This window comes from Panicum virgatum, chromosome 1N (genome assembly GCF_016808335.1).
Source record: "Panicum virgatum strain AP13 chromosome 1N, P.virgatum_v5, whole genome shotgun sequence".
Classification (NCBI taxonomy): Eukaryota; Viridiplantae; Streptophyta; class Magnoliopsida; order Poales; family Poaceae; genus Panicum; species Panicum virgatum.
The window spans coordinates 15,760,197-15,903,037 of record NC_053145.1 but is presented as its reverse complement, the minus strand read 5'-3'; the positions used below and the strand labels follow the sequence as shown (position 1 = coordinate 15,903,037).

Genomic DNA, 142,841 nt, shown 5'->3' with positions numbered 1-142,841 from the left:
CTTTGGTTGTTTTGTGAAGGATCTTCCCACTCGGAACGAGATCATCAGATGTAACAGCTCTGGACCTCTCTATCCGTTGCAGCTTCCGGCATCCGCCCTCCTTGCGTCCAGCACTTCCTCGCTTTGGCATCAACGTCTCGGGCACCCTAGTCATGAAGTATTGTCTAGATTAGCACATTCTTCTGCCATTCATTTTAATAAAAATGCTAGCAACTCTATTTGTCGTGCGTGTCAACTTGGTCGTCATGTTCGTCTTCCCTTTCATATGTCATCATCCCGCGCCTCGCGCCCCTTTGAGTTAATACATTGTGATCTCTGGACCTCGCCAGTAACTAGTGTCTCGGGTCATAAATATTACCTCGTTATTCTTGATGATTTCTCTCACTACTTATGGACTTTCCCTCTCCACCTCAAATCTGACACCTTCTCCACTTTGTCTGATTTCTTTGCCTATGTGCGCACACAATTTAACACCAGTGTGCAGGGCCTTCAGTGTGATAACGGCAGAGAGTTTGATAACTCTAGCTCGCGCATCTTCTTCCTCGTCAATGGCGTTCGTCTGCGCATGTCCTGCCCCCATACTTCACCACAGAATGGTAAGACTGAACGCATTATTCGCACCATTAATAATGTCGTTCGCTCCCTTCTGTTTCCGGCTAGCATCCCCCCCAGGTTTTGGGCTGCCGCACTTAACACTGCTACATATCTCCTGAATATTCTACCCACCAAGACGCTCGATTTTCTACGCCGCATCTCTCCCTCTTTGGGACACCACCGTCATATGACAACCTGCGCGTCTTTGGGTGTAAGTGCTACCCTAACCTTTCCGCCACCGCCACCAATAAACTCGCTCCTCGTTCCGCCTTGTGTGTATTCCTTGGCTATTCTTTTCACCACAAGGGCTATCTCTGTCTTGACCGTCACACTAATCGGATCATCATCTCTCGCCATGTGATTTTTGAGGAGACTTCCTTTCCCTTTGCGGAAACATCTCCCTCTCCCTCACATGCGGATTTCGATTTTTTGGACGAGTTCACTAATCCGGTGGTCATTCCTTTTCCACCATCACCGCATCTATTGCCTGCAGGTACTATTGATGACAGCACCATGCAGTCCCTCATGGTTGCTACCCTTCCCGGCGATGTACCTCCTCTTGCGCCACCTGCGGTCCATGCACCAGCTGCGCCACGCGCAGCACCGACGTCTCCCGCTGCGACACGCACGGCCATGACGCCCTCTGCTGTGCCACGCGCGGCCTGGACGCCCTCTGCTGTGCCACGCGCGGCCACAACCCCCTCTGCGGCGCCACGCGCGGCCCTGACGTTCTCAGCTGCGCCATGCGCGGCTCCTTCACCGACTTCAGCTGCGCCATGCGTGGCACCGTCGTCACCCACGGCTTCGTCCTCCCCCAGTGGTCCTGATGCTGCACCGCCACTGGGATGCTTCGGCTTGGTGTACTCTCGGCGCCCCGCGGTTCAGCCTGTTGCTCCGGCGCCCGTCCCGGCTGCACCTGCTGCTCCCCTCCCTCGTGGCGCCGTACGAGTCGACCCTGTGACCAACCAGCATGGCATGGTCACTAGGGCCAAGCGTGGCATTCGCCTGCCGGCCCTGTATCATGCGGCGCCCTTATCACCGATTCCTCGGACGTATCGTGCCGCCCTCGCTGATCCCAATCGGCGTGCTGCAATGGAAGCTGAGTACTCTGCCCTCCTGTCTAATAACACTTGGGATCTCCTTCCTCGACCACCTCATTGTAATGTTGTCACCGGCAAGTGGATTTTCAAGCATAAATTCAAGGCTGATGGGTCCTTTGAGCGCTACAAAGCTCGTTGGGTACTTCGTGGATTCACTCAGCGTCCTGGAATTAATTTTGCTGAAACCTTCAGTCCGGTGGTCAAGCCTGCTACAGTTCGGACGGTTCTATCTCTGGCTCTGTCACACTCCTGGCCTGTTCATCAGCTTCATGTCAACAATGCTTTCTTGCAAGGCAATCTATCTGAGATGGTCTACTGCGCTCGGCCTTCTGGATTCGAGGACTCCGCACATCCAGTCTATGTGTGCTGGCTTAATCGCTCACTTTATGGTCTTAAGCAGGCGCCTCGTGCATGGTACAGCCGGTTTGCTTCACATCTTCTGCAGTTTGGTTTTGTCGAAGTTAAGTCAGACACTTCTCTATTCTTCTATCATCGTGGCGAGGATGTGGTCTATCTTTTGCTAAATGTTGATGATATTGTTCTGACGGCTTCCTCCGCTGGTCTTCTGTGGCGCACCATCACCTCTCTTCAACAGGAATTCTCACTGAAGGATCTTGGTGCCCTTCATCAGTTCCTTGGCATGCAGGTCCAACGAGTGGGTTCCGATCTCTTTCTCTCTCAGTGGCAGTACATGATTGAGATCTTTGAGCGGGCTGTCATGGCAGATTGGTAGCCCTGCTCGACACCTGTGGACCTGAATCCGAAGCTGTCAGCTAATGGTGCTCCTGTTTCAGATCCTACGGATTTTTGCAGTCTTGCTGGTGCCCTCCAGTATCTTACTTTCACCAGGCCAGATATCTCTTATGTGGTTCAGCAAGTCTGTCTTCACATGCATGATCCCCGGAAGCCTCACCTCACTGCTCTAAAGTGCATCCTGCGCTACGTTCGTGGCACGTTACATATGGGTTTGTTCCTGCGCCCCTCTACTCAGTCAGATTTGGTGGTCTACTCTAATGCTGATTGGGCTGGCTGTCCAGATACACGCAAGTCTACCTCAGGCTATGCTGTTTTCCTTGGTGATAATCTGATCTCCTGGTCGTCCAATCATCAGAACACTGTTTCTCGCTCTAGTGTAGAGGCTGAGTATCGAGCTGTCGCTAACGCAGTTGCTGAAGCCACCTGGTTACGCCAACTCCTGTCTGAGCTGCACACTCCTTTGCGCAAGACAACCTTGGTGTACTGCGACAACATCAGTGTTGTCTATATGTCCTCCAATCCCGTTCAGCATCAGCGCACCAAACATGTGGAGATCGATCTTCATTTCGTTCGGGAGCGCGATGCACTTGGTGATGTGCGTGTTCTTCATGTCCCGACGACATCTCAGTTTGCCGACATCTTCACCAAGGTGTTGCCTTCATCCGTCTTCACGGAGTTTAGGTCCAGTCTAAATGTTCGGTCACCCGACGATTTGACTGCGGGGCGTGTTAGACAGATCCTGTATACACTTGTGTGTGGGTCCTACGCTAGGCATGTATAAGCCGACTGGCCCTGTGTTTGGTTAGGGAGATATGGTTAGTTAGAGTCCTGAGTAGATTTGGTTTCGGGGTTTCCTTTAGCCCCAAGCTATTCTCAGCCCTATATATGTAACATGTGTATCTCCCAATTAATCAAGCAATTATTCCACACAAATTACATCTCTTTCACACATGTCATAAGACCACACACGCACTACTTCTTTTATGCTTTTCTGTCACTGCCAGCGCACCGCCTTCCTTGGTGGTGCTCCAGCCATGACAACACCCCCTGCAGAACCTGCCTGGCCCCAAACAGGTGCAGATGGAAAATGCGGGCAAACATGGCCTCTTCCCATGTTGCAAGTCTTCAGGTAGATGAGTCCACTTGACGAGCCACTGTGGAATGGCAGTGTTCCCTTTTTTGACGAGACGACGCTGGAGCATCTTCTCAGGCTTGAGACTCTCATGCTCCAGGTCCACCAGTTTAGGCAATTTAAAGAATACATGAGTGCAATTGGGAGTATATGGTTTCAACTGAGAGACATGGAAAGTGGGATGTACCTGAGCACTGTCTGGTAGTTGCAGTCTGTATGCAGCATTCCCCACTCGTTGTAACACTTTGTATGGGCCAAAATATTTGAGAGACAACTTAAGACAGGGTCTGTTCACAACTGAACATGGAGCATATGGTTGCAGTTTAAGCAGGACCTGATCCCCTTCTTGGAACTCTCTGTCTGATCTGTTCTTATCAGCTTGAGTTTTGGTTCTGTTTTGTGCTGCCAATAGGTTCTCCTTGCCCGATCAGACACAATGGTTTTGGGGATGCCATGTGACTTAACAACATTATCAAAGATAGCGTGGACCACCACTTGAGCATTGAAAGGATGATGCAATGGAATAAAATGTGCATATTTTGAGAATCTATCCACTACCACTAGGATAGTGTCATACCTCTCTGATTTTGGAAGTCCATCTATAAATCCATTGTAATTTCCTGCCATGCGCCTTGGGGGATTGGTAATGGTTGCAAAAGGCCAGGAGGATGGATCATTTCATTCTTTGCCTGCTGATAGACTGCACATTGCTTGACAAAGTTGTCAACATCTAGTTTAAGCCCTTTCCAATAGAACAGCTTCTTCAATCTGTTATTATGTTGCTAGAATTCCTGAATGACCCCCTACCGCTGTGTCATGTAATGCAGCAATAATTTTGGTTCTGATAGCACAATTGGTGCCCACCCATAATTTCTGGTCTTTCCTGATTAACCCTTGATGCAGATCTTAGCCATGTTCATTAGGGCTCTTAACAGCCAACTGTGTAATAAGAGTTTGGGCCTCCTGATGAGTCACATAGGAATTCAGTACTTCTTGACTCCAGAGAGGTTTAGCTTCAGAGATCAGTTGTCCCGAGTGAGGAAAACAACCAAATCACTCGAAAATAGAAAAACAACCACAACTGAGTGATTCTAGCTCTAGGTACAGATGTCACAAAACAAGATTTCGATACAAATAAATACGAAAAAAGAGGAACACAGTATACAACCTGCTTACATTACATCCGCTGGAATGAACACCTAGCAGGGCTACAAAGGTCGAAGATCTGCAGCTTCTTTGCTACAGGCTACAGCTACAGACCATGCGGTGACAGTTCGTCAGTTCCTCGCCGGCCGGAAACAAGTAGTTGATGATCTCTTATACTCCTATCTAGCTAGTAGAACAGGAAGCCATCCCACTCAACGAAATCCTGTTGTGCTCCGGGCTCCATGTCGCCGATATGTGACAAGCCACAAGATTCATCGGGAGTAACCCCCATTGGCGCCAAGAACTCCGGTTGGGTCATCATCGGCTGATAATACGGGTTCTCGAGCTCTGCCATGCCGGCGGCGATTTCCATCGGCGCCATGGACGCCTGTAGCTCTACCATGCCGGCGGTTTCGTTGACCACCGGCAGGGGCGTCACCATGACGTGCTCGGGCTCGGGCACTGCTGCTTGTTGCTCTGTTGTTGGCGCCACCGCCTGGGCGAACTGCTGGAAGAAGTTCTGATCGACCGATGATGGGAAAGAGCTTTCCAGCATGTCGTCATTGGAAAGTTCCCTAATAATCCACTCCAGCGAATGTTGCTTGGGTTGTTCTTGGTCTTCTTCAGAAGAGTTCCCAACAAATCCGGAGTAGTAGTCTTGATTCACCGTCGTCGTCGATCCAGAACCCGAACTCGCAGAACCACCGGCGGCGACGCGCGCCCGCTTAGACTCTTCTTCCTCAGTCTGGTCGTCGACGGCATCGCCGCCGCCCGGCACCGGCAGGCGCTTGCGGTTCTTGCCGTGTCCAGTGAAAGCCACATGGCAGATCTTGAGGGGCGGGCACGACGGGTCGGTGAGGGCGTACTCGTGCATCACCCACCCCACGCTGCCGCTGCTCTCCCCACGGCCCATGTGCAGGTTGAGGTTGTGCCGGCTCCAGCGCACCTTCTCGCCGCCGTGGGCGAGGCGCTTCTGGGACTTCCACGTCCCGCCGCCGCCGCAGCCGCGCTTATCCTGGCCGTCGCCGCCGTCCCCGCTGCCGCGCACCAAGAAGTAGGCCTCGTCCTCGGCGCCGCGGCCGTGGCGCTCGAGCAGCTCCCACGGCAGCGTGCTGCCCGCCGCGTCGTCGTCGACGACGACCACACCAACAGGGAACGGGGCCGGCTCGCCGCGGGCGCGCGGGAGGAGGTAGAACTCGACGAGCTCGTCGTCATCTGGCCGGAAGTGGACGCCGGGCGGGAGCCCTAGCATCCCCGCCACCGAAGACATGGTGCAGTACGCTGACTCTGGTTTGTTGTTCGTGGAGCCAACAATGCAAAGATCGGAGGCGGAGAGGAATCAGGGAGATCGAGTGGATTGCTGGTTCGCACGGATGGTACGAAGGGAAGACAAAAGCTTCGATCGTGTGTTTTATTTATAGTGCCGACCATGCGATCATGCCCTGTCTTTCCCACTCGGCTCCGACGGCATGTGTCCGGATTCCGAATTCCTGAAACGACTTTATTCGCTCGGAGTCCGACGGCATGTCTGTTGCTCTCTCTCTCTCTCTCTCTCTCTCTCTCTCTCTCTCTCTCTCTCTCTCTCTCTCTCTCTCTCTAACGACCTGTGCGCAGAAAACGCGGAGGGGATCGGAGCCGCGCCGATCACCATTGCGTGCATCCCAAGCTGTGCAAATATCATCATCTACGGATACTAAATCATATGGAGTACAAGCTGACGATCGACGTTATTATCAGTATTGACATCATCAGTCATACGGCGATGCACGTCGATCCAGCGCGCTTGCTACCTTCATCGTCTATCGCAACCGGACGCGTTGGTCGCAGCTCTGGTCGCCGATGGACATGTCGGCGACGGCGATCGTCGCGGTGCAGTTCATCTCCAGCACCACGCGGCGGCGCACCAGCCCGCCCAGCACGGCGACGCGCCCGCGCACCCGCGTCGCCGTGGCCACCGCGACGGCGCCCGCCGCCACGTCCCCCAGGAACGCCGGGTCCCCCAGGAGCGCGCCCACGGCGACGTCCACCGTCACGTTCATCCGCACGGTCCGCCGCGCCGGCGCCGTGCCGGGGGGCCCCGTGGCCTCCCCGACCTGGCGCGCGCGGTAGTACACCGACGTCTCCGTCGCGCCGTACCGCAGCGACGCCGCGTTCGGGTTCTTCACCGACACGTCCGCCACCACCGTCAGGCTCAGGAGCGGCGGCGCCGTCGACGAGGACGGCGACGAGGAATACGCGGCGGCGGCGACGGGGTCCTTGAGGGAGATGGCGTTCATCGTCATCACGGCCTCGCGGACGCGGTACACGGTCAGCGTCACGGCGAGCAGGGCGGCGGCGACCAGGATGCTGCCAATGCCGCACGAGATGAGAACGCAGCGGAGGCGCGGCGACGGGGGCTTGCCGACGGCGCCGCTGCCGCCCATGGCACCGGTGGACTGGATCATCGGAGGGCAAGTGCTGGGTGGTTGGAACTTGGAAGAGAGGTAGGAGAAGGGTGCAGGTGAAGTGGTAGGCAGCTGTGGTAAGTAGAGAGTGGGTGATCATGGAGGTTCAATGCCTCGTTGTATGTAGGAGTATATAGAAGGGTTTGGTTAATGGTTCGTGGCCTTTATGATGATGCTGAGCTACTAATTTCAGTGTCACTCATTTTCTTTTCCTCACCTAAATCATTTACGTTTTGCTGACATTTAGCCATAAATTAATATATTGTTATGACTTATGAACCGAAGTAAAATCGTCTCATCTTATTTTCATTGTTTTTTTGCTTATTACCAAAGGAACCTATTTATATATATGAAACTAGCACAAATTGCACAATGATTCGCCTGAAAACGTACAATCTAAACGGATTGGCACTTGATGATCCATTTCATTGCATGCTTTTGTCTAGTTCTTAATTACATTGAAAATTGACATAACATTTACAAGTTGCCCCTGAGAAACTACAAACTTTAGTCATTTTCACCTCCAGGGCTACCTGTAAACAAAACTAATCTATACTCCCCGAACCATTTTATTTACTCCCTGAACAATATACTTAATGAGATTTTTTTTTCTTCATGCATAAGGTTGAGTTTAAGTTCAAACTTTGTGAGCGGATAAAGAACATGATATTCTATGCTATAAGTATACATTAATAATTATTCATGATTATTTTATTACACACTACTACAAAAACGATTTGTAGGGGGGTAAAAAAGCATTTTTAGGGACGGATGTCGCAACCGCCCCTGCTTTCCGCAGCTAAAAATAGCTATTTGCAGGGGCGGGTACGTTACCTACCCGCCCCTGAAAATACATTTGCAGGGTACATGATCCTAAAAAGACAAAATTGTATGTAAAGTAATTGTGAAAAATCCTTATGTATTTTTCAGGGAGTTTGTAGGACATCGTGCTACAAGTCACCTTATAAAATTTTATTATATGATACTCAGCTTACATGTGGAGTAACGAAAATTAAAAAAAATCTCATTTAAGTTTAGATTGAACCAAATAAAATAGTTTGAGAGAGTAAAGCGAGCTTGAAAATTGTTTAAGGGTTTAAGTTGATAAGGAGGATTAAATAGACTTTTCCCTGTAATATTGTCGGGTACCATGATTAGGGGCACCCTAATCAGGGGACTAAAATCACCCTAAAAACGCAAACACATATTAAGCAACCGGGCCCACGAAGGCCTACAGCCTCCCTCCAATCCGGGAGAGAGGAAAGGACTCGAAGAAACCCAACACGCGGCCCACATATACAGTGCAGCCCATCCGCACCCCCCTCGGACCTGCGGGGCGATCTCCGCCACGCTCAAGGACTCCCCGCCGACGCCCTCGACCACGCCCCGCTCCTCCGCCTCGCTCGATGGTAGCGGGCCTGCCCTCGGGGGAGCGGATCGTCTCCGCCTCGCTCGAGGGTAGCGAGCCCCCCCTCGAGCGGGGCGAATCGTCTCCGCCTCGCTCGAGGCCACCCCACGACGGAAAGGACAAGCGGCCCTTCTGCTCACCCGCCCGTCGTACGGAGGCATTAAATGCCAACCACTCTTCCATAGCGCCCGGGTCAGACGGCGTCAGGCCGCCATTCCCCACAGTGGCTGTGACCGGAGTCCCGTCCACCAACTGCGGTCACTGCTCCGATATCCCGGACGCTGTGGCAACACCGTGGGGACATGCGACGCGGTACAAGACGTGCTCGGCACAGCTCCAACTACTATTCTGCCAACTCCTGCTGTCCGAGCTCCACCTCACTAGACCAACGACCCCGGACCCGCCCCCCGCTCGGGGAAGGGTCCGGTGTTGCCACATGTCCCCCGAGGAGGGATGCTCGGCACTAGCAGCCGGAGGCCCGGACCTCCCCCAGGAGGGGTCCGGGACCTCCATGTGCCTCCCGGACCCCCTAAGCGCAAGCGCTAGCACTCCGCCCAGGAGGGGTCCGGGACTGCCACGTGCCCCACTACCGCTGGCGCACATGTATATACAGGACCCTGGCCTGCAGGACCCTCGGAACGTCGCCATGCCACGCCTAGAGGACTGTACACCCCACAGTAGCGACCACGCCGCCCGCTGGAGCTGCCAGGATGCCGGCGCGATCTCCGCAAGACCATGGAAGATGCCCAGGACGACTGCCACGCCAGGCGCCATACCCCACAGTGTACTTCCCACAGTGCTCGACCACTGCACCCCCGCGATTCGGGGAGAAGACGACGACTTCCACGATCCCCTGTGCATGTACACCATCCCTCCTTGTGTCTATAAAAGGAGGAGGCTGGCTTTATTTCAGGGGGTCGGCCCATTCGGTAGAACACACCACTCAGTGCAACTCACGGAGCACATACGCTCCTCTGAGCCCCGACATTGGCACTCGCCTCAATCAACTCCTCTAGCAGAGACTTGGGAGCTTTCCTTCCTCTCTCGCCTCGCTTGTACCCCCTACTATAGGCACCCCCGGTGCAAGACAGTACAGTGCTTTCGCACACCCCTTTGCTGGACGTACGGCCCCACGACCGGAACCAGGATTAACCCGTGTGTTACTGTGTTGCCTCTTGCATCAACATCTGGGACGAGAAACACGCAGCATCATCACTAGTTGGGTCCAGACCGCCGGGTCAGGACACCGACAGTTAGCGCGCCAGGTAGGGGCAGTGCTACGTGACACTTTCTCTTTTGTTCCCATTTGATTTCCAGGGATGGTGAGCAGGTCCAACCCATTTCCAATGGGCACCTCGGATCCGCTCCTAGCGGGATACGTGATTTGGTTCGGGAGTCTTGAGTTCAGAGGAACCGGTAATGGTTACCTCATGGAGCTCCTCTCGCCCAGACGCAACCCCGACACTCCGACTTCACCAGCCCGGCACAACAGGCGCTCAGGTTAGCACTCGCGACAAGCACGCATGGAGCGGTGCCGGGCAGCACGCCTCCGCTCCCCCACGTGGGTCAAGGTTGGCATGTCGCAGCTCAGCGTCGCGGCTGATGGGGCCATCGCTTCGTCATCACGTGCCCCGGCGTCATCTATGCCGGCACCGTCATCGACTGCAGCTTTAGTGCCTCCCATGGGGGGCGCGACTTCGCCGTCACCCTTTCCCTTTGGGATGCACAACGCTGCTATCTACGCCTCTTCATCCAGCACCAACTTCGTCGAGTACGAGGATCTGCCGTGTCATCACCTTCTGTCGATCGCAACCTCATCGCGTCATCTCCTGACGACTCCTACCCCGAGACGGCGAGCTCGATCGCCGACGACATTAGCTTCTTCATGGACAACTTTACGGCCGAGGAGGCCAACGACTACTCCGGGGTCCGCGACCCCAACGCTTTCTGCTCGTTCCAGCTCGCGGCGGCTCACTGCCTCACCTGCTCCGAGGACTCCAGCGAGGGGGATTACGATCCCACTCGGGAGTGCTTCATGGTTGAGCTCGCGGATGAGCAAAATGACAATGCTCCGGGCAATGACGGGAATGGCGGAGCGGACACGCAGGCAAACCAACTAGTGGTGCCGGCCACGACCCCTTCTTCTTCGTCAAGCTAGGCGGCGTGGCAGGCACAGCTGGCGCAGCTCAAGGAGCTTCAAGCCAAGCTCGATGAGCAGCGTCGGCAGACATAGGAGCTGCGCATCGCACTCGACCTGCAGCTCACCGCGCGTGGCGCACATGCCCAGGCGGCGGCACGCGTTGCCCGGGAGCGAATCCTAGCCGACGACAACGTCGACAAACCTCTGGAACTGAAAACGGAAGGTGAAAAACTCGTCGCTGCGGCCTACCTACTCTAAGCAATGCCCGAGCCGTCGACGCCTTTGGGTCGCAACCTGCGCCACGAGGCACAGGTGCTCATCGAGCAAGTTGCAGTGCAGCAGGCCGAGAGCTCTGCGTCTCGCATGCGCTCGATAGCCCCGAAGGAGGCCGGTGGGACTGCACGCCAAGACCATGAGGTTTCGGTGCACGCTCCACCAGGAGGGAAGGGAAAGGCAACTGCAGCGCACGGTGCGAAGGCACCCTCGGTGCACAACCGCATCGAAAAGACTCCCGCAAGGGAGCGACTCCACGACACGCGCGGACACGACGGTGACGGCGACGCCCGCAACATCATCAATGGCAGGAAGTACACCCCACAATGGGGTGGACGCTTCGACCCCGAGCACGACTGGGGTGAGTCACCGGAGCCACCGGGCACCCGTGTGTTTAGCCGGGAGATTCGAACCGCTTCTTTTCCCCCGCGCTTTCGATAGCCCACCACCCTCGTCAAGTACTCGGGGAGACGGATCCCGCAGTCTGGCTCAACAACTACCGCCTAGCATGCTAGTTGGGCAGTGCGACGGACGACGCGGTCATCATCCGCAACCTCCCCCTTCACCTTGCTAACTCCACACGAACGTGGCTCGAGCATTCGTGGGCCAACTTAGTCAAGTTCTTCGTGGGCAATTTCCAAGGCACGAACGTGCGCCCCGGGAACTCCTGGGACCTCAAAGGGTGCCGCCAGAAGCCCAATGAGTCCCTGCGCGACTACGTGCGGCGCTTCTCCAAGCAATGCACCAAGCTCCCCAGCGTCACCCATGTCGAGGTCATCAACGCCTTCCTCGAGGGCACGACATGCAGGAACCTGGTGCACGAGCTTGTGCGAAGCCGTCCCACCAACACCAACGAGTTGTTCGACGCTGCCACCAACTACGCCGCCGGCGAGGAGGCCGTTGGTGCCATTTTCGACGACAAGCCGAATAAGCGCAAGGAAGATGCACCCGCAGAGGGCAGCAACACCAAGACCAACGCCTCCACTAAGAAACAAAGGCAGGGGAAGAAGGGCAAGAAGCCGGCCCCACCGAACCAGCGTGGACCGGGACAGGCAGAGGACTCCGATGAGGCCTTCGCCGCTGCCCCGGACCGCAAAGGACCTCGAGGCCCCCCTCGAGGCGGAGGCGGCCTGTTCGACGACATGCTCAAGAAGCCGTGTCCTTACCACAAGGGCTCGGTCAATCACACCCTCGAGCAAAGCGAGATGCTCCAGAAGTACTACAACCGCGTCGCGCATCGCGATAAGGACAAGAAGAAGGATGCTGGCGACAAAGGTGGAGACGATGAGTTCCCCCCGGTGGAGAACGCCTTCTTCATTTTTGGAGGACCGACGACGAACATGACCTCTCGGCAGCACAAGCGCGAGCGCCGGGAAGTCTTCTCCATCACCAAGGCCACGCCATCCTACCTTGATTGGTCGGAGGACACCATTTCCTTTGGCCACGAGGACCACCCCGACTACGTCCCACACCCGGGACGGTACCCACTTGTTGTCGACCCCATCATTGGCAACACTCGCTTCTCCAAGGTGCTCATGGACGGAGACAGCAACCTCAATATCATGTACGCCCACACCTTGGAGATCATGGGGATCAGATTGAACAAGCTTTGCCCCGGCAAGTCGCCATTCCATGGCGTCGCGCCGGGGAAGCGAGTCCAACCCCTCAGCCAGATCGATCTACCCGTCTGTTTCGGCACGGCAGCCAACTTCCGCAAGGAAGTACTCACCTTTGAGGTGGTGGGGTTTCGGGGATCCTATCACGCCATTCTTGGTCATCCCTGTTACGCCAAATTCATGGTCATCCCCAACTACACCTATCTCAAGCTGAAGATGCTGGGTCCAAAGGGTGTCATCACCATCGGCTCTTCGTTCGAACACGCCTACGAGTGCGACGTCGAGTGCGTTGAGCACGTGGAGGCTCAAGCGGAGGACGAGACCCTCGCAGCCACCCTCGACAAGATGGCAAGCGAGGCCTTGGACTCCACACACCGACACGCGGGCAGCTTCGAACCCGCCGAAGGTATCAAGAAGGTGCCCCTCGACCTGAGTCATCCCGACGACAAGGCGTTGCAGATCAGCGCCACCCTCAACAGCAAATAGGAAGTGGTGCTCGTCGACTTTCTCCGCGCCAATGCAGACATCTTTGCGTGGAGCCCCTCGGACATGCCTGGCATACCGAGGGAGGTCGCCGAGCACTCCCTTGATATCCAACCAAACTCCAAGCCGGTGAAGCAGCGCCTGCGACGCTTTGACGAGCTCAAGTGCCGGGCGATCGGCGAGGAGCTGCAGAAACTTTTGGTGGCCAGATTCATCAAGGAGGTATTACATCCTGAGTGGCTAGCTAATCCTGTATTAGTGAAGAAAAAGAATGGAAGTTGGAGGATGTGCATAGACTATACTAGTTTAAATAAAGCATGTCCAAAGGTTCCCTTTCCTTTGCCACGTATCGATCAGATCGTTGATTCAACTGCGGGATGTGAACTTTTATCTTTTCTTGATGCTTATTCTGGTTACCACCAAATAAAGATGAAAGAGTCCGACCAGCTCGCGACCTCTTTTATCACACCCTTCGGCATGTACTGCTACGTCACGATGCCTTTTGGCCTCAGAAACGCCAGAGCTACATATCAGCAGTGTATGCTCCATGTTTTCGGGGACCATCTCGGGCGGAACATAGAGGCATATGTCGACGACATCGTTGTAAAATCCACGAAGGCGGACGACCTGGTAGCCGATCTCAGGATCGCATTCAATTGCCTAAGGGCCAAAGAGGTAAAACTCAACCCCGAGAAGTGCATATTCAGAGTCCCTCGAGGCATGCTCTTGGGCTTCATTGTCTCCTAGCGGGGCATCGAACCCAACCCAGACAAAGTCTCGGCCATCACTCGGATGGGACCGATCCGAGACCTAAAGGGGGTACAGAGGGTCATGGGATGCCTAGCGTCCCTCAGCCGATTCATCTCTCGTCTCGGCGAGAAAGGCTTGCCCCTGTGTCGACTCCTGAGGAAAACGGAGCGCTTCATGTGGACCCCCGAGGCTCAAGAAGCCCTCGACAGGCTGAAGGCATGGCTCACTCACGCCCCCATTCTCTCACCACCCGTAGACAGCGAGCCCTCTATCTGTATGTAGCTGCGACGACCCAAGTGGTCAGCGCGGTGATCGTTGTCGAAAGACAAGAGCAGGGCCATGCTCTGCCTGTTCAACGACCGGTGTATTACATCAGCGAAGTGTTGTCCAAAACTAAGACACGCTATCCGCAAATCCAGAAGCTGCTATACGCAGTGGTTTTGGCTCGGCGCAAGCTGCGCCACTACTTCGAGGCCCATCCCGTCACCGTGATCTCGTCTTTCACTATAGGAGACATAGTCCGCAACAGGGAAGCCGAGCGTAGAATTGCCAAGTGGTCCGTGGAGTTGATGGGAGAAACTCTCACCTACACCCCTCGCAAGGCGATCAAATCCCAAATCCTAGCCGACTTCGTCGCTTAGTGGACGGACACTCAGCTACCCCCACCACAAATCCAAGCCGAATGCTGGACCATGTAGTTCGACGGGTCGGTGACGAAAACTGGTGCCGGAGCTGGCCTCCTCTTCATCTCACCCATCGGAGATCACATGCGCTACGTAATACGCCTGCACTTCCCTGCGTCTAACAACATGGCGGAGTACGAGGCCCTCCTCAGTGGCCTCCGCATCGCCATCGAGCTTGGCGTCAAGTGCCTCGACGTACGCGGTGACTCTCAGCTCGTCATCGACCAAGTGATGAAGGAGTCTAGCTATCACGACCCGAAGATGGAGGCATACTGCGATGCAGTGCGCCGCCTCGAAGACAAGATCGACGGCCTAGAACTCAACCACGTCCCACGCAAGTACAACGAGGACGCCGATGAACTAGCCAAGATCGAGTCCGGGCAGACCACCGTCCCCCCGAACGTCTTCGCTCACGACATCACCAAGCCTTCTGTCGAATTCAAGGATCCAGTGGAACAGGGCCCCTCGAATGCCGAGCCCCTCGGTGGGAACCCCTCGGTGCACGAGGCCGCACCCATGGACACTGACTACGAGACCTCCTCCATGGACGAGGCCGAAGCAATGGAGATCGTCGAGGCCCCAACTTCGCTAGACTGGCGTACCCAGTACCTCGACTGGATGATTCGAGGGATCCTACCTTCGGACCGCGTTCAGGTGCGGCGCCTCGCTAGGTGGGCCAAGTCTTTCGTCGTAATCGACGACGAGCTGTACAAACGTAGTCCCTCGGGCGTTTTGCAGCGATGCATCCCCATCCCCGAAGGCAAGGAACTGAACTGAGACATTCACGCCGGCATCTGTAGTCACTACGCCGCGCCGCGCACCCTCGTGGGTAATGCATTTCGACAAGGCTTTTACTGGCCCACCGCGGTCGCCGACGCCACCGACGCCGTGCGGACCTGCGAGGGTTGCCAGTTCTATGCTCAAAAGACGCACCTCCCGGCCCACGTTCTGCAGACCATCCCCATCACGTGGTCGTTCACCATGTGGGGACTGGACCTCGTTGGCCCGCTGCAGAAGGTGCCCGGGGGCTACACCCACTTGTTGGTGGCAATCGACAAATTCTCCAAGTGGATCGAAGCTCGACCCATCGGCAAGATTAGATCCGAGCAAGCTGTTCTGTTCTTTACTGACATTGTCTTCAGGTTTGGGGTCCCAAATTGGATCATCACCGACAATGGCACCCAGTTCACAGGCAAGAAGTTCTTGGCATTCTACGGCAGCTACCACATACGCGTGGACTGGTCGTCTGTGGCGCACCCACAGATGAATGGGCAAGTGGAGCGTGCCAATGGCATGATCCTCCAAGGACTGAAGCAAAGGATCTTCAACAAGCTGAACAAGTTTGGCCGGAGGTGGCTCACAGAGCTACCCTCGGTCATTTGGAGCCTGAGGACGACCCCAAGCAGAGCCACGAGCTCTACCCCGTTTTTCCTCGTCTATGGCGTCGAGGCCATGCTCCCCACGGACCTGGAGTATGGGTCACCGAGGCTCAAGGCCTATCAAGAATAGCAAAACCAGCAAGCCTGCGAGGACTCGCTGGATCAAGTAGACGAGGCTCGAGATGTGGCGCTCCTACACTCTGCGCGTTATCAGCAGTCCCTGTGAAGATATCAAGCGTAGAGAGTTCGGCGCCGAGACCTCAACAAAGGGGACTTGGTGCTGAGGCTTCAACAGGACAATAGGGGCCGCCACAAGCTCTCATCACCATGGGAAGGCCCATACATCATCACCGAGGTGCTCAAGCCCGGCACGTACAAGCTGGCAAACAAAAACGGCGAAGTCCTCACCAACGCTTGGAACATACAGCAGCTACATCGCTTCTATCCGTTGAGTTCCAAGCTATTTATACATCGTTTGTACTCGCATTTATGACTTCCTGAAATAATAAAGGAGTATGCTTTACTTGTTTATTTTTTGGGAACCTTCCGGACCCTCGGGGGCTACACCCGCGGGGGCTCGGATGCGCGCCCGTACTGAGGTACGCTCGGCTTTTCCCTCGGCAAAGCCGAGCCTCCCTCGGGGGCTACTACGGGGGGAACCCCCGAACGTCCCCAAAAAATCGCCAATGTTTTTTCGAAAAATTTTTGTATCTAAGATTCTCGTATACTTGGGAAAAACAGACGCGAGGCATAAGCAACTACGGTACAGGGCCGGCCGAGTCGTGGGGCCGCCTACGCCTCCGGGATACGGCACCCCCCTCACCACCTCACGCCTAAGTCGCTTATGAACGCGAAATTCCTCGCAGAAGTTTACCTAAGTCGCATACGAGAACACGAAAATAGAGTAAAGAAAACGAGGGCTCAAATGCACAAGGCCTCGATGGGCCACATTGTCAATTTACAATCATCAATTTCTTACATCCAGAGGTACTATTATAACAAGTACTAACTAATTACATGGGCTCCGAGGCCCAGACCACCTATAGGGTATCATCCCCCCCCTTGCGGGTCTTCCACATCATCGAATTCGGCTATGGGGGGATGTCGGCTTCCAGCTTCGCGGCCAGGATGGTGGCGAACTCCTCGGCGGCTGCGTCAGTGTCATCCATGGTCGACGCAGCATCCGTATCAGCGTCGGTTGGGACGACGTACCCCAACGACACCCTCTGGAGGTCCATGATGTAGTGCGTCGAGGCGACGGTGAGGGCTCACAGGACACCAAGGCAGAAGGTGCTCTTGGCATGCTCGGCGATCCGGCTACCTAGCACTCGCAGGGGGCTGATCACCGAGCTACCAGACACGGCGCCCTCCCCCTCGAGCTCCCGGCTCACAACGGTCCGCTCCAGGTCTGTGTATTCAGCCTGCGCCACCATGAGCACGGTGTTGACCGCCTCCTTCGCCGCGGTCTCGTCCGCCACTCTCTGCCTCAGCTCTGGTCAAAGGAGCCAAGATAAGCTGCAACAAATTCAGATCAAACAACAACAAAATCTCGAGCACTCACCCGCGATACTCTTCTGTGCTTCTTCTCGCTGGACTCGGGCGGTCTCCTCGAGCAAGGACAAGGAATCCTCTTTCTCCTTGAGGGCGGCCTCCGCATTCTGGATGGCCACCTCCTTCTCCTCGAGGGCTTGCCCTTCTCCTCGAGGGTCCCGGTGAGCGTGGCGACGGTCGTCCTCTCGCGCTGGAGCTGGGCCTCCTTCTGCTCGAGCGGCGTCCTAGTGCGCTACAGCTCGGCAGACTGTGCCTCGGACTCCTGAGCCTTCTGCTCCGTTGCAGCCCTCTGGACGTCATGCTCACCGACGGTCCGTGCCAGCTTCTCCTCTAGCGCCTGCTGACTTGCCCCCAGATCTGTCATCTTGGTGTTGGCGTCGATGTTCTGGAGCACCAAGTCAGCATTGTGCTGTCCAAGCCAGCGCATCTGGGAGTACAACCGGGTCGGCTCGGTGCTCTTTTTGCGCAAGATCTCCCTCAGCTGCTGCAAGTGGAAGAGCGTGGGTAAAATACACAAAAATCAAGGCCAAATACGAATGATTTCTGAGAGGGAGCCACCTACCTGACTGATCTAGAAGTCCATCGTCCTATGGACCTCCAGAGCACGATCGAGGTGGTTCAGAATCTGAGAGCCGGCCTCGAACTGCGCCTGCCAGACGGCTTCCTCCTCCTGCTCGTCGCTGAGAAACTCTGAGGGGACCCCGGACTGGATAATCGCCCCGTGATGGGGCCCCTTGGACGTCCCCGCGTTGAGCACCTCCTCGGAGGCCGACGTGAACTCGGCAATCCAGTCGGCAGCGCTCCTCACTGCTCTCTGGCAGCTGCACCACCGGCACCAAATTCGCCGGCGCCGTTTCCTCCACTGCCGCCGCCCTTGGTGCCGACTCTTCCTGAGTGGTGCCCTCGACCCCAGCCCTCGGGGGCTCGAGGACGAGGGTCTCCATCCCTGTTTGGCTGGCGGGGCGCTCCTGCGCATCACCACCAGCTCCTTCTCCCGCGACCGGCCGGGCGGTGCTATCCGCGTCGCCCTGACCGGCTTCGACTTTGACGTCCGGCCAGGTGGCGTCATTTGTGCCGCCCCGACCGGCCTCCCCCACGGCGTCTGCCCGAGCGGCTGTTACAACACCGCTCTGGCCGGCGTCACCCCCAATCTCCGGTGCTCGAGTCTGTTGGGCCTTCTGGGCCCCTCGAGTCATCACCTCCCGGAGCTTCGCAGCCTCCATCACAATATCCATGACGGGAGGGGGCTGCGGCGCTGTGTGAGGCGTGGCGCGCGCCCCGGTCTTGAGGCCCTTGGCCGGCGCAAGCGGGGCCGCATCCCTGGCGATGGCCCCGGAGCTGGTAATCAGGGAAGAAACGCTGAAATCAGCAGGATTGGAGGATCGATTAAATGAACGCGAAGGATAGAATCAAAATCACTTACCCTGACCGGGCGCTCATGCTACACTTGCCTGAGCTGCTCCTTCGGGCCCGCAGCATGCTGGCACCTCTCGACGACTGACCCGAGGGCGTCGCCCTCGGATTGGCCTGGAGCCTCGAAGCCGTCTGCGTGGCCGTCTTCGCGCTCGTCACGGACCCGCCGCCACCCATCGACACCGCGGGCGCGGGTGTTCTTCTGCCCGTCGCCGGTGGGGACGACCTCTGTCCTGTCACGGGCGTAGGCGATCTCTCGCCTGCTGCCGGCGTGGGCGACCCTCGTCCTGCTGTTGGCATGGGCGACCTCCGTCCCGCCCCTACGAGGGGCGGATCCACCAACGACCCCGATGTGAGCCTCGCCTCACCCAGCGTCATTGGCGCATCCTCATCGCCAACCCCTCGATAGACCGGCTGGGAACCCATACCTGTCGCCACCTCGTCGTCATCCGGGAAGTTGATCTCGGCATCCGAGGAGTCCTCCTCCTCGTCGGTGGACTCGGGTGTGGTGGGCTGTGGCCTTCCCTACAAGTGTGCAATCTTGCATGCCTTCTCGTGCTTGTCCTTCCTCTTCCTGGCGGCGGCCACCTCCGCCGCGTCCTTCCACTTCTTCACCGCCTCTGCGTGCAGGCAGTTGACTTCGCGATCCTCCGGGATCGGAGGTCTCGAGGTGTAGCCCCTGTGACTCACCCCCTGCAAACGCAACCAAGTCAGGACTGAGGAGTGGAGAAAGGAGTACCACAAGTCGACAATGAATTGAAACCTAGACTCACCACGGAAAGGTACCCCGCCTCGAGGCGCATCTTGATCTTCCAAAGATCCTCAGGGTTGTCGGGGAACTCCGCCACAGCGTTCCTCGGCCTCCGGGCAACAACGTCATGGGGGAGCAGCATGAGCGACGTCCTCGAGCCCAAGGCCGGGACCTTGGGGGTGAGCTCAAAAATCGGCCGGCACCTCTCCGTGAGGGGAATCACAATCTGCTGATGGAAGTTTGCGATGACGGCTGCCGCTGTCAACCCCTTCCTCGCTAGGTGCCGTAACACGTCAGTGAGTACCTCGAGCCTGGCCTGATGCGCTGGGGGAGATACCCCCTAGTCCCACTTTGACGGCCTCTCCCGGAGCACCCTATTGGTAAATGCTGGGAGCCAGTTGCCGAAGTTGCGCAGGTAGAACCACCCTCGGGTCCACCCGGCGTTGTTCGTCGTCATCCTGTAGCGGATGTACAAGTTCTTCCGGGATGGGCGCAGGTGGAGCATCAGACCGCCGGCGCGCACGAACCTCTTCGGCTGACCCCGCACGTTCTCGATGAAGAGCTCGCCGCGGAACAAGTGGCTCCACAGATCCTAGTGCGCTTCGATCCCCAGATACCCCTCGCAGACGGCGATGAAGACTGCTGCCTGCGAGATGGAGTTGGGGCCGAAGTTGTGCAACTCCACTCCGTAGTGGTGGCACAGCGCCCGCACGAATCTGCCGACGGGGACGCCGAATGCCCGATCGTGAAGTCGCACGAGGCTCACGATGAAGCCCTCGGGGGGATTCGGTTCAGTCTCCTCCAGCCGCGGGGGAATCCACGCCGGCCGCTCCGAGTCGTGGTTAATTGGAAGCAACCTATCTGCGGCTAGCTACTCCAAAACTGCTGCGGTGGCGGTGGACCTCCCCCACGGCAACGGCTCCTGGACGTCCGACATTGCTTCGAACTGCTGGGGGATGTGGGAAGCCAAGCTCTGCGGTGGCTAAGGTGCGCTCTCGCTCTTTCCTTCTTCCTCCTCTTGCTCTCGCTACGGGCTCGGGATGCAGGGGAGGTGGAGAAGGCAAGGGAGACGAAGGCAAATGGCCAGGTGAGCCCACAATCCCCCCCCTTCCTCGCTTTTATTCATCACTACGGGCGGATTCGCCGCCATGGCCCGAATCCCCCGCATGGAATGTGGTAGATTTTGCTGTCGCTGACGGCTGGGCCCCATGACCGCGGAGTCCCCCACGCACGCACTTAGCAATAATTACGGCGCGGTAACCGACGGGCGCGGCGCGATTGTAGCGTTGTTCCAACCGTCAGCCGCCGCCCACGCCGCTTCGCCTACCCGAGGCTGCCGCCTGAAAAGGCAGGCCCGCACTGCACCGCACGTACCGGGCCACGTTGCCCACTACCAGCGAAAGACTCGCGCGCACGACCTGCGACTCCACGCCGTTTGCGAACCGTGACGGAATATTCCTTTCGGGGACTCCTCACCCTCGAAGGAACCTTATTCCGAGGCCTTATTGATTAGGGGGTTCGAAGCCTGCCCGTCGAGGGTTCGACAGGCGCCCCAGATCGCTAGAGTCAGGGACTGCATGGATGTGCCGTACAAGTCACCCTTGAACGCGGAGTTCGAGACATTCTACGCAGTGTTCAAGGCCAGTCGAGGGTTCCTAGCAGGGGGATCCCATCGAGGGAGAGCATCGAGCCCTCGGACCCTATCGAACGGGTCCGAGCCCCGCCTAGCGAACCTTTGCGAGTGCTTTATGTGACGTGTCCATGGACCGCGAGCCGACCCTTATCGAACAGGGCACGGATGTCCACTTGAACCACCCGATAACAGCTCACCGAAGCAGCCATAGCTCGCGGCCCGGGCATGGGTAGCATGGTGCGCTTCACCCCTCCTCCCTGCGGAAGGATGATGAGGGTCATAATAAAAGTCGAGGGTCCCCTGAACACCTTCACGTAGGCCGGGGCTCGGGGGCTCCTCGCACACCGCGGCTCCGGCCGCACCCTCGAATGGATCGACAACCGTTGATTATGAAGTTCTACGTGTTTAATCAAAACCCCCCACCCTTAACGCGCACCTGCAGATGGTTCAGCAGGACTCTGGGTCACTGCGCCAGCACGAAAAACACTGAGGCCGGCTGAAAGGATTACCGATGCCAGCTGAGAAAGATGCTGGACGGCTGCCCCAGTAAAGCAACCAAGCAGGGCGATGTATATAGCCCTTGGATGAGTGCAAACACTCCTCCAAGGCCTCGGGGGCTACACCCGCGGGTGCGCTGGCGTGTCCCCACGGAGAAAACTTTACACATATTCGAGGACTGAAATCCTTTGCACACCCCTACACCCTCGGTCATCCTCTCCGCGAAGGAGAAGGGGACTTCATTGCTCTTTACAAACAAAGATTACAAAGGGTTACCGGCTCGAAGCCGTTGAAAAGTACAAATGCAATGCCACCTATGTGGCAATTTTCCCTGTCTTGGGGAGGAGCGAGCGCCAATGAAGAGCATCGAGTCCCTGGCCGACATGACGGCCAGGCTGCTCGGGCTTACGAGGAGCAGCCCCCGGACCGCACGGGTCCGGCGGGATGCCCTCCTTGCAAGCTTTCTTCTAGCGTCTCCTCCACCGAAGATCTTGCGGGGGATCAAGCTGGCGGACAGCACCCTCTGCACCATCTCCCCAAAAGCGACATTGTCGCCAAGAGGGATGATGCGAAGAACGGCCACAAAACCTGGCGCCGACGCCATGGACAGGCGTCTCAACGCCCCTTCAGGCTGAGGGACATCGCAGAAGCAGGACCCACTGAAGCTAAGGGATGGTGCGCACGCCCTCTCCAGCTTTGCCCCGCCGCTCCCAAGCATTCTTCTAGCATCGAGGCCTAAAGAAGCCAGGCCACCCCGTCCGGAGGACGGCCGTGAAAGGCAAAGGGAAGCATTACTAGACTTAGGCGATTCTAGAAGTAAGAGCAGGGAAGTTGGAAAGGATAGGAGCCCTCGACCCCTATTTATAGCTGCGTTGGGCGCCAAGCCTTAAGCCTGTCGCAGGGGAAAGGCTTGGACCGCCCGTGACGGCGTGGCACCCCACGAGCGAAAAATGCCCTCGGTTACCATGCCGAGACATGACCGAACAGGGCAAAGCCGAGCCCCTGGATGCTGAGCGGCGCAGCATCGGCGTTGGCCGACTGCCCTCGAACGGCGCATCGCAAGGCAACCAGGGAAAGCAGGGCCGAGACCTTGAGCGCGGGACAGCGCGGCAGTAGCATCAGTTGCAGAACAGCAGGCGCCATCATGGCCCTGGCCCGCTCAGCACGCTGACGCGTCTCGCCCTCGGAGTACTTTTTCCGCAGGCACACTGCCCCGACCGACGAGTTGTCGCATCCGCCAGGCTAGCACCCGAATGCGTCTGCGGGAACGCAACGCCGATCGATCACATCAAGGGAAAAAATTGCCGAAATACCCTTTGGCCGAATCCCCTGACTCGACCAAAGGCTCGGGGGCAACTGTCGGGTACCATGATTAGGGGCACCCTAATCAGGGGACTAAAATCACCCTAAAAATGCAAACACATATTAAGCAATTGGGCCCACAAAGGCCTACAGCCTCCCTCCAATCTGGGAGAGAGGAAAGGACTCGAAGAAACCCAACACGCGGCCCACGTACACAGTGTGGCCCATCCGCACCCCCCTCGGACCTGCGGGGCGATCTCCGCCATGCTCGAGGGCTCCCCGTCGACGCCCTCGACTGCGCCCCACGCCTCCACCTCGCTCGAGGGTAGCGGGCCTGCCCTCAGGGGAGCGGATTGTCTCCGCCTCGCTCGAGGGTAGCGAGCCCACCCTCGAGCGGGGCGAATCGTCTCCGCCTCACTCGAGGCCACCCCTCGATGGAAAGGACAAGCGGCCCTTCCGCTCACCCGCCCGTCGTACGGAGGTATTAAATGCCAACCACTCCTCCACAGCGCCTGGGTCAGACAGCGTCAGGCCGCCATTCCCTATAGTGGCTGTGACCGGAGTCCCGTTTGCCAACTCTGGTCACTGCTCCGCCGTCCCGGACGCTATGGCAATACTGTGGGGACCTGCGACGCGGTACAAGTGTTGCCGCTCCTTAAGTACTCATTTTAATATACAACTAGGAGAGGTTTTGGTAAATTCTTCGGGATGATTCATGTACTAACCCGCCACTTGGCACCCGAACTTGACCGTTTTCGATTTTGTCCTGGATTTTGGAGCATGTTGTGTTTTGACAGGAAATTGGACATTTTCGGAGTTGTTTTGACGCATGGTTATAACTGGGCCAAGATGTGGAATAAAGAGAAGAGCCCGCACGTGAAAGATGAAGCCGAGAGGGGCCAGAAAGAGCCCAGGCCGGCCGGCCTGGAGCCCTTGGGCCGGCCGGCCCAGCCCATTTCTGAGCCCAATCAGCCTCAGCTTTCTTCAGCACGAAGTATGCGTCAACCCTAATCTGTGTTTTACCAAAACCACCGACCAATTCCACCTATAAATACCCCGAAGCCGCCGTCAAAGAGGAGGATCGCAGAGGAGGCATCGCGGAGAATCAGAGCGAGAGATCCATTCAAGTTAGACACAAGAGAAAGGCGACACCGGGAGGCCTCATCGTCCCTCGGCGCCGCTGCAAGTTGGAGGACAGCAAGGGATCCATCCCTTGCCGGAGATTTCGTCACCATGATCGACTACGTTTCGCCTAGCTTCATGGGATAAAGTCCTCGTTTGTTCATGGGGTTGTAAGGAGATCTTGAGTTGTAATTGCCGAATCCTTTATGAGATTGATCTATCACGATTCTTGTTGATGATGCTTTGATGCTTAATAGGTCGCGACTTGGCTTTGGGTTTGCTTTGCTCTGCATGGTTTACTTAGATTACATCAACTATCGTGTTCTTGTTGTTCGTTACCGATTATCCTCGTGTAGTGACAGTATGCGGGAGGGAAAGATTTTGATCTTGGAACACACCTTTGGTAGATTAGATCCGTTCTTCGTTGCTTGGCGATTACATCTCTAGTGATCCTAGACCCTATGGACAAATGCTCTCCATATCTTGTGCACACACCTATCGTTTCTCACTAGTCTAGATTAGATTAGATTGGTTAAATTAGATCTATTTCACACTCAATCACTCAACATAGATCTTTTACCAACATCATTAGTGCTTAGTTAAGCATAGTAATACACTTATTCCGTGGATTGATAAACCTTGGGGGAATACTCTAAGGGAAAAGCTACATGATCCGTGCGCTTGTGGTACATAAATTGGCGCTTTAAGAAGCGTCAACAAGCTTTTCTGGCGCCGTTGCCGGGGAACAAGCGATTTTGCTACGTTTAACTTTGTATTAATTTTGTTGGTTACTAACACCTAACCTTTTCCCTAGAAAATTTTTGTTTTTGTTTTTGTTTTGATTGTCTAGATGGCACATCTCATTCAACACGTGGAGGAAGGAGAAAAATCACTAAGGGATTATGCAAGCCCGCGATCGGAGGACTTCGACATGCAAAAATCAGATTCGGTGTTGCGAGCCACCGCGTACGAGATCAAGCCTCAAATCATCAAGATGGCGGCGGCAAACCCCTTTAGAGGAGATGAGACGGACAACCCATATAGACATATCAAGTGGTTCACAATGCTATGCAATACGGTACAACAAGACTTAGTTCTGCTAGCTTGGTTTAGATGGAACCTTTTCCCATACTCACTTGCGGAAGAAGCGAGAAGATGGTTTGCACTTGCATCCTTCTAGGTAAAAGGAAATTGGGATGACTTGATGAAGAAATTTTGCGAGTGGTTCTTTCCATTAAGCAAGGTTCAACATATTCGGAAGCAAGTAATCAACTTCGCGCAAGGAGAAAAAGAAGGGATAGATTCAATGGATTGATTGAATAAGGACCGAAGCTCGGATTTTCCGGTGAAGTACTCTTGCATACCTTTTATTTTTCCCTAACCCCCGAGTGCATGCAATTTGTTCAAATGTGTGCAGGAGGAGATCTCATGGAGAAAACACTCACGGAAGCCGCCCAACTCCTACAGAAAATAAGCAAGGGGCGGCCATGCGAAGAGATTGGGAAAACCGATGTTCGGCAAGCTCCGAGGAAGAATCGCAAGTGCGGGTGCTTGCTGGAATTTTCAGAAAAGAGACATTGGAAGAGAGGGAAGAACAACCGAAGCATGGAAAAGTCATAGAGACAAACCACAATGAAGAAGCATTGATCCGGAGTGCAACGAAGGACGACCCGGAAAAGAAAGGAAGAACCATGGGCACCGCCAAATCGCTAAGGGAATTCGAGCAAATAGATTGGATACCAATTGACTTCGGAAGATTGTTCGAAAAAGCAAGACCGCGTCCAAATCAACGAGGAATGGCGAAGGTTATAGCGGAAGACTTTCCGCCGGATAATCACACGGGATATACATTTGGCAAGGAATCGGCCGGTGATATTATTCGAAAACTTTTCGAAGAAAAAGAGGTAGAGATTGACTTGGACGAAGTAATGGAGGCCAAAAGGATCATGGGAGTGAAATCGGAATCATCACCCTATGCGCACATAGCCCAAGTATATGCGATTGGAAGCGATCAAGGCGAAGGTAATCCATCACCCACACCTCGTGTTGATTGCAAGATAGATGGAGTAAAATGTTGCAATGTTCTACGTGACGTTGGCGCCCATGTTAGTGTGATGAGTTCCAAGGTTTATGTTGGGCTTTTTAACAAAACACCAAACTTAGATGCCACAATCATTAAATTGGTCATGGGAGATGGTAGATTAATCAAACCGCTAGGAGTACTTAGAAATCTAAATGTTGCAACAGCGGGTAAAGAAATTCCTACCGACTTTTTTGTGATTAATGCTAGTGATGATGAACATGAAAGCATAATCCTTGGAAAACCCTTTCTCAAATTAGTAAATGCTATTCTAGATGTTGGAAAAGGGATTGTCACTCTTGATCTAGATGGAGAGAAACACACTTTTAAATTTCATTCAAAACCGTCTCGTGCTTTACCTCTACCTCTTGATAACGAAGGGGTAGAGGGCATTCTTTTCATTGATTCTTTCAGGGATCCTCTCCAACGCGCTTTGGAGAATGGAGACGCTCAAGATGAACAAGATGGAGAACTAATGGAAACAATGGAAGAGTTGAAGCCGCAACACGGGAATTTGGAGGAAGAAAAATTTGAAGACATTGGAAAGTTAGATCAAGAAGAGGATGGTGCGCCCGATGTTGAGATGAAGCCGCTCCCCAAGGGATTGAAATATGAATTTTTGGGAGATGGCAAGACTTTTCCGGTGATTGTTAGCGACGAATTGAGCCCGGAAGAGACGGAGAAGTTGCTGAAATTATTGAAGAAGCACAAAAAGGTGATCAGCTACTCGATTAACGACTTGAAAGGTATTAGCCCTGCTTTTTACACACATCGTATACAACTCGAGGAGCAATACAAGCCAGTGGTAGAGCATCAAAGAAGGTTGAGCCATGCTATGCGTGATATGGTGAAGAAGGAGGTTATCAAATTATTGAATGCCGGAATAATATACCCCGTGCCACATAGTGAATGGGTAAGCCCCGTGCATTGCGTTCCGAAGAAAGGAGGACTCACGGTCGTGAAAAATGAGAAGGAGCAATTGATACCGCAAAGACTATAGAAAATTGAACAAGGCGACGAGGAAGGATCATTTTCCATTACCATTCATTGACGAGACGCTAGAAAGGTTGGCAAAGCATTCGCACTTTTGTTACCTTGATGGATACTCGGGATTCTTCCAAATACCTATTCATCCGGATGATCAACATAAGACCACATTTACTTGCCCATATGGAACTTTTGCATATCGGAGGATGCCTTTTGGATTGTGCAATGCGCCTGCTTCTTTTCAAAGGTGCATGATGGCTATATTTTCAGATTTCATAGAGGAGATTATGGAGGTATTCATGGATGATTTCTCGGTGCATGGTACTAGCTTTGAAAATTGCTTGGCAAATTTGGAGAAAGTTCTTAAAAGATGTGGAGAGGTTGATCTTGTGCTTAATTGGGAGAAGTGTCATTTCATGGTGAAAGAAGGAATTGTTCTCGGTCATGTTATCTCCGAGAGAGGGATAGAGGTGGACAGAGCAAAGATAGAAACCGTGGAAAAATTGCCACCACCTACGGACATCAAGTCTTTGAGGAGCTTCCTCGGTCATGCCGGATTCTATAGGAGGTTCATAAAGGATTTTTCAAAAATCACCAAGCCATTGACACAACTTCTCCAAAAAGATATGGAATACATCTTCGATAGTGATTGTCTTCATGCCTTTCGAACACTCAAGCAATCCCTCATCAGTGCTCCTATCATGCAACCTCCAGATTGGAATCTACCTTTTGAAATCATGTGTGATGCAAGCGACTACGCCGTAGGAGCAGTTCTTGGACAAAGAAAAGAGGGGAAGGTAAATGCTATCTACTACGCAAGCAAGACTCTCGATGAAGCCCAAGTTAATTATGCAACAACGGAGAAAGAATTGCTTGTCGTGGTATTCGCCTTCGAAAAATTCAGATCATACATAGTGAATTCAAAGGTGATAGTCTATACCGACCATGCGGCAATCAAGTATCTCTTGTCCAAGAAAGATGCTAAGCCACGCTTGATTCGATGGATCCTATTGCTACAAGAATTCGATGTGGAGATAAGAGATAAGAAAGGGGCGGAAAATGTTGTGGCTGACCACCTATTAAGGATGAACCATGGAGATGATGGAAAGGAACCTATCGAGGATCAAATGAGAGATGATCACCTATATAGAATTTTCGACCAAGATAGTTGGATGAATGATATAATAAGGGCAATAAAAGGGATTCCCTTAGACCACTTGGAAAAGAATGCAAAGAGAAGAGTGATCGCGGAAAAAAGAAAATACTATTGTGATCCACCATACTTATATAGATATGGAGAAGACGGAGTCCTAAGGAGATGCATACCGAGAGAGGAACGTGAAGAAGTTCTGAGAAAGAGTCACTCGTCGGGATATGGAGGACATTATGGGCACTTTAGAACTCAAGCTAAGGTATGGGCTAGTGGATTCTATTGGCCCGAGATGCATGAAGATGCGAAAAGATTTGTTTCGACTTGTCCGGAATGCCAAAGGACGGGGAATATCTCGCAAAGGAACGCCATGCCATTGAACTACAACTTGCAAATAGACCTATTTGATGTCTGGGGAATCGATTTCATGGGACCATTCGTGAACTCACATGGGCATGAGCATATATTGGTGATGGTGGACTATGTTTCAAAGTGGGTTGAAGCTATGCCATGTCGGAAGGCATCAACTGAGGAGTCCATGCACATAATTAAATCGGTAATCTTCCCTAGATATGGCATCCCGAGAATCTTGATAAGCGATGGAGGAACACACTTCACAGGCAAAGGCTTTGGTAAATGCTAGAAAAAATTGGGAATTGAACATAGAGTGTCCACGACTTATCACCCCCAGACAAATGGACAAGCGGAAACTTCGAACAAGCAATTGAAGGACATCTTAAAGAAGACCGTGGTAAAAGGAGGAAATGATTGGTCGAAGAGACTAGACGATGCACTATGGGCATATCGTACGGCACACAAAACCCCGATTGGTATGACTCCTTATCAATTCGTTTATGGAAAAATATGCCACTTGCCGGTTGAGCTAGAACATAAGGCGTATTAGGCGATGAAGGAGATGAACTTTGATGCGGAAGCCGCTGGAATTAAAAGGAGAATCCAAATAAGCGAATTGGAGGAGTTAAGATTGAAAGTGTACAATAGTGCATCAATTTACAAAGAAAGGATGAAGAGATGGTACAACAAGCGATTACAAAACAAGGAATTCAAAGAAAGAGACAAGGTCCTACTCTACAATTCAAGATTCAAACTTTTTGGCAAGGGAAAATTACAAAGCAAATGGGATGGACCATATGTCGTACACTCGGTTTCACCTACGGGAGCAGTGACAATCATGGATGTGAAAGGCGACCAATATGTGGTGAACGGACAGCGACTAAAGGTATTCTTGGAGCCCAACGTCATGCCCCTTCATTACATTGACATATACACCATGGAGGAGCAACCGGAACGTCAAGCCTAACGACGTTAAGCGAGGTAAGTTTGTAAATATTTTCTTTTAGATTTTATTTTCGTAGTTTTATTTTTATTCTGGACGAACTTTGAATAAAACATAGGCTCATAATTTGTTGGTGAGCACCTCGGAAAAAGCTGGAGTCCAGGGGGGCGAAAAACCCCCTGGGCCGGCCGGCCCAACAACCCTAGGCCGGCCGGCCTAGGCCCCCTCGTGTACGAATCGGTCTCGATTTTTGGTAGGTGCTAGATAAGGAAATTTCAAACCTGTGCCTTATAGTTTTCGCTTGCCAAAACCGAAGAGATATTGGACTTCTCGTCCAAGTCTTTTCGGGACTTAAATAGAGACGCGGGTTAGATCTATTCTCTCATACTTTTCAATCTACACCACCACCTCGAGAGAGACTTCGACAATGGCCGTTCCAGCGAGTGCAAGAGCCATGATTGCAACGGAGGAGATCGAGGAGAGGGGCTGGACGCCCGACACCCCCACGCTAAAGACGCCCAGCCCCATCTTGGCAACCGGTGCGACACCCCTCCTTGTCGAAGCAAAGCGATGTGAAGCGAAGGCTCCTCCGAAGAAATTCAATACCCAAGCACAGATGAGCGTCGGAGGGAAGGGCCTTCTATGGTGCAACGAGAAGCTAGCTCAAGCCAAAAAGGTGGTCGTCGTCATTAGCAGCGATGAAGACGAGGGCGAGAAACGACAAGACAAAGAGCCACCCGCACCTAGGCGTTCCTTGCGCCTTCTCGGAGTTAAAAGGAAGAACTACGTCAAGCACACCCCAGAGCCGAAGGACTATGCGGGGGACAGCGATTGGGAGAGCATGGGGCGCCACCGGTCGTGACTACGATGATGATTGGCCGGGGTGGCCCGAAGATGAGAGAAGGGAGGAAGAAGACCCCTCCGAAGGTGACAGCGGCAAGAAGAAGAAGAAGAAGAAGAAGAAGAAGAAGAAGAAGAAGAAGAAGAAGAAGAAGAAGAAGAAGAAGAAGAAGAAGAAGAAGAAGAAGAAGAAGAAGAAGAAGAAGAAGAAGAAGAAGAAGAAGAAGAAGGACGACGATGAGCCCGAGAACGACAGCCCCAACCGCAGCGGGCATCACTCCGGGTGTTGTTTCAAGTGCCGCAATGAAATTGCAGATCTCCAAGCCACCATCGATAGGTGCCATGATCACCTCATGGCAATGGATCGAAGGATGGACGACATCGAGAGCTTGATCGAGAGAGATTACAACTTCCTTGTCCGCAACATAACGAAGTTATTCGGGATGGTCGGAGATCTACAAAAGCAAGGAGGAGGAGGGCGCCCTAGATGCAATTGCCCTAGGTGCCGTTGAGAACACCGACGAGCGTCACACCCGTTCTTTTATATCATTACGACGAGGACGCCGCATAATCTAAGCATGGGGGGAGAGGTGTGACGGCTCGTACATAGATCGATTTGGTTAGTCTTTGTTTAGTCAAAAGTTCGTCATGTGCGTGTCTTTAATTTTGCATGTGTGAGAGTCATAGTTTAGCGTTGTGTGCTTTATTTTTCGCATGTGTGAGAGTGAGTCTTAAATTAGTGTTGAGTCATGAAAACAAAATAAAAAGAGTCTTTATTTTTGTTGGATCGTAAAATTTTATTTATGCATTCAGTTTTACTTTATTTTCTTTAAAGCAATTGTTCACGAGCGTTGTCATGAAAATTAAATCTTATTTGTGGAGCTTAGTAAATTATTTGTCCATGTTAATACCCACACTTGAGCTTTGATCTAGCGCTTGGTTTTGATTACGCTTACGAGTAAGGCATGATTTGGAGGACTTTAATTTAATAAAAATAATAAAACCCCTACAAACATAAGGTTGATCAAGTTCTTGACAAGTCAAGAGTAAAAATCCTATCATCCAAAAGCTATATTTGTTCCACCATAAGCATTGGATGTGCATTGAGTTGAGTTAGGATTTCTTTCTCTTGGGAGTTTTAATTTCGAGCAATGATCATGTCCGTATTTTTCATCTCTGAATTGCTAGCCTCGTCAATATTCGGTAATGAGAATTCCTCATTGGAACAACTCATGAGATCTACCGGATTCCAAAACCCAAACCCGAGATTATATTGTTTATTATCCTTTTCCTTGACCACAACCCAATTATGAGGATACGTTCTGTTCCTGCGCATCATTTGTATAAAACATAACTTTGGGATGAAGAAAGGAAGGTGTACTGGAAAAACGAACCGAAGCCGAGCCGGGAAAGCCCCAGGCCGGCCGGCCTACACCCCTTGAGCCGGCCAGCCTAGGCCCCTCCGACCTCGGCTCGGGCTCCAAAAACTCAGGGAGATACTTCGGAGATTTGCCTATCTATGTTTTATAGAAAGTGTCCTATGAAAAGGTTCGGAAAAGAGAGAGAAAATTCGAGAAGAAGAGAGAAAGAAAGAAAAGAAAAAAAATGTGTATGAGAAGAGAAGAAAAGAATAAATGAAGGGGTTCTATGGTTAGAGAAGTGCAAAGAGATATCACCTTGTTGTTTGAGAACAATATCCTCAATTCCAACCATGTGTAATCCGACAACAAGGACGATGCTTGTGCCTTGAAGTCAACCTTTTTGTATGCCTTTGCACATGTCCACCGTTCTAAATCTTCTTACCCTTGAACACTTTACATTATGGAGAAACTCTCATGATCATTGGCTCGGAAGGTAAGCAATCATTAGAAAGTTTTATTAATTTGATAATATATGTATATACTTTGCTAGCCTCACCTATAGCCCCACTTTATACTTGAGAGACTTTTGGGAGATGAGAGTTTGCAAAGAATAATAGGATAGCCACTTACATCGAGAGACATGAAAGGACTTGTGCAAGAATTTTTGGTATAACCTTTGTTGCAGGGTATTTTGCTTCTTAAAACTAAAAGAAAAAAAACCTCCAAGGATGGCAAGAAAAGCAAGTGTTTTCGATATTCAAGTTGCCGGCTAAAGGTAAGAGTCGTGGAGTAATATTGGATAAGTTTTTGAACGCCCATGATATGATTATCCTCGCTGCTCCTCTGACCTTTGTTTGAAGAAATATTGTTAGACTTGTTTGCATAAATAAATTTTGCAGTTTGAGAACTCTCGAGCAACCCATGGAAAGATTTGATGATTTGATTTGCTCGAGGACGAGCAAAAGCTAAGCATGGGGGGAATGTTGGCGCTCCTTAAGTACCTATTTTAATATACAATTAGGAGAGGTTTTGGTAAATTCTTTGGGATAATTCATGTACTAACCCGCCACTTGGCACCCGAACTTGACCGTTTTCGATTTTGTCCCGGATTTTGGAGCATGTTGTGTTTTGACAGAAAATTGGACGTTTTCGGAGATGTTTTGACGCATGGTTATAACTGGGCCAAGATGAGGAATAAAGAGAAGAGCCCGCACGTGAAAGATGAAGCCGAGAGGGGCCAGAAAGAGCCCAGGCCGGCCGGCCTGGAGCCCTTGGGCCGGCCGGCCCAGCCCATTTCTGAGCCCAATCAGCCTCAGCTTTCTTCAGCACGAAGTATGCGTCAACCCTAATCTGTGTTTTACCAAAACCACCGACCAATTCCACCTATAAATACCCCGAAGCCGCCATCAAAGAGGAGGATCGCAGAGGAGGCATCGCGGAGAATCAGAGCGAGAGATCCATTCAAGTTAGACACAAGAGAAAGGCGACACCGGGAGGCCTCATCGTCCCTCGGCGCCGCTGCAAGTTGGAGGACAGCAAGGGATCCATCCCTTGCCGGAGATTTCGTCACCATGATCGACTATGTTTCGCCTAGCTTCATGGGGTAAAGTCCTCGTCTGTTCATGGGGTTGTAAGGATATCTTGAGTTGTAATTGCCGAATCCTTTATGAGATTGATCTATCACGATTCTTGTTGATGATGCTTTGATGCTTAATATCTCGCGACTTGGCTTTGGGTTTGCTTTGCTCTGCATGGTTTACTTAGATTACATCAACTATCGTGTTCTTGTTGTTCGTTACCGATTATCCTCGTGTAGTGACAGTATGCGGGAGGGAAAGATTTTGATCATGGAACACACCTTTGGTAGATTAGATCCGTTCTTCGTTGCTCGGCGATTACATCTCTAGTGATCCAAGACCCTATGGACAAATGCTCTCCATATCTTGTGCACACACCTATCGTTGCTCACTAGTATAGATTAGATTAGATTGGTTAGATTAGATCTATTTCACACTCAATCACTCAACATAGATCTTTTACCAACATCATTAGTGCTTAGTCAAGCATAGTAATACACTTGTTCCGTGGATTGATAAACCTTGGGGGAATACTCTAAGGGAAAAGCTACATGATCCGTGCGCTTGCGGTACGTAAATTGGCGCTTTAAGAAGCGTCAACAACAAGACATGCTCGGCACTGCTCCAGCTACTATTCTGCCAACTCCAGCTGTCCGGGCTCCACCTCACCAGACCAACGACCCCGGACCCGCCCCCGCTCGGGGAAGGGTCTGGTGTCGCCATGTGTCCCCCGAGGAGGGATGCTCGGCACCAGCAGCCGGAGGCCCGGACCACCCCAGGAGGGGTCTGGGACCTCCACGTGTCTCCCGGACCCCCTAAGCGCATGCGCTAGCACTCCGCCCAGGAGGGGTCCGGGACTGCCACGTGCCCCACTACCGCTGGCGCACATGTATATACAGGACCTTGGCCTGCAGGGCCCTTGGAACGTCGCCACGCCACGCCTGGAGGACGGTACACCCCACAGTAATGACCATGCCGCCCGCTGGAGCTGCCAGGACGCTGGCGCGATCTCCACAAGACCAAGGACGATGCCCAGGACGACTGCCACGCCAGGCACCATACCCCACAGTGTACTTCCCACAGTGCTCGACCACTGCACCCCCGCGATTCGGGGAGAAGACAACGACTTCCACAATCCCCTGTGCATGTACGCCGTCCCTCCTTGTGTCTATAAAAGGAGGAGACGGGCTTTATTTCAGGGGGTCGGCCCATTCGGTAGAACACACCACTCAGTGCAACTCACGGAGCACATACGCTCCTCTGAGCCCCGACATTGGCACTCGTCTCAATCAACTCCTCTAGCAGAGACTTGGGAGCTTCTCTCCCTATCTCGCCTCGCTTGTACCCCCTACTACAAGCACCCCCGGTGCAAGACAGTACAGTGCTCTCGCACACCCCTTTGCTGGACGTACGGCCCCACGGCCGGAGCCAGGATAAACCCGTGTGTTACTGTGTTATCTCTTGCATCAACATCTGGGACGAGAAACACGCAGCATCATCACTAGTTGGGTCCGGACCACCGGGTCAGGACACCGACAAATATATCACGAGCATAATTAGATCCTATGCTATTCATTGTTTATCTTTTGTAATGTGCAAGATGTTAATACTCTTATCTATAGATTAAATCAAATTTAGAAAAAAAAAATAGTTTAAAGAAAATTTAAAAGTTCTCATATTTACGGATACAAGTAGTAGTGAATACTGGATAAACATGGTATGAGGCATCTGATTTTTGTTCTTTAAAAGTAGCTATTGGATGCAGATCCATTGCACTGATCAATCCACATCTCTTTTAGATTTGTTCCTCTCTTGTTTCCCTACTAGTTCCCCAAACTTTGTGTTTTTTAAACATGGCACAGATACCATAGGTGTACCCAATGATGAGAATAATCCAGCCAACATATAATGAGTGAGCTCATCCCTTTCTCTTCTTCCTCCTTCCTTTTTATTCATTCTTTCTAAAATTGGAGGGGAGCTTAGACGAGTTCACCACTCTGTCGAGTTACCAACGTCTTGTTTTTATTCACTTGCGAGCCTAGCTAGGTCACGTTGAGGGAAACGCTAAGGTCAAATTAAATAGGTAATAAAAAGAACGATGCGTTAAAACTCTTTCCTTCCTTTTTCCTCTCTTTCCTTCCTTTTTCCTGTGAACGACGACACTGCTACCAAGACAAAAACTTCTACACATAAAAAAAACTATCAAGATGCTACTTGTTCCGATTATAGCATGAAGTTACGCATTATTCACATTAATTCAAGGGATTTTCGAGACAGCCAAGATCTGCAAGGCTCAACACCAACATAGCATTCCCTCGAAACACGTATACATACAAACAGAATACGTGTCCGTTTTACACGCGCGCTCAGACTTCCTCGCAGATTTCATTTCTGGTCACACCGTGCTGGGTCAAGCCTGACCGGTACCCTCAGTTGTCACTTAGAAAGCTCGGTCTGCTACTGAAAGTCACAGGGAAATTTCACTTGCATTTGCACCCATACGAGACTGCGGCGTTCAACTTGCAGGTCTTCGGCTCACTCTCACTTACTCCAGTATGAGAATGCACACACACTTGTCAATTCAACGAAAGAAATATGATGCCACCTGCATTTGAGGTTGCTGAACCTTTTGAAAGTTTAAGTAGAGAGTGAGCCACTAGCCCCATAAAGAAAACCTCAACTGGGATAGCAAACAATTTTGAATTCTTGACAGGAACTGCAACGAAAGAGACAAACTTTGGTCAGAGTAAACTACTAGTAATCAAACGAAAGAGACAAACTACTACTACTAATCAAACAGAGATTCGACTACAGTTCAGTTTAACTAACACGAAAATCGACACATGAACAACTTGTGCATCTATAACTAGTGTGTTGGTGTATATGTGAGCCCATGTATAGAGGCCCATCTAGAGGCTCATGTATAGAATCTATATATCCCACCCTTTTAGGGTTTGGAGGAATACAAGTCATTATTCTCTCCTACATGGTATCACCTAGGCTCTCCTTCCTCTAGCCGCCGCCGCCGCCGCCATGGCTGGCCGGCCACCGGCGCCTCCTTCCCTTCCTCCCCTTGCTGCTGATGTTCCCTTTCCCGCCGCCGCCGCAGACCCCATGGCCGGCCGGCCGCCGGCCCTTCCCCTCTCCTTTTCCCTCCCTCTACCTGCTGCTGCCGCCATGGGGGCGGGTGCCGCGCGCGCAGGTGTCGCGGGCGCCGGCCCCCATCCTCCTCCTCCCCTGGCGCCGGCCCTAACCGCGGGATCTGCCGCTGCAGGGTGCGCCGCGGCCGCCGCCGTCTGCGGACAGGACGCGGGCACGGCCGCGTGGCCCGCCTCTGTCGCGCAGCCCACCGGTTTGCCGCGCAGCCCGCCCGTGGTCCCTGCAGCCTGGAGCCATGCGCGCATCGCTCCTAACCGTGCTCTGCTTCTTGGCGCCGCCGACTCCTCTGCTTGGCCTCCTGCCGCCGCCCCTGCTGCCCCCGCGCCCCTGCTGGCGTGCGCGTGGCGGGCGCGGGCGCGGCCGTCCGCGCGGCGGGCAGGAGCGCCTCCACCAGCGGCTACACGCCCGCCAGCTCCCTCGCGATGGCCGCCGTGGCGACCGCCAGCTCCGCGGCCGTCCGCACGGCGGGCGGGAGCGCCTCCACCAGCGGCTGCACGCCCGCCAGCTCCCTCGTGATGGCCGCCCAGCAGGCCGCGGGTGCGGCCGGCGCCTGGCCCCCACTGCCGTCCCCTGCCTCCCCTGGCGCTGGTGGCGCGTGGCTGCCCCGCACGACCCATCTAGGGCCGGTGTGCACGCCGCCGTGCAAGCTGTCGCGCCTGCCGTGCCCGCCGCGCAGGCCGCGCGGGCTGCCGCCTCCCTCGCCGCCGCGCAGGCCACCGTCGCGCCCGCCGTGCACGCCGCACGGGCCGCCGCTTCCCTCGCCGCCGCGCAGGCCGCCGCGCATGCCGGTAAATTAGTAGTAGCAGCAGTAGTTAAACAGAGATTCGACTACAGTTCAGTTTAACTAACACGAAAATCGACACATGAACAACTTGTGCATCTATAACTAGTGCACCAGTGCTGAAATATTCTTATGCAAACATCACAACTCGAGAGATGGAGACAGGAGTTAGGATCACAATGTTCTTTTTATTGGCATTCAGCTCAGCAGTTGCCCAAATTGCTACAGAAAGCAGAGTAGAAGAATTCCATGTAGGGGTGGTACTTGATTTGGGTACAACAGTGGGCAAGGTAGCACAAACCAGCATTTTAATTGCTATTGAGGATTTCTATGCTGTCCATCCGAACTACACCACACTGATCGTCCTCCACGTTAGGGACTCCTTGAATGATGATGTCCAAGCTGCATCTGAAGGTGAGTTTCATCCTTATATGGATTTTGACACTCGATAGATTACGTGTTTACTTGATTATGTACTACTCTTTGCACACTTGTATCTTGGAAATTTGGCATTTTGAAAACAGCAAACCATTTGAAAGTCTATAAAGCTGTAGCACTCGCGCTCCATTTAAATGGTTGCACAGAATAAACAGAGGACTGCAATATGAAGAGGCAAAAGGGGTGCTTTAGTTTAGCCAATTCTATTTCTCCCTATGTGGAAACAATAGAGTTATAGACTATTAAATATGAGTTCTCAAATACACCCTAGCTGAAATTTAGCATGTACATGGAAGGAATCTATACTCTGTAGTAGTTTTGATGCAGAAAACAAGCAGCGTTGATGCATTAGATGAAAAATGTGTTGGGGATGGGGGTGTCTGGAATAGTATTACAAGGCATTGGCAATCATGCAAACCACTTCATGAAATGGAAAAACATGATATGTCTATATTAGTGACACCTAACTTTTAAATCCATATAGTTACTTCACTCTACAGGTGCTGCATCAGTGAGGAGAAAACAAAGCTATGCATGTCGTTATGTTTATAATTGAAATAATTTGTACCATAGCTTTATGTTGATATGATGGCCAATGCAACCTACAGGGACAGCCTTTTAAAGTTTTTATACTTTCCATTGCCATAATTTACAGCTAAAAAGTGTAGCGAGTCATTGAATTTTAGTCCATCCATCTTTTGTGAATAGTTTGATATAGCTGTTCCGATCGATTCAATTCTGGGTACTATCTGAATATAAGAAATTTGTTTCCATCAAAAAAAAAAGTTGAAGCCTGACTCTACGCATTTATACAGTTCTTGACTTGCTGGAGAACTACAATGTCCAAGCAATAATTGGCCCACAGAAATCTTCTCAAGCTGTGTTTATATCAGCTCTCGGAAATAAGCATCAAGTCCCAATTATATCATTCACAGCAACAAGCCCATATTTATCTTCCCGTAGAGTTCCATATTTTGTTCAAGCAACAGCGCGTGACTCTGCACAAGTGTGTAGCATTGCATCCATAATCAAGACCTATGGATGGAGAGAGGTCGTGCCTATCTATGTAGACAACGATTATGGTAGAGGTATAATACCAGATCTTGTTAATATCCTTGAAGGAATAGATGCCCATATTCCTTATCGGAGTGTGATAGACGAATCAGCAACAGGTGAACAAATTACACAAGAACTCTACAAGCTGATGACAATGCAAACAAGGGTCTTTGTCGTTCACATGTCCTCCTCCTTGGGCTCCCTCTTCTTCACAAAAGCAAAAGAAATTGGCATGATGAGCAAAGGATTTGTTTGGATCATAACAGATGGACTAGCAAGTGTTATAGATTCCCTAAATACTTCAGTCGTGGAAGCAATGAATGGTGCCTTGGGGGTTGAGTCCTATGTTCCTAAATCAACAGAACTTGACAATTTCACCATGAGATGGTATATGAAGTCCCGAAATGATCATCCAAATGACCCAACATTGAAATTAAGCATCTTTGGACTATGGAGCTATGATACGATCTGGGCAGTAGCAAAAGCAGCAGAAAAGGCAAAGGTTACTGAAGCAAAATTTCAGAGACCACCTGCACTGAAAAACTACACAAGTTCAAAAACCTTAGAGAACTCAAGAAACGGTCCAGCAGTCCTAAAGGCGATTTTGCAAACTAAGTTTGAAGGCTTAAGTGGTTACTTTGACCTTTCAGATGGACAGCTGCAAGTTTCCATGTTTCAGATAATAAATGTTGTTGGAAAAGCACATAGAGTAATTGGGTTTTGGACTGCACAAAATGGAATTTCACAGCAGCCGGACCAAAGGAGATCGAACACAACATACAGCACCACGCGTAACTTGAAAATCGTGATTTGGCCAGGAGAATCAACAGAGGTGCCGAAAGGTTGGGAAATTCCAACAAATGGGAAGAAGCTTCGAGTTGGTGTAGTCGCAGGTGGAGGGTATCCAAAATACATAGATGCCAATGAAGACTCCATAACAGGTGAAATTAAAGCAAGTGGCCTTGCAATTGAAATATTTGAAGAGGCAGTAAAGAGGCTTCCTTATGCACTCCCTTATGAATATGTAATATTTGACAGCAAAGAGAATGCAAGTTCAAGCTATGATGATTTTGTCAGCCAAGTTTACCTTAAGGTAAGACATACTTCGCATGTTTGTCTTTTCAAGTCGAAAGAATGTGCATAAAGTTATGCTTTCCAGCATCTGAAATTCTTATATCATGCTGTTATTTCAAATAAAACAAACTACTTCAGCTATTCCAATGCCATGTTAGTTTAGTAAATGGTTCCAATACCATAATAGACGAAAAGAAATCTAAGCCTTTGTGATTTTACTTGGTCAATGACACAATTTTGAGGTACTTTCGCATGCCCCCGCCCCAACCCCCCAACCAAATTTCTTTTTCTCCCTGACTCTTGGTTAAACAATTTTCTTTCACACCCTGACAGAAGTACGACATAGCAGTTGGAGACATAACAATTAGGTACAACAGAAGTTTGTACGTCGACTTCACTCTGCCATACACTGAATCAGGGATAGCAATGGTTGTTCCTGTCAAGGAAAGCGTAGACAAGAATGCATGGATTTTCTTGAAGCCCCTGACACCTGGCATGTGGTTTGGGACTATCATACTCTTTATCTACACAGGCATTGTGATATGGTTATTGGAGCTTCTAGGCAACAACAAGAGTGTTCATGGTCCAATTCCGCAACAGCTTGCTACAATGATATATTTTTCATTGTTTGAAGAGAGTTGAGTGCACTTACCCTTGTACTTTTTCCCCTGAAATAAATTAGATAGATATGTAGCATAATGACCAAGTTGATATGCTTTTTATCCTGACAAGTTACTTTCATACAGAAAAATTCCAGAACTTAAAAAAAGAAATGTGTATTGTTTAGATGCTTTCCACTAAATGTGCTGTGTTTATAAGCCATCTCCTACAGGAGACCAGACCTCGTACTGAGTCAAGCCAATACGAAATTAGAAGGCATAGCTCCAACCGTATGCGTGAAAAGATTACCAAATCTTGAGTCTTAATACTTTTCTCTTTTCTGAACTTTCATTTATGATGTCTGAAAATAATATTAACTTGAAATGTAACTTTTGCAGAAGAGAAGGTGAAACGCCTTACCTCTCGGATCATATTGGTCATATGGCTGTTTTTCCTTTTGGTACTTAAGTCAAGCTACACTGCAAGTTTGACATCCATGCTAACTGTGCAACAGCTCCAACCAACTGTAACAAATGTTGATGAACTTCTAAAAGTTGGACAACCCGTTGGGTATGGAAGTGGCTCCTACATCAAGAGTCTTTTGGAAGAACTCGGTTTTGACGCATCAAAGATCAAGCCCTATGACACCCCTGAAGATTATCACAATGCACTTTCCAAGGGAAGCAAGAATGGTGGTGTTGCTGCCCTTGTAGATGAAATCCCATACATCAAACTATTTCTTGCAGAGCATTGCAAGGGATACACCATGGTTGGGCCAATATATAAGACTGCGGGTTTTGGATATGTAAGTTTCTCTGAGCTTATTAATTTTACTTTGGGATACCCAAGTTCAAATTCAGCTTTATTTTTAAGTTTGCACACTGGTGTGTGACAGCCTGAGATAGGGCACCCAAGTTTTTAAAAAGGGTTTCTCTTCTTTCTCAGGCATTGCGGAAGGGATCGCCCTTAGTTGGTGACATCTCACAGGCAATCCTCAACATAACAGGTGGAGACACTATCATTCAAATTGAGAAGAAATGGATAGGAGATCAAAACAACTGCCAAAATGTGGGCACCATCTCTGAAACAGGTAGCCTCACCTTTGAGAGCTTTGCAGGACCCATCGTCGCCACTGGAGTTGCCTCAACCACTTCTCTTGTGATCGCCTTGATAACCTATTTCTGCAAAATCAAACAAGTAGGACCTGAAAGTGGTGACTCGGAACAAATCTTGCCACCTGAAACTGATGGAGATGAAGAAAGACAGTGCCAACAAATAGCAAGAGCCAGAGGGATACATGGACAAATAAAAAACGTTATGCGTGATGGTTCGCTTGTCATGTGCAGAGGTGAAAGGATTCATAACTTGTGGGTATCAAGTTCAGCTCGATTTTAGCTCTGACCAAGTGGATTATTTTCTCTCTTTTTTCCATCTAGATTTCAGCATATTATTCTTAGCCTGGAAATATTAGTTAAAACTGGCTGCCCAAAGCCCCAAACAGGCTCATATTGTATTTACATAGTTGAATCGAAAACGTAAGAACGAATGGCCCCACTTGGCAATGTGCTCAATGAAATTGGCATGCCGATTTGTTATAAAAACAGATTTTTGGATATTAAATTTCCTCAATTATGACTTTGTTTAAGGCTCTAGAGAGAAGCTATTTCTCCCACATGAGGCGGTCTGCTCTCCGAAGCTACTTTTGCTCAGAATCAACCGAATGAAAAATAAATACATACTCCATAGTGGAAAAATAGAGCAAACTGGTCCCTCGGGTTGGATGTTTCAGTAACCTCAATGGCCAATTGGAGCTCTGGTTGTTCAGTTATTCAGTCCAGAGACATCTCTGTAAGCAAAATTCAGCGGCTGCCTGAGGGGCTAAGAAAAAACGAACGAACCGTTGGAAGCGCCGACCTGGTCCGCTGAGCTCAGACTCCGCGGGGCGCCCTCAGCGTTGGCTCCCCAAGGGGAGGACTCCGAGCTCCAGGGCCAGTCCCCATCTGGCAAGTGGAAAGTCGCAACGGAGCGGAGCGCCGGCGGCAGGGCAGCGGAGATACTATAGTGGCCGCGCAGCAGGCGGCGGCGGTGGCGGCGGCGGCGGAGCCATGGCGTACGACGAGGACGTTACGGGCCACCCGCGTACGAGTCAGGGGCCAAGCTGTCAGTTGGCAGGCCTTCTTCTGGGCCACTGGTGGGCCAACTGTTTGTGGCCTGATTGGCAGGCTTTCAGCCTCATGCGAAAAGGGGGAAAAAAAGAAGTTTCAACTGAAAACAAGTCAGGAACCTGTTTGTATGCATTTTTTTTATATATACACCAGCAACTACTTCCTACAATCCTACTCCTGCTTAACTACTGAAGGAGCTGCTCTCTCTCAAAAAAAAAAACTGAAAGAGCTCATGTCGGTTAAGATTGGTGCATGGAAGAAGCAGATTGTTTATATTCTTGTCTTTTCCTCACCTGTTGTATCCTCCTGAGCCTGCTTGCTCCCAAACTCGAGTTATTCTCCGACCCTATCCTCGCATGCCACAGTCACAACCCTCTCCTCCTGAACAGTCAGTCTGTAACGAGTCACCACTAACATCTTGATGTCAGCCACTTCCTGGATTCAGAACCGTTATCTGAAAAATAACCTTAGAACACGAGTCGAATTGTGCACAAAGGGTACCCTCGTGGTTAGCCTCTCATCAAGCCGATATCTTTGCACGCTATTCAGATGTTAATCTATCCGGATGTTAATCTTTATGTTGTCAGCAGTCGTGACGGAGTTCTAGTCTCTATTTAGCAAAAACCATTGCTATAAGGTGACAGCAATGCTAACACTATGAAGCGAAGGGATGGTTGGTTCAGGATGACCTTTTAGTCTAGATATTAACAACGTTTATTACGAAACACAATATAGATGTAGTGAACATTCACATGTGCACACTCACATCTACAAACACCTTTAGGTGACTTCATATTACGAAGTAACCACTAGCATCTCACTATCAGCCACTCAGTTTACAACAGTTTTCTGAAAAAGAGCCTTTAGTTACGCGAGACAAATTGTACAAAAATGGTACTCTCGTATGGTTGGCCTCTTCATCTAGCTGATATCTTTACACACGCCATCCAGATGCTAATCTTCATGCTATCAGCAATCAAAACTAAACATATCCATTAGCATAAACTATCAATACAATGCCTGGTTTCTTTCTCCCAGTTGGACAATGCGCATGCAGGTGAAACGTAAGCTCAAGATAGTTGGAGCATTTGACATAGCTGAATTTAGATAAGGTACTTGAAAATATAGCATACATGCAGACCACTTAGTGATGTGGATATACAGACTTTTAACGTGCATAACCACGTCAAGAAAAAAAATAGATATATACAGAGTTTGGGCTTGTACCACTAATCAGACGGCTCCAGAGGTCCTTGTATCAACCAGGCAGAGCTCTATGATGCACATTAAGCATATTGTGCAGTGAGTATATCTTGGGCATAGTCAAGTTGTGCCACAACGGCAATCAACAGATGCAATAATATAAATAATATAGCTCACATGGCTGAGATGATAGTTTAACATAGACTATGCCGATAAACTACATTGAGCTTCCAACCATCAGAATGTGCAAGATGCAAACCACTGAGTCGACCCTGGAATGCTATTATTACTTCACTGGTAGTAGGTCGAGATATATTAGTAATACACAGCAGAAGATAGTGAGACAGTGAGAGACCTGTGATATGATGGAGATGAAAAGGAAAATTACACTTGTTACAACAGTTTCCCCCAACAACAAATGGGCCAATAGATACATCACCTGCCACCTAAATTATCACATCTCCCAATGTCCTGTGACCTTATGAAACAGTTGCCTGGTTACGCTGTCCCCCAGACTGATATACCATAGACTATGATTTCAACATGAATAATGTACACTTCACATTCTCCTGTTCCTCTCCGTATTCCAATCTCCTGCAGATCCTAGAGATGAGGTCAGTGTTGCTTTCCTCAACTTCTGCTGGTTCTCGTACTCCTTCTCAAGCCGTGCCTGTGATGACACCTGGATTGGATGCCTTCCGCCATTACCATGGGGTTGCCTTGTATCAAGCATAAGACCTCGCTCGGACCTGACAGGAGAGACACCATCTTCAATAGGCACAGGCCACCTTATAGTCCCCTTGCTAGGGTTATTCAAGCGCGCAGAATCATTCTTCCTGTCAACTACTTTCTTGGTAGAGTGACTGCTCCCATTCCAAGTTACATCATTGTTACGAGAACCTGATGAGCTCTCAGCTATACCTAACTGGGATGAGGGCTTGCGAGCCTTCATAACCTTTTCAGATGGTGATTTTGGCCACTTAATTGCACCATTGCTGTATCCTTGAGCACTCCATGATTCAGTGCTTCTTCTCATATCACATAAGATTTCAGCAGCACGCTGTATCTTTGGCGATACTGCTTGTAGAAAGATCACATAAGTAAATCATCAAAAGCAAAAATCAACTAAAAATGAGTAAACATCAAATGAGTGGCGCAGAAAATAGTTATTAAGATGTAGAGTGAGGCATAAGAGCTCTAGTGATAAAGAAATCCTAAGGGCTTCTAGTAAACACCAAATTCTACATGATAGCAGAAGATGGTAGAATATTTGTAAAAAGAAGGATGTAGCTCCAAGATGCTTTAGATCATAATATGAAATTTGAATATGTCAAGCCCACTTAAGTATTTCTGCATCTAGAATAGTGGGGTAAAAGCAAGATACTTTTACCAAATTAAGCTAAATTTCATAGCAACTTCTATTTTCACCAAGGTATGGTATAGACTTTGGCGTACCTTGTAGTGTTTTTAAAAGGGAGTGCTCGATGTCATGCTTCTGGAAACAATCTGAAGAGTCACCATTGTCCAGGGATTGCAGTTGCTGCGGACCATTCTCACCCCCAATTTTTCTTGAGTGAATATTTTGTACAAGTGATCCGGAAGTTGATTCCGTGCCACATAAATGATATTGTCTATCACATGATGAATCAATTATAGATAACTTTGCTGCCTCCATCTCTTGAAGAAGATCATCAATTTTATGGACAGATGAATCTTTATAATCTAGAGGAAGATTGGATCCAACCCTCACCCATTGCCACTGGGAATTACTCCTACTCGACCCATGTTTACCACAGTCAACACTTTGTCGATAACCCCCAGCCTGTGAGTGTGACCAAGGAAATGGTGGCAAACTAGCCCCATGAACAGTTATAGAAGGCATATAAGGCTTAACTGCAGCTGTGCTCTCACTCCCTGGTGCTAAAAGAGAGTCCAGATCTTGTCCATGGGCAAGTGTTAAACGGTTTAAGATATCTTTTGGAGGACAAAGTGCAGTATGACAGACATTGATTTGTAAAGAGTCCTGGGTGGTAAAATTAAAACGTTCAGGAACTTTGAGGCGCCTAAATACATGATCATAGTTGTAGCACTGAGGATTTGCTTACCTTAACCAAGGGGGCTGGCTTGTCACCACATTGCTCTTTGACGTCATAGCTAGAAGTGCTTGCAGTAGGCAGTTTAGGGCTCAGTATGAGATTAGAATCCTTTCCATTGCAATAGTCCATGTCTGAAAGCATAGAAAAAGCTTTTCGGACAGAGACTAGAAGTTCGTCTTTCGTACGCAATACTTTCTTTCCTTTATCTCTTCCTAAGCTGGAATACTTGTAAGTGCCATCAAGAAGTTCACTCAATGAGAGGTTCTCGATGTGATTCGTGATGTCGCGGACATCAGATTTAAGTCCATGTGGTCCTGAATAAACATGACAACCACGGTTAGTTGTGATGCAAATAGGTTTGACCGATAATATAGTGCACATTCCCTAATATTGTCCGAAGCATAAAATAAATCAATATAGCAAGGTTTTCTACTTTATTATTATAAAATTATTGTTACTCTGCATATTACTCATATGAGACGTGGAAAGAAGTTCTTATACTGCAAAGGTCGCATGGTATAAATAATATAGAATCATATATATTAAAAAAGAAGGGGGGGCATCCAGGCCTAAATAACAATAGCATGGCATTGTAACGCAGGACTACATGCTTCCAAATTAGTTTATGCAAGTAAAAGCATGCAAACAAACAAAAGAAGTACCATCAATCACAAAAAAAAACAGAGAAAAGTGAGCATTTTAAGTTATCATTTTTAGTTATTAGAAATTAGAATATTGATGCCTCAAGAATCATACACCTATGGATACTGCCAAGCTTTGAGTGGATGCCAGAACAAACTTCAAACAATAAGTTTAATAGAACCACGATGACAATCAGCACCACTTTTAGAAAGATTAAAAAGAAAAGGAAGTTGTATTGTTAGAAAGTGCATTTTCCCGTCAAAACATCACTTCTCATATTTGGTCTGTGGGCTACCACACTTAAGCTTTCTTATCTTACTCTTTCAACTAACGTTAGGACTTAGGGAGGGTGCTGAATACAAGATATCATCATGATTGGGAAGGTATTACTCAAGGTTCATTGAACTCCATTCGCTGGTAATGAATCCAAGAAGTCACAAAATGGAAAGTCAAAGGAGCCATACAGCCATGCAACTAACCGTAACTATTACAAAGTGTATAACTAGATTCCATTTTCATCTATAATTTATGAGGACAGAGCATCACAATATATGATAGGAATTTTGGAAGAGTAATTATCTTTGGATAATGACACATGATTTGCAGTCAAAAGTAAGCAGATTTTGTTAAGATGTACCGGTGCAGTATTGAAATACAAAATACTAATAAATAACGAGCTAATCTTCCCATAATATTATTTAATGTCTAAGTATGCAATGTTTGAGAAAACAATTTCAAGATACTTATACAAAATTACAAAGACATTTCACATCCACTTATCCACTAGACTCATATGATCATCAGTCAACAAAAGAAAAAATAGCAGTTGCTAAGATATAAATGCATGGTGTAGATGCAACCAGTTACTACATACCAAGTACACTGTTTCCTGAGAAACCAGAATCAAAATTTGCTAAACCAGCCTTTGATGAGAAACAATCATATTTTGATCTGACACCAGACCTAATATTCTTCTTATCAATTCTCTTTGCATCAGAAATGCGCTTCTGCTTGAGCAACCGAGATTTTTCTGTGTATAATTAGGATAAGTGCAAAAGTATTTATTGTCAGAATATCAAACTAAACAGTAGCGTGTGCATTAAAGCGAGTAGAACAAATGAGCACTCATAGTAGAGTGGGGCTATACTAGAAGTGTATTAAAAAAGAGTATGGCAAGCAGTACAATGGACTTGGCTAAAAATAGTGGCTATTGATTTCATATGAACAAAAATGGCCGGTTAGTACCAGGAATCCAATTTCTAGCATTATCAAATGGGGAAAAACTCCATTTTCTAACAGCATCTCCAGTTGCAATCCAATCAACCAAACACCTTTGAGATTATCGGCAAAAAACATGAAAAGGGGTAAACCATTTCAATATTATCTGTTGATAATGTGTATAGTTTAGTTAGAATATTTTAAGTTGAATACACTCACTTCGTTAAATCATTTTAGTATATATATTAAAACAACAGAACCCTTAGACCATGTGGCAGATGAGTGAACTGTAACCCCCAAGCCTATGGAAACATAGCCTCATAAGAAGGAAACCACTAGGGCCTCATTAAGTCAGTGAAGTTTCAAACATTGCATGATAAACTTCATCAGCACAAGAGATACAAGGACCAGGCATAACCAACACGCCATCCACCCATACTACACTTTCGTCTTTAGAAAGTTTATTCCTAGTGTTTATAACTTTGTATAAACTAATTGTTGGATCTAAGATGATAGTTTAGACTTATGTCACTGTTTTCCAGTTTATACAAGATTCTGGCGTCATCGCAAATCTTCCAAGCAAACATTACCAGATGTTGTGAACTGAGATTGGATTGCTCGATGGGAAGGCGAGGCTTGAGGCAGCACCTCAATGGAGCTACGGCGAGAGGTATTCTTCTCTCTTTTTGATTAATTTCGAATAACTTGCTGTGCCTCTGTGCAGCCGGCTCCTAACAACCTTATCTAGTACTAATGCCTAATCCATCAAACTGTGGTCATCCAGGCTGCCACACTCATTACAGTTTCATTTCCACCAAGATTCTGAATATACCCCAAACATACTTAACTATCATTGTCAGCATTGGATACTATGAAACCATAGTGTTGGCTACTCAACTTTTCAGGAGTGAAATTTTTTGTAGCGTAAGGAGGCTGTGAGTTATCCCCAACAAATAAGTGAAGGCTATTTATGTAAAAGAAAAGTTGAATACAGGTGAGGCTCCGAGGAGGAGCGATGAAGCAGGAATAGGGAAATCAGTGTATTAGCAAGATAATGTTGGATCAAAATAAGATACATCTATAGTGCACGTATCACTTATATCAACAACAGTGCTTTGTCCAAGTCTCTGAACTCATCATTCAATGAATGCCGTGAGTAGTAGCATGGGTAATAAAAAGGAAAACTGCATCAAATTGGACAACTTCAAATGAATAAAGAAACTTAATAATTTACCAGATGCTGCACATTGTCTCAATTCAGGCACATTCTTCTGTGATATGAAGTCATGTCCCTTAGCTTCAGCATCTCTACTAATTTGTACTGGCTCAAGCTTTGGCCTTTTTGAACAAGGTGGACCGTCCAACAACTTTATGGTCTTTTTTGCCACTACCTTGCTATCTTGCTTATGCAAGGATTGAATATTATCATTTCCAACAAAATCCCGTTTACCATTTTCAGACTTAAATCCAAAACCAAGAGATTTCTGCATAGAGACTTCCAAAGGAGTCCTTCTACTTCTATAAGATGGAAAGCCTTCTACATTCTGGTTTTGCTCCTTCACATCTGCCCATGTGTGTTTTTAACAGATCGATCAGTAGTGAACTAGATTATAAGAGAAAAAACAGTATAAATAAAGTAAAACGTTTAGAGAGTTAAAACAAATGGCTAAAATAGTCCTACATCATAACAGAAACTTTTGCAAGGAACAATGTTCTTCACTTTACGTTTAAATGAAGAATATAAAGATATCTTTGACGCTACAATAAATATACACGAACCAATGTGTCAAAAGGAAATACCAATCAATATCCAAGCAAGCCCTAAAGGGGTACGAGGTTCTATACAGTTTTGGAAGTGGGAAAGTAAGTTTACATTTCTAAAGGTTACAAGGTCCATATGCTTTAACATGTGTGTTGCTTGGCAAACTATCTAAACGCTCTCTAAAGGAATTTATGCATTGGAGACAAAACAACTCATCACATTATCGACCATCAGAAAGCCCTATAAACAAAATTCACGATAATATTCATGAGAAAAATTCACGATATTGCCTACCACTAAAATCCCTGAAAAGGAAACCCAACACATTAATTTCATAAAAACAGCATTGAGAACTTAGCATCACTAAAGCAGGGATTTTATATAGACCTTTCAAAAAAAATGAGAGCAATGCCCACGACACATCAACTGCATTTTGAAACTCCCATTAGCAAAATCGTGACAACTGTCCACAAGAAAACAAAGTCAAAATTAAAATAGTAGAAGACCCATTAACATTTTACTATCTCCCCTGCTTATGGCCTGATCAACACAAAAAAGTAACAACCCAAGTCCACATGACATAAGATAGTGAACAAAATCAAGCATATAAATATCACAAACCTAGAGAAAAAATAGAGTTTATTTTTCACAAAAAATACTCAATATTCACAAAGAAACACACAGACACTGCAAGATTCCTGCTGTACAATATACAAGCAAGTAAAATGCAGTCTGCACATCATACAACCAGAATCAGGGTGCAAACCAACTACAATGCAGTGATGGCTTCATGTTAAAATAATGGAAGTTTGCTGAGAGTTAGGTCACTGTCTCACTGATCCAATTTCAACAGCAGGGAGCTCCAAGACAAAGGATGAGGACAGGGCTCAACTTAGAGAAGTAGCTGTATATCCTTTTGTGGAATAAATCGAACAAAATAATAACTGGACCCAATGGAGACCTGCTCAACACAAAGTGGCAGCCAACTTGGAGGGTTGAAATAGTCGCAAACTATGCCCATATTTCCGCAACAAAGATAGGCACAAACAATCATGCACACATTTGAGTATCACGACATAAATTTCAAAATTGAGACCACTCAGTGCCTATAAATACTTAGAATACATCATTAAAAGAATAAAAACAAAGCATTTGTTGATGCATGCAAGAACAATTTAAGACAAATTTCAAGGAAAACAATATCAGTGACACCTATCAGCAAGCACCTCCAAAGCATAATACATTTACTTTATAAAATAGGCGCAACATTTAAAAACAGCTATTGTGGTGTGGAGCAGCGGACTACATGGTTGTAATATGCACGGTGTAAAATATATCTCCTTGGATAAAAATGCAGTGTATTAAAAATCAATCAGTGTATAGATTAATACTCTATTTTTCATGACAAGGTGACACACATACCCTCCCCCCCCCCCCCCGAAGCATAATACATTTACTTTATATAATAGGCGCGACATTTAAAAACAGCTATTGTGGCGTGGAGCAGCGGACTACATGGTTGTAATATGCACGGTGTAAAACATATCTCCTTGGATAAAAATGCAGTGTATTAAAAATCAATAAGTGTATAGATTAATACTCTATTTTTCATTACAAGGTGACATACATACCCTTCCCAACCCCCCCCCCCCACACACACACACACTTACACACCCGTAAATGCGCTCTATCGGCATGCCTACATATAATATGTTGAGAGAGCTAGTGCATGTATAAATCATGGGCATCAGGATTTGAAGTTTTGAACCTTACTAGCTGGAGTCATACCCTCACACCTTCACAAACACACTATGAGGTTCCCAATAAAGAAGACCAGGAAATATCTTTTTTGAAAAAAAAAACACAAGAAACTATTTTTCGCCAAAACACTTCAACGGGGGGGGGGGGGTGGATGGGATGCAACACCATGTCTCTAATAATTGGTAAACTTTTAGGTTGTAAAGTAATTGATAAGTGAACATTTATGCATGAAAAACTACATGGAAAAGTTGTCCCAAACAAGACAGAAGGGCTATATTTCAGGGAAAGTAATGTGAGTAGTGAGCAAATGAACCCATATTTCACCTCTCAAAGTTATGGTGCATTTGCTGTCATCTCCACACCAACAGACCTCGTGGCAGTTACTGCCAATTCCGAGTCAACCTGTATCTATCCCATTTGTAGGATAAAACACCTATCAACCATGATCGTTACAAAAGTCGTGCATAGTTCATACATGATGTCTTGCTCGGTGGGCGGTGGGCCAATGTGAAAGTTGAGCAGAATTACCGAATCCAAACACTACAAGTAACTGGATGTAACAACGGAATAAGCATATACATTTCTTTTGTAAACAAAGCTACCAATTTAGTACCTACTCAAAAAACAGAAAATAGGCATGGTCCATGCTGTCAAGGAACGCCATGGAAAAAGACTCCGTGAAATCAAATGAATCAACACAGAAGGCATTGGAAGGAGGAAAATAGGAGTAACAGCAAAGAAAAATTCTGTGTCTAAATGACATGCACCACATAAATGACTCCACAACAACAATAAGATAAGACAAATATAGATCACCAGAAAACAGGGGCACTAGGCAATCAATCGCAAGCACTTAAAGATCATATAAGAGACAGAGGAGTCATACACAGCCGAAAGCATTTACAAACCTCCAAAAAACAGGGAGTACTATGTAATCTATTGCAGACAAGGACATATCGCCAGCACAGGAAGTATTGCGTAAGCAACCACAAACAAGAGATCAGCCAACCAAGCAAACCAACATCATAGCCGCAGACATCATCATGAAGAAAGCTCATAAATCCGCCGAGGCGAGTTACCAAACCTATCCGCTTGGTTTCCCCTTCCCATTTCACAATTCGTTAACATACATCTCTGCACGACAGTCAGGATCTCATCCAATCAGACACATGACCGATTGACCACAAAACAATCCAGACAAAGAATGGAAGCCCGTGCTCCCCCGCTGCCACAGAAATGGAAATTACTTACTGCCCACAACACAACACCCAGACATCCCCAGTAATACCAACAACAGAAGCAGCGGGAATTTCAGTTACGCACTGGAAGTAAAGGAGACGAGAAGTCAAATCGACTCCCCCCAGAAACAATCCAACGAAATCACAGCCGATTCTTTCACCATGACGATAAGCACACAACCGCCAACCAAAAAGAGGATAAGGAGCGCGGGAAGAGGAGCTATACCACTACTGTGCCGCCGATCCGCATCGGCACAGCGCCTCAGCACCTCCCCACCCCCTCCCCCGGGGCCACCTCCCACCACTCCGCCGTCCAACCCCTCCAGCGCGGCTGCCGGCGCCAGGATCTTCCCAAAATCCACCTTTGCTGGCAGCGGCAGCTCCACCGCATCCATCCACCGGGCCCCGGGAGGCCCAGACCCACCGGAACCTCACCCCACCTCACCGCCAAAACCGGCCCAAATCAGCGCCGTTCCGGGGCGCGCTGGCGGCGAATCGGGCCGCGGGGAGGCGCGGGGCCTCCGATTGGCGCGAGATCTGGCGGGATCTGCGCGGGGCGCAGGCGGCGGCGCGGCGGGGGCAGGAGGAGGGGGAGGGGGACATCTAGGGCTTGGGAGCCGCGGAGGTGGGTGGGGGAGGAAAGGGAAAGGGAGAGGGGAGGGAGCGTGGAGGTATATATAGTTTTCGGGAAAATACAAGTCCAGGGTGGGGGCCAACGGCCGGCTCACGCACTCGCTGCGAGGCGGGGGCAGCACAACAGAGCGGTTCACTGGATTTTTTATTCTTTTCCTTTTTTCTTGTTGATTTCTTTTATTATTTATCATTATTACTGTGTACTTATACTGTTGGAAATTCCAGCTGATGGTTCTGGAGGAGCCGATCCTGGATTTCCGGTGAGATAAGGTTATATTTTCCTTATTTAGAAAAAGGGCTTGAGATATTTCCACTTTTGGTGCGGCACTGTAGCACGAAGCCGGAGAAGCCAAGAAGTTGGGCTTGGTCTGCTTCGCTACAGTAGTGCTACAGTAAATCTACAGTAGATGAAGCCGAAGTGCCTAACGGGCCCTAGGTAGTTCTTCTGGCTGCTTTTAGATCGGGGGGATATTGGCATATTGCACATGGGAAATGGTTCAAAGGAATTAAATGCGAGAGATTAGAACAATCATCAATGAGCTAGCCGTCGGATAAAGATCTAAAATGATTTGAATTATACTAGAGGTGAAGTGATACGGTTGAAAATGAAGAGGACAGAAGATATTAAATGCAAGAGAGAAGAATCAGAGAAACTTAACGGTAAGAACAAAAAGGAGGACAATTGAAATTAAAGAGACAAAACTGATGGGCTGGAGACTGCCTATGATGGCATTAATTGGAAGCGATGAAACAAAAGATTTTCAAGCAGCCAAATCTGATGCAGCCAGTTTTCATGCATGCTGCCTTTGGTAGATTTGAATGGGTCACCAAATACTAGTGTTTCTCACGAAGACTGTTCGTTTAAAAAAATCAGATATATTACTAATAGTGGAAAATGATCATATTATCCTAATTAACTATAGCAGTTGTAATAGAAAACGGTTTATTTGATTCCTAGATCTTCAATAAATGCAAATGTATTCGAACTAAAAAATTAACATCTATTTAAACATTTGATTAGCTATATACCCTTCTCAATGCAATTTTTCTTAGTATTGCTTTAATGAGATGAACTTTACTCAAGCTAAACAAACAGTATTTTGGGTCAAAATTTGAAGGCTAAATAAATTTTTTTAATTTTTGCAGGATGGAGAGAGTATAATTTAACACATGCTAAAGTAACGATTTCGATCAAAAAAAAAGAACCAACTTAGCATAAACTAGAGGTACGGACTTTTTCTAATCGTAAGTGGCGAGACTTGACTGAAATTGACGACCTGAGGAGTTGAAAACTCACATTGAAGAATGTGACAATCAGCATAAGGCCATGTACAACGGTCAGCCGAGGCCGTCGTTTTGCCTCGATCCCACCAAAATACGTCTCCACATTGGCAATTAAATGAAGAGAGATAATAGAGCCGTCGACTATTTCGTCTACGACGCGAGTGCGTTCTCCCAGGCGAGGGGACGGTGAAGCCACGCATTGTACAGACCGATGCTGCTCGTCGACGACTTGGAGGATCCCGTGCGGGCGCGCAATTTTCCCCCACTCCATCCCCTTTCTTCTCCAGCGACTTGAGCACGAGCAGAAGAGGAGAACCGAGTATGAGCACTATGACGAAGGAGGAGAATCGAGCATAAGCACCATGGGAAAGGAGGAGAACTGAGCATGAACACCATGGCGGCCGGTCACCGCGTCCATATCCCTTACTCCCTCAGTCCCTCTCTTGCGCCATGCGCTTCGAAGCCCTACTGGAAGACAAGAAACAAGAGAGAGGGAAGATGAACAGTACAAACTAGCAAGAAACGAATGCTTAGTAATACTTATGTGTTCATGATTTTGTGAAATTTATAGTAAAATAAATATAGGTCCAAATAATCTCAAACTTGTTTTGTTGGATCTGTCTTGTGATACTTTACATTTAAAAAATATGAATTCCCATGCTATTGTCATGTGGTTTTATCTATAGATTTATTTGTGCTAGGGTATTTAAATACATATTAAATTATGTATTGATCTAACAAAATGTGAAAAAAAGTTTGTTAGACTCCTTTTTAGATTTACATTTCAAAATTGTAACCTTCACTCTTGAGAAGTGTTTATTTTCTTCTTTTTTAAAATGTATTTCTTACTTACTATTTGAAAATTGAGGAATGTCTAGTCAATTATAAAAAATAATAAAATAGCAAATACCATTTTTTTCATCTAGAATATGAGAAAATAAGTTTGCTATATTTTTTGTTAGCTTATATGCCTTTTATGATTTACTATGTTATAGGTGGCTTAAAATTTGCTACAAAGAGCTATGCGAATTAATGTTTATATATGTTTTATGATTTAATATGTTATAGATATAAGATTCATGCGAATTATTTGAATGTATTATACATTCTCTCATCTATGCACCAAAATGGCTACAAGAACAATTATGCACTAGATCACAATGAGTTTGTGTGTCAAATGATGAATTAATCACCTTACAGACAGCCAAACAGACAGTCCATTGTACAAGTTGTCTGTTCAGCTGTCTGTTTGTGATAAAAAGACAGCAGCTGTCTACACTGTTGTACTTTCCCTAACACCTAAACAAGCTGACGGGTCATCGGACACTCAAAAAAGGGGACAAAATGCAAACCTTTAAACTCGTATAAAATCTACTCCTTTCGCCCCAAAAATAAATCACCCAGGAAATTCTAGGTTAAATTAACAAGAAGATAAAATTATCATATTTACTCTTATTTATTATCTATATTTGGTATTAATTTATTTTTGTATGCATATGCATTTTCTAAATATGGTAAGATGATATATATTTAGGGACAAATTTTAAATTCTAGAATAACTTTTTTTTTGGAATGAAGGTAGTACTAAATTACACCAGATGGTAATTTGGCAATATGTTTTTTGAGAAATGAAAAGAAAGAGGCGTGTAAGGGGCTGATTGGTTCGCTGCGGCCTGCAGCCTGTCTCACGCTAGCCATCCAGGGCCACTCTGGCCAAGCTCTTGAGCGGCACCGTGCCTTTGTTTGGTTCACGTTTTCACACATCCAAACCAATCAAAGAAGCTGATTGGTTAGCTGCTCCACTAGCATGTCCAGCTTTTTTGGTTTCTTTGCATATGGGTGCCAAAGCTTGTCTCTGCATCGCTTCAGTCAGGCCCCTGTATACGAGCGATTTTTCCATTTCTTCGGAGCCAGGCTCATGAACACTTTTTGCATCGCCGGAGTTAGATCCACTACCACATGCAGGTAATCAAAACAAGCTGAAATTCCATCCCACAGGCTTGCCCGAGAACTGATGCGGGAAACCAATCAGACTCTAAATTGACATGGGGCCATGCGGGGCGTGCAGCAGCCGAACCCCTCGCCGCATGAGCAGAAATCCCTGCCCACCCGTGAGCTCGGCTACAGCGTCCCAACTCTCCACTCCACACCGTGAGCTCGGCTACAGCACGGTGTACGTGGCACCCCGCACAACGCACACGTCCCGTTCAGCCCTCGACGACGCGTGGCCTTGGCTTGGAAGTAGCATAAGTAACACAAATTTTAATCAATAATTAGAGGTACTAAATAAAAATAGTTTACAAAACTAACTCCACAACTCCTGCGCTACTTCGCGAGACGAATCTAATGAGACATTTGACCGCACGATTAGAGGATGATTACTGTAGTATTACTGTAGTCAATCATCGATTAATTATCGTCATTAAATTTGTCGCGAAAAGTTATACCCATCCGTAAAAATTTTTTGCAAATAAACTTCATTTAGTACTTCATGCATGCAAATAAACTTTGTTTGGTACTTCTTTTGCTTTTTGTTGTGGTTCGTTGAAATTTTAAAAGAGTTTCTGAAATCCATGCAAAGTTTTTTTTAACCAATCTCAGTTCAACTGCTTGCATCACCTTGCGGAGGTGGAAGAAAAGGCACGTCAAGTCCACGGCACGGTCACTCCTGTCGCTTAGCGCCATGGTGCTCGCCAAAAGCCGAGCGCCAAACAGGTCCCGATCAACCACAGAATTTAAAAATCACCAGAAAAACAATTAATAAAAAATGGGGAAAGCATGATTCGAGACGAGGGGGAAAACACCGGGAGAGAGAATCCGCGTACGGGAAGGGACCGGCTCAGAGAAGGGAGAGAACTAGCCGATGTAAGGCGTGACGTCACCGCCGACGCAACCGCATGCGGAATTTTCTCGGAAGCGGCGGGCTCGTTGATTGACTCCGGAACCCGGAGACGCGACGCGTCCGTTTGCGTGAGAGCCCAGGAACGACGGCGACCCACTGGGAACGGATGGATCGTTGAATGGCTGGGAGCTCCTGTTGTCAGGCCATCTGGATTCATGACTCAGGAGGTTGTAGAATTTTCTTTTTTGTCTACTTCGAAAAAAAAATCAGAAATCCAGGACGGGTCGATAGCCCTTGTTCGACTAACGGTTGCAGGAAGCTTTTTTTTTTCTTTTAAAATCACGTCAGCTTTGAATAGATTGCGTTTTTGTTTTTTATATGAAAAGCTAGCAGATGGCAATCATCATTTTATAATGTTGTTGGTCATGCTAAAATAATCTTCATTTGATCGGCTCCACTTAGGGGAATACTCCAATCAATAAACACGGTTCAAATTAATCCGCGAGGCTCTGGGCCTACCAGAATAAGGGATATTCGCGGGCCCGTTATTTCGCGGAGACAATGAAGCCCAGTACGACCATGTCTAGCTGGCAGAAAAAGAGCCCAGACGCCTAGCAGGGCTCTCTCACCCGGCCCAGGTCCTGAACCACAGATGGGCCCACTTCCATGCCCCGCGTGCTCGCCCCAGTTCCTCGACTCCTTCCTCGTTTCCAACCCTCCTCCCCTTTTCCGTCGCGCATCTGAAGCGAGGCGTCGTGGCGGTTTTGACTCGGATCATGGTGCGCAGCTCGAGCAGGTAGAGGAGAGCCGACCTGAGGCGGGCGGGGCTTGGGAGGCGCGGATCGTAGGGGCAGGAGGTCAAGGGGAAGCCGAGGGAGCGGGGAGGATGGTGCTGGTGCTCGCGCTGGGGGATCTGCACATCCCGCACCGGGCGCCCGACCTGCCCGCCAAGTTCAAGTCCATGCTCGTGCCCGGCAAGATCCAGCACATCATCTGCACCGGCAACCTCTGCATCAAGGTGACCTTGACCTTCCTCGCCGCGCCTACCCGGCCCGGCCCGGCTGGGTACCCGGGGAGACCCCCACCCCTCTTCGATCTATACTATATACTATCCCCTTCGTTTGCTTCCTGTGTCCAATTTGATCGCGCTGGCTAGGCAGTAGCGCCGCGGATTGTGACATCCGGGAGGGGTCGTTTTGGTTGCTAGATTTAATTGGATCAGCAGCATCGGTTCTCGGTTGAACAGGGTGTGTGCGACATTTTGAGCGCTCGGATGGAGATAGCGCCGAGCTTGCAAGGGATTAGTTTTAATGCCTGAGCGTGATCTCGTGATTCCCTTTTTTTGGAACGAGTTGCATGATCTATGGACGCCATCTGGTTGCAAATCGTACTCCATTGTTGATGCTCTGTTAAAAGAAAATTAATGATTTATAAGCTCGAATGCTTAGTGTCTAGATGTTCAGTACACAAATGCTGCATCGTATTGTGTAATGATAGAGCTCTCTTTGATTCTGATTAGAATCTGTCAATGAGTAATTCTCAGTTGGCAACATGTTTTGCATTGTCTATGTTTACTAGACACTATGTAGTTGTAATACATTGTGGAATTTCCCAAGAATAAAAAAAACTTTAGTAGCAACTAAGGAGTGTAGTTAGGAAGCAATCCTCTAAATATCATGCCTATTTGTAGGTAGCTTGATGATATCATATCACCTATTACAGTTTCGCTCATACAAATTTGTTACTATTATTTCATACTCTTACTCTCTTAGCAAGTTCTCCGTGCCATACTTCTGAAACTACAAATTTTCTAAATCAATTTATTGCCACCTCTTCCTTGATTAAACTGAATTCTCTTAGTTGATCTTTTTGAAAGTAGGCCACAGGGAACACATAATAGCTGCCACTACTGGATTTATTGAACGAAGAACCTGTAGTGCTAAATATTAACTGTACTGGCTAACTCCAAATGATCAGCTGAAATAACTTTCGTTTTATTTATCATTCATTGTTATTACTGATCGTGATGTTAGTTGTCCCCTAATGTGTAAGGGTAATAGAAATTTGTTCTTAAAAAAAGTAAACAGTGAAAAGCTGTGCAGGTTTATGAAACTGTACCAAAACTGAAAGCTGTAGGGGAGTGCGCTATTGGGTCTATATTTATTAATACAAATAACAGGCACTGGAATTTGCAGAAAAGCCTAGTGGAGTGTATTAACCTTTTTTTTCTCGAACGCGCAGGAGGGCTGCGCATCAATATATTAAGAAGAAAGTGTATTAACCTTTTCAAAGCTGCACAATAATGAAAGCTAAAAGATGGAAATTCAAACTCATTCACTGGAATCCTTAGTCATAGTTTCTTAAAAAGTCAAACAAATTATCAAGAGATATCGTTTATTCCTTGAGAAATTCCAAACCTTGAACTGTAGAGATCTTCCTTCATATTTTTAGAGGAACCTTGTCAGGAAGCGTTATAGTTATTCTGATAGGAAAGAGCGACTAGCTTCTGGCTTAACATTGCTGATCCTACTGATCAAAGAGTGATTAAAAATATCAGACCTTGTAAGAAAAATGGGAAGGTAAAACTGTAGTGCAGTTTTTAATGATTTTTCATTGCATTTAACTGAACTAGATTACTACATCTAGAGGGAATATGAAATCTTACTAACTGCTGATGGTTCATTGAGCTAAAACGGTGATTCCCCGTGTATCCATTCAGACACCAGTATGTAAATATATGCGTAAGATGGTCATTAATCACCCAATTTTCAATTCTCTCTAATCTTTACATCTCCAAAAGGAAATAGAAGGAACTAATTTCATGCCTGACTAACTTACCTTTGTGTAAGGATAGCTGTAGAGAATAGTGCTTCAGGTCCTCCCATATATTGCTACTTGTTTGTTTTCAAGTTTTTGGCATCCTATAAGCATTCCAATTGATTCGGCCTACTTTAAACTTCTCCAGAAACCTAGTTTTTCCGAGGTTTGCTCAAAAGTCATAAATCCTCATGAGGCCACAACCTTCCGAGTGAAATCAGCTTTTTTAGGATATCCAGTACATGATGGAAATAGGCCTGCAGGTTATGCCCAAGAAGTTGTCAGCTGTTTGGCATAGCTTGCTGTGCCATCGATGATGTGTTGAATTATCCATCTGGAACCTAAAATTGACAAAGAACAATTATCATTTCACATGTATGGGGGCATGCTAAGATAGATCTTGTGCAACAGGCACCGACACACAGGGTTGTAAACACCTACTGTAGCTTCACCTAGTACAAGTGTTTTTGGCTTAATGCAGCATATATACTTGGTTAGATTTTTCTTAATAAAAAAAGAGCAATAGAAGAAAATTGCATTTCAAGTTGATGAAGTTGGAATTCAATTTTGCAGTGTCCTTTTAAAAAGAACAGTAGAAGAAAATCGCATTTCAAGTTGGTAAAGTTGGTCTTTAGTTTTGTTTTAATTCTGTGTGGGGTGGAGATGGAGTTGTGTGATAGTACCTACTTGGAAGATACTGGAGAAGATGAAATAAGTTGGACACTTAAAGATGTGGGGCTATGATGAATTGATGACATGAGTTCTAGTTTTAGTATTACTCTTTTTTCATGGAATAAATGACTATGCTATCCTTCTCAAGAAGTGTCTGATTTTTTGTATACTTTCATGTATTGGTTATTCTTTTATTTTACATGGCAGTGCACTCCTTAAATTGTGATTTTTTTGAAATGGACTTTAGAACTAGGTTGTGCTATCCCATTTTTCTAATGCGGATTGATGACTTATTGACATGTATGAACTGTGTTTTTATTCTGATGAAGTACAGACTGATAAATTTCATAATTTCCATCTAGGAAGTCCATGACTCTCTAAAAAGCCTTTGTCCTGATCTCCACATAACCAGAGGTGAATATGATGAGGATGCTCGGTACCCAGAGACTAAGACACTTACAATTGGTCAATTTAAGCTCGGGCTGTGCCATGGTCATCAGGTTCGTTTGTGACTCAAAATATATGAAAGCTTTTACGTTTGCCTATTATAATACATTTTATTCTTACACGTACTTCTTGGAATGTAAAGAAAACCTACGATTGTTTTATGATGCATATAATTTATTACGTGAGATCATGTTTATTAACCTGGTTAATGCTTCATTATTCTATGCTGATGAAATCTCACTTTTCTATCTGCATGTTTGTGATCCTAGACTGTATTTAGTTGGATGAAGTGTCATCTGTTAAAAATTTGTGCACGTGTTGATTCCCAAATTCGGACAGACAAAACATTTTTTGTTTCTCTATATGCATTTCATGCCCCCACACTTAAGGCATACATTTGATACTTCTTTGCAACTACCTTTAACTATTAGATGAAATTGGTTGATGGGATACACAGCTTGGAAAATGGTTGATGACGAAAATGAACATTGTTTCAGCTCTTACTAAGGAAATGGAGTTGAATGCATGGCTTGATGTATCTCTCTAATGTGGCAATATATTTCTTTGTTTTACCAGTGGGATCACTACCTTTATCATAGAATTACTGAGTGAGATGCTTAGTACAGCACCCATGTTAAACTGTTTTCTAGTGTTCAGTGTTGTGAGTCCACTGTCTTGTCCTCCAAAATGCAAAAGTTTATAAAGTGTAACACCGTAACCAGATGTCTTTCTTGTTCATCGTTTCAATTGTTGCATTGAAATACATCATTGCAATGTTGCGATATGGCAGCATAAGTGCACCTTCAAATGGCCTAGAATTTCATTGAAGGAAAGATTTTATTTTCTGAAGTTTAAACAGTCGATGCTGTCTTGTGGGTGGCAGAGGCTTCCATAAACCATATCCATAAAATGGTTTTTAATACTCCATCCCTGGGGACATGAAGCCTGGGCACACCATAAAGCCATATTTCTGGAGAGCCATGCACAATGTTGGTTCATTGTATCGGGCAGTTCATGCACCGTGTTCTCCACCTTCGTTCATGCCATTTATGACCTTTTTTTTATCTGCATAGTCCATTATACTATTTTCACTCAGTACTTCGCCATTTGTAGCCATATGACTTCAGTAAACATGTTTAAGGGGCAAAAGTTGACTGTAAGCACATTATTTGCGGATTATGTGGCTCTTGAATTCCAGTAGATCAGCTCCTATATTGACTCCTGAGTCCTGAGTAGCCCCTATGTCAAAAACTTGTGCATGCGATCATTGAGGCATCGATTGTCAAATATATATATCTCTCCTAACCTTTCTCACTGAACCTGTGTGGCAACCAACTGTATCAGGTTGTTCCGTGGGGCGACCTAGACTCCCTGGCGATGCTTCAGCGGCAGCTGGACGTGGACATCCTGGTGACGGGGCACACCCACCAGTTCAAGGCGTACAAGCATGAGGGCGGCGTGGTGATCAACCCCGGGTCGGCCACAGGCGCCTACAGCAGCATCACCTATGACGTGAACCCGAGCTTCGTGCTGATGGACATTGATGGCCTGCGCGTGGTGGTGTACGTCTACGAGCTGATCGACGGTGAGGTGAAGGTGGACAAGATTGACTTCAAGAAGACGGCCACGACGATGCATGCGTAGCTCTGGCTCTCAGCACGGCGCAGAGGACACTGAAATGGATTCCGGACATGTCTAGTTCCTTCCTGTTGCCCTCACTCCCCACCCCTCCGAAGCTACCTGAAGTCTTTTTTTTTCCCCTACCGATTGTGCTCGCCTGTTCATTTGTAAAAAAAAAAGACAGCTGCTTTTACGGATTAGTTGACCAGATTGTCAGGGTGGATGTTAAATGCTGAGCGTGTAGTGAATTTGAAGTTTTAATCAAGAACAGGCGAACCTTGATTTGTGTTTATAACAAAATAGAGGAAATAATGGGGGTACTTTCTGATGTTTCGTATTTATCACATCATGTAAAGTAACGTTTTGTTAAAAAAAAGAAAAGGAAAATAGAAGATGAAAACTTGCTGTGTGCTCAATGAAAACCGGGCCGGGGGTTCGTAGTGGTCATATATAATGAATAGTTGGCTTAGTGGGTCACCGGTTCAACCATAGTTCAAATATGGTGTATAATTACTATTTCCACAGAGAAATCGCATTGGTCAGATGGCTAGCGACGCAACCTATTGAGCACAGTTCTAATTTTCCACTTTATTCGGAGTTTCCTCATTGGGCTGTCTGTAGGTTCGTTTTCGGGAAAATTTCTTGGAAAGCTTTGAAACAAATGACGCTCTCTTCTATGGTCCTGGAATAGTAAAACTCCCTTCTATGGCCATTGTTTCATTTTTCGTTCCCTTCCATGGTTCTACCGTTTCTTCTGTTGCACCCAATCGGTTAGGGTTTCAGTTTTGTTGAGGGCAGCAAAATTTTTAGACCAAACTACTCTTGGCCCGACGCTCACCCGACGATAGACCCCACCCACCCACCCCGACGCACCCAACCCCCACCCACCCCATCCCGACGGCAAAATCCTGGGGCGGCGGCCCCTGCACGGCGTGGCTTAGGGTTGCGGCGGCCCCTGCACCCCGAGCGCAGGTTGCGGGGCACGGCGCCTAGAGGCAAGGGGCGCGGCGCCGCCCCTGCATCCAGGGGCGTGGAGGCGGCAGTGCGGGGCTCGGTGGCGCCCGTGTAGCGTGCCCAGAGCCCAGAGGGGCAGAGGCAGCCCTCTTTGGCAGGAGCAACATCAGCTATTAGTAGCAAGGTAAGTCCCCTTTATCCACAACAGATTTACATATGTGCTTCAAGGTTTAGGGAAGATTAGTATTGCTTATGCGTGTAGGATGATATAATTCACAGGATGGATCTAGAATCAACTTATTTGTTGGAAATTAAGCTTCTTTGGCAATTCCAAAAAATTTGAAAAGGATGTCCACTGTTTTTGCTTTGACAAGGTTGTGGACAGTGATACAACAAATTTGAAGGACTTGGTCGATGATCACAGATCAGTATCCACCAGGTTATTTAGAAGTAGCTCATGTTCAGTACTATGATGCAGATTCGAAAACCTTCTCGGTAGTTAACACAGACCAAGAGTTGATGCTAATGTTTCAGAAACATAGATCCTTTGGAGCCCCCCGAAGCCCCCCCAACAATTTCTAAACCTAGATGAAGAGGAGGAAGGAGAAGAGAGGAGGAAGAAGAAGAGAAAGAAGGAAAAGAGGAAGAAGAAGGGGAAATTGAGCCCCCCTCCCTTGATCTTCTAGATCCATCCTGGAAACATAGTAACACAAGGTTGTGCAGATGTGCGCAATATCTGTTCGCAGTGCCAGGGGTATTTTGGTCTTTTCAAAGCTACTTAACTGGGACTTAACTGCATAACTAACGGTAGGGCCATGGAAGGAAACCAAAATGAAACCAGAGCTATAGAAGGGAGTTTCACTATTCTAGGGTCATAGAAGGGAGCGTTATTTGTTCCAGGGCCTTCCAAGTAATTTTCCCTTGGTTTTCAGCCTAACAAACGTTGAGAATATGCTAGTTGGATCTGGTTTTTTTAGCAAAGCGGTCTTTGTGTGAATTAAACCAGTAGTATCATCGGTTCAAGGTTTTTTTCAATTCAGCTAGTGGTCTGGTCCGGTTCTTATTCTGTGCTAGAGGTTGCATCGGGAAGAGCATAGGGGACGGGGAGGCAGTGTTGCCGGCACACCGTACACGCAAAAGTGCTAGGCAGCATTGACACAGGTAGAAGTAGAGAGGTCTTGTGGCTGGATGTATCTGCCTCGCTAGGACAATACCAAAATTAGGAAATTACTGTCAAAATTCCAAAAAAGGAAAAGAACAAGAGAAGGGTTGTCTCTTTACATTGGAGTTAGAGGCTATAGAAGGTAAGTCTATGTCTATATTGAAGTTTGTTTCATACAGTAAGGCTCAGACAAATAGTAGGATTTAGTTAGCATAGCCAGGTCATGGTGTGGCTAGGCCATTTGGACGTCACTTTGGCCCAAACTTTTGGCTAATTATTCTTCAGTTGAGTAGGAGCTTAAGAATCTCGTATTACGCAGGCTAATTTCAAGTCTTTTAGTTTAGGGAAAAGTCTGGTTTGCATGTTTGAATTATCACAAAAATCTGATTTTCAACCTTTAGCTACAAAACCGGATAACAAAGACCATCCAACAGTTGAAACCAGGCAAATTTGGCCCTTTAGGTGGTTTCGAAGGTGGTTTATCATTTTGTGAGAATTTAAATATTCAATTTGAAATTAAAATTAATTTTAAATAAAAACTATGAAATGACTATCAAAAGTTTTCTAAAAATGTAATCTATCTATTGGTACGATACTTTTTCAGTTATTCAGATTTATTTTTTATTTTCATAATATTTGGTTGCTTGTAGTTATGTCTATTGTTTTTAAATAACTAAGATTCAATTAGAGCAACAATAGACCAGTTACATTTTTAGAAAATTTTTGGTACTAGTGTCATATTTTTCTAATTTAAAATGAATTAGTTTTGATTTTTAAAATCTAATTAGAAATTCTTAATTTTTTAAAAAATACAAAACCACATTGGAAACCACCTCATGGCCAAATTTGTCCAGTTTTGACAGCTGGATGACCTATGTCATCCGGTTTTGTAGTTGAAGGTTGAAAAACAGACTTTTACGATAGTTTGAGGATATAGTTCGGACTTTTCCCTTTAGTTTATAATTGTTCATTAGTGAATATGATATTTTCTAGTAATATGGATGGAGGGAGAAGATTTTTGCTGAGCAGGAAAAGGGAGACCCAAGAAGAGCCACCCAAACACACCATTCAGCATTCACCTTTCTTTCATTTTGCTGTCCTTGTTAGTTCATCATCTACCACTTTCTATTTGCAAATGCAAAAAAAAAGACACACAAGGAAAATAGATACGAAGTCCAAACCATACCTAAAAAGAGAAGAAAATGAATAAAAGTGAAAGACGATGTTGTTCTAATAAGTGAAGAACTGGTAAAATGTTGATGATGGAACAAGCTTTATGCTGGTCTAGACTTACTACTGATGCTACAACTACAACTACTACTTGTATCATGATGCCACTACGATGGATCGATTAGGATGCTAGACCAAATGCCTTCTTCTCCTCTTCACTTCCTTTGATTACTTTCGTCTATTAGGATGACACATTAATATCTCTCAAGAAGTCAGCTCCTGGCACCGACTGCACCTTGGCTGGCTGGTTGGTGATGGTGGAGGCTGACACCTAGGGGGAGCTCAAGGAGGACTCATTGACCATATCAAAGAGTGAGGACAACGATTCTAGTGGTGTCGCATAGTCACCATCGGTGTTCAGGAACAGCAGCTCGCCCTCGCCGGCTATCTCCATGTCCTCTACCAGCAGTTCATCCTTGTCCTCAACATTGTCCTCCTCCATGGATGGCATGCACATCGGCATCGTGGGTGAGAGTCCTACAGTTGGCATGGATGTAAGGATAGGGCTTGGCTGCTGGTGTTGCACGTCATTGGTGTCGGCGCCACCCACAACCAAAGATGGCGGCGGTAGCGGTGCCATCGAGGAGGTAAACTTGTGGCGGGTGGTCCTAGCAAGCGAGCTCTGGTGGGTGGGCATTGCATGGTTATGCTCGCCGATGTAGGTGAGGATGAAGGTGTTGGGATTCAAGTGGCTACGCTCCACCTGCTTTCGCGCTGCACACTCCTTGAAGCTGCTACACCTGTAGTATCCCCTGTTCAAGAAACATAACAACCAGTGAGTTAGATCGAGTTGCTCCGACCCGGTGATTGTGCTAGCCATTCTCTCACCACAGGAAGCTAAAGGAGAAGGGATTCCATCTAACCTTGGGTAGGGAGAGCCCTTGATGGGCTTCTGGCCGTACTTGCGCCATGCCCACACGTCCGATGATGAGCCATCCGCGGGAACATGGCGGACCATCTTCTTCATCTGGTTCCTCCTAGAGCATGAGGAAAGAGCTTTAGCAACTCACAAGAAATCTATGTTGTAAAGCTAAATGAATAAAGAAATACAACCACTTCCATATGGACAAGGGAGAAACTCTTGAGGAATGCATACCTTCTATTGGGGTTTGACAAGCCACCCAACACCGGACACACAATCGTCTGCACCCTCGCCGGAGCGGAAGCCAGAGCAGCGCACACATGGGGTGGCGGCACATCCGCAGCGGTCACCACCAGCTGTTGCTGTTGTTGAGGTTGGGGTGGTGGTGGTCTTGGTGAAGGCAGAGGAAGCGGAGGGTAGGTGGCTAATAGGTCCCTGAGGAGCTCATCATCATCTTGCCTGGTTCCGGCGCACAGGTCTGGGAAGCGCCACCCGACATTTGCATCCGTCTTCTTGGCAGGCTCCTGGGTTGGCGTTGGCATCACAGTCTTCTTTTGTGTTTGCGTCTGCGGATGCAAAAGTGCAGCGGGGATATCGGCTTGCCGTGGGGACGATAGGTGGAGGAGGTTGCCCGTGCGCATGACAGCACCCAAATCCCAATTGTTGAAGTGGTGCTCCTCTTCCATCGACTCGACAACTATAGGAGATGTAGAGTGGTTGGTGCAGGAAACGGGTGGAGAAGGAAATAAGAGTGTATTCCTTTTTCTTTCTGGTTTTCTTTTCTTTCTGGTTTTCTTTTCTTTCTTGGAGGATGGAGTTTTATAAAGGGTGCAGGTGCAGGCCTGCAGGGCAGGGCAGCCCCACTTGAGTTTATGAGATGTCAAAGGGGTGAAAGGATTCAAAAGGGATGAGAGAGAAAATAGTGACTAATGCATGGTAACCAACATGGTTTTTCTAGCTAAACTATCTCTTATAGATTAAAATACACATATAATCAGCTCTAACAAGATACGCACGTGCAGATATATATTCTTTTAGCTAAGTTTTATAGCTAAGAATCATTTCTACTGAATTTTCATTATCGCTAATTAATGCCTGAATAGATTGTGTCTGTGATATGTGCCCACTGTTTATAAAGCATAGTATAATGTGTTAAACGTTTTGTTGCTTGTTGACACGTTTATGTGATACGCATACGAATCTTTCCAGTAATGATCTATAAATTAGGATGGAATGTGTTTAAATTTCTATTACCTGTTGTATCCAAAATAGTATCTCTTATTTTATTCAAATGCCCATGTTTAGTTGGCTCTAAAAAGATATTATGACGTCAATCACAATTATTTAGCTACGGTTACACATATAATCAGCTCTAACAAGATACGCACGTGCAGATATGTATTCTTTTAGCTAAGTTTTATAGCTAAGAATCATTTCTACTGAATTTTCATTATTGCTAATTAATGCCTGAATAGATTGTGTCTGTGATATGTGCCCACTGTTTATAAAGCATAGTATAATGTGTTAAACGTTTTGTTGCTTGTTGACACGTTTATGTGATACGCATACGAATCTTTCCAGTAATGATCTATAAATTAGGATGGAATGTGCTTAAATTTCTATTACCTGTTGTATCCAAAATATCTCTTATTTTATTCAAATGCCCATGTTTAGTTGGCTCTAAAAAGATATTATGACGTCAATCACAATTATTTAGCTACGGTTTATACCCAGGATAATAAAATTTTCATTCGGATTTACATTTGAATATATTATGTGCATAATGTTTGGCCACGATGCACCAAATAATTTATATTCTATAAAATCTTTTGTTGCTCATTGTCGCATCAAATGATATGAATATGTATCTATCTAACGGTGATTTATATTGTAGGATGAAATTTACTCAAGATTCTATTACTATCTATTGCCAAAATATATCTTATTCCATAAGATTTGCACTTATAGTCGGTTGTAAGAAGATATGCGTACCTGATATGCAATATTGTAGTTGAGGTGTATTATAAAGGATGACTGGTATTGTAACTTCCATTATAGGTTGACGTTTGAATAGATATGCCTATGAATATACCATAATATTTTATCATAATTTATAAAATAACATAAGCTGCACTAGAAAAAAAAACTCATGGGCTTGTTGATGTCTAGGTAGGATACGCAAACATATGTTTGTAGAAACGATTTATGGATTAGGGTGTATTTAATTCAACTTTGCACTACTGCTTGCCAACAAAATGCTTCTATGTGATTAAGATGCGAATATATAGTTGATTTTATCAACAATACAAACACCAATATATAATATTTTAGCTATGTTTACACTAAAGGATTGCAAAAAAAAACTTTCATTACTAGTTATCATTTGAACTCAAATGTAATGGTTGTGGATACAATATTTTGTTTGATTTTTTTAAAAATAAATAGGATATGGGATATGCATACAAATCTTTCTTTTGTAATCATTTATAAATTAGGATGTATTATGTTAAAATTTGGTTTTTTTTGTCTGTGGCACACTCTGAAAACGATGATTTGTGCGCTGCACACTTCACTCCCTGATTTAGTTTGCAGCACACGCGCTGCACATTGGCCCCCCTAAACAATTCTTTTATAGCCTGGGAGGTGAGAGAAGGTCGGGTAAAAGGACCAAAATGCCCATAGCTGTATTACAGGGCCTTCCAAAGCCATTTTGGTAGTGTTGCAGCCACAACATGCGACACAATTTATGTAGGATAATTGAGAGCATGTCACAATTGTTAACATGTCACAAGTTACATCAATTTGGCATGTCAAAATATATTAACATGCTATTTGACAAGGCCTTCCAAAGCCATTGGCTAGTCTTGCAGTCACAACTTTCGAGACAATATATGTAGGATAATTGACAAGCATGTCACAGTTGTTAAAATGTCACAAATTACATCAATTTGTCAAAAGATGTTAACAGGTCACAAATTACATCAATTTGGCATGTCAAAAGATTTAGATCATTCAGTTTACCCCCCATACACAAACAACCACACATATCAGACGTTCATGAGACGGTCCAGTGCCATTCTTCCATGCACCTCAGCCTCCTCCGCTGCAATTTTCCTAGCTCGGCTGTGAATGAAAACAAAGATTAAGGAAAATTAAGTATCGATGTTGATATTAGAATAAGGTATAGATGTTTACCTCGTAGCTGATTTGAACCTTGACACAAAGTAACAACTGTCGACATAATCCTCCAACTCTAGACTCCTGTAAGAGCATATCAAACTTATTGCATGATTACATGGGAGTCCAGTGAGCTGCCATCTCTTACAGGTGCAAGTTCTTGTTTCCAGATTAACAATATGTCTCCAAGGTGTCAAATCCATATAAACACCACTGATCTCTGCCATGTGACCAATTCCTTTGTGGATTGAATATCCAACCAGTCCTCTACTCTTTGCATTGATAGCCATTATTATGTGTGGCAACACTTTACTATTTAACTTCATGGCTAGAGTTCTTCGCTTATATAACTTCTCCATGATTTTTTGCTTAATTCTATCCATCAGTTCTATCACAGGTAGTTCTTTATCATGTTTTATCTAGTTATTGAAGGCTTCAGCAATATTATTGGTCACATAGTCACACTTGCTAGTTGTAGAAAAGTAACATCTTGCCCATAAGTGCTTGTAATTCTCCTCAATCCATTTCATTGCTTTTGTAGATGATGCCTTCGTTATGTTATAGTGATTGTCAAATATGTCCTTTCTGTAAGCTCTTGTAGATGGCCACAGGTTCTTCTCAAAGACCTTTCCACAATATTTCTTCTTAAAATTTTTGTATAGATGCCTCATGCATTCTCTGCTCCACTCCATTGGTAAAGACTTTTGTCACTGCTATGTCAATGCTTTTTCCAGCATCAGTTGAAATGACAAGTCCAGGTGGGGATCCAATTGCCATTACAAGCTTGTTTATGAACTAGCCCCAATTATCTTGTGTCTCTAACCCAAATACACCATATGCCACGGGGAACATCCATTTGTGCCCATCAATGCCTATAGCTGCAGCTAGCTGCCCCTTCCACCTTCCAGTAAGAGCAGTAGAGTCAATGCCCAAATATGGTCTGCACCCATTTTTGAATCCATCAATACATGGCCTCAAAGCGACAAACATCCTGCTAAACCTCATTTTGGACCCAACCTTTTCATAATCTATCTCTACTATGCTGCCAGGGGCCTTTCTCTCTATCTCTGCCTTGAATGCAAAAGCATAGTCAAAACTATCCTCCCATTTGCCCAAGATCTCATCATGTGCTAACCCCCTGCCATTGTAGACAATCCAATATGACAACTTGATCAAGTACTTCTCCTCCAACTTATTCTTCAAAGCAGAAGGTCCAGTTGTGGGATCTTGCCTCAACCATTGGATAACTCTATCCCTAACCCAAAATTGATTAGCCATGCAATTGTTCTCTACTTTACTTGTGCTCTTGCAATAGTGCTTGTTAGGCATCTTCTTAATATGCCATGTCCTTTCATCTTGCAATTGTGATGCATGTATTCTCCACTTGCACTTCTTGCCTTTACAATGTGCTCTATACCTCTTTCCTTCATTATAACGAGCTACAATTTCAACCTCATTCAGAATAGCATACTGTCTAATAGCTCTAATGAAAGTGTCTCTATCTTCAAATGTCACACCAACAACAATCTCGGGGTTTTCTAAGTTAGTTATATGCTCAACCACATCACAACCTTCCTCATCATCAATAGCACAGTCATCATTATCTTCTTCATCTGTGTCAGGAATGTAATCAAACCCAATGTTAGAAGTAAGTTCAACGGGTTCAACAGGTTCATCATCTACACCAACATACTCTATTTCATCATTTTCACCCCAAGGATCATTGGTTTGAGAATCAGGACCATTAGTCACATTAGTCACATCAATTTCAGTACTACATATCAACAACTGACTTGATTTCATATCAATAGTAGCAACTTCAGTACATAAACTGCTAAGAGGACTTGGCTGGTTAATGACTGAAACTATCATAGGAAGCCTTCTGATATCCCAATACATATCAATTACAACAAGCAATGTGGAATCAGGATCAATGTCGCTATACTCACATGCAACCTTGTTCCAAAAGCTCACTGACAAAGTTTGGACACTGCCTTGCTTTATCTCAATATCTAAGTCACCATAGAAATCCATCCATGAAATTGTATCCTTATCACGAACCCAATTCTTATTGCAGGTGCCATGATACATATGCGTGCCATTCTCATAATAGCCAAGGATGTGAATAGCAAATCTACAAGCTGTGTTGTAATCCATCCTAAAGAATGAAAAAGGACATGCCCAAATTATTCATGAACCCTACAACCTCAATGAAAGCAAGCAAGGGTGACCTTATCTTAGCCATCTGGAACCCATGACAAGTCCAACACCTTCTTTGGAGATCCCGTGCTGTGTAGCCGCTGCACAGCACGCCGTGGAATTGAGGATCCATCCGACAACATCAGGTTAGGATGAAAACCTTCAGCAGCCTATGACCAGCCAAGAGTGATAAGGTGGCGCAGCAACAAAAGAGCAAGGGATTAACGAAATGAAAGATGAAGCCGGGTCGGGCCACAATTTTTACTGTACCTGGACGAGCGTGTCTGGGGCGCACGTGCACACTGAGGCGGTGGACGACCAGGGTTTACGAAACCGGTGGGAACCGGTCCGGCCCGGTTTCGGTTTGGGCTGGTATCAAACCGGCCCAAATTCAAAATTCAAATTTGAATTCAAAAAAATTAAAAAATCCCAAAAAAAATCCTAAAAATACTTCAAGGTGCGATGAATCTAATGGTGTCAAATTTTCTCAAAAATTCGTTCATTTAGTATAGTTTGCGGAATTTTGAAGTTAAATCAAAAAAGAAAAAGAAAAAAAACTGACGGCCCATTAAGGCCCACGGCGCTCTGGCGAGTTTGATAACCTTCTGGACAGAGCTGGGGGGGTCGCGTGACCCCCAGAACCCTACCGCCCCCCACCCGCTCCCTGTCCGCCGCCCCCAGGAGGCGACCGGCGCCCGCAGCCGGGAAGCCGCCCGACTAGCCGGCCGGTTAGTCCGGTAAGCCGGCCCGGCCTCGGATCTGGTCGCAGACCGGCGCGCAGAGGCGGCTAGCCGGCCGGTGTGAGTGGCTAGCTGGCCGGTAGCGCCGGTAAGCCGGTGCGACCGGGAGAGAAGGTATGAAGTGAAATTTTTTTAATAGAATGATTGGTTAGGTGTATGATTTAGAATATTGGATGATTTGTTTTAGGATTTAGGTTAGAGTTAGGTGTATGGCTGATATGTTTTAGGTAAGATTTAGGTGTAGGAATTAGGATTTAGGTAAGATTTAGGTGTAGAATTTAGGATTTTATTTATGTGATTGATATGTTTTTGTTGTCCATGTATGCAGATAGACAATGACAGGCAGAGATGTTGCATGGGAACACGGTGAAAATCTTTATCCCGGATGGCGATGCAACTATTGTCGTACGCAGAAAGGAGGAGGTGGTGCAACTAGATTGAAACAACATTTGGCTGGGCGCGGGGCAGAGGTGGTCCATTGCAGGAATGTGCCACCTGATGTGCGGGACTTCTTTCAGCATGACATTGATAGGGTAAAGAAGGCAACTGCTGACCGGGCTCGAGAGAGGTTGATACGGGAGAAGTCTGCAGCGGAGGAAAACTATCCCGGTGATGAAGAAGATGAGGAGGCTCAGATGCAGTGTGCCATGGATCTATCGAGAGCGGAAGCAGAGTTCCGACGGGGGGTGGAACAGAGAGGAGGTGCATACGAGCGTGGAGGGGGTAGTGGTTCGACGAGGGGGAATGTTTTGCAGAGGATGTTTCGGAGGGCCACTTCGTAGAGGGAGAGTCCTGTGGTGGAGGACTATAACTTGGCAGTTGGTGGGAGAAGAGGAATAATGCAACCAAGGATTGATACAGGCTCCTGGACGCAGAAGGGTAAGAATGCAAAGGAAGCTATTGGTAAATCTTGGTCAAAGTTTTTCCATATTGCAGGAGTACCTGGAAGACAGGCTGACAGTCCATACTTTGTCAGCACGGTCAGGGAGACACAGAAGTAGGGTAAGTTTTCTTTCATTGGAATGACACCTATGAGCTTATATTCTTGTATCTCATGATTTTCATATAGTTGCAGGTGAAGGTATTGCATCACCCACTGGACGGGATATTGATGGCAAGTACCTTGATCAAAATGAGCAAGACTTGAAGACGAGGTACGTAAAGTTTCAGAAAGACTGGTCCTTATTTGGCGTCATGTTGATGTGTAATTCATGGACTGGCCCGACGAGGATGAGTGTCATCAACTTTTTGATATATTGCAATGGGGTCATGTGGTTCCATAAGTCTATTGATGCGAGTGGAAGAACTCAAGATGCTGCATATTTGCTCAAGGTAGCCCCTAAACATGTTCCATTCACATTGAGTATGTTTTGACATGTTACTAAACAATCTGTCTTTGTTTGCAGGAGATTCGAAAGGTGGTGGAAGAGATCAGACCGGAGAATGTCGTACACGTAGTCACCGACAACGGCTCGAACTACAAGAAAGCATGCAAGACAACTAAGTGAGGTGTATGAACACATAGCTTGGACACCTTGTCTAGCACACACCGTCAATTTGATGTTGAAGGATATAGCTCGAAGGCTTGAACATGGTGTTATGATCAAGCAGTGCAAGCGAATTTCAAATTGGTTACACAATCATGGTCAGTTGAATACAATGATGAGGAACACAATCGGTGGTGAGTTGGTCAAGTGGAATGCCACTCGATTTGGAACCAACTACATGTTCCTAGAGAGCATCTATCGGAAACGTGATCATTTCATGCAGTGGATGGCATCTATTGAGTTCCAACACAGCAAATGGGCGAATACCGAAGATGGTAGATTTACTCATGCAAGTTTTGCAAGTATGGAGTGGTGGGATGCATTGAAATATATCATCGACACGGTTCAACCAATATATAAGTTCCTTCGCTTCGCTGATCAGGACAAGAGGCCCAACATGTGCGAAGTCGTGATGGCCTACCAGACTATGAAACAGGAGCTGCGGTCTTTCTTTGGAACAAATGTTTCCACACTGAAGGAGTATATTCAGGTGGTGGACGAGAGGTTGGGTGACGTGTTCATAGGAATGTATGTGGGTCCAGGTAAGCACACACGAGTCATCTATTTTTAAGCTCTATTGACCTTATGCTTATTTGAAGTGATTTATATTTTGCAGCTGCTGTCCTAAATCTAAGGTATGCATATACGATGGATCCAACTCAAAAAATGTTTCGTGGACTCAAGGATACATTTCAGCGCATGACGGATCTCCAGAGCGCCGTGCAGGCATTGCAGGAGTTTGACGTGTTTCGGCAGAAGGTTGGCGAGTTTGGCAGTGAAATGGCAATGCGGATGGCGATGGACCCAAAGACATCCCAATGTAAGAGTTACTCCGTACGACATTATTATTTTCTCTATTCAAATATATTGCTTACATACTCGGTTGCACATGCAGCGTCCTGATGGATGATGTTCGGATCAAGCATTCCAAAGCTGCAGTACTTTGCCATGAGGCTTGTTTCACAATGTTGTTCGTCCAGTGGATGCGAGCGGAACTGGAGTACTTTTGCCTTGCTGCATACAAAGATTAGCAGTCATTTGTCGCACAAGAAACTTAACAAGCTTGTCTATGTCAACTACAACCTTCGTCTCCGACTTGAGGAGATCTCTGGCCCACCGATGCGTGAAGAAGGTGATTTCATTGACCAGCTGGCCCATCTTTCTTTCTTTGATGAGAATAATCCGGTGCGGGAATGGATGGAATATGGTAGATCTAACCGGGCTTCAGTTCTGGACGAGGATGATGATGACGGCGACATCCCTCTCCCATCCCATATTGTCAGAGATCAAATAAACCTGTTAGATCTACGTGAGGCTACAGGGGATGATTCCATCAGCGATTGGGCATGTAAAAATATGAGTGACACTCACCTAGGGAAGAGGAAGTTGCAGAAGAGGCCTACGAAGGGTGACCCGAAGCGTCGAAAAGGCAAGGGAACAGCAAAACCAGTGAGCAGCGACACCGAGACTGATGATGGCGAAGGTGAGCGTAGTCCTCCGTATCAGGAGTACAAGGATAGCAGCTTGGCCGATGATGGTGATGATAGTGACGGTGCTGATGCTGCTGCTGCTGCTGCTGGTGGTGGTGGTAGTGGTAGTGGTGCTGGTGGTGGTAGTGGTGGTGCTCGTGGTGTTCGTTTCACAGGTATACATTGCACATACAAATGCACACATATTTCTGATTATGAGTATTGACTACTAATTATGATATATGGTTGATTGCAAGGGAGACTCAGTTCACACATGCTACTCAGGACATCGACCATGGAGCACCGCAATCGCAGAGGAGAACTGGTGGACCGACGGACTACAACACTCCACAGTACTCTTCTTTCTCCTACAGCAATTCCTCGCAGTCTTTTCACTACCCCATTCCTGACATCAGCATGCAGCCACCGACGAGATGGGTGTACGAATGGGAAGACCCCCATTTTTACACTATGTTAGTTCAGGAATGGCAGATAACATCGGCGTGGAGGGGCCAAACTTGGCAAAACTACAAGGCTGAGCTGATTAGAGTGCGAGGTATCGCTTTGATGTCCACCGCCAAATACCAAACCGCGTCCCAAATGGGGATCTTCCCATTCCTATGTTGAACTTTTATTTGATGTGTATAAGTGTATGACTCGGTATTTGTATGCACGCTTATTACTATTGTATTTGTATGCATGATTATAAATTGTTGCTTTGGTGTGGTCATTTACATTAATATGTGCATAGCTCAGGACGAAATTTCTTTTTATTTCACACCGGGGAACCACTTTTAACCATCGGAAAATATCATTAAATCAACGGTAAACCAGCCAAACCGGCCGGTAAACCGGTCTAACCGGCCGGTATACCGGTACGAACCGGTTGCACTACGACTTTTGAATTCAAATTTGACTTCAACCGGTTTGGACCGGTTTCCGGCCAAACCGGTCCGGTATACTGGAACCTGACCCCGCCGGTTTGACTGGACCGGTCGGTTTTTTAAACCCTGTGGGCGCTGTTGGGTGTGGCTATCTCCACCCGTGCGAATGGATAGGGCGAGGAGATAAGGCTGGGGGTATTTTCGTCCTTTTACCTGACCTTCTCTCACCTCTCAAGTTGTCAAAGATTTCTTTAAGGGGGGCAATGTGAAAAAAACATTCAGAGTGTGCTGCAGACTAAATTAAAGAGTGGAGTGTGCAACGCACAAATTATTATTTTCAGACTGTGCCACTGACAAAAAAAAAACTTAAAATTTCCATAACCCTAGCGACTTAGTGAATATTGTCACTGAAATATCTCTTACATGATTTACATACACATTTATATTTAGTTCTAATAAATACCTGTTTAAAATATTTTAGCCATGATTTATACCTGTTTAAAAAATTCTTACAATTACATCTATAATTTTTCCCATAATTTATAAAACAGTCTAGGTTGTATCGGATACATTATTGGTTCTATAGGATATGTGTAACCATTTTTATGCAGCTTTTTTTTTTGCAACGCCAATAAAATAGGATGTACCATAATCAAATTTCCATTGCAAATCGATGCTAGGATATGATATGACTAGCACGGTTGTGCAATATGTAGCTCTTTTTGTGCAAGTAAACATTTTGTAGTATGTTAACAAAGATGTACGATTTTAACATCTACCGCATAAAGCATAAAGGGTACCTTTCTTTCAATCACACTACAAAATCATCTGTGACTCTATAAAGTATACTATTCTTTCGTATTAATTATAAAATCGATTTGTAGAAACTGGTAATGCTATTACCTGCACCTAGATATCCGTTTCCAAAATAATGTTTTCTTTTTTTTGAAGAAACTAAAATAATGTTTTCTAAACTAATTTAACTCTTTAATATAGCAAAATCAATTAAAAAAAGTGAAACGTCCCCGCACCCGTCGAGTGCAAATCGGTGGGCGGGTCTGACAGCCGCCTGTCCAACCCAACAGCTCACGATCCGGTTTCAGGCACAACACGACCTCTGGGCTGAGTAAGACACTGGCACGTGGGCCCACGGGCGAAGAAGCGGTTTGATCGCGTTTTTTTTATATTAAAAAAAATTCAAAAATATATTTCTGTTTTAAAAAATTTCGAAAATAGCCCCCGGTCGCCCGGCCCAGGGGCGACAGGACCTCAATGTAATTTTTTTTGAATTTGCAAAGAGGTTCTTGTCGCCCCCCACGGGCGACAGGACCCCCACGGGCGACAGGGGGTCTCCCACACTATATAAGTCCTGGGCTCCATTCACTTCTTATTTGAGCCAAAAAATTACACCAAAAATTCAGAAAAAAAGAGAGGGGCGAGGAGAAGAAAAGCGGCGAAGCTCTGCCGAATTCCGCACTTGTGATCTACCGGTAACTTCCGTATGAATCCGTTGATATTGTATAAAAATTTAATTTAATTAGCGGATTAGCTGAATTAGATTTGGTGCTTTAGAACACTCGTTTAGTATTACAATTTCAGTACTATTACAGACTTGTTTTTAAATTAATTATGAATTAGAATAGAATTATGACAATACCTTATTGATATTGCAGCATAAGGCAATGGTTGCCTCCAATTGTGGAGGATTTTCATGGACCGAAGAAAAATATAGTATAATACTTGATATCATTACCCATCTTGTTATCAGTAAGAAGTTGGATCCGTTAGTGGATGGTACGATAGAGATGATGTTGTCCAAAGTAGTAGAGTTTAAAGATTTCACATTATTTCGATGTATTATAACGCAAGATGTAAAGGGACACCCGCTAGAATGTCGGAAGATATACATGAGAGTATGTGAACTAGCGAATCATCCTAATATCATTAGATTCTTACAAAGTTCTTGTAAGATATGGATGCGGCCAGAGGTGTATGAGATGCACATTAAGGTAACTCTCATTCAGTTATAATCCTGTCCGTTATTTGGAATCCATATGTTTGAAACAGTAACATTGTTGTTTAATTTTATGCTAGGATTACCCCGAGGACACGGAGTTGATTAACAAATTGATACCAATTTTCCGTAAATTGGTATGTATCTTCGGTGGACTTATGCCGCAAACTAGGCGAAGGAGGTGGAGAAGATCTTCGGGTGATAGTACTTGGCCTCCACAAGCACAGATGACCGGAGGTTCGTCAAGTCATGCTGCAACATCTCAAGCACCAAGTTGTGTTAACTTAGATGATGACATGGATGACTTCATGCCCCCGAAACCATGGCCTCCAACACATGATGTTCCTTCCCCTGTATATGAACCTAGATCTAGAAAAGAGAGAAAGGGAAAGGAAAGAGGTTCGTCAAGTCATGCTGTACCACCTCAAGCACCAACTTGTGTTAACTGGGATGACGACATGGATGACTTTATGCCCCCCAAACCATGGCCTCCAACACATGATGTTCCTCCCCCTGTACATGAACGTAGATCTAGAAAAGAGAGAAAGGGAAAGGCAAGAGGTTCGTCGAGCCATACTATACCACCTGCAGCACCACCATCTGTCAACTGGAATGACGACCTAGATGATTTCATGCCATGATCTATAACATATGATGTTCATCGGTTCAAGATGTATTCGCATTTAGTATTGTTAATGTTGTATTATGCTTGTATGTATGTCTCGTACCTATTTTGTATTCACTGGACATGTACATAATGTCGAGTTTGAATCGTAGTTAGTCCTAATGGAGCAGCGAAGCATAAACATACCATCTATCGTATGTAATGGAAAATACGAGAGTGATCAAAGGCGAACGTTGAAGTGTACAAATAAGCGGTCCACAACTATCTCATTACAAATAAACATCAGAGATACAAACATCGGATATATCTAACCACCCCTAGAGCGTCGGACCCTCTTAGCCATCTGCTGGGCACGGACATGGCCCTCTGAGTAGGTGTGACGATCCGGAGACCTCATCTGTCGCTCAGGACGCAAAAAGGGCTGTGGTGTCTGCTGTTGAGACATCCCAAGTGGTGCTCCTCCTAGCTGTGAATACCCCAAGACATCGGGGTCACCGTGCGCGCCAGGTGAGTCTGGAGTCAAGCTGTCGAGTTCGTCTAAGGTGACGCCCTCGTTATCTGGAACGAACGTACTCGAAACAAACACTGCGTAACATATAAACGTAAACCAACATATGTTGCGTGGTAAATTAGTGAGTGTATTGAGAGAGTGTTTTGTACTAGGTCGAAAGGAGGAAGAAGGTCTGGCGCCCGCATCGGGGTAGAATCCTACGCATAAAATGCGGATGTTAGCGTACGCTCGTGTCTTTCGTCATGACATGTAAAAACCGAAATACGAAACATAAACTAACCTGTGTAGGCCGGTATCTGTGGCCCCGGTACCATCCCTGGATACGGTCCGCCAACTTGTGGTGCCCCTCTAAACATTCCAGTATGGCCGAACGCAGTGGATCGTATCCTGTTTGTGATATTAGTAAATATGTAGTAACACTTGATCTAATTTTAAAGAGATATATACGTTACCTGCAGTTGTGTAGTACTGCGACGTCGGCCCGTGCACGATCGCCGGACACGGGAACAACGACGAGGCCTGGGACGACCCGTGGCTGTCTTCATACTGCACACGGCTTCCCAAGTTGTGCAAATGCAAATGCGAGCGGAACTATTTGGTTGTTGCAATCTACCTCGATTGCGGTGAGCATCTGACCTTTATACCTTCCAGTTAGAAATGTGCCATCAATGCAGATCACCGGAAGACAACACTGAAATGGCATAACACAGGCACCTAGGCAAAAGAAGGCTCGTTGCAGAATGCTTTGCCCCCTAGTCACGGCTGGTATGAGGTATGTGTTATAAAAGCTTTCAGGATTTCTAGCAGCAACCTGAGATAACATACGAGATAGGTTATCATATGATGCCTCGTATGTGCCGAACTGCATCTTGAACACTCTTTGTTTAGCCCGCCATGCCTTCAAATAACTAATGGTGTACTGGTAAGTCTGCTCAATGTGTCGAACAATCATTTTTGGCTCATAATTTAGGTTGTCCATAATCAACCCATATATTTGCTTTGCAACAAAGTCGCACGATATATTGCGATGCGAGGGAAGAACTTCTGACAGCAAACAAGTATGCTCTGTCACAATGGAACATTTCCAGTTCGACTTCCATTTTCCCTTGAATGCATGTACTCGCCATGAACATCCATCATTCACACACTTTACCTCATATTCTTTACTACCAGACTTTACGACTCAAAATTCTCGTTTCAATGATATTGACCATAGTCTCACAGCATCTTTTACGGCTTTAATGTTTGGATATATTGCACCTTGCACTACCTCATTCCCTCTGTACTCCTACTCCTGATTTTGTACGTCTTCTGCGACATGATTGCTAAAACCATGCTCCTTCCACTTTTTTGGCAATGAGTACTGCTCGTCATCAGATGAGCCCTCATATTCTTCCATCTCCATTGCGGTTTGGTCTTCTGCCTCCATCTCATCCACAATGATATGTATCCTCTCTCCCTCATCAGCAAGGCCCTCTGGTCCGATGTTTTGGTTCCCTATCTCTTCTGACTCATCTTGCTCAATATAGTTGGTGTCTCTTCGAATACTCGGAGTTGCTTGATCTGCACCATGTTGGATTTCATTTTGTGTCTTCTCCCAGGTTTGAACAAAAATGGCCAGAGACCACCCACGCTCTAGAGCTGCTTGCATGTACTTCTGCCAGTCATCAGTGCTGTGTATCATTATCAATTCCCATAAATCACTTTCTACCTCCCAATTGACAAGAAACTGGACGGTCATCACATGTGCCTCCGGATCAACACGGAACCCACGTTGCAGCCACTTATATATGGAACCAAAACTCCTCTCCAGAGGTTTATCTATGGCGCTAGATGTGCACTTAAAGGAAGAAAGATCTACTCCATTTGGCCCATACAAAACATTGTAGTCACCAAAAAATACTTGAAACTGCATCTTGCTCGACATACCTGTATATCACGGAATACTTATCGAGTTATACTCTTTACTTCACTACCTTATTGAATAATCCGTAAAAAATAAGTATGGATTTCAACCACAACATATAAGTATTCAGAACTACGTGGTGACACTCAAATTCTATACTGCATATGCGAAATTCTATTCTAAATCGTAATTAATTTATAAACACGTCTCTAATAGTACTGCAATTGTAATAATAAACGCGTAGTACTAATTTTCTAAACTAACTTACTACTACGTAACTAAAGTATCATTAAACTCCTACTTAAATGGTTCTAATATAGCACTAATTAAATTAAATTACTCTACAATACCAATGGAAAAATATATAAGTTAAATGTACTTACCTGCAGATCACAAGTGCGCAATCCGGCAGGACTTCGCCGCTTCCCTTCTCCTCACCTCTCTCTTTTTTTTCTAGATTTTTGGTGGAATTTTTGAGCTCAAATGAGGAGGAAATGGGGTTAAGGGCTTATATAGAGGTGGCACACCCGGTCACCCGAGGGGGGGGGGCGACAAGCCCCCCTGTCGCCTGTGGGCGGGGCACCCCCAGTCGCCCGAGGGGGGGTCGCCGTCGCGCCCCCGACCAGGGACCTATTTGTAAATTGGAAGAAAAAAATTACAAACAGATCCTGTCGCTACTTGGGTGGGCGACCGGGGTATATTTTTTGAAACTAACATATATTTTTGAAATTTTGATTTTTTTAAATATAAAAAAGAAAAAATCGCGGTTTGGTCAACCGAGTCCCACGGCCCGCCCCAGCTGGCGCGTCCCCTGCGCTGCACATGGCTCGCACCCAGGCCCAGCACCACCCCACGACCCGCGTCCTCCGGCACCCGAGCACACCACGTGACGCCCCGGCTCCCCGCCGTCCTCTCCATGACAGTGGGCCCGCACGCCCCGGCAAGGGCAGTTGCTAGCCGGGTACCACGCGCGACGCACCAGAGGCACACACCTAGCCCCCCCCCCCCCGCCCCGCCCCACCCCGCGCGGTCCCACTGCATGAGTCCCTGCCGGCGGGTCCGGTAACCACGGGTTCACCGCGGCCCCACACGTCATCGAGTCGGGTCGGCCGCTAGCTGTTCCTGAGTTGGTATTACAGTTCAGTGGAGGCGCAGGCACGTCTCGGAGCCCTTGGCTTTTTCTGAGGAGAAGCAGAGCGGAGGGAGAGACAAGAGAGGCGCCTGCGTGGTCGGTGCCTGCGTGGCGTGGTGGCCGTGCCGTGCCGTCCCCTCTCCCTCTCTTCCTTTCGGCGCCGGCGGACGTGTCGGGGGAGGAATGGCCGCGGCGAGGGCTCCGCTCGGGGCGGTCGCGGTGGCCGCGCTCGTCGTCGCCATCTTCATGCCGGCCGCGGCGGCGCAAGGGCCGGCGCCGGCTCCCACCAGCGACGGTATGTGTTCCCGGTCCCGCCGCCCCCCCATTATTCCCTGTGGGCTTCTCGCATTGCGATCCGCGCGCCGCGAATCTGTGCTCGTGGCGGTTTTCTCGATCCGCGCCGCGCTCCGGGGTTCGTCGATCTGTTTCCTATTTAGCGCGTAGAGGAAGAAATTAGGCACATCCCCCCCCCCCTCCAGAGCTATATTCTTGTGTTTTCTTCCTTACATATCAACAGAAACGGGCACATTCTGGTGTTGTTCATTGTGTTGGAACAATTCCCCCAAGACCATGTGCATTGCGTTGGATCCCAATGTTTGGACATTAATTTCAGTTGCAATAACGCGTGTCTCGTGCATATGTGCTTCCTTCTGCGCTCAGGACGCGTTTCCACGAAAAAAAAATACAAAATTGAAGGAACATTTTAGGCCCTGGAGGAAACTACCAACATTCCTAAAAACAATGCAGAGGTTAGAGTATGGTCTTGTCCTCGTGCCATCCTTCAATTTCAATACCTAGGCAATTCGTTATGGCAGAATAAATGGATGTGTTTTGGTAATATTTTGTAGGGGAGTTTCGTTTGCATATTGATTAGTGGAGTCCTGGTGCCCCAGGTTCCCAGTCATCATAGATGTTCACATCTTGACCAACTCGTGTCAGATTTGCTGATTGTCTAATGCTTCTGCCGCGAACGGTTGCAGTTTGTAGAAAATGTTGATTGTGGCAATAGGGATCTCCGTGCATTTGCGCACTGATAGGAACAAGCATTGCTTTTCTTTTACATGGAATGCTACTTTCTGTTCTGTTGCTCAAACAAAATATCACATTGCCACATGAACAGGGTAGCTAGGTATATCTGTTGAGATGAAAAATGTACTCTTTATTCATCTAGGCAGCCTGTTGGTGATTTTAGGTCAATGAAAAGATGGTCCTATGTGGTTCCCTTAAAAAAAAGGAGAGATGGTCCTCTGTTAATCTGTTGGTGGTCCTAGACAGATCCATGTGGGGTTCTTTTCTTTTGCAAGATGAGCCGGCGGCCATTTACCTATATTTGTTTGTGCTTTTAATTGGTGCTGGAGTAGTTTTCAGTCCATTTTGGTAGCCTTCCCTTTACAGACAAGTCTCTAGATGGGGATGTCTTGGCCTTAAAATCCCTACCCTATTCTAAGGCATTTGTCAATTGTAATGAGTACCGAAAATGACCTCTGTTCGCGCAGTCTCGACAAATTGGTTTTTGTGCCAACTGCCCTGTCCCATTGGTTTAAATGCCCCAACTGAAAATAGGAAGAGTGAGTACTGAGTAGAAGAATGCGCCATGGTAACAAGTACTGAAAATGACTTCTCTTTGTGTGAACTGCTGAAAATGTTAGAAAACGCACAAGAAATTTCTAACACTAATTTGGAACACTATGAAATCCTCTGTCAGGTCTCTGTTAATTTTGTACAAATAAAAATTGGTTAAAGTGGTCTCAAAGTTATTGCAGTGAGTTTAAAAGTCTCTTGCTGTGCTAACTTATCACTGATTAGTTACCACATATGACAGCATCGTACAGCAGCATATTCTTCTTCATGTTCTCCTGTAGTTTGCAGGACTAACATGTGCACCTGTCTTGTGATTGATTCCCCGCAGGCACATCAATCGACCTGGGAATCGCGTACGTCTTGATGCTGGTGGCCCTGGTGCTCACCTACCTGATCCACCCGCTGGACGCCTCCTCTCCCTACAAGCTCTTCTAATCCCTGTTCGTTTCATTTGTTGGACGATGATGTTATGGATCTGATAGGATTTTTAGCCATGCAAGACGTTTAGGTGAGGTTTGGAGATTTAGAATGAACGTCAACATCTGATCTGATGTTGGTATGTATGGTAAGTTTTTGGTGGTCTGAATGCCTGATTGGTTGTATCGGATTCCATGATCTTGTGCCCTGTTGTGCTTGCTGTTGGCCGTTGCTGGATTCTATTTCCGGCTTTCCGCTGGTCCCGCCCGGGGTCCTCATTGACATGTGCTCTGCCATGGATGCCGTTGCAAGTTGCAACACCAAACATGTGAAGGACTGGGTCATGGCTGTGCCTGTCTCTGCTGACACGACGATGGTTTCATTGTGGTCCTATTCATCTGTTCATTTTATTGCTGTTCTCCCCGTGCATGCTGAGTTGCTGACAAACACTGAAATACGAGGCGTATGGTAAGTTCGTCCTTACTGTGCCGCTTGAAATTTTGACTTGTCAATGGATATGAAATTACTTAGAATACAGACACTATTATCGTGTGCAGACATGTCCTAAAACAATGATTGTCAATGGTTTCAGATTGTCAATGGTTTCATACCTGCAGATTTGTCCAACAAAAGTTCTTTTTCATAACACTGTACAGTTGTCATTAGATACATATATTATAATGGAAATTAGTTGCTAAAGTTATAATACCATACGAAATTAACAATTATGTGTTTTAACTGGATGGGGGCTACAAAGGTCACATGAGTATATTACTATGATCAGCAATAATGCCAAAGTATATCTCAGAATTCGTTTGATGGGATCGAGATTGCAAAATACTAGAATTAAGGAAAAAAGGAAATAAACTGATTCCAAATTCGTTTGATCGGAGCGACATGCAAAATACTAAAATCAAGAAAAAAATTAATTCAAACGCTGTACGTGGGGATCGAACCCACGACCACGTGGTTAAAAGCCACGCGCTCTACCACTGAGCTAGGACGGCTGTTATGTTATAAACTCCTGACGCCTTTATAAACCAATATTTCCTGCGCCGGCTGAATTCAGGACAGCCTTAGGCCTCGTTCGTTTGTGTTCAGGTTCCATTCCTGGACAGGATCCAGTTAAACCAGTTCATCCTGGTCCTGTTGCATTCCAATCAGAGGATCCATTCCAGCAACTAAAAAAATGATGTTAGGATGGTTCCGATCCATTCCGGACGGTTGCGGCTAGTGCATGCATGACGCGAGACAATGCACTTAGGAATCAAAACATGTCATTTTTGCATCAGACAATGCAATATTAATCACGTCCATTGGAGACATTATATTATACCAGTGCACTAGCTTCCGGCAATTCCGAGCTGATATAAAAAACTGAATTTGACACAGGCAAGATGACTAGATAATGATTCCACAACTATTTAGTTACAAGTTTTCAGACATATAATATACTACATATAATTTAGTTCTAAGTAGTAAAAAGAAAAATTCTCAAACATTTGAAACTTGGACTTTGAAGCTTGAATGCCGTCCACTAACAGTAGGGTACAAAATCTTAACTCTGCAAAAGACAGTCAAACCTGAGAAGATAATTCAGCCACAATTAAAAAAAACATTTGGCTAACATGATATTCTAATTAATTTTATGTATCAACATTTGTAGGTAGCAGGAGCAATCATTGCTTGGGAAAAAAATCACATAATTGAAAGGGAACAGTAATAACAAACCACTATTGCTATAGCATCAGCCTCCTAGCAAAACAGAAATAGGTTTCTTTGGCATTAGCAGAGATCTACAAAAGGAGAGTGTAGTTCAATTTAACTTCCAAGTTCCAATAAAGTCATTCCTGATCAACGGGAGGTCACTGAAATGTAATTTAATTAATAGTAGTATATAACAGAGTCAAGATGGGACTGTTTGTGCTCCTTCTAAATTCTAATGATAGATATATCCAAGTACCAAAAGAATTAACTACTTGCTGATAAGATTCAATTCTAGAAAACATGCAGCAACCAGCATTGCTACACAAGAAGATAACCAAAGAATCAAAAACTGAACTCTACACTTGCTATACAGTGCCAGATCATGCTGAACTCTACTGGATTTTTAAGAGTCCTAAAATATTCACCAACATTAGTACAAAAATATCACAGACATCATTAGTTGTTTTGCAATTCTTGAGTGATTGCAATGTAGCTAGCAACAAGTATATCTAAAAAGATAGATAAACAGACAGTTCTTCTGGTTTCATAGAAATTAAATTACGTATTGAAGAAAAGAATAGGTTTAAATTACCTATTATCTGTAACTTGGGTGTCAATTTCAATTGCTGGTTTCACAGCAATAGTGGTACTGAAAACCTAACAATTGCACTGCCAATGCCAGTGCCAGTTTCAGGTATACCAAAATATATAATAAGAACATGGCAGAGGAAGATATTGAAAGACAGCAATTGATAGAAGCACATGAACTCCCTCATAGCAAGTAGATGATTAAAAGGCAAGGAACCGGAGTTGTGCTGACAGCGAGTGTCTAGATAGGACCTGAATCAACAAGCAAGGCTAGTAGATGCATGGAAGCCTGCCACCCCGTGTCTGAAACAATCAACTCCTATCAGCGCAGGTGCAGCATCCTTCAGTCTTTGCAAGTAGCTGAGCATCAACCGTAGCTAGCTTTGTAGAAAGTAGGCAAAGGATAAAAGAACGGTGTCGATGCATGATGACTGACACAATGTTGTTCGAGCTTTCTTGACGACAGAACAATTTAGAGAAAAAAAGCACTTCATCCTTAGTTTGCTTTGCATCTGCAAATGAGTTAAGCTACTTCCATGGACGAAATCACGCAGAGAAGAAACTCTGAATTTTCTCTGCATCATATTTCATAGAGGTTTCGTACTTTTTTCAGAACAGTGATGCTCATTGATTCAGAAAAAAACGGGATTGGAGCTAAGGGAATACAAAACTTTACAGAACAGAAAAACACAAGAGGATTTTCTGCATGGAATAGGCTAACTAATGATCATGGATCCTGAAGATTGCACACGGGCCCATGGGCGTGGGGCGAGCCGTGCGGCCGGCCTAGTCGGCGGTGGCGAGGTTCTCGCAGGAGGGGCACATGGTCAACGTGGTGAGCGGCGGGATGGAGCAAGAACCCTAGCAACAACCTTAGAACCAGGGAGAGAAGAGGGAAGGAAGACGAGGGCGATGCGTTACCGGCGAGAAGAAGGTCAAGAGCGCGGACGATGGATGGGAACAGCCCCCGCCGTCTCGTGCTGCGCTGTCGCTTCCCCTCGCGACGCGCCGCCGCCTCATCACCTCTAGCACCGCCAGCTCAGGCTCGGCCTCGCGCCCAGCCGGATGCGATCCGGAGAGCATGAGGCGGGGATAGAATCCGGGCTGTGGAGGGAGGTGGGAGGCCAATCCGGGCCTATTTCTCTTTCTTTTTTCTATCGACCATGACATTTTTCATTAAAAAGAAAGCAGTTACAGACACAATATTGACGTGGCCAGACAAAACTTAACTAATACAAGAGCATAAATGACTAAAAACAGAGAAACACTGAAAAAACCAAATACAAACCAGAACACGTAACAACAACACAGATAGCAACAAGCAACACGGGGAGGACAACAGCTCCACCCAAAAACCAAAGAAACCCACACCAAAACTACAACCGAATTCTGCAAAAATACATGCCATAACAATATGGTTGCACAGCCACAGTCGTAGCACCGAGATCCTCAGCGGCAAAGCACCCTGGTCTGACCAGTCAGATCGGTCCAGGGTGGTCAGGCCGGTCCAGAGACCGGTCAGACCGGTCCGAAACGCACAATCCGAATTGGGAGTTGTATTTTGACATGAGATTTGATAAGGTTTCGACTCCTAATGGGTACAGACCTTCCCACCCCATATATATGAAGGGTCATAGCTGATTGAGGGTAATCCTAATCGATTCACATATTTATCCTTTACTTTTTACCTCCAAACCCTAACTTTTCCAATCTCATCTGTTGTTCTTCGCTCGTCTCTACGGCGTTCAAGGATGTTCTGAGTGGCCTGCCGACCTCAGCAAAAACCTAGGCGAGGTCTTAGGTTTTCGTCGTCTCCCTGGAGTACTGGTCTGACCGGTCCGCATATCCAGTCTGACCGGTCTGCGCAGAGAGGCTGCTGGTGTTGATTGTTTTGACGGTCTCGCTGTGCGTTCTAGCGCATTCGAGTGTGTGACCGGATTTTTGCGTCAACACGGGGCTTTATATAGTCTGGGTTAGGGTAGCGCGCCGTCGCTGGCTCTCCCCATCGACGCCGCCGGCCTCTAGTTTTTGTTGAGAAAAACCCGGAAGGCTTATCCCCCAGCTCCCGCCATGCAAGTCGCAACAACACGGGCATCTGGCTACCCGAACTCCTCGCTGCATCGTGGGCCTGGCCAAGAACGCCCTCCAGCACATGTGCGTGAGAAGCTAAAAAGATGAGGACGATGCGCGTGGACTTCTCATCTTTATGGGCCGATACGCGGAGGCGTCGTTGTCACCGTGAGAGAGTTCAGGAGGTCAACCTGATGCTTCCAGAATCTTCTAGACTATGCCGACTGCCGCGAGGGTCCGGCCATACGTGGTAATACGTCAACACGTACGTTGGTGCCGCCAGTGGCGGATGCACGTTGGGAGACAAGGGGGGACTGAAACAATAGAAATATTGATTTGTGTGAAGATTTAATGGTGATTTAGGACTCTTGCTACAGTATTTTACGTGTAATTAGAGGAGCTTAGGGGGCTGGAGCCCCCATAGCCCCCTCCTGTATCCGCCCCTGGGTGCCGCATACGTGTACGGGCGCCAAATACTTCAGCCGCCATACGTACATGCATGTGCACGCATGCAACTGTGCGCACCCGTCCATCTTGTTCTTTGGCTTCTCATATCACTAATGTATACGATTCATTCATTAAGCCATATTTTAAATTGATTGCACAAAATCTCATCAAACACTAGGCACTTGGCAAACTGACCGTTTCCGGTGGTGTATATTGTGTTGATGATGCGCTATTTTATAGAAGACGATGGATTACAAAGTTGATCGTGAACTCTACGCGCACGTCAGGCTCTAATCAAAATCAAAATAGAAATGCTAGCTCTCGAAAAAGAACCAAAACAAAAATAGCGAAACAGACGCATGCAACAGCCCAAGCTTATCCAACTAACAAGCCCGAGCCGGCCGGCCACCAATTTAATCCCCCGCAGCCCCGCAGGCCGCAGCCGTGTTTTCCCGAGCTCCACGTACGCGTCGTACAGGCTACATCCCCGCCACCGCCGCCGTCGCCCGCGCTGCTGGCCGTCGCTCTCCCTCTCCACCACATCTCTGCCCACGCGCCGTCGTCACCATTAGCTTCCTCGTACGTGCAGCACCCACGATGGCCGTCAGGCTCCCTGCCATCCTCCTTTCATCGATCTGCCTCCTCGTCTTGCTAAATGGTATGGTGATGCATGGCTACCGCGTTTTTCATCTACGCTATAGTATTTATTCATCGTTTATCGTCTCCTGTTCCTAACGCCATTTGCGTGCAACAGCCTCGAACGTGGAGTCTGCTCGGACCTCGGGCAGCTTCCACTGGTACAATGGGCTGTTCGTGTTTGGAGATTCCTTCGCCGACACCGGCAACTTCCCCAAGGCAGATTTGAGCCAAGTTACTCGCCAATGGTACAAACTCTACGGGTGCTCCCATGGGTTTCTCCAGGATCCAACCGGACGCTTCTCCAACGGCTTCGTTCAATCGGATTTCATGGGTAATTAATAATTAATACAATCTACATTAATTATATTGTTGATCAGATCGATCAATCTCACTTGCATTTGGATTGTATTGTCGATCGATCCTATCCTAACTAGTGAGTGTGTGTATGAATGAATTCGCCGACATTGTGTTGCCCCAAAAATTCTGGGGCGCACCATGGCCCCCGAGACGTACAGGGACACGAAAGAGAACAACGGCGACAAGTTCGGTGTGAACTTCGTTGTGGGTGGTGCCGGCGTGTTCGAGGTGCCGCGCAAGGCGCCGACCCTGGCCAAGCAGATTGACTCCTTCAAGAAGATGCTCGACGGCGGCGACATCGGGAAATGGCAGCTCCGGGAGTCGGTCGCGCTGGTGGCCATCTCCGGCAACGACTACGCGTGCGTCGCCAACATGAGCGGCGAGAGCGAGATCCTCGACTTCATCGGGAACGTGACGGAAGAGATCGCCGCCGGCGTGGAGAGGCTGCGGAAGCTGGGCGTGACCAGGGTCCTCGTCAACAACCTGCACCCGTTGGCCTGCACGCCGTGGCAGACCAGGCCGTCCAACTACACCGAATGCATGGGCCGCGGCAACCTGGCCGCATTGTTCCACAACGGCGACCTCGAGAAGAAGCTGAATGCTTCAAGCAACGACAATGTCTACCTCGTCGACCTCCACCGGGCTTTCACCAACATCGTCGATCCATCCGATCCCCAGGACAGTACGTGCTGCAATCATATGAAAATTTCATGCTTATTACTTATTAGCTGTATTTCAACACACAAGCAGTAGGCAGGCATCATATATATAAATATGTATATGTTTGGTGTGCAGCCCCGCAGGTGGCAAAGCAGTTCAGCAAGAACAAGCTAAAGCCGTGCTGCTACAGCTTTGACCCGAACGGAGACTGCGGGCAGGTCGACGAGGATGGAGGCGTCCTGTACAGTGTCTGCTCCCACCCTGAGAAGCACTTCTTCTGGGACGACGTACACCCCACTCAGGCTAGATGGGAGGCCGTCATGGGGCAGCTTGAAAAGGACATCAAGGATTTCCTCCACATTACCTACTAGCTAGTTATGAAGGCACGCATGGGTTTATTTGCCTCTTCCCGTGGTCTTTGAGTCTGTTCTAGATTAAGGTATTTTATTTATCAATTATTTGCAATGTGTTAGCAATCTAAGGTAGTTTTTTTCGGTCAATAGTGAGTCATCTGTTTGGATTGGATCAATCAGGTAGTTATATTGGAACGAATTGATAGACATCGTGTTCATCGGTTATTGTTGAGTTTTCAATATGATGCATAGCCGAACCGGAGATCTCGTATTGCTTCCGTGCAGCAAATGTTCCACGGGGTTAGTTCAAACCAGGGTTGATCAAATCCATAGCAGCAATCACGTGGCAGTGGAAACAACTTCTAGTGTGTTTAGATATCAATAATTAAAATTAATTTTGAAAAAAATAAGTATTGAAATGATTTTTAGGGAAAAAACTGGTTTTAGTTTTTTAGGAAACAAGTATCAATAATTTAAAATTAAGTTTCAGGTTTGCTAGCTAGTCGGTTAGCATGTATTTTGAGAAATCTGTGTGAGAATTGCTAAATGACACCGAGGTGTTTCTGCCGAACCCTATTTGCGCCCGCACGCAAACCAACTCCACTGTCCCCAGTCCGCAAAGGCACATAGCTGATTGCACGTGGTGCGTCCCAACGCCCACGTGGGCCAGCCTTTCCTTTTGTCTGATTCTTTCACCTCCCTCTCTCTCTTCTCTTTGCTGTGGCCAACTTTATCCTTCTCTTTTATCCGATTCCTTTTCATCTCCCTCTCTCTTCTCTTTGCTGCTGAATCCCAAGCTTCCGGCGACGATCATTTTGTGGGGAGCGAGTAGGCGCAGAGCTCCACAAGAGTGAGGGGGCGTGGATCTCCCTCGGTAAGGCAGGATGGGGGCGACCCGACGGCCTGTAACACCCACGGCGTTAGGCCTCCGATGATGACAATGCCGGCTTTCATGATGATGGAGCGTGGCACGGCCTGGAGGATGTAACATGCTGCCTCACGAACAGTCCGCTTGGGGCGGCGGACGGTCCGCGACGCGCTTTGTTTCACCTGCTCCGTGACCGAGGATCGTCGGTCGCCGCCATGTGCCGGCCATCGAGCCTCCCCCGGCCATCCCAATACGCCGCATTGAAGGCGTGCACCTTCCCTCCACCCACCCGTGCCCACTCCCTCACTTTCTCTCTCTCGGTTCACTCTCCCTCTTCCTCCCGATGCCATAGACGACGCTTGAGCGACTCCTGCTCGCCGGCCGAATCCGCGCGCTCCCCTCCATGGATTTCAAATCCACCGCATCCAAAGCTCAACCACCTCCCTAGCTTCCTCCACAACCCCCACCTCGCCGGGAATCCCGGATTCCCTGGCCGCCGGGTTGAGTTTCGCCCAAACTCGACCCCACCGTGGGACTTCATCGTCCGTCCACCATTTCTTGCGTCCAAGAGCTCGAATCGACTGTAAGTAATCCGCAAATGCTCGTGCTCCCCTGGTTCCTCCACGTTCACATTGTTTCCACGCACGTTCTCGACAAAGTCAATTTGACCGCCACGGGCCGCACGTCGCCGACTAGGTTTGGCTTGATTTCCTCGCGTGCATCACCTATGCCCGTGTGCGCCTCTTTTAGTAGAAGGTGTAGTGCTAGCCTCGCCATCGGTCGGGCTATCGTCGGCGGGAGCGGCGCGCCGCGGCGCCGTGCCGGCCTCACTGGTGGCGGCGCACGGTGCCAAAAGACAGGAATCGCGGACGGTCCGCCTAGGAGGGCCGGACAGTCCGCAAGTCAGGTTATAATTTGTCCAAAGATGTGGTTGTCCCTGATGGTTTCGTAGAATTGAACTGCAGACAGCCCGCTATTGGAGACCGGACAGTCCGCCGTAGAGTTCGAAATTTGTCCAGAGACGATGTTGTCTCTGGTGGGTTTCGCAGGGTTGAAGTGCGGACGATCCGCTATTGGAGAGCGGACAGTCCGCTGTAGAGTCTAGAATTTTGTCCAGAGACGTTGTCGTCTCTGGTGGATTGGCAGAGTGAACTGCGGACGGTCCGCCAAGGAGGGCCGGACAGTCCACCGTAGAGTTTAAAATTTGTCCAGAGGCGTCGTTGCCTCTGATGGTTTTGCGGAGTTGAACCGCGGACGGTCCACTATTTTGGAGCGGATAGTCCGCCCTATAGTTTTGAAGTTTGTCCAGAGACGTAGTTGGGTCTGGTGGGTCTGCGGAATTGTACTGTGGACGGTCCGCCATTTGGGCGCGGACAGTCCGCAAGACATTTCTTTTTACAGTATAGCGATTGTATAGTTTGAATTGCACTCAATCATCTCATGTGCATTCGTGTAGCATCTGCAGTTGAGGACACCGTGTATGAGGTGATTGCGGCACCGCAGGAGCAGCCGGAGCAAGCCCAGGAGGAGAGGCGTGAGAACCCAGCCCAAGGCCCGTCTGACCCTAGCTCTGAGCAATAGTCCGAAGACAAACCCGGTGCACATCATATTATTTCAAATTATGACACCTATATATGTCTCTATTATTTGTGCATTAGGTTTAGGAATTATTTGGAACCCTAGTTGCATGATCCCTAGGTTTCTTTGAGTTATACTAGTATGTATAGGACGATAGAAGTGCTATACTTAATGGTTTCCGGTAGAAGACGAGTGCTCTCTTGTCACTCGTGAGATATATGATGATTAGAAGTCGAGTAATTTCTGGTTACTCGCGAGATATATTATATATTCATATTCCAGTACATGAGTTGTGTATTTGATATGGAATGTATGGAGAATTGAGACCGGACGGGAATGATAAGGATATGTAGGTATGGCAGCAGGACAGGGTTCCTGGGTGTCTTAGTTCCGTCTGTGTCGATTAAGGACCGTACCGTTGTTGGCCCTGCTGATCATGTTTGAATTGTACTAGCCGCATGCCGGGAGTAGGAGGTAGTCGAAACCGGTAAGCCGAGTACTGTCTTGCTTCGAAAGTACAGAACTTCTACCCACCCCTTAGGGCGAGTCGAGCAGCCGCAGAGAATTGGGATGCATGAGTTTACTTTTGGTGGTCTCTCGTAGGGCTCGGCTGACTATATGCAGGTGTGGCGGTTTTGTAGTTTGAGGCGGGGAGGGGAAAGATTGGTGCGTGGGATCCGACGGGGCTTTTGCGTGCCGTGTTGGTTAGGTCCACCTTACAAGGTTAAATTGGATCGATTCGCCGTCAGTCGCTCTCGGACATGGGCACCTTGATCAACTGCGTCACCTCGTAGTAATATGAAATGGAATATGGATTATTTTATATATGTTGATGTCTACTTTGAATTGTGACTAATGTTCTACCATGTTTGCTTTAGATGGTTTATGCCAATACTAGATCATAGTTAATCTATATAGAATTTGGAGCTAAAATATCAAAAATAAGGATCCACCTCTAGACGCTTTTCCTGCAAAATAAACCACCAACCAGAGAGCTTTGCATGTCTAGATACGTGGGCTATGTATACCCATAATCGGGTAAGTCTTGCTGAGTATTAGTTGCTCAGGGCTTTTGTTGAAACATTATTTCAAGACACACAGACGTAGACTTCTGTCCCTGCTGCGTTAAGTTCATCCGTCGGGACGCAGAGGGATGGGAGGTTGTGGAGCCAGACGCTTTGTTAGGGGACTCCTCGGTGTACACTTGCGTTAGTTGTAGGCCTTTTCCCTCTGTTCGAACTTGAATTTCAGTAATGTAAAATTTGTAAATTATGTATGTATTCAAACTTAGTTTGTAAAACTTATGGCAGAGTCTTGTGGATATTGCTGTATTTTCAATTATTTGTCGTCCTTGTATCATCTTCGCTCACCTTCGCGTGGGACTATCGGTGTTGTTTCGATCGGGACGTGATCTGAGAAAGGACTGTCAAATTAAACCATTAAGCTAATGCGTCCAATGTGTTCAAATGACGGCCATTACGCTTAATTGAGAGTTTTAATTTGGCGGTTCTGTCACAGAGGAGCAGCGGCCAGCGCCTGGCTCATGTGCAGAGTGGCACCACCTAGTGAAGCACGGCTCCAGGTAGGGTAGCAAAATTTTTGTTTCCTCTTTCCTTTTCTTTTTCCTTTTTCTTATTTTGTTTTCCTAAAGTTTTTCTGAAATTTTTCTCCCAAACTAGGTATTAAGTTTTGCTTCTGAATTTTTTCTTCAAAATTTGTTTTCTAAAATGATATCCTAAATTTGATATTAATTTTTTGCTTCCAATTCTTTTGCTTCTAATTTCTTCATTCCCGAAACTTATTTTCTCCCACAATTGTTCTCAGGTTTTATCTTCCAAATTTTTCCTCCATAATTTTTGTTCCCGACTTTAACTGTCTCTGAAATTCTATCTTAATTTTTTGCTTCCAATTTTTTTGCTTCTGAATTTTTTTCCCGAAACTTTTTTTCTCCCAAATTTGTTCTTAAGCTTTTTGTTTGCAAAAAAAAAATCTCCTGAATTTTGCTCCAAACGTTTTTGAAATTTCATCGAAAGTTTTTTTTTTCAATTTTCCCAAACTTTTGCTGCGGTTTTGTTCCAGGCCTTTTATATAATTTTTTTCTCTTTTCTATATTTTTTTTTGTTTTGCGATTTTGATTAATTTTCTAAATGCAAATGTTTATGTGTAATTTATATCTGTAGTTTCTTATCAAAAGAGAAAGAGAAAAGTGATAGTAAGTATGACCGGTGATTAGCTAGTGGCTTTTGATGCGGGTATCATATTTTGATGCGAGTGTCTTTGATGGGAATAGAACACAGACGAAGGGTAGTTTATGATCGAAAATCGACCGTATGGAGCATTCCGCATGGTCGCCCGTAAATTAGATTGCCCCGTGTTTCTAACCTCCTCACGCTCAATTTTTTTATCCGTTTGGTCACACAGCTCCTTCCTTTTGTGCCGTTTAATCTGGAGCTGCTCTGCCTGAGCCTATGTGTCTTGTTTTGTCTATGACAAACTGCCCCCACGCGGCCACACTCAAGGGCCTGACTTTTCCACACCCAGCTCATCCTTTTGAAACTGTCTTTTGTGAGGCACACGGCGAACCTGAATACTTTCGCCGTGTGCCTGATTCCTGGCACACGGCGAAGTCCTCCGTCACGCCGTTAGGCCGGCGGCGTCACGACGTCTGGCCTTTTTTTTTGCCGTGTGCCCTTGGATACACACGGCGAATGTGTTTGCCGTGTGTGCGACAGATGGCACACGGCAAACTAGACCTCTGCCGTGCCTAGCGCTGCCGTCGGGGGTTCGCTGTCGGCCACTGACGGCAAAGTCTTCACCGTGTGCCTACTAAGCTTTGCTGTGTGCTTGGGGCACACGGCGAATTAGAGAATTCCGGTAGTGCCTCGTGCCTTCTCGTCCAACCCCGCCGCCGGCGTCTGCATTTCACTGTCGCCGGATCCCTCACTGGTTCAGTACGTTGCAATTATGTTTTGGTCTATAGATCTTGTTTTTTTCTTTCAGTTACGATAGAGGTTCAGGGAACATGGCTGAGGGCATGGTCGTTGTTTCAGCGAGCACATCAGGTTCGTATTTTTTATCTTGTTTGTGATCGGACTAAGGACTAGATCCTATTTGGTAATTGCAAGTTGCAGCTAAGACTAAGTATACCTAATACGTGTCTTTGTTTCATTTATAGACACACAAATGGACTCTTGATTAGTACATCGTACTGTAGTTTTTTTATGAACTACCTTTCTTATCAAACATCATGTGTAATATAGACGACAGGAAGTGTTTTCTTGCAGCACATAGTGAATGAATAGCTCTACCTTTTGGCTATGTTCAGATATTCAGATAACATTAGTCGCCATGCAGAATGCCTATTTTGTTACAATTTTTTCATGAGAGATGTTTCATATTCGAGTTTTTTTTTCTTGCCCAATAAAATTCCCATGTGATGCAGCGGAGATGTGCTTCCTGTTTGAAGTTGAGCACTGCTGGTTGCATGCAGAGATGAGATGAGATGTTGCATCTGAACCCCTTCCGTTACAGCTCATTTCACACTTGGCATGAGATTGAGATCCATCACAAGCTTTTTGGGTAAGTGATGACCAGAGTATCAGAAGTTGTAGGTGATATGTGAGCGCTCCAAGTAAAATGTTCAATGCTTAGTATGCAAGATCTAATTGTTCTCTAGACCAATATTTTTCAGGATTACAGTTTTGTACTAAAGTATTTATAATCATCATGTAGCGTATGTATGTGATTTCTCATTATAGGTTTATACAGAGAATCCTTAGTGATGTCATAGAATTTTCTCCTTGAATAATTCAAATTATCTAGACTTGTCTTATAGTATAATTATAGTGTAAATAATGATGACTTTCTTTCAGAATAAGGGTTGATATAATTTTGTAAACACGTTGATTCCCTGCTAAGTTTCATGATTATTTAAGAGAAAAATACATTTTAAATTTTTCGTGTTTATTTTTCATACCATATACCAATACTGTATTTATTTAATCTGCAGGATTATGAAAGCCCATAAAGAAAATCTGCCGAATGAAGTAATGCGTGGAGAAGTGAAATACAAGTATCTGCATGCATGAAGTATTTTATCTAGATTATAATTTATAAAATTTAGGGCAGTATATATGTAAGACCTTCATATGGTATATGGATGATTCTTTTTGAAATGATTTTATATGGGTGATTGATATTAAATGAATACTTGCTCAGGCCAGGCAATGTTTTCCTGGTGTGTGCTCCCGTGCCCAAAGTGAAATATTATTTTGCATGACTTTATAAACTAATATGAGCAAAAGGAAATGGAAAAAAGAAAAAAAGAAAAGGAAAGGAATCATAAAAGAAAGAAAAACGTATATACATCACCTGAATCGAAATGCAAGCATAGACATGACCGTCTCTACAAAAGCATCTTAAATGTTTTAGATACACTCAACAAAACGTACCTATGGTCCTTGAGACCTTGACACGCTCCAGGCACGCTTTAGCAAAGCGTGTCTACACTACATTAAAGACGAAATAAAACATATCTAAGCTATGAATAAAACGTATCAACAGGAGGTTTCTCTTATAGTGTGCTGCATGCGTGTTTCATTATTTCTGTTTTTATTCTTTTTCGAGAGCTACCATTTCTGTTTTGGTTTTGATGGAAGCCTGATGCGTGCGTAGAGTTGGGCGCGGTTAGCTCTATCACCCGAAGCGCCGCGCGGTGGTTAATGGATTGTGAGCCCAATAATCTGAGGCGGGCATAGAAAATAAACGCCTCAGTTAATGACCACCACTAACGCCTCTTTTATTAACTGAGGCGGTTAAAAAAACCGCCTCTCGAAATCGATTAGCAGAGGCGGTCAACTTTAATGTGTCCGCCTCTGTTAATAGTTCTATTTTCAGAGGTGGTTGTTGTAAGATAACCGCCTCAGTTAAAAAACCCAGCCCGCTTAAGCCCAACTCGGCCCGAGAGAAAGCTCCGAGTATATATATGACACTTAGGATTTCCTTCTCACCCAACTCCCCCTCCCTCTCTCCCTCTCTTTTCAAACTGCGGCATGCGGCCTCCAAATGACGGCCGCCTCCTCCTCTGGGGTCTCCCTCCCTCTCTCTCCCCCTCTCTCTCCTCCCCCTCCCTCTCCCCATGGCGAGGCGGCCGAGCACCTCCGGGGTGGCTGGGCAGCGGTGCCGGCCAGATCCGCCCCCTCCTCCGCGGGTGCCTGGGCAGAGCGCTGTTGCAGTGCCACGGCGGACTACGGGGCGAGCGCGGGGGCAAGGCGAGCACCAACGATGGCGGAGGCCGCGGGCGAGCACGGTGCGACAGAGGTGGCTGCGCGCGGGCGCGGCACGGAGGGCCAGGAGTGGCGGCGGCAGCACGGAGCGCAGCGGACGGCGGCGCGAAGCGGAGCACGGCCGCGGCCGCTGCCACGGGCGGCCGGCGGCGCGATAGGCTCACCGGGCCCGGATGGGCTCGGCAAGCTTTTGTTTTTTTATTTTTTGTACTATTAACAGAGGCGGGCAAAAAACTGCATCTGTTAATGTCTGTTTAATGTGACGATGTGCTAGAGGCCGTTAGGGGTGCCCGCCTCTGTAAATAGTTTTTAACCGCCTCTGAAAAGATTTCTGTAGTAGCGTTCATTAGAAAAGCTTGAGATGCATGGGTCTGTTTCGTTGTTTCTGTTTTGATTGTGATCAGAGCCCGACGTGCGCGTAGAGTTCGTGCGCCTGTTTTGTTGTTTTTGTTTTTATTTTGATCAGAACCTGATGCAAGCGTAGAGTTCGTGATCTACTCTATGATCTTCTCCTATAAAATATCACATCACCAATGGAATATACCGCAAAATCACACTCCTCCATGATAGTTCAGATATCTGGACAGCTACGGGGCCACTACTTTCAGAATACTAGTTCAGTGACAATTGGTGCTTGGAATTAGTGGCTGCAGAGTGCAAATGAAAAGGCGTACATTGTAAAATTGGAATATGGAGTTCAATTAGATAGGCTGCCTATGGCTTCTCGGATTATCCCAGTAATTCAAAATCAAAATTATGTGTACAAGGTAACATGAGTGACCTGTTTGTTTTCAATAATTCAAAACTTTTGATTTAGGCATGACAAAACTTTTGATTTAGGCATGACAAAAATAGGTTTTAAAGTTATATTGTACAAGGACCATAGTTGTGATATTTGTTTGTTTCTTCTTGATGTATTAATTCAAATTTTGTGAGGATCTCAAGGTATACCATCTGTGGTTAGATTCTACTCCTTGTTCATCTTTTATGTATAGTATTTTAAAGGAAATGGGCATGTAGGAGGATTGTAGTTCTCTTTTATTGTGTCGCAGTATCTTATATGTGGCTTGGCAGTATTCTCATAGAGTACGTAGTAGCATACAATCAGTCCTTATATTACATAAAAAACACACTAATTGAGAGCTCAAATTTTGGAAATCACGACTTGAATTAGAGCATTAGGAATTTATTCAATATCAATTAATCAAACTGCAACTTTCCCTTGCTGATTGTATAACTAGCTAATAATCCCTGCTAGTTAGGAATCACATTGGCACTTGGTACGTAGCCTCTGGAATCCAGGAACGTCTCAGTTGGTGGCTCCTCGTTTTTATTATTACATTTGAACTTCAGAAGGACGTAAATAGTTTTGTTGCAAATCACAATTATGTCGCTATATATAAGCAACTTCTCCCCCAACACATATACTCCCTTCGTCCCTTTGATATTCCTAATTTTGAATGTCAAATGATCCGTGGAGGTGATACCATATTCCGGAAACGCTGTTACGGGTATGAGAACGAGGGAAAATTTTCGTTCCCACAGTACAAAAATTCATCACATATGCTGTTTCCGTTCCCCATTCCTAGATCCCATCTTCCCGAGAACTTGATGATGGGTAATACATCTTTTCCTTTTTTTTAATACCTCCATGGAAGCAGACTAGACCCTTTCACTTTTTATCATCACTTTATTTTCATTTTCGCAAAATTAGCTCAATGGAGCTCAACTTATAGTTATGTTGAATGACCTCAATAATTCAACTCTGTACTAGTGTACTAAATAGTTACTATTTGATGTTTTATTGTACGCACATACACATTAGTTGAGCTAGCTTCAGATTGCTACGAGACCACTAGTACACACCCAAAAGAACAAGAGAAAATTAATTTGTTACCTTAATAGTTGGGTCTACGTACATAACATAATGGCGCGACATGATAAGCAAGAATCCCAAATTACCATGCTAGAGATCGACAAGAGTGAACTCGATCGATCAAGCAGCCGCAACGGCGGGCGGCGGCGACCGCAGTGGGACGGCCCTAGCCCTGAGCGGCCGCTTCATGACCACAGTGAACTCGAGCTTCTCGGTGAGGTCGACCTCCTCGCCGTCGGCCTCGCGCCACTCGAACTCCCTCACGAGGTTGGCCACGAAGTACTCGAGGTGCAGCAGCGCGAGCGCCATGCCGGGGCAGACCCTCCGCCCCGCGCCAAAGGGCATCATCTTGATCTCCTTGCTCCCCGTCAGGTCCACGTCCTCCCCTTCCCCGCCGGGCAGGAACCGCTCCGGCCGGAACTCGGCGGGCGCGTCCCACACCTCCTCGTCGAGGCCGATCTCGCCCACCGCGAAGTTCACCGGCGCGCTGGCGGGCACGCGGTACCCGTCCAGCGTCGTGTCCTCGTGCGCGGCGTGCGGGAGCACGTAGTGCCCCGGCGGGTGGCGCCGGAGCCCCTCCAGAACCACCGCCTTGAGGTACGGCATCGCTTGCAGGTCGTCCTCGCGCACCTCGCCGCCGGTGGCGTCGCCGACGACGCCGTTCACCTCGTCCCGCAGCCTGTCCTGCATCGCTGGGTTCCTGACCAGGTTCGCCAGGATCCACTGTAGCGTGGTGGCGGTGGTGTCGGTGCCGGCGCTGAGGAACTCAGAGCAGAGGCTCACGATCTCACCGTCGGTGAGCGCCCTCCCTCCATCCTCGGGGATGGTCAGCTTCACCATGGAGTCCACGTAGCAGTCCCCGTCGGCGCCGGCCTCCCTCCTCGCCTGAATCAGCGGGGCGAAGAGCTCCTCCTGCCGCCGCCGCAGCGAGACGAGCTTCTCCCACCGTCGGCGGAACACGATCTTGGTGGCCGTCGGGAGGAAGGAGAAGACTTGGAAGCTGAGGAAGTTGCCAAGGAGCTCCCGCTGCGCGGCCTCGATGTCCCTCACGCGGGCGTCCCCGAGGCGGTCGCCGAAGCACATGTGCACGAGGAGGCAGAACATGGCGTACTGGAACGGCTCCATCACGGCGACGGGGCGCTCCCCGGCGCCGCCGTCCGTGTGGACGCGGGAGACGAGGACGTCAAGCACCCACCGCCGCGCCGGGGAGAAGGCCCGCCGCCGCGCCGGGTTGAGCACGCCCGCGGCGAGGTTCCGCCGCAGCGCGCGCCACGTGGCGCCGTAGGGCGATGAGCTGACGCTGCGCCCGCCGCTGGTGAGCACTGCGCCCGACGCCGTCGTGGGCGGGCGGGAGGCGAACGCCGCGCCGCGCTGCACGAGCGCGCGGTGCGCCGCCCCGCGGGCCGCCACGAAGATGGTGGGGCGCGCCTTCCCAAGCGGCGCGAAGGTGAAGACCGGGCCGTGCTCCCGCGCGAGGCGGCGGAGCACGGGCTCCAGGTCGAAGTCGCGGCGGGCTAGGAAGCGCAGCGGGCCGACCACCGGCGGCGACGCGGGGCCAGGGGGGAGAGGAGGGATGGACTCATCGGCTGCGTGGACGACCTTGCCTGGGCTGCGGGTTCGCCGCAGCAGGAGCGAGCAGAGGAGGCAGAAGAGCGTGGTGAGGGAGTAGAAGAGCCAGTCCTCCATGGCCGGTGTTGGCGAACTGGTGGTGCGGTCGTGGCCGTGGCCGTGCTCGCCGGGGATTATTCTGGCGGGGTTGCTAATTTATATGGCCGTTATCTGGGAATGTTTAATTAGGTGCCGGTGGGAAGTGGGTGGCTGGCTGGGAAAGGAAGCTAGCAATCTGATGATTTTTTTTCTCTGGCAGCCGGTGGTGAGTGTTGAAATCATGGGGTCACTGATTGTCGTTTGTGTCTTGAGTAGAACTGAGTGGAAAGTGGCTCCATTGCTCCACAGTATGCTATACTGTATCTGTGGGGGCGACCTGCTTTTGCGTTAGGTGCTCCATGAAAACCACCTGAATCTTACCTGCTGGTCCATATTGGAGACCTCGAATCACATGTTTCCTGTTGCTGCTCATGCAAGCTGCACCACCCTGAAGATTGGTGCTGTCTCAAGTCACTGAAGATCAGTGGACAACCCTAGGTTCAACAATCTGCATCCCTAGCACTACCCAACTGCTTTTGATTTTAGGGCTACTTAGTATTGTTTAGGGTACTTTATAATTTATATAATTGGGTGAGTATGAAAAATACACTATTAAAGGGCTGGTATGTTAGTAAATTTTTAATCATGTGCACCTTTTAAAAATGTAAGGACTAAATTATGCATTGAATTATTGTGGTGTGATTTCGTTGGTACATATATATCTCTGGGAGAACTTTTACGATTTGATATCGAATGCATTATTCTTTTGAGAGGTGTCATATTTTTATACTCTTGATGGTGTTTCTCATGTTTGTGTTTAATCTCTTTGGACATTGGTAACACAGTTGTCTAGATTTGAAGGTGGTCATATGGTTGAAACGTACAAAAAAAAAAGTACATCTCAGATAATATCATTAAATTCGAGCAACTTGCATCATTACAGCCTCAAAAGGATTCAGTCTAGTTTGGTGAATGTCTGGGAACAAATCCTCCAAGCTGAATTATCTAAAACACTAGAACCAAAAGCTTTCAACTGATTGAAATAGACTAATTAACTTGACTCCTATGGAAACTTAACAATAACTATTGAAAAGACAAAAAAAAGTCATGGGGAGAATCTTAGAAGAAGTAATCTGAAAGTGATCGGGTGCTCTAGCCTAAGAGGGGGAGGGGGTGAATTAGGCACTAATAAAAACTTAGACCTATGGCTCCAACTAGTTTGCACAAAACTTAAACTAAAACATGCTATCAATATGTGCAACTAGGTTGTTCTAGTGTAAAACCCATATCCCAAAAGAGTTTAGTAACCTATAGCCTTTCCTACCAAGAAACTATTCTATGAAAGTAAAGGCATACAAATTACTAGAAAGAAATGCGGAAGCTTAAAGAGCGGGATAGGAGATAGCAAACTCTTGACGCGGGTGTTTATCCCGTGGTTCGGTTAGCCACAAAGGCACACCTACATCCACGTTGTTGTAGCACTCACTAAGAGTATTGCTACTCGGCCACCAAGTCTCTTCCGTGAACACAATCACGGTCACCTTGGCCCCGGGTTCCACTAAGGAGCTTCTCCACAAAGGATGGGGGTCTCCACGTCCCCCGCACAAAGGTGTCGTCGCCGCTCCACACCAAGTCGGAGGGTCGATGACGTTGCCGGCGAGCTTCACGCTCCAAGGTGCCGGCGCACCAAGCTCTTGTTTTGGTTCGCTAAAGAACCACAGCACAAAGGCTTAAGGCCTTGCAATCTCACTCACTAAGAGCTAATCCTTTACACAACACTCTCAAAGTGTGATAAGGGCTAAGGATATGATCTTGATGCTTTTGTATGGCTTGGAGATGTTCTTGGGTGTGTGTGGGATGTCCAGCAACTCCAGCGATCTTCAAATGGCCGGGGTGAGGCGTATATATAGGCCACCAAGTCTTGTAGCCGTTGCTCCAACGGTTAGCTGAAAATCTACGTACCACCGGAAGAACCGATGCCTCTTGGCGGGGGTAGCGTCGGTTCATCCGGTCACTCATAACACGAAGTAGCCGTTGGACTCCTGTCGGCTGACGCAGAGACCACCGGTTGAACCGATGCTTTGCACCGATGCCTCACCGGTTCAACCGGTGCTGAAGGAATCTTCTCCTGGACGCTGACGTCATTACACCGGTGGTATGCACCGATGCACCGTCGGTTGAACTGGTGCTGAAGAAACTTCTTCTGGGCACTTGACATCGTCTCTGGTACAAAGGACTGCCGATGCACCGATGCCCTTTCTTGGACCGTCGGTTCATCCGGTGCCTAAAGGCTGACTTGGCTTCGATTCCATCCTGCACCAAACATCATGGCGTCGGTTCTTCCGATTACCACCGGATGCTCCGATGCCCATGGGGCTGCCCTTCGGGCCTTGCTACGCCTATTTTCTCTTTCTCTTTGTCATCACTTGAACCTAAAAGCCTGAGAATGATCATCTTAACAATCATATTAGTCCAAGTGTTGTGTTGTCATTCGATCACCAAAATCACTCGAAATGGTATAAATGGTGCCATGTTCGTTACATAATCCTAGGTTGTTCTTCTAATTTTCCACCATGAGGAAGGCCTTCCTTTCTGAAATATGAATCTTTAGGAACCGAAGAATCAAAAATGATTATCAAATCCTTAGTGTTCTAAGCATCTTGAAACCAAGGGGTCAATTGCATCTTCAAGGTGCCTTGACTTGTTTCCTTTATCATGAATGCCTGGAATCTCTCACGTAACTTATCATATACATCTAAGAATTGTTTATATTGTGTTTCACTCATGACGATATAAATATTAGTTGGGCTCAAAGCATGAATTTCATGGTATATCCCATCAAACTGGCACTTCTTTTTTACAGGCACAAAGCGCTTCTTGATATTCCAATGCACAATTGGCTTTAAATTTACCTATATTATGACAACTAAGTTAATAATGAACATAAAAAAGAACTTGACTAGAGAAAAAATTGTTTTAAATAGAGCACGCATACAGATTTAGATATGAGTTGATAATATTGTATAAGTTATGATAATTAATATATTACTAAACATTAAAAAGAAGTTTTTGGAATAAAAAATGGATTTAAACATAGCACACATAAAGAATTAGATATACATTGATGTTATTTCATATGTTAAAACTAAAATTTGACACTAGCTAATTAATCAATATGAATACAATACATAGCTAACATCTAACAATAGCAATCTCATATCCGATTGTACATCAGTGTACTATCAGATTCCGTATAACATACCAAATATGAATTAAAAAGAGATAAGAGACCGTTAGCGGTACCTATAATACTTTGCCTTCCTAACATGATAGTGAAAATAGGGTCACGACATCATGCGTGATGAATCTTTCTCCTCCAGAGGTTCCAATGTGTTTCATCAGTTTGGGATTTCTTAGCAAACCATCAAGAAAACTAACCTCATGTCAGGGTACCAGCCTTGGGGCCACTCTGTTGAAATACCCAGCCATTAGCCTCAACAACTCAAAAAATTTGGTATCTTCTTCTGTCAACAAAGCAAGCACATTCCCCACAACAACATTGCTTGGTGAACTAGTAATGAAATAGATTCCACTTATCATTTACATCTTAGGTCTAAGCTATTATTATTTAATAAGAGAGAGTCACCCTGGAAGGTGGATGCAGAAACATTAGGAATTTCTACAAAACATAGGTTGCTTGAGCAGGAATTAATCTTTGCAATAGGAAGTTCTTTAAGCATGCTTTATATTAGCTCATTAATTTCTAAAAGTACGAGAATTTCTATTGCTATTCTAGGTTTCAGAATTGTTTAGGCTTGTTGTTCAATGCATTCGTTCTTGTATACTAGAAGATGTTTTGATATGGATGTTGATTCCATTAAAGAATTATTTGTAATCATTTTGCATAATATTTTCGTGCTATATATAATGTTGATCCTTGCCATCTAATTCTCGTACTTATAGATTTGCTCTCTACAAGTGTGCTTGGAAACTTGAGGATTACTCCATTACCAAATACATATATTGTTCTTTGGTTATCGTCCTAGTGTTAGCATAGTATTATACTAGTTTTATAAATATAATTTAAATGCGCTTGGTTAGGCCAACTCAATTTCTAGTTAAGTGCAACAAAAAATAGGGAAAACAAATAGCTAATAAACTCCAGTAATGTATATATACACATATGAGGAGATGGTAATACAAAGAAATAATTAAATTTATTCCCATCGAAGTGGAGATATTTAGAACGTGATAAAATATCCATACAAATCCGTAAAATATCCCTTGGACATAGGGATGTAAATGGTACGGATATTTCCCGACTGTATTCGAATTCGATCCGGTCTGAAAGAGTTTTTATCCGTCCGTATCCGTTTCCGAGTATTCAATATCCGTAACCGATCCGTATCCGAATACTCATAAGTTATATTTTTATGATGTCGACATCCATTACAATCTTATCCGGCAAAAACTAGCACTATCCGTATTCGACTCCGTATTCAAACAAAAATATAAAAATAAATATGATATCAGTAATATCTGTCCGTATCCTATCTATTTACATCCCTACTTGGACATATAGTACTCCAAACATTGAAAAGTGAGAGCGAAGAATTGTTTATTGGAGCCTTCAAAAGTCAAATCAAGACCCGGTGGAGCAAGTCATGTCAAGCGGATTGAGATAAGAATGCAGGTGTGGCTTGTACGTGTCTGCGCGCGGGCGCATTTCTACTATCTTGGGAGTGCACCGTAAGCCATGCATGGCACCGCGCGGCGGTGCGGCCGCCGGCCGCCGTGCGCAATAGTTAGATGTTCAAACTTGACCCGCTGCGTTTGAAGGGCACTCGCCCTGAACGTGGAAAGAGATCGCCCGAACTCTAATCTATCTCTAGCTCCGCCAGCCACTACTACGCTTTGACACTTGTGACAGGAATCAATCATTGGCCTAACTTGGTCATTTTTAACCAGTCTAAAATCCTTCAACCCTTTTCAAAAGGACATGAATCAAGCACTTCAATTAGTAATAACTTGAATAAAAATTTACAAATGATCTGTGTGATATTGATCAAGGATAATAATATAAAATGGCCACTTTACAAATTTGGTCTGGTCAGCACGAGCCATTTACCGGTGCGCTGTGCGAGGGCCAAACTCATTCTATTTGTGTAGGACGTGACTGTTTGCTATGCTCAAAGTTCTATTAGCATAGTGTAATAAACATGGCCCCATTTAGACCATTTCGAGTGATTTTGATGATCGTGTGACAATGCAATCAATAAGACTAACGAGTTTGCGAGATCATATTTGTAGGATTTCTTAGGTCCCTTGGATGACGTCCAAGTCATATCCAAGACGTCCAATGCACCGTTGAGACGAGATGTCTAATGCACCATCGAGACGAGGTGTCCAACCCACCGTATAGATATCAAGTCGCAGTGAAAACAGAGAGAGCATATATTTGAAGTGTCCAAATGACCGTTGCGACAAGTTGGACAAGTGCAACATGGAAACAGAAAATGGCAGTTGGCTCGGATAATCCGACGCAGTAAATGCAGGCTCGGACTATGAGTGATAGTATTCTCCAGAAAGCCTGTTTCAGCGTTCTGGAAAACTGTCTGTGGGATCGGATTATCCGACGCATGGAAACGAAGGTCGGACAAAGGCTCGGGTGATTCTGCGGAGAGCTTGTTTTCTCGAGTTAGAAAATTTGCTTCAGGATCGGATGATCCAACGTGTGGTATTTGGAGCGTCGGAGTAATGGTCGGATGAATGATCAGAGACGTTGTCTTAGAATTCAAATCAAGCCTTCAGCACCGGATGATCCGACGTGGTCTTCAAAGAGCGTCGGACTAATGCGTCGGACAAATGACGTCAGCAATTGGTTTGAAACTTAATGGCTACCGTGGAAAACTCAGTGGGGTCGGATGATCCGACTCCCTGGTCAATGGACAGGTCGAATTATCCGACGCCTACGCAGAAAAAGCGGCAACGGCTCAAAACGGCTAGTTCGACTTGATGGGCTATAAATATGCCATTCCCCGGTCATTTGAAGCTTGCTGGAGTTCAGAGAAGTCCCACACACATCCTCAACACCTCCAAGCCAACCAAAGTGCTTATTGATCACATTCTTAGGTTTAGCACATGCTTTGTGAGTGTTAGTGCTAGATTAGCTCTTGAGTGAGTGAGCAAAGTTGTGTGCCTTGTGCCTTGGTTCTAGGAGAGAACCACATCTTGTACTCGGTGTGCCGGCCCCTTGGAGTCTTGGTGTCTCGCCCGGGGCCAAGGTGACCATGATTGTGTTCACGGAAGAGTCTTGGTGGCCGAGAAGCAATACTCTTTGTGAGTGCTTCAACAACGTGGATGCATGTGTGCCTTTGTGGCTAATCGAACCATGGGATAAATCCTTGTGTCAAAGAGTTTGCTTTCTCTCATTCCTCCTTTAAGCTTCCGCATTTACTTATTGCAATCTTGTGTGCCTTTACTTTCATAGAGTAGAATCTTGATAGGATTGGCTATAGGTTGCATAACTTTTTTGGGATGAGTGTTTTCACACTAGAAGAACACTAGTTGCATATCTAGATAGTATGTTTTAGTTTAATTTATGTGCAAATAGTTGAAGCTTGAGGTTAAGGTTTTTAGTTTGAGTAATTCACCCCCTCTTACTCTTAGGCTACGAGCATCCTATTCCTTTCACATAGCACAATCCAGTGTCAAAAAGAAAACGTCATTTCGATCAGCTGGCACAATTAGTTGTAACTCTAAGCTTCCTGAGAAACCTGTTCAAACTTACCATTATTGCACGGCGATGTTGATGTTGCTGTCCAGGTGCATGATCCAGTCGTGTTCGAATCAAGGAACACACGACATCCTCAATTTCTTAAACCAGGGAGTTCCACGAACTTGCTTGGAATTACCAAGCAAAGATCGACGGAATAAGCGTGTCTGCGGCGGGTACATACGTCTTGCTGTTTGGATTACCCCGCAAGCCATGCATGGCCCGAGCGGCGGATGACGGCCGTGCACATGTGCTCGACCGCTTCCTCATAAAACTAATCCCCCAGCCGCCAATCGATCGCAAGGCAAAGCCAGGAATGCTAGCCTATATATACATCGGATCAGATTCACCCTGCAATCATCAGAACCAGCAGATCGATTTCCACACACACATACACACGGAGAGATCTAGCTAGCTAGACGCTCTAGCTGCATTATTCAAAGCAACAATTCAGATCGGTCAGGCTTTGGATCCATCACCTCCTGCAATTTAGCTTGCAAATCGACTGCTGACATGGCAGCAGTTAGAGCTTTCGCAGTCGCGCTGCTCGCACTCAGCTGGGCCCTGGCCGTGGCCGCGGACAACGTCACGACCAGCTCGTCGTCGTCTCCGGCGCCGCCGCCGGCCGTGTGGCAGAGGGGGCACGCGACGTTCTACGGCGGAGCGGATGCCTCCGGGACCATGGGTAACTAACTAGCCGATTTTGCTTCATCTAGCTTCGATTATTCGTATCTGTGTCTGCAGATCGCTGATGATGGCATATTGGCATGCCTGTCGTCGCAGGTGGCGCGTGCGGGTACGGGAACCTGTACTCGCAGGGGTACGGCTCGCGCACGGCGGCGCTTAGCACGGTGCTCTTCCAAGATGGCGCTTCCTGCGGGCAGTGCTACAAGATCGCGTGCGACCGCAAGACGGACCCGACGTGGTGCCGGCCCGGCGTCACGGTGACCGTCACCGCCACCAACTTCTGCCCGCCCAACTGGGAGCTCCCCGACGGCGGGTGGTGCAACACGGCGCGGCCGCACTTCGACATGGCGCAGCCGGCGTGGGAGAGGATCGGCGCCGACACCCGCGCCGGCATCATCCCCGTCATCTACCAGAGGGTCCCGTGCGCGAGGAGGGGCGGGGTGAGGTTCACCATCAACGGCCACGACTACTTCAACCTGGTGCTCGTGACCAATGTTGCAGGAGCTGGCTCCATCAAATCCATGGATGTCCGGAGCTCCGACGACTCGGGCGATTGGATGCCCATGGCGCGCAACTGGGGCGCTAACTGGCACTCGCTGGCGTACCTAAGCGGGAAGAGGCTCTCGTTCAGGGTCACCATCACGGATGGCCAAACCCTCGAGTTCACAAACGTGGTGCCGCCTGGATGGACGTTCGGCGTCACATTTGCCAGCAACTTGCAGTTCAAATAAGAAATTCGTTGGGAATCAGATCCATATAATAATAAGTTGCTCATGTTGTACACTAGCTACTTGCATATGAGACGACATGGGAAGCGTGCTGTGTGTATATATACCAATTATTGCAGAGTTGTATTCTAACTCTGGTTTTATTTATTATTGTATATGTATATATTTAGAAAATTCTAATGGATATTATATAAAAAGATTTCTGCATATACACCTTATTGTATTTGTATATACATATATATCATACGAGCATTTTCGATTATTACCTTTCCATGTTGACTTTCCCGTTGACACACCGCACACTGCTCTTTGCGTAATTAATGCTTACTCCTATTCCTCATTTGAAAATTTATGTGGGGGGCAACAACTCCTGAATTCCTTTTTTTCACAAATTGCAGTCTCGTTAAGGGTGAGAAAGGAGATAAATAGGCAAAATCGGATATATATATATAGACACACACGTGCACTTAGGATACGGATATGGGACAAGGACAACTAATAAATTCATCAAGACATTTAAAAGTTTAGGAAATAAATGTCACAAAAATTCTAACAAGATAAAATAAATAAAAATGACCAAATACTAAAAATGATATAAATAATTAGCATATTCTAACTATTTGGCTATAGTTAATCACTATTTCTCTTTGTTGCTTTTTACTCAGTGTAAAAAAAAAAGATAATATGAGGGGACGTTTCCCCCATTTGTATTTGGATCTAACACAATCCGTGTCTGACCTAGAACTTCGAGACAAAATATGAGACAGGATATGGAATCACTGAATCAGTGATGTACATCCACAACCTACTACCCATTTTTACCTCTAGTCTTAGCAGTGTAATTTATTTCTTGATGTCTTAATATCTTTCTCGTCTTGCCTCTCCTTAAAAAAATACCGTATGTTTGGCATATCTAAGTAAGATTATGGCCCTGTTTGGGGGCGCGGGTGAGAAAAGCGCGATAGCGATAAGCCAACGCGGCTCACGGCCGGCTTCTACGATTCTGGACCGCACAGTTCAATTTCCGCTTAAAGTGCGGGTGGGCGGTTGAAAAACGCCCGTCAGACGCGCGGCGTTTGGTGGGCATATTCTGTGTTTTTCGCAGATAAGCCTCGCGAACACAGTTCCAAACAGGCCCTATGAAAGCGCAGAATTATCCTAATCTTGCCAACATCTGGTGATGCAAGCGGCTCATTTTTCATTCACCGCTGTAGCATTAATGTAAGACCTCTCAAGCAAGCAGGTCGAGAGAACACTTGAACCCCTACCCCACCCTTGCAGAGGGGTGCCTTAACCCATACTGTAACCCATGTGAGAGCTGACCGGGGTGAGCCGGAACTCAGAACCTAAGGAATGCTACGAAGGCCACCTAACCAATCCGGCTAGAACCGGTTGGCTTCCTTTATTGTTGTTACTGACCAATAATCTGATTTATTTGAACTCGAAGCAGATTAATTTCTTTTTTTTGAAGATTAAAAGCAGATTAATTTCTTGAGAAGCTATTCAGGCCAATCAATCATTACACGCTGATGGGCGCGGTTGATGTTGCGGTCCAGGTGCAGAACCTCTCCAACTTATTAAGCAACTAACACACGACATCCCCTAATCTCTTGGTCAGAATGAAGATAGAGTACCCTGGACATAACAGGCATAGAAATTCGTTTCATTTTTCGCCTCCGAAAGTCAAGCGCGCAACGCATCAACAATCCTCTGCAAAAGAAGAGAACGTACTGAAGCATGCGGCTACACACATTTTCCGCTCTGGATTACGCCGTAAGCCATGCAGTGCGGCGGATGACGGCCGTGCACATGTCCCCGGCTCGCTTCGTCCTTCACCACCTGGTTAGCTGCCTCGTCTGAATCTTCCCTTTCTTCAAACAATTTTTATTCTTTAGTCCTCCAGGCCAGTCCATTGCAAGGTTAAGGCTGCAATGGTAGCCTATATATAATATATACACATCCAATTCAGTACTTGCACAATCATCAGAACCACCTACCCAGATTCACATACGTACACAAGGATAAACACTTGGACAGGGCGCAACTTGATCTTCAAGTTCAGAGTGGCCGTTCCTAATCTCCTACGACTAAGAAATGGCAACTTACCAAAGGCCTGCTATTGTAGTGGTAGCATCGCTGGAGGCACTCCCCAGAGGTCCTGGGTTCGATCCCCCTCGGGGGCGAATTTCAGCTCTGGGGTTAAAAAAACTCCCTCGCTTGTCCCACGTCCAAAGCACTGTGGAGCCCGGCCTAACTCACAAGGCGACGGCCCCCGTGTACGGGTGGGGCAGGGGCTCGGGGGTTTTCTTGGCCTGCTGTGAGAAGATCATTCTACCTCTCAAACAATGCCGTGGGGGCGGTCTCACCCCCCGCAGGTCAAGTTTTTAGAAATGGCAACTTCCTGTTGAAGCTAACAACAAATATCAGCTTGGTCATGGTGATATTGTGGATTCGAGAGAGAAAACTTTGGAAATTGGAAGTCCATTACTTGGGTGCAAGTCCACCTAGCTAGGTGAACAAAATCCTCTTTTATTTTTTACTAGGACCAAAAGTCTTTTGTTGCTATGAAACTTTGGAATTATTAAGGCATCTCCTGACTGGTTCTGGTCTCATTAATTAGTACGCTGCGTAGAATTTTCTAGTTATATGACATCAACTTTAAAAAGAGAGAGAACAAAGCAATTTCATCTAAATCAAACTGCTTAGATATAGATTGCAATTCTTGTCGAGTCATGAATTTAAATGTTGTGCAGAATTTATGAAACAACATTAACAAATTATATATTGGATGGGCAGTTTCAAATATCAAATCATTACCTTCTTGCTGATATGGCTGCCTTGGAACAAACAATACGAAACATCCTATTGTGATTAGGTCAAAGAGCCACAAATCTAATAATTCAAAGAGCTACAATCTGTCTTGCATAGGGTGAAACAATGTCTTGAAAAGCTTTGTGAAACGGTGAATTGGAAATCTAAGAACTTTACAGGCAAATACTTTTTTTGCGAAAAGGCAATGTATACGATATCATAATATCAGTGGTTGTATGCCCAGTGATCGTGCATATTAGACTGTTGATTTGCTCCACTATTTGTGCAACCCCACTGAATCTCCATATTTCAATTAGGTGATACGCTCAATAATGTCTTTCATGGTCTGCGATTGTCCAACTTCCTCCAGATGATACGCTACCAGCCTCCTCCAGATGAACCATGCTCATTATCTCGTTATATCCAGGTGACTTCAGAACATTTCTCTTCAGTTTATAAATTATAATAATCAAGATTTATGCAATCCAAAGGTGCATACATCATGTGGATCTTATGATGTATCACTCCTTTTACTTGCCTGTTTTTAAAGATTTCACAGTGAGAAAATTGTGGTCTTCTGAAGTCATGGGTCAAATTCTACCTCATGCAACCATGCATCTCTCCTGTGCCCATCTTTCTGCGTACATCATTCTGCACCTTGAAAGATAGATCAAAACATGTCCACACATCGACCTGAGTAAGGACACAAGTCAAAAGGGTTAATGTACAACGGAAAGAAGGCAAGTGCCACCAAGTTATGGTTCTGCTTATTGGGTAATGAAAAATTGTACCTTAGCAATTTCTGAAATGCTCCATGTCCAAATGCTAGATTTTCAGATCATGGATGGAAAGATGCATTTACAGTTCCCTTTTAACAAATATATTAATCGAACCAAACTAAGTCATGACTGAAGAACTATCTGATTATTACCAAAAGGCCACTCTTCAACCTTAAATAGTAGGTCCTTACCACACGCTTTTCCTGGAGGTCCTCTGCCTTTTACAGTCAAGTTTTTCTATTTTTGTCAAGTGAACTGAAGCATCTACAAAAACATACCAAGACTGAGAAACCAAGCGTAGGCACCTGTGTTGTATAAGTGTGTAAGATAGGTCAAAAGTCACAATTCAGAAGACACTTTGTTCCATCTGAAGACAAGCAAAAAAAATGTAAGATAGCTACCAACCTTAAGAGATACTGAGCACAATGCACACCAACATCTTTAGATATGAGGTAGTCAACAAGTACCATGTGATCATAGTGCAGCTGCAGAATAATTTTAGCGAAGAAAAAAATAACATTATGCTCAAATAGGTATTATGAAGAGAAATAGGAGAGTTAATTTGAAAAATTAAATGAAGAAAAAATGTAACTCCGCCTGTGTTGACTAGAAGACTTTCTTGAGTCGTCTCAACATAGCCGGTCCCAAACCCGGGTAAAGGAGGGTTGCGGTAGGTTTGGCGAACCAGCGTAAAAAATAGCTACTCTAATGGATATGAAACCCATAAGAAACTCGTTGGGGCGTAACCCTCTCAGCGACACGTCACATCGGAACCCGGGTGTGGTGATAAGTGGGCAAGGGCCGGGCCGCCACCCCAAGCCTACCCCAACTCGCTTGGGACAAAAGGCTATGTTGTTGTTTGTTGTAAATGAAGAAAAATGTACCATAGGTTGAGCAAACTAATGAGTCCTAATGTGCTGAATTTTGTTTGTTATGTCACATAAGAAATATGAATCATATCCGGGTCCTCTTGATCATGATTACAGCTCTAATTGATTAACTTTCTTGTAATCCTGTGGGCTATGTTACCATAACCCAAGAGGCAAATAAATGCACAAGGATCATATCCCCTGCCCAGGACTATTTTAGATTAATGGCCCATACTATTCACTTGTACCATGAGATGAACATGAACTAAATGTTAAGATGCTATCTTGCAGAAATGAGAAATCATTGTACAAAAGCAATGGATGGATGAGGATTGACTCACCAGCAAAAGCAATAGATGGAAAAGATGAATTGGGTCAAAAATACTTGAGAACAGTTTTGCACCAATCAGTTCAGTAGTTTTCATGCTGTCTCTGCGAGTTTGGACAAAAAGGTCACAACTTACAGAAGCATCTTCAGGAATGATGTAACAAACAATATTTTTCTACTTACATTTTCAGGAAAATGAGTGGAGCATCTAAAAGCTGTAAGAGAATACTGAATAGCATGTCATCCTGAAATATGAATGAACATTGAATATATTAGCAAGACTCTTCAGAATCATAAAGCCAGTGGCGGGACTTCTTTAGAGTAGGGAATGAAGTATGAACTTGTTAGTATTTGATAAATTAGCAAAAAAAAAAGCAGATAACTGTCATCAGCATTTTCTAACTCAGTTTGACAGACACGGAATAGAGGAGATAGGTAGTGTTAGTTAGCAGTTAGCATTAAGGGTGATTGGGCATAGGTTGTGTTAGTTAGTAGTTAGCATTAGGGGTGATTGGGCATGATGTTTCGCTGAGTGATGCCGTATGTATAATGAGTAGTGAAGACAAACAGAAGCAGAAATATATAACTGATGCCAATCCAAATTATTCAAGAAAGATAATAAATTAAACGGCTCCAAAGTTAACTTGTGTTTCCCTAGAACAATAACAAATTTCTTTAGCAATTCATCATTGGGGCATAGATGCATACCTCCGTCTACAATTCCAGAAAGGATAAGGCAAAATCTGTTGATGATTTTGAATCAAAACTCATGTCTAAGTAATACCTCTGAAACCAGTCTGAAATTTCTGATAAGCCAACACAAGTGCAGTGATCACTGCAGCCTTGCACTTTGTATCCCAAGAAACAATCATTCCTCTTGCATGAACATTTAATTGTGCCATCATTTCTGTTGTACGACAAACATATGCAACAACTAAGGAACAAATAAATAGCTTGCCTTTGCAAGTGCCCGGTCGACTTATCCTGATTCTCAACTAAACCTACCATGTTCAACAAAAAAGGAGATCCTTCTAAACAACTATCTAGTTTAGCAATATATTGTGAGATAGGTTCATGAATAAGGCCATGAAAGTACTGCCGAAGTAATTTCAGACAACAAACAATATGCGAGCAATCTTGCTGCAAATAAGGCTTTAGCCGCATCATTACCATCTGCATTTAAAAGTGAAACAAGTGTTTAATATGCCAGAGTAACTAGCAATAAGTGATGCAGAAGAGATCTGAATGTCTGAACTTACCAGAATTTTGTGCTTTAAGTACTGATAAAGGCTTCCGGGGCCATCATGTTGCTCCTGCAAGGAAGCTGCTATCTTGGGAACTATATCCACGAGTTTCACATACATATCTTGTCCATCTGTACCTTCCAGGTAACTTTGCTCAAGTAACGAACACAGTAGCTGGAGAAGACTGCCTGTCAGGATTCCGGACTGTGCTGAATCATTACAGAAGCCAAATCCGCCATGCTTGACACAGTTCGCAATCTCCGGTATGTAATTGATGGAAAGTAATCCTAGGCATGTTCTGAATATGATGAACAGATAGACAAATGAAGTTATCTTTCAATTCACTGTCACTGTGTTTAAGGAACTTTAAGATAGCATGTAACACTTGAAAGAGACTAGGCATTATTTGCCCACTGATATTGAGACCACACTGGTCAAGTACTGTCATGAAGCTTGTGATGTTGGTGCTTGAACAAGTAATGTTGTGGCTGTTGGAGTCAGTTGTAGAAGATAAAGCATTATGGGCCTGTTTGCTTTGACCGATGGAAAGCTTGCCTCGTCCAGGAAGCGCTCCCAGGTGTCCAATTTCGGACACCTGCAGCTCACGGCACTGCCTGGCTGGAGCTGCATCAGCCAGGGTTGCATCCAAACACCTATGAACACATTTTGATGCTGTGTGTATAGCTATCCAGACGAGCTCAATAAAGTGAATCCAAATAGATTCCTAGGAATACAACAACAGCCATGGAATAAGCAGGTGTCTAAACTGAGTGCACCAAAAGAAGAGAAGAGATATGGGAACTTGGGAAGCATACAAATTTAATTAGGGCACTGGATATGGAAACCAGGATATTGCCAGCTGAGTGTTTGGCATAGTCACTGCAGAAACCAAGGACTCCAACCTGAAAAGGATGGCATAACATGAAAGTTTTAGTAACCTACTAGCCATGCTGGTGCTCTAAATGTACAAGCAACTCAAATAAGACAATACTAGCTAATAATTATAACTGAAATGGGTAGTGCGAAAGATTCATACAGTTCACCAAAGAAAACACTTATAGGCTTATAGCAGGACAACACTATAGAAATGGAACTCTTAACACAGTGCCGCACAAGCTGTCCATGCGTGGCATGAAAAGCACTACAAACAGAGACTGTATGAAGGAAACATCATAGCATTTAATACTCAACTGCTACTTCACGGAATAAATTAAGTGACTAAAACAAACCAAAGGGTATGAGATGTAAGAAAATAGTCTAATGCTGGCTCAGATTTGAATGTAATACTGAAGTAGTAAATAAAGGTTAGATACAATGGAGATTAATTCTGAAAAATAATAGAACATTATGCCCCTTGAATGAGGTACTAGAACACAAAGTCCTGCAGATTGCTGAGCAGGTTAGCCAAGGGTGGTGGTCACTTTGCTTCCTTATTACATTACTGGTATACATAATTACATATTAACAGAACGAAGCTGCATACATTCAAGTCAAAACTCAAAACAGATGTTGCTCACTAACAGGCAGACATCTCTGTATGCCTACATAAGTACGACGGCATAAAAGAGAGAAGGGTCATATGATGGTCCTACTAACTGATATTTCATGAAAACAGGGTGCATAAAGCAAGGAAACCAGCATGACTTTTTACCAATATGGAGACCGAATTTTCCAGGCAGCCAAATCCATCATATGGCTGCTGTCCAAGTGGTAAACAGCAACTATGGCCTTCTCCAGAACATGAAGCAATTTTCTAAATGAAAGCAAAAACATGAATATCTCATCAACATAGAGTGTGCACAAAGACAACACTTGAGTAGACGAACAAGTTATCAGAAATTATTTGCTTGTAGATAGATGTTTGTTGAATCAAGTTTTCCAGTCAGTAGCTACAAAGTACTGTGAAATCAGATTCACTCAGTCATACTGCTTTAGAAATGGAATCTGTCCAAAACATCCAGCACATGTGGACTGAGATTGAAAGGTTATGGAAGCATCAAACATAAGATTTAAGATGGATATTGGACGTATTATTTGCTCCAAAGGGAATAATCAAACAAGAATTATGATTTCATCAAACCAAAGTCAATCATGGGCTGAGTGATCTCTGGTGAAAACTGTTTTCCATTCTGTGAGCCTAAGCCATCATGCACTGCGCTGTAGTGCTCACAAATCCAAACCAAAGTCAATCATGGGCTGAGTGATCTCTGGTGAAAACTGTTTTCCATTCTGTGAGCCTAAACCATCATGCACTGCGCTGTAGTGCTCACAAATCCAAACCAATGAATTTCGCAGATTGGTCAGATACTTGTCGCTTGCCAGACCCCAGCAGTTCCATGAGAATGTTACACAACAAAGTGAAATGATTACAGTACCACTTGTGAAACAGAAACAGTAATAGTTCAACAAACCATGGGCAGACGCAATTTAGAAATTTACCAATGTAAATCACACATCATTCATACAACTACATAGGAATCACAGAAGATTGACAATCGAACGAAAACACATATATTGAATCCAAAGAAATACCTGATCGGATTCACACCATCGCTGCTCCTCCTCCTCTGCCTGGTTCCATCCTCGTATTGCCTTGTTTACCTGAAATGATTGCCGGAATGAACCATCAGGCCGCGGCCCCCCGGAAACGCAATTTAACACTGCAGGATGGCTGGGGATACCCTGGAGAGCGCAAGAAGGAGCCACCGCTCGTCCTCCCGTCCCGTGTGAGCTGCCGCGGCGGCAATGTTTCGACTTCCTGCGGTGCGAGGGACGGGAGGCAGTCAGATAGAGGCGTGGAGCGGCGACCAGCGCCGGTATACCGGGCTGCTTGCTTGCTTACGAGGTGGGGAAGGAAGGAGGCGGCGACGAGGTCGCAGAGGCGGGCGAGCTGCCGCTTCTGCTTCTCCGGTGGCGGCATCTGCTGATTTTACTGGAATTGCGAAGTCGCCTTGAGAAATAGATTACGGACACGGGAGACCCGCCTTCGGCTCCCAGCAGCGTTCATCCACATTTACGTATTTCCACATTTCTAGATACGTTTAATATACTTATATATAGCGATGTACATGAACCGTGTTTGGTTCATTTTAGGAATCTTAGAATAATTTCCTCGATAAGAGAATTCTAACTGAATTAAATAATAAATAAAGTCTATTTAGATCATCTCTAAGAGTTCCCTAATCATCTTCCCAATCATTTTTTTTTGAAAAAAGAAAGAAATCCCTCTCCAATAGTACTCTATCATAATTCCCCATCTTCTAACAATTGGCATATTACCCATCTCTATGCGTAAAGATACGCACTCCTCCTTGACTCCTGATCGCCTCCCCGCAGCTTTTTTTTGTTGGGCGTCGTCCTCCTGGTCGAGGAAACAAGCTGCCGCCGTCTAGGTACATCATCCTGTGCCGATGTGCTGCTGTTGGCGGCCTGTGCTTCTGCCGCATCCTATGCTAGCGTGCCGCTGTTGGTGGCCTGCGCCTGGCTGCCCTATCTGCACTGCTCCGCATAGATCTGCCGCATTCTGAGCCCTGAGCCATGCGCCTAGTAGGCTAGGAACAAGATCATCTGAATTCGACCAAACTGACTTATCTCTGCAGTCAACGTGCATCTCGCCGCTCGTTCCCATCCGACGGTGGAGTTAGAAATATGAGCTGCTCCACTTGGCTTGCTGGGCCGGCCCAACATCAGGCACGAGCACGACGGCAATAGCTGCTGCGGTGGTAATTTTTATGCGCCGGGTTCACGTTTATGGCTCGAGTGGTGACAGTCGTGCGGCGACAATCGGTGACGGTCGTGCGCCGGGCTTAGGTTTCTGCTCGTGCTCTCCATCGGCAAACTGGCAAAATATTTTTTCCTCTAATTGGATTGTTTTTCTTTCCTCCGTTATTGGATTGTGCTTGAATTGATCGAGCGAAGGAAGACTAATATGGAAGGCTTGAACAAAACGTCAACTTGATTGAATCAAATAAAAATTGGCATATTATTTAAGATGGAATAAAATAGGTGTGCAATCTCAGAATTGATAGAAAAAGCTAGATCCCGGGGGACGACATCCCACCGGTATTTCATCATTTATCATTAAGAAGAAGATCTTCTCACCAGATCGAGAAAACTCCCGAACCCCAGTCCCCGCTCAGACATGGAAATCCGCATCCCGTGAGATGTGTCGGACTCACACCAATTCTTTGGCACACGGGGACCGGTGAGGGGATTTTTTTAAGCTCAGTCTGAAATCCGCTCACACCAATGTTTTGGCACACGAGGACCGGTGATGGGATTTTTTAAGCTCAGCCTGAAATTCGCTCCCCGAGGGGATCGAACTCAGGACATAAGAAGTGCCGCCGGCCTGATCTTACCATTGCGACAAGGGGCCTTTGTCTCTCAGAACTAATAGCAAATTACAGTCTCCTTCCATCAGTCTTTTGGAGTTCATGGATGGGCTTACCTTAGGGCCGCAGGGGCTGCAGAGACAGGAAGTTCCTGTGAGGTGGGGAACACCGCCGTTACAACCAGCCACGGGTGGCTGCGTCTGCAGTGACGCTCGATGGAGGCGAGGAAGGCCAACGCTCGCGAGGTGAGAGTGAGACCTCTGCTGCCTGCGCTGACGATGAAAACGCCGGATCAGTGAAGGGAGGGGAGCGCCGGCGAGGACCTACCACCGTAGCGAGAAGGAGAACGCGAGTTGCGTCGAACTAGTGGACCAAGGGTCTCTGGCAATTGGGCTGATATGGGCCTGGTTACAGGCCTGTGAGATTGGCTCACAGTTGGATAGGGATCGGATGGTTTAGATTGTGACTGCAGAGACGAGTCGCTTTGCTCGACTTCAGAGGATCTCGTCCCATAGGCTAGCACCCTGCGCCATGCATCCCTGCCGCCATGCACTCTGCGCCTAGGGCCTTGGCGCCATGTGCCTAGCGCATGGTTTTTTTTACCGATCGGTGGGAACAAATCGCCACCCACCGGTTACGGTAAACCGATCCGGTTTGACCGGTTACCGGTAAAAATCGGTCAAATTCAAAATCCAAATAAAAAACATATGTTCAACCGGTTAGGCCCTCAAACCGGACCGGTTTGAGCGGTAACTAGTGTTTTAAACAAAAAAAACCGACGGTTTTAAAGTGGTTCCCCGGTGTGAAATAAATGAAAATTTTGGCATGAGCCATGCACATATTAATATAAAAGACCACACCAAAGCAATAATTTATAATCATGCATACAAATACAATAGTAATAAGCGTGCATACAAATACCGTAGTCATAAGCGTGCATACACTGATACACATCAATAAAAGTTCAACGTAGGAATGGGAAGACCCCCATTTGGGACGCGGTTTGGTATTCGGCGGTGGACATCACAGCGATACCTCGCACTCTAAGCAGCTCAGCCTTGTAATGTTGCCAAGTTTGGCCCGTCCACGCCAATGTTGTTTCCTTTTTCTAACTAACATAGTATAAAAATGGGGGTCTTACCATTCGTACACCCATCTCGTCGGTGGCTGCATGCTGATGTCAGGTATGGGATAGAGAAAAGACTGCGAGGTATCGCTGTAGGAGGAAGAAGAGTACTGTGGAGTGTCGTAGTCCGTCGGTCCAACCGTTCTCCTCTGCGATTGCGGTGCTCCATGGTCGGTGTCCTGAGTAGCATGTGTGAACTGAGTCTCCCCTGCAATCAACCATATATTATAATTAATACTCATAGTCAGAAATATGTGTGCATATGTAGATGCAATGTATACCTGTGAAACGAACACCACCAGCACCACCACTACCACCAGCACCACCACCAGCAGCAGCAGCACCACCACCACCACCAGCATCAGCACCACCACCACCAGCATCAGCACCGTCACTATCATCACCATCATCAGCCGAGCCGCTATCCTTGGACTCCTGATATGGTGGGATACTCTCACCTTCGTCATTATCAGTCTCGGTGTCGCTGCTGCTTTGCCTTTTCCTTTTTGACACTTCAGGTCACCCTTCGTAGGCCCCTTCTGGAACTTCCTCTTCCCTAGGTGAGTGTCACCCACATGTTTATGTGCCCAATCGCTGATGCAATCATCCCCCGTAGCCTCACGTAGATCTGAGAGGTTTATTTGATCTCTGACAATATGAGACGGGAGAGGGATGTCTCCGTCATCATCATCCTTGTCCAGAACTGGAGCCCGGTTAGATTTACCATATTCCATCTATTTCCGCACCGGATTATTCTCATCATAGAATGAAAGATAGGCTAGCTGGTCAATGAAATCACCTTCTTCACGCATCGGTGGGCCGGAGACCTCCCCAAGTCGCAGATGAAGGTTGTAGTTGACATAGACAAGCTTGTTAAGTTTCTGTGCGACAACCGATTGCGAACCTTTGTATGCAGAAAGTCAAAAATACTCCAATTCTGCTCGCATCCACTGGACGAACAACATTGTGAAACAAGCCGCATGGCAAGGTACTGCATCTTTGGAGTGCTTGATCCGAACATCATCCATCAGGACGCTGTATGTGCAACCGAGTATGTAAGCAATATATTCGAATAGAGCAAAAAAACAATGTCGTACGGAATAACTCTTACATGGGGATGTCCTTGGGTCCATCGCCATTTTCATTGTCATTTCACTACCAAACTCGCCAATCTTCTGCCGAAACAGGTCAAGCTCCTGCAATGCCTCAACAGCACTATGGAGATCCGTCATGCGCTGAAATGTATCTTTGAGTCCACGAAACATTTCTTGAGTTGGATCCATCGTATATGAATACCTCATATATTCTAAATCAATCCATATGGTAAAAAAAATTCGAGTTCATACCTTGGGGCTGGCCGGACCGGCTTACCGGCGCTTCCGCCCGACTAGCCGCGCGCTCCGGGCGGCTGGCCGGCTCTGAGCGCCGGTCGCGCGGTGGGGGGCGGCAGATCCGCGACCGGCCCGGCTAACCAGAGCTACCGGCCAGTTACCCGCGCGCTCCGGGTGGCTGGCCGGCTGCGAGCGCCGGTCGCGGCGTGGGGCGGCGGACGGGTCGCGCGGTGGGGGTAGGGTTCTGGGGTCGCGCGGTGGGGGGGGGTGAGTTGTGGACTCTTCATAGGTCGCCGGCGCGGTGGGCCTTATTGGGCCGGCCCATTTTTTTTCTTTTTCTTTTTTGGTTTAACTTCAAATGCCCGCAAAGTATACTAAATGAATGAATATTTGAGAAAATTTGACACCATTAGATTCGTCGCAACTTCAAGTATTTTTAGGAATTTTTTGGAAATTTTTCATTTTTTGGAATTCAAATTTGAATTTTGAATTTGGGCCGGTTTCAAACCGGCCGGTACCGGAACCGGCCCAGACCAGTTACACCGGTTACCGCGGTTTCCGGACTAGTTCCGGTCGGGAAAAAAACCCTGGCCTAGTGTCTTGCCATAATCTGCTAGGGAGCACCGGCAAGTGACCGTAGAAGTGGAACACTTTGATAGTTTCTGAATTTTTTGTTCCCAGATATACTGTAAAGAAAAAACATTGTATGAAAGATGAGAATTTTTTGAGAGTAAAAATAGAAAATTATTGGAGACGAAGTTTTTTTTTCTTCGACATATCTATTTTGGGAGTTGGCAAACAACAAGTTTAGGGAAGAAAATATATGAAACTCTTGGAGATACTCTTACAAAATCATTTTAGGGCATGGATGTAACTTTTAGTGACGAACCTTATAACGGTAATTAATCGATGATTGGCTACAGTGATATTATAGTAATCATTCTCTAATCATGCGGTCAAAGGCTTTATTAGATTTTTCAGGATTCCTAGCATAGGGGTTCTGGAGTTGGTTTTTTAAGCTACTTTTGTTTAACACCTCTAATGGACGGTCAAAGTCCATTCTAGGATTTTTCTAGGAAGTATCCAAACAAAGCCATGGATTGGGATTGGTTTACCCAAAACTTACAGCCTGTTTGGCTCGGCTGATCAGCATCGGCAGGTGAAATGTGGGGGGAGGAAGTCTCCAGCCGCCAACCAATCCAGCCGCTGATGCTGGCTGATCGGCCAACCGAATGGAGCCTTAACCCATCCTGCCCAGTAAATATTCTTTTGGTTTTGGATCAACCGAATCTACTGCGTCTTTGGGTTTTGGGTATTTTGTTTAACCCATATTACACCAAGAAAATTATGCACTACCACTACTACAACGTCTTTGGGTTTTGGGTATTTTGTTTAACCTATATTACACCAAGAAAATTATGCACTACCACTACTACAAAAATAATTTATAGGGATGCCTCAAATTTTTTTAGGGGCGGGTCAAAAATTGACTCGTAGCTACAAATGGATCACAGTTACTGTAGCAACCGGCCCGCCCCTGAAAATATATTTTTAAGGACGGATTATCCCCTCACCCGTACCTAAAAATAGATGATTTTTAGAAATGGGTAATGCGATGCCCCGCCCCTAGAAATAGTATTTGCAGGGGCGGGTCACTACGTCAGCCGTCCCTACAAAGTTCGAATCAGGTTAGGTCTGCTAATGGTTTGGGTTGAAATGGATTTAATGGATTGGGTTTTGATATGGATTGTGTTTGGGTGGATTCAAATGGGTTGTATTAGCTAATGGGTTGGGGTGGGGTGGGTTCTATGTAAATATGGATTGGAGTGGATTGGGTTGGGCTGAAATGGATTCTTTATGCAAAACAGTATGACTATATATAAATGTCGGTCCTGTAAGAGCCGTACTCTAGAAATAAAACCTCGCATTCACATTATAAAATTTTATCGATATTGACTGAAATTTGTTGTATATAACTCAGTATGATACGTCAAGAGCCGGACCCTAGAAATAAAACCTCACGTTCACACTATAAAATTTTATCGAAATTGACTGAAATTTGTCGTAGATGACTCAGTATGACTAAGAGATACTCTGTGCAAAGCAGCGTGACTAGAATTACACATTGGTCCCACGTCAAGAGCCGGACTCTAGAAATAAAACCTCACGTTCACACTATAAAATTTTATCGAAATTGACTGAAATTTGTTGTAGATGACTCAGTATGACTAGGAGCTACTCTGTGCAAAACAGTGTGGCTATAATTACACGTGGGTCCCACGTTAAGAGCCGGACCCTAGAAATAAAACCTCGCGTTCACACTATAAAATTTTATCGAAATTAACTAAAATTTGTTGGAGATGGCTCAATATAACTGACAGCTACTCTGTGCAAAACGGTGTGGCAAAATCTACTCTATAATTTTTTTTTTGAGAAACGGATTCTTATTTGGTTGTAACTATAGTTTGGCTAATAGTTTATTACATCATAAGTTGGAATGTTTGGGTTGGATTGGTTTGTGGTGGTGGTAGTTTAGAGTGGTGTGGGTAATATTAATTTCTCTAATGAGAATAGGTTGGTGTTGATTTAGTTTGGTTTCCAATCCATTTGGAGAGCTAAACCAGGCAGGCGGGCCAAAAAGAATGGAGCGCGTCGTCACGGGGCTCAAATCCTATCATTTATATGTGGCTCTCATCTCTCAGCCTCTCATCTCCATCTCCCCCATCTCTCAATTACTCTCTCTCATCTATCTCCACAGGATCCTGGGTGAGGCGCAGCATGGATCTGGGCTGTGAGGCTCGTGGGGTGAGGCGCACCTTGGGGCCTGGGCTGCTGAGCCTGTCGCTCGTGGCGCAGCGACGCTGTGCTTCCTCCACGGCAGGGCGCGGCGGGGCGCATCCTTCGCTGCAGCACACGGCAAGGCGCGGGAGCGGCGGCCAGCAGGGAGCAGCCTCCGTGGCGGCGCGTCACGCGGCGAGGCACGACGTCCAGTAGCTCTTCGCGGCGGCCGGCGGGGTGCACCCTCCACGACGGCGCGGGCGCTCCTCCCGGCCCAATCCGGCTGGCGGCCGTCTTCCCCAACCATCCTGCGACCGGATTCGGCGGCGGAGGCAAGCACACGGCGGCTGTGGCACGGATCTGCGTCGCGCAGGCGCCACGTCTGTCTCCCCTGCCGCAGGGAGTCGCGGCGGCACGGGCGTCACGGCGGCAAGGGCGTCGCACGGCCGTGGGGAGGCGCGCGCGGCCTCTTGCGACCGACGGGGCGAGGGCGCGGAGCGGGATGCGAGCAGCGGCTGTGCGAGCACAGCGCGGAGAAGTAGCGGCGGCGCACGGGGAGCAGCATGACCACGTGCGCCGGCGTAGGGAGTGGCGGCTCGCAGCGGCGTCTGCGCGGCGGCGACGGCGCGCGCGACGCGCGAGCGTTGGACGGCAGCCGTGGACGCGGCGGCGAGCGGCGGCCGGCGCGAGCGGCGGACGGCAGCCGCGGACGCGGCAGCCGGCGCGTGCGGCTGGGCGCGGCGGTCCGCGGCGCGGGCAGTGGCGCACGGCAGCTGCAGCAGCCTTTTTTATTTTTTTATTTTTTTAGGCCCTGTTTACATCACTACTCATAAATCCGTATACGCAAAAAAAAACGTCACATCGAATGTTTTGACACATGCATGGAGTAATAAATGAAGTCTATTTATAAAATTTATTGCATGAATGCGCTGTAAATCGCGAGACGAATCTAATGAGTCTATTTAATTGATGATTTGCAACAGTGATGCTATAGTAATCATCTGCTAATTATTAATTAATCATGGATTAATTAGTATTATTAGATTCGTCTCATGATTTACAACTCATCTGTGCAAAAAGTTTTATAAATAAACTTCATTTAGTACTTTAAATTAACAAGATTCCAACATAAAAATTTTTATACGTGGAACTAAACACGGCCTTAATCAATTAATAGGGGCGGATGATGGGGTGACCCGCTCCTAAAAATCGATTTCTAGAGGCGGGTCACCCCATCACCTGCCCCTAGAAATTGATTTCTATGGACGGGTATAACATCCGTCTCTGCAAACAATTATTTCTAGCTGCGGAGAACAGCAACAGGTGCGGTACCCGTTCTTAGAAATAGTTTTTTACCCGCTCCTAAAAACTCTTTTTGTAGTAGTGTACGCCGCTGCTAGCATCTGTGGTGTACTCGTAAGCAGTTAGCATCCATGCATGGCAGCGCGCACAAACAAATCGAAGGCGACGGACCTGCGCGATGCAGCAGCTAGCAAGCAGTTTGAACTGGAAGCACCGGCATACTGCAGCAGGAGAGGAAGTCGGCGCGGCATGCGAGCCGTGAGCCATGCGGCCACGGTGGGCTGATCCGGGCAATGGGCGTCATAGGTTTGGACGTGAGCGTCGAGGTGACGTCATGTCGGTGGAGGAGCATGGGTGGAGCAAAATTTCTATGGACGAGCGGCGAGCAGTCCAGAGAAGAAGGGCGGCGTGAGGCTAGCGACGAACGAGGTGCTGCTATGCTACTGGATGAATTTAGCTGATGACGATTGTTTTACCCAAATGACCCAGAGCAATCGACGCTATTTGGCACCAAAGTTGAGTGGATTGTTCTATTGGGTATTTACACCAAATATTATATTTTGGGTAGTGGGTCATTAGGTCAACCTAATGAAATCTGCATCTGCAATTATAAACAAAATTAAAATTAAAAGAAGCTATAATGTACCTGGAATATCGACGGTGGGCAAGTATAAAATTAAATGAACTGAGAACTTAGGTCCCCAACTCCCATCTCCACAACCATTTGATACATAGATGGTTATACGCAAATAGAGAAAAAATTTCAAAAACTGTTCAATATTCCCTCTCTAAATGCGTCCAACACCCACAGTTCCATGCTAGCAACCCTCATGAATCTCTTTAATAGTCCATCGAGGCCAGAAAAATAATAAACCATAGTATCAGCTTTCTTAAACAGTGCTACCTCCCTATGGCCGGGAGCGTTCCACGCGTCCTTTGCTTCTTCGGTGTGCTGCCACGTGCCCATCAGATATTTACTCCGCTCCCGTGTGCCCGACCCTTTTGCATGCCGCTCGCCCTCCCCAACCGCGCGCAGCTCATAGTGGCTGAAGCGTGGGCCTCAGCTGAGCATGAGCCCACAGCCAGCGAAATATTATGCCAGCAATCCAATCGAGCACCCCTTCTCCCATAAAGAAAAGAGTGCCCCTCCTAGAATTCATGTTATGTGCACGATAGAAAAAAAAAAATAAAAGAAACGATTATACGGGGCATAGAAGTATCATTCTTCATCAACCTCTCTCAAACATATCGATATCATCCACAAGATATATATTTATGATTTATGTTGGAAACGGATGGAAAGAATCTTATTTCCATTAGTTCGTTTTTCTATATTTATCTGTATCTTGAGGTATATGGAAACGGGATGGAAAAATTTAGAAACGAGAAATGGGAGAGGGATTTTCCATCCATACATGTCCATTTTCAGCCCTATATAGATTTCAATAATATTTTAAGAATATCTAAAGTAATAGTTATCGTGATGAACAAACTGGCATTCAATATATATGGTGTGTTCGAATTTTTGTCGTTATTACCTTACATTTTATTTTTGAAATATGGTGTGAAGGTGAAAATGAGAACTAATTGCTCGATATAAATAATATATTATATAAAATCTTCAGACTTAAAAGTATACTATTTGGTCCATAGAATTAAATATGATATAAAAGCATACATGGGATATTGGTATTTTGGATGCGTCAATACATTTCGGGATCCATAACCCTCTTTTATTACACCTTATCTCGCCAATAGGAACATTTTGACAAGTCGATAGAGGCAAACACATCTTTTCTGGCTTTCCCATAGGTTGAGAAATTATATATTGTTGATGATAAGATAACTTCCAATTATTGACATTTATAAGGGCTGAGCGCGATTTTTTTTTCTGAGATTTATAGCTCCATACACATGCACTACCTACTCCATGAAGCACTGTACCGGTCATAAATGAAACAAAATAAAGCACACTGATCCGATCCCTCGTCACCGGGCTTCATCGATCTCAACATATTGAAACTATACGCACCCTCTCTCATGTAGTACAATTCACAATAAATTCCATATGTAGTTTGCAAAAACAAGTTCGAATCAAATCTGATTGGAATACCCGCTGTTAAAAAATAATTTTTGAAACGATTTTTTCTTGAAACGAATGCTGTTAAAAAATAATGAAAAAACTCTAAAGAAAGAAAGAATGGACAGCCGACAGCTATGACCACCCGTTCCAAACTGGGCAGCACTACCACTGAGCTTTGTCGATGCAAAGGTTCCCTGCTATCTCCAAGTAGATTTTGGGAGGACAAGTGGTTGGGCAATCATATACTTAGAGAGAGTACCTCTCAATATGTCCTTTAGAAGAACTTTGACAGGTCGTACACTTACTCTATGGTATGATTTGGTTGTTCGCATTAGTCATGTTCACTTAAATGATAATGCTAATGTTTTCCGATGGAGTTTGAATCAATCTGGTATGTGTACCATTAGCTCAATGTGTAATGCACTTTATTATCAATGGTAATGTACAATTTGACAAACATTTGTGGAAATTAAAAATACCCCTTAAAATTAAAATATCTATGTGTTACTTAAATAGAGGTGTTATTCTTACTAAAGACAATCTAGCAAGACGGAATTGAAATGGTAACAAACATTGTTGCTTTTGTTCTAGTGATGAAACTATTCAGCATCTCTTTATTCATTGTCATATACCCAAGTTCCTATGGAGAGCCGTAAAGTTTGCCTTTGATTCAAATCCGCCTCATAGCATTACTCATTTGTTTGGTAATTGGTTTAGGGGGGTTGAAACCAGCGGCCGAGCTAGGGGGGTGCTGGGGGTGCTCCAGCCCCCCTACTCCAATGCAACCCATGGAGCCCCCCCCCCCCCCAAAGCTCCCCTACAATTTCAACCATAAATCAAGAGGAGGAAGATCAGAGGAACATGAGGAAGAAGAAGAGAGAGAGGGAAGGAAGAAGAAGAGGAAGATGAGCACCCCCCAAATCCAAATTCCAGATTCGCCATTGGTTGAAACCAAGTTAAAAAAGACAACGGTTAGTAGGGAGCATCTACTTTATGTTGGGTCGTTTGGCTTAGTAGGAATCATATGATATTTGACAAATCTCCAAACAAAACTTATATACAGGTATTATATCTGGGCACCCATTGGCTCAGATTCTGGGCACAACTACAAAGACATGAAGAAGACAAGGAGGTGTTACAGAAGGCATGTCAAACCTTGGAGCGAGGTCTTGATCATGCAGTTATTGCCAGCTATGGATGGAGATTTAGTAATAGGATTAGTTCTTAATAAATATCTTCATCAAACTTTTAGGATGGCTATGTCACCTTTTGTTTAATCTTATCAGTATGATCACAGACAGACGAGCTGCAAACATTGTAATATTCGGCAGTAGCCTCTTTTGAGGTCAAGGCTGGGTACTCTTTTTTCCATTATCTAAAAAAAAGTAACAAAGCACCTGCCCAAAATTTGGTGGCCAAGGTTACTAACAGATGGATTCATGATAGACCTGTCATCAATTCCATCAAGGTACCACCTGACCAATGCATAAAATAGAACACTGCCTAAGGTAACATGCAAATAGCACATGCACCATCACAGCAAGAAGGTAAAACCCATACGTGCTCTCCCAGCGTAACTTGGGCTGACGAGCATAAGCTGTTTCTGTATGTTATGTAAAAAAAACTGTTTATGCATTATTTCTAGCTTGCAGATGGAATCCTCGATCGGCTCCGCCACGTCGGTACCCTCGGTCCTTGTAATCTTTTGGTCTTCGGATTCCGTATCTTTGCCCAGCTTATTCCCTGGCCTGGAAAATCAATACATTTCAGTTTCCACTTTCATCCCAGAGCAGCAGCAGCAGTAGCACTATACATATTAAGATTCTGTGTTCCTTATCACTAATCCACCACTTGGCAATGGACCCAAGAACATCAACAACATGGCAACTGAAAAAATTAAGTATCACAAAAGCTGGGATGTTGTCTCACCATTACAATTTATGAACAATCAAAACCAGTTGTTATTAACATTTAAAATTTTTAAAATGATACATAAAAGTACCAAATAAAATATCATTTTGTGCTCTGGCACAGGGTAGTGCCATTTCCTAACGCCATAACAACAATGTTAGTGCCATTACCTGACTCCATACAAACAATTTGAGAACCAGTGCATGTAGAAAAGTTGCTAATAACAGGACCACTTTGTTACCAAGAAAATCATACACATCTAACTTCATGATTGCTATGAAATAAAAAATTATCTCAGAAGTAATGTACTTAAATTTTCTGTAAATATAGTATGCAAAACTAGAAACCTGAATGCCGTGAAAACACTACTTTTTCAACTTTTGGACTTGGGAAACCGACTTAGGATACCAAAAAAAAGTAAAAAACTTCCTCTTTTTTTTCCTTTGCAACCCACTAATTGCTCACAAATAAATGTACAGGTTTGTCCAGAACTCATTCAATGAACTTCTCAACATAAATATGAATTTTCATAGTGCTACTATGAGATAAGTATACACATATTTTTTTCAGAATACTATAGAAATACAAGAACTATGGGTAACATTAGAAAATAGAGAATGTAACTAGCACAAGGCTGCTGTGTTTTGTTTATTTGCTTATTCTGTGCTACAAAAATGAAGTTAGAAATGATATTCGGCTATATATGCGGCCTTTTGGTTCCATGGCATTGTAAAAATTGTATCCTAGTTATTGTTGCTTTAATTTTGTTGGACATGTATATTTAAGGGAGGTATGATCTGGATATGTGATGGATGCTATATATGATTTTTGCTTGAATGTATATGCAAGTCACATCAAAATATTCTCAAAATTTGCTAAATCCGGCCAGATTTGGAATATACTTTCAAGTATTTTTTGTCAAAATACTTTTGAAATATATTAAAATGCTTATGTCAAAATGAATTCCTTATACAACTGTCAAGTGTTGTGCGCCTACTATTATTGTTCTATATGCATGAAACCACTGAAACTCAGTTATTTGAATGAAACTTGAAGATCACAAATGGAAAGGCATCTACTGTTATTTTTCTACATTGCACTTCAAAGTAGGGGTAAGAACACCAAAAAACAAAACTCGTACATAGAAAGTGCTTGACTTGTAGTTAATACTGGAACACCTAGATAAAGAAGTTCTAGAGCAATTTGAAGAGCACTTAAACTAACCACACTACTAGAAAACGGGCCATCGGTCCTGGCCAAAGGTACCCGCTATTGTTGCAGCCGGTACCGATGGGTCATCGGTACCGGCTGCAACAACAGCTGGTACCTTTAGCCATCGACCGATCTAGTGGAGGGCAATTGGCACCGGGTGGTGGTTCCAACCGGTTCCAATGCATCACCATAGGAACCGGTCTGAACCATCACCCGGTACCAAATGAAGGCGGCGCTAAAGGCACCAGTTTATAGGAATAACCGGTTCCTATGGAAATGAAACGTGGCAGCTGCCAGGAGCTCGGGCCTAAGGCACCGGTTGGTGCCTTGACCCGGTGCTATTGAATTAATTTTAGCACCGGGTCATTGAAATCAACCGGTGCCTTTGGCCCGAGCCTATAAATACCCCAGCCCCTCCCCCTCTCAAGCTGCCGTGAACTCATTGTTTATGGCAGCTGAGTGGGGTGAGGGGAGGCGAATTTTTTGCTTTTTTTTTGAAAAAAAGGTTAGTTATTTTTCTTTATAACTTAGCAATTAATTTTTAGGAACAATTATTACTTGATTTAGTTTATATATGTGATAATTATTTTTATTTGTAGCATCTTATTGTAGTTATATACGTTATCAATTTATTTGATATTTGAATACTATCAAATTATTGTATTTATATGTTTTTTCAATTTATTTGATAAGTGAATAACATCTATTTATTATAGTAATATGCATTATCAATTAAATAAATATATTGTTATAAATTGGTAGTATGAATGAACTATTTGTACAGTACAATGATGTATATAAATGTATTGTGGACCCAGATGAGTCGGCAATGGATGTACATGGCCGACCGGCGTTCAAAGGAGTTCATGGATGGCATGCATGAATTCATAGAAGCGGCCGAGAAACACAAGTATGGCGATTTCGTTCGTTGTCCATGCAAATTCTGTAAGAATGAGAAGGATTACTCATCATCAAGAACCATCCATAGTCACTTGTTCAATAGTGGTTTCATGCCGAACTTCTATGTTTGGACCAAGCATGGCGAAAGAGGAATTGTGCTGGATAATAATGTAGAAGAAGAGGACAGGATTCCTGACTTTGCAGCCAATTATAATTCCTTTTTCAATGACACTGCATTGGGTGAGCCTGAAGAAGATACTGAAGGATACGTTGTAGAAGATGATCTTGGTCAGATGTTGCGAGAAGCTGAGAAAGGTTGCGAAACAGAAAAGGAATCGAGAGATCTGAAGCGTATGTTGGAGGACTACAGAACATTATTGTACCCTGATTGCAAACAAGACCAAAAGAAGTTGGGTACCACATTGGAATTATTGCAATGGAAGGCATCAAATGGTTTGTCTGACAAGGGATTCGAGGAGTTGCTGAAACTTATAAAAAACTTACTCCCTGAGGGTAACACCTTGCCGGAGACAACATACGAGGCAAAAAAAGTTGTTTGTCCTTTAGGATTAGAGGCACAGAAGATACATGTTTGTCCTAATGACTGCATCCTATATCGAGGTGAGTATGAAAATTTGGATTCATGCCTTGTATGCAACGCATGCCGGTATAAGATCCCTCGAGATGATCCCGGCGACGTTGAGGGGGGTGCGTGTCAAGAAGAGGGTGCCTGCCAAGGTGATGTGGTATTTTCCTCTAATACCACGTCTGAAACGTTTGTTCATGAACAAAACGAATGCTAAATTGATGCGATGGCACAAAGAAGAACGTAAGCAAGACAATATGTTGAGACACCCCGCTGATGGGTCGCAGTGGAGAAAAGTGGACAGAACATTCCCAACATTTGCAAATGATGCGAGGAATATAAGGTTCGGCTTAAGTACGGATGGCATGAATCCTTTCGGTGAGCAGAGCAGTGGCCATAGTACCTGGCCTGTGACACTCTGTATATACAACCTTCCTCCCTGGTTGTGTATGAAGCAGAAATTCATTATGATGCCGGTGCTTATCCCCAGCCCGAAGCAACCCGGTAACGATATAGATGTGTATCTGAAACCACTGATTGAGGATCTTCTATTGTTGTGGAAAGATGAGGGTGTTCGTATGTGGGATGCGCACGCAGAGGATCATTTTAACCTGTGTGCATTGCTTTTCGTAACCACCAACGATTGGCCAGCACTAAGTAACCTCTCCGGACAATCCAATAAGGGTTATAGGGCATGCACCCATTGTTTAGAAGAAACCGACAGCATGTACCTCAAGCACTGTAGGAAGATCGTGTATATGGGTCATCGTCGATTTCTTCCGATCAAGCACCCATTAAGGAGGAGGCATGCTCACTACGATGGAAAGGCAGATCATCGTACCAAGCCTAGGCACCATTGTGGGAAAATGGTGTTTGAAATGGTCAAAGATATAAAAGTAGTATTCAGAAAAGGACCCAACAGCAGATCAGTGCAGAGTGATGACGGGCGTGCACCTATGTGGAAGAAGAAGAGTATTTTTTGGGAGTTACCTTATTGGGAAGTCTTAGACGTCCGCCACGCAATTGATGTGATGCACCTAACAAAAAATCTTTGTGTGAACCTTCTAGGCTTCCTTGGTGTCTACGGTAAGCCAAAGGATACATTGGAAGCGCGGCAAGATCTTCAGCGTATGAAACAACGGGCCGCCCTACATCCAGAAAAAAGGGATAAAGGACGTCATTATCTAGGTCCTGCGTGCTACACTCTTAGTAAGGAAGAGAAGCAAAGTATGTTCGACTGTTTGAACAGTATCAAGGTCCCATCAGGCTACTCTTCGAATATAAAGAGGCTACTGAACTTGAAAGAGAAGAAATTCGCACACGTAAAGTCCCATGACTGTCACGTGCTGATGACGCAATTGATTCCAGTTGCACTTAGAGGTATTTTACCAGCTAATGTTCGAGCAACAATCATAAAGCTATGCACATTTCTCAACACAATTTCTCAGAAGGCAATCGATCCATCGAGTTTAAGCAGCCTACAAGAGGATGTTGTCCAAAATTTAGTCAGTCTTGAAATGATAATTTCTCCATCATTCTTCAATATTATGACACATCTTATAGTTCACCTGGTCAAAGAGATTGGTATTCTCGGTCCTTTTTTCCTTCATAATATGTTCCCTTTTGAACGATACTTTGCAGTCCTAAAGAAATACGTTCGTAATCGGGCTCGTCCAGAAGGAAGCATTGCGAAGGGTTACATCACAGAGGAGGTCATTGAATTATGTGTTGACTATGTGGAAGAACTCTGCCCAACTGGGATTCCAGTATCACGTCATGAGGGGCGGCTGATTGGAAAGGGCACACTTGGAAGAAAATCAGTAAATGCCACAGATCATGCCACGTTGAGCAAATCACATCTCACAGTTCTGCAACAATCAGTCTTGGTGGCTCCATACATGGAGGAGCACATGCAAATTGTGCGAAGTATATACCCTTTGAAGTCTGAGACATGGATTACAAAACATCATAACGATACATCGCCACCTGGTTGCAGAAGGAAGTCATGGCCAACGATCAAATTCATGAGCAGCTAGCTTGGCTGGCCAGGGGTCCGGCAAATTCAATCCTGATGTACCAAGGATATGAAATTAATGGTTACACATTTTATACAAAAGCCCAAGATAACAAGAGCACCAATCAAAATAGTGGTGTCCGTATAGATGCCACCGACTCTAGTGGCCAAACGAACTCATATTTTGGTTACATTGAAGAGATCTGGGAACTCGCCTATGGGCCGTTGAAGATACCTCTATTTTGTTGTCAGTGGGTTAAACTCACAGGAAAAGGTGTCGATATCGACGAGTACGGAATGACAACGGTAGACCTCAAAGAGCTTGGCTATCGAGACGAACCATTCGTCCTAGCTAAAGATGTCACTCAAGTTTTCTATGTGCAGGACATGTCTAGCAAAACGAGAAAGGACAAGTCTAGGAATAAATCAAGTTTTGTAGGTGCCGGAGATGAGGCAAAGCACCATATTGTTCTGGCAGGAAAAAAAAATTGTGGGAGTTGACGATGTCACAGATGAAGAAGAATACAATAAGGTTGAAGATATGACTCCGTTCACAGTGGAGGTTGACACAAGTATTCTTTTAGCCGAAGAGGAGGCTCCGTACGCATGTCATGATCATAATGAAGGGACGATTGTAAAGCGAACCATCGTTAATATTCCCTTAGTTGAATGATTATGTCTTGTAATATTTTCTATGAACATTATTAGATTTCTTATGCAATGAATTGATTTATTGGACAATTAAATGATTTATTATGCAATTATTTGATTTATTATGCAATTAAAATAATTAGTTATGCACCTAAATGATTTATCATGTAGTATTTAGAATTATTTTGCATTTAAATAATTTATTATGCAATTATTTGATTTATTATGTAATTAAAATAATTAGTTATGCACCTAAATGATTTATTATGTAGTAATTAAAATTATTGTGCATTTAAACGATTTATTATTGAGCACCTAAAACCATAGTTAATATTTTCTTAGTTGAATGATTTACTAGGCAGTTAATAAATTTATTGAGCAAATAACAAATTTATTAGACAATTATTTTAACTATTAGACAATTATTTAAATTATTAGATAATTATCAGATTTTCTAGGCAATTATCAGATTTATTATGCAAATATCAGATTTATTATGAATTATGCGGCAATTAATAGATTTACGAGAGAAAAAGAAAAGGGTAAAGAAAAGAGAACCTTTGGTACCGGTTGGAAAATCCAACTGGTACCTTAGGGTCCTATTTGGGTAAAAAAAGTGGGGCGTCGCGCGGGAGTCGAACAGTGGCCGCGGAGCCCAAATTACCGAGCGTTACCATTGAGATACTGAGGAATTCCGTTCAAACTGGGTCAAAGATTTGTGAAAAGTGAACTTTAAATGGCCTAAGGTACCGGTTTTGGATATCCACCCGGTACCATAGGGTCTTTTCATTTCCCGCCCGTTGGGCCCTTAGGCACCGGTTGTGCGGAGACCCGGTACCTAAGGCCTACATAGGTACCAGTTGAATTTTTGACCCGGTACCCTTGGCCAAGGGTATAAATCCGTTACCTTCTTCCTCCATTCTCCACTGCTCACCAGCGCACTCCTCCGATCGACCGCCGCCGCCCTCCATCTCCGCGCGTGCACCGTCGCATATTCCGCGCGCACCACCGCTTCTCCTCTGCGCTCGGCCCGTTGCGTCGTCCGCCCGCTTCTCCCCCGCAACGCCACCTCGGCGAGCTCCGCCGCGCACGCCGCCTCCGGACCTCGACGCCGTCGACCCTGCATAGCCTCCCTGCTTGAATCCAAGTCTCAGTGAGCAACCCTCTCTACCTCCTGCACTCACGTACGCGTTTGAACCCACGCTCTTGCCCAGAACCGCCGGAACCCAAGCGCGCCGGCGAGCCCCGTCAAGCAGAGCCGCCCCTCGCCGTGGCAAGCCTCGGCCAAACCCTAATCTGCCGCCCCGTTTGCCCAGATGAGTTTGCCGTCGCACGAACTCACTCCCAGGCCAAGCCCCGCTTATCTAGACCCCCGGAGGGCCGAGTTCGGCCATCTCCGGCGAGCCCCGCTCCGCGCCGCTGCGGATAGAGCCGCCGGCGGGCGAGCGCCGCCGCTCCCGCGCGCGGAGGAGGTCCGGGCTGTCCGATCGGCAACGGACGCGCCAGATTAGACCCAGCGTAACGCTTCGCTGGTCTTTTTGCTAAAGAGCCCTCGGGTTTTTCCCGAATTAACCCGCGGTCCATACTGCAGTTCAAAAATTCTAGAGAGGCCCTTTTTCTTCTGTTTAGGACCCTAAGCTTTCTAGGTTTTGAACCCGCCGTCCAGCCCTCTTTTTTTCAATCTAGTCCTCAAATCTAAGGTTTAATTATGATCTAGCCCCTGGTTTCTTGCAAATAAGCCCTTAGAACCTTGTTTTAGCCATATCTTTAACATTTTGACTCATGTATTTAGTTATTAGAGAGACTTTATTAGAGAGACTTATATTTACCCATATCTTTAATATTTTGACCCATGTTTCATCTTGCAAATAGTGTACAATGTTTTCATTATATATAGTGTATAATTTAGTTATAGAATTTAGTTATTAGAGAGACTTTATTTAATCATGTATTTAAATAGTGAGTGAATAATGCTTGTATTTATGTATTTATCATGTATTTCTGTAACTCATGTATTTATCATGTAACTCGTGTAACGACGACGAGTAACGACGATGAGTAACGACTACGAGTAATTTTGTATTCGCTCTCTAACTCACGCATTCGCCATCCCTCGACCCTCAACTCTAGACCTCGACCCTCAACCCCGTTCCTCGACCCGGTTCCTCGACCCTCAACTCTCAACCCCGTTCCTCAACCCGGTTCCTCGACCCCGTTCCACGACACACACACACACACATACACACACACACACTGTCTAATACACACTAACACACACACGCACACACACACACACACTCTCTCTCTCTAACACACTCTAACACAATTGTATAAAGTATCGACCCTCGAGACACACACACACACTCACACTCACACTAACACACACACACGCTCACTAACTCTCTCTCTCTCTCTCTCTCTCTGTCCCTCTAACACACACACACACACTCTATCTCAAACACGCATATTCGTTCAAAGAATTGAATTCTCCTGCTTCATTTAAGGATGGACACATACTCTAACACATTTTTACGGTTTCAGTTAAGGATGGACCCCTTCGGTGATGAGCAGGCCGCCGGGCAATACATGTTGGACGCAATAAACGAAGATACGAGGGCCAACACCACCCAGCCAATCGCTGAAGAAGATTCTCGGACAGCTGATTCGTTCCTGAATATGTCTAGAGATGCCGATGAAGAAGATGATGACTTTGCGCCGCCGCCCAATCAACAGCAGCATGTTCCAGTATGAATCTTAAAACTATATGCATGGTGACTTTGGTAGATTAGTTTTGCGATTAACATATCTTTTCTGTAATTTAGTCGACCTCCGCATCGACTTCGTTGAGCCAGTCAAAAGGGAGACGCCGGCCAACCAAGAAAATGGAGGGAAGACATGTCGTCACAGAAGTGGACGCAGAGGGCTGTCCAAGTGCTCCAGAGGATGCTAGCACAAAATTTGTCAACCAATGTAGGGTTATTGTTCAGGCAAGAATTCGATCACCACAAGACTATGGAAAATGACCAAACCCGAAGAACAGCAACACGCCGTGCCTGCACATCAGAAGGAAATGCTATGGGCAGAACTCAAGGATATGTTCACTCTTTCTGAAGGGGTTGACCAAGAACTTGTGAAGAAATGTGCCTTGAGAAAGATGGCCCTTGCCTTTGCAACTTTCAAGAAGAAGTTGTACACCAATTACATCAAGAAGGATAAGGAGCCGAACTGGGACGATCTTCCTCAGGTTAAACCATACTGGGAGGAGTTCAAACAATACAAACTATCAGAGGAAGCCCAAAAAATCCGAACAAGCCATGGTGAATGCAGCAAATAAGAAGTACAACCACCACCTTGGGGCTGCTGGGTACAAGAAGTCAGTTAAAAAATGGCAGAAGATGGAGCAGGACCTTATGGATAGAGGCATCAGGCCGACGACTTGGGATTGGCCGGATAGATCCAAGTGGTGGTTATTTGCTAATGGCGTGACACTAAACCAGTTGGATGGAAGTTTGGTCGTGCCCGAGCATATGAAAGAAGTGTCCCGCGATCTAGTCGCTGCAATAGATGAGACTCAACAAGGAACATTCCATCCTCAAAGGGAGAATGATGAGCTGACAAGGGCATTAAAGAATCCGGAACACCCTGGACGAGCCCGCGGCATCGGCGTGGTCCCATGGAAAGTTGCTTGGGCCGGAGATCCCTCTTACAAGACTCAACAAAAGAGCAGAGCCGAACAGGAAGAGAAACTTCGTGCCATAGAAGAAAAGATGAACAAGAAGGTTGCGTCCTTGGAATCTCAGATGGACGCCAGGGTCAATGAGGCGGTGCAGCTAGCTCTGAGCCAAAGGGGCACTGCTGGGTCGCACCTGGATGTTGTGATAAGCCCGGCCTCTCAGCGATGCAGCAGTTGTGCATCCACAGCGGCGCCCGACGTACAAGCGGAAAAGCAACCCCAGATTGAGCCAACGGTGGTAGATGACCAGAGGTATCCAGTGGATGATGTCACCATGCCGACACCGTGTGATCTTCATGTGCGAGCAAGAAATATATCCATTCATGTCGCATACGGGTCAGCCCTGCCCCTGAATCTTTCTACTACAATTCATGGAAGGCCGATACCCCCTGGCTACACCTCCGTCACAGTCGAGCAGATAGTTGGAAACAATGAGGATCTTGAGCTCGACTTCGTTGGAGGGGATGGAGAGAAGACATTGGGAGACACACTGCACGGGGTCGTTCTATGGCGCAAGGCCGACATCAAACTTACTGCAAGCACAACGGCTCCCGTGCAGACTGATCGCCCGTCTCCGCGGCCTACCTCACCGCCGTCCCCACTGCCACCTCCTTCACCACCGTCTCTGCCGGCGCAAAGGGCCACAAGTACTCCAACTCCTCCTACACCAGAAAAGGGAAAGAAAAAGACAGCATCCCTCCTAGTGGCTGAACCCTCAAAGAAGAAGCAGAAAAAGGTCGAAAGAGAATTAACCTACGAGAAAACCGCTGAGGAGTTGGAAGAGGAGACTGCTCGATATATAAAAGAACAATTGAAGCCTAAAGTCCCCCCACCGAGGGAAAATGTACCTCTAGAACTAGGGAAAAAGCTTCTCGCAAACCTAGACAACCCACCAAAACCGAAAAACTTACCCTCGGACTATGATCGTACTCTGACAAAGGCACACAAGGTGAGAAATCTGAAGAAAAAATGTGGCAAGACCATTCCTCAGCTTGGCACACAACAAAAAGAACTCGAGCCCCTCCGGGTGCCAGGGTTGCCACTCCTACACCCGACGGACGTACAACTCCAGGCGGACCTACAGGCCGCAATATTTCTTTCTGAAACTGGATTAACGCTAGAGGAGGCAACGGGGCATGTTGAGGCAAAAATCCCTGTCGCTCGCACTATTACTCCATTCCAGCATGGAAAACCTTTTGTCAC

General features: G+C 46.2%; 11 protein-coding genes, 3 long non-coding RNA genes, 1 other non-coding gene and 1 pseudogene across 16 annotated transcripts; 7 read left to right on the top strand and 9 right to left on the bottom strand.

The window, feature by feature from the left end:
• Positions 1-6,527: 6,527 nt before the first annotated feature.
• On the bottom strand, positions 6,528-7,172 carry LOC120653361. The gene has a single exon (XM_039931119.1). The coding sequence runs from the start codon at positions 7,170-7,172 to the stop codon at positions 6,528-6,530; it is 645 nt and encodes a 214-aa protein (XP_039787053.1).
• Positions 7,173-38,541: 31,369 nt separating this feature from the next.
• On the top strand, positions 38,542-40,964 carry LOC120655326 (glutamate receptor 2.7-like). Its single transcript, XM_039933082.1, has one exon. It carries the CDS (start codon positions 39,049-39,051, stop codon positions 40,042-40,044), a length of 996 nt encoding a protein of 331 aa, XP_039789016.1. The 5' UTR covers positions 38,542-39,048; the 3' UTR covers positions 40,045-40,964.
• On the top strand, positions 40,960-42,290 carry LOC120653360 (glutamate receptor 2.9-like; the record flags this gene model as incomplete). Its single annotated transcript, XM_039931118.1, has 2 exons — positions 40,960-41,379; positions 41,520-42,290. Coding segments are annotated over 2 exons (870 nt in total), but the record flags the coding sequence as incomplete, so codon positions are not given.
• Positions 42,291-44,185: 1,895 nt separating this feature from the next.
• Positions 44,186-53,292, bottom strand: LOC120655325. Of its 2 annotated transcripts, XM_039933080.1 has the most exons (6): positions 52,886-53,292; positions 49,133-49,462; positions 47,555-47,710; positions 46,048-46,352; positions 45,398-45,965; positions 44,188-45,019 (listed from the first exon to the last, which is right to left on the bottom strand). In XM_039933080.1, the coding sequence occupies exons 1-6, from the start codon at positions 53,052-53,054 to the stop codon at positions 44,502-44,504; spliced, it is 2,046 nt and encodes a 681-aa protein (XP_039789014.1). In that variant the 5' UTR covers positions 53,055-53,292; the 3' UTR covers positions 44,188-44,501. The 2 variants fall into 2 exon arrangements, with proteins under 2 accessions (XP_039789015.1, XP_039789014.1); XM_039933081.1 differs by lacking the exon at positions 47,555-47,710 and having other exon boundaries at positions 44,186-45,019.
• Positions 53,293-58,042: 4,750 nt separating this feature from the next.
• LOC120655324 (vacuolar protein sorting-associated protein 29-like) lies at positions 58,043-63,374 on the top strand. Its single transcript, XM_039933079.1, has 3 exons — positions 58,043-58,436; positions 61,270-61,407; positions 62,699-63,374. The coding sequence occupies exons 1-3, from the start codon at positions 58,071-58,073 to the stop codon at positions 62,996-62,998; spliced, it is 804 nt and encodes a 267-aa protein (XP_039789013.1). The 5' UTR covers positions 58,043-58,070; the 3' UTR covers positions 62,999-63,374.
• A 3,217-nt stretch (positions 63,375-66,591) lies between these two features.
• Positions 66,592-67,868, bottom strand: LOC120653359 (probable WRKY transcription factor 27). The gene is made up of 3 exons (XM_039931116.1): positions 67,417-67,868; positions 67,184-67,297; positions 66,592-67,072 (listed from the first exon to the last, which is right to left on the bottom strand). The coding sequence occupies exons 1-3, from the start codon at positions 67,866-67,868 to the stop codon at positions 66,592-66,594; spliced, it is 1,047 nt and encodes a 348-aa protein (XP_039787050.1).
• Positions 67,869-71,154: 3,286 nt separating this feature from the next.
• On the bottom strand, positions 71,155-72,393 carry LOC120653358. The gene has a single exon (XM_039931115.1). The coding sequence runs from the start codon at positions 72,391-72,393 to the stop codon at positions 71,155-71,157; it is 1,239 nt and encodes a 412-aa protein (XP_039787049.1).
• Positions 72,394-83,424: 11,031 nt separating this feature from the next.
• On the top strand, positions 83,425-85,626 carry LOC120655323 (arabinogalactan protein 16-like). The gene is made up of 2 exons (XM_039933078.1): positions 83,425-83,681; positions 85,296-85,626. Exons 1-2 carry the CDS (start codon positions 83,570-83,572, stop codon positions 85,400-85,402), a joined length of 219 nt encoding a protein of 72 aa, XP_039789012.1. The 5' UTR covers positions 83,425-83,569; the 3' UTR covers positions 85,403-85,626.
• A 693-nt stretch (positions 85,627-86,319) lies between these two features.
• TRNAK-UUU lies at positions 86,320-86,391 on the bottom strand. Its single transcript has one exon. It is a non-coding gene; the product is annotated as a tRNA-Lys (tRNA).
• Positions 86,392-86,680: 289 nt separating this feature from the next.
• Positions 86,681-88,875, bottom strand: LOC120655322. The gene is made up of 2 exons (XR_005667427.1): positions 87,684-88,875; positions 86,681-86,948 (listed from the first exon to the last, which is right to left on the bottom strand). It is a non-coding gene; the product is annotated as an uncharacterized LOC120655322 (long non-coding RNA).
• Positions 88,876-91,330: 2,455 nt separating this feature from the next.
• LOC120653357 (GDSL esterase/lipase At3g09930-like) lies at positions 91,331-92,223 on the top strand. The gene is made up of 2 exons (XM_039931114.1): positions 91,331-91,874; positions 91,988-92,223. The coding sequence occupies exons 1-2, from the start codon at positions 91,331-91,333 to the stop codon at positions 92,221-92,223; spliced, it is 780 nt and encodes a 259-aa protein (XP_039787048.1).
• Positions 92,224-97,536: 5,313 nt separating this feature from the next.
• Positions 97,537-98,893, top strand: LOC120653984. The gene is made up of 3 exons (XR_005666919.1): positions 97,537-97,713; positions 98,094-98,230; positions 98,661-98,893. It is a non-coding gene; the product is annotated as an uncharacterized LOC120653984 (long non-coding RNA).
• A 2,916-nt stretch (positions 98,894-101,809) lies between these two features.
• On the bottom strand, positions 101,810-103,529 carry LOC120653983 (cytochrome P450 89A2-like). Its single transcript, XM_039931624.1, has one exon. It carries the CDS (start codon positions 103,496-103,498, stop codon positions 101,933-101,935), a length of 1,566 nt encoding a protein of 521 aa, XP_039787558.1. The 5' UTR covers positions 103,499-103,529; the 3' UTR covers positions 101,810-101,932.
• A 6,998-nt stretch (positions 103,530-110,527) lies between these two features.
• On the top strand, positions 110,528-111,744 carry LOC120653982 (expansin-A23-like). Its single transcript, XM_039931622.1, has 2 exons — positions 110,528-110,919; positions 111,018-111,744. The coding sequence occupies exons 1-2, from the start codon at positions 110,748-110,750 to the stop codon at positions 111,650-111,652; spliced, it is 807 nt and encodes a 268-aa protein (XP_039787556.1). The 5' UTR covers positions 110,528-110,747; the 3' UTR covers positions 111,653-111,744.
• A 2,708-nt stretch (positions 111,745-114,452) lies between these two features.
• LOC120655321 lies at positions 114,453-120,643 on the bottom strand (annotated as a pseudogene).
• Positions 120,644-123,622: 2,979 nt separating this feature from the next.
• On the bottom strand, positions 123,623-124,525 carry LOC120653981. Its single transcript, XR_005666918.1, has 2 exons — positions 124,249-124,525; positions 123,623-124,172 (listed from the first exon to the last, which is right to left on the bottom strand). It is a non-coding gene; the product is annotated as an uncharacterized LOC120653981 (long non-coding RNA).
• Positions 124,526-142,841: the final 18,316 nt, after the last annotated feature.

Bases quoted from the DNA above. Each gene is read 5' to 3' on its own strand.
- LOC120653361 (XM_039931119.1), bottom strand. From the start codon at position 7,172: ATGATCCAGTCCACCGGTGCCATGGGCGGCAGCGGCGCCGTCGGCAAG.
- LOC120655326 (XM_039933082.1), top strand. From the start codon at position 39,049: ATGACAATGCAAACAAGGGTCTTTGTCGTTCACATGTCCTCCTCCTTG.
- LOC120655325 (XM_039933080.1), bottom strand. From the start codon at position 53,054: ATGGATGCGGTGGAGCTGCCGCTGCCAGCAAAGGTGGATTTTGGGAAG. The intron at 49,463-52,885 runs GTATAGCTCCTC...ACACATGGGCAG, and splicing joins GGATCGGCGGCACAGTAGTG to ATGTGAAGGAGCAAAACCAG. The intron at 45,020-45,397 runs GTACGCCAAAGT...TTCTACAAGCAG, and splicing joins CCTTTTAAAAACACTACAAG to TATCGCCAAAGATACAGCGT.
- LOC120655324 (XM_039933079.1), top strand. From the start codon at position 58,071: ATGGGCCCACTTCCATGCCCCGCGTGCTCGCCCCAGTTCCTCGACTCC. The intron at 58,437-61,269 runs GTGACCTTGACC...ATTTCCATCTAG, and splicing joins CCGGCAACCTCTGCATCAAG to GAAGTCCATGACTCTCTAAA. The intron at 61,408-62,698 runs GTTCGTTTGTGA...CAACTGTATCAG, and splicing joins GGCTGTGCCATGGTCATCAG to GTTGTTCCGTGGGGCGACCT.
- LOC120653359 (XM_039931116.1), bottom strand. From the start codon at position 67,868: ATGGAAGAGGAGCACCACTTCAACAATTGGGATTTGGGTGCTGTCATG. The intron at 67,298-67,416 runs GTATGCATTCCT...CTCATGCTCTAG, and splicing joins TTGTCAAACCCCAATAGAAG to GAGGAACCAGATGAAGAAGA. The intron at 67,073-67,183 runs GTTAGATGGAAT...TTTCTTGAACAG, and splicing joins AAGGGCTCTCCCTACCCAAG to GGGATACTACAGGTGTAGCA.
- LOC120653358 (XM_039931115.1), bottom strand. From the start codon at position 72,393: ATGGATTTCTATGGTGACTTAGATATTGAGATAAAGCAAGGCAGTGTC.
- LOC120655323 (XM_039933078.1), top strand. From the start codon at position 83,570: ATGGCCGCGGCGAGGGCTCCGCTCGGGGCGGTCGCGGTGGCCGCGCTC. The intron at 83,682-85,295 runs GTATGTGTTCCC...GATTCCCCGCAG, and splicing joins GCCGGCTCCCACCAGCGACG to GCACATCAATCGACCTGGGA.
- LOC120653357 (XM_039931114.1), top strand. From the start codon at position 91,331: ATGGCCCCCGAGACGTACAGGGACACGAAAGAGAACAACGGCGACAAG. The intron at 91,875-91,987 runs GTACGTGCTGCA...TTTGGTGTGCAG, and splicing joins TCCATCCGATCCCCAGGACA to CCCCGCAGGTGGCAAAGCAG.
- LOC120653983 (XM_039931624.1), bottom strand. From the start codon at position 103,498: ATGGAGGACTGGCTCTTCTACTCCCTCACCACGCTCTTCTGCCTCCTC.
- LOC120653982 (XM_039931622.1), top strand. From the start codon at position 110,748: ATGGCAGCAGTTAGAGCTTTCGCAGTCGCGCTGCTCGCACTCAGCTGG. The intron at 110,920-111,017 runs GTAACTAACTAG...CTGTCGTCGCAG, and splicing joins GGATGCCTCCGGGACCATGG to GTGGCGCGTGCGGGTACGGG.